At 47.4% G+C, this 144,179-nt stretch overlaps 1 protein-coding gene across 2 annotated transcripts; it reads right to left on the reverse strand.

The window, feature by feature from the left end:
• Positions 1-7,215: 7,215 nt before the first annotated feature.
• LOC147737014 (uncharacterized) lies at positions 7,216-82,838 on the reverse strand. Of its 2 annotated transcripts, none has more exons than XM_086958816.1 (2): positions 82,719-82,838; positions 7,216-11,786 (listed from the first exon to the last, which is right to left on the reverse strand). In XM_086958816.1, exon 2 carries the CDS (start codon positions 11,560-11,562, stop codon positions 10,594-10,596), a length of 969 nt encoding a protein of 322 aa, XP_086814942.1. In that variant the 5' UTR covers positions 11,563-11,786; positions 82,719-82,838; the 3' UTR covers positions 7,216-10,593. The 2 variants fall into 2 exon arrangements, with proteins under 2 accessions (XP_086814942.1, XP_086814990.1); XM_086958864.1 differs by lacking the exon at positions 82,719-82,838 and adding an exon at positions 80,091-80,139.
• Positions 82,839-144,179: the final 61,341 nt, after the last annotated feature.

Below are 144,179 nucleotides of genomic sequence, written 5' to 3' on the forward strand. Positions count from 1 at the left end.
ATTGAGCCCAAAAATCTTTGCCCGATTTCGTTTAAAATCCAGGATTGCATAATTGATAATTATATCCTTCCATGCTTGCAAACAGGTTACTGCAAGATCAGCACTATCGATCACATTTTCTGTTTCTTACTTCTATACTGGAGGGTAGTGAAAATCAGCAGAGGCAGCATGTATGCTAACTTCGTCGACCTCAAATAGGCATTTGATTTGGTTCCCCATAAGTAGTTCTGGTCATTCATCCTTGAATTGGGCATGACGTTAGATCTGCTTTCTCTGGTAATTTATATGCATCAAGGTAATTTTGCCCAGGTTCGTTGGGGTGGGCTGGGTACCTATAGACAAAAGTGTTCGCCAAATCTGTGTTTTGGCCCATACTCTGTTCTCCTTGTTCCAAAATGGCACTGTTCATTTTCTCTCTTGCTTTCCTACCGACGCCCTTACTCTGGCTAGTATGGAAAAACCCATATTGTTGTTTGCAGGGGATACTTTGCTGATCTCGGAAACACCAGGATGTCGGCAACTTGACCTGCACCATTTCGAGGAGTTCTTGAGACAAATGCCATCAAGACTAAATATATGTCTTTCAAACAATATAGATCTTACAAGGGAAGAATAATGTTGGGGGACAGGCCACTTGAGAGGTAAGATGCATTTAATTATCTCGGTGTCTACTTGTGTTCGACCATGACACTCCTCGGAGTAGCTGAGAGCTATACAAAACACCCCCCTAACATAACATGTCCTGCAAGCACAAGTGGATGCCTTGGTTCCTAAGCACAGACAGATTATCTGTTATAGTGAAGGAACACAGTCACTCTTTTTCTAAATCAATCGGTCCAACTTTAAAAATCTATGATGCTAAAGTGTTGGGGTCGGTTCCATATGCTTCAGAACTCGGGAGATCCCCATTTCCTCACTAACCCTCTCAGAGAACAAGTTTCTGAAAAAGTGCAACTCACCTTCCCCATCTCTGATACTTGATCCGGGCAGAAAAGGGTTAGTTGATAAAGTCAAACTACACCAGTTAATATACTGGAGAAGGGCTTGGTCCACACCTGAACCTGCTCACTAAGCTTTGGCTCAGCAGGATGTTATAGATGCCGAAAGGCTTCACAAAATCAAGTGGCTACAGCAAATTAAAAGCCTTCTACTAGACATAGGCACAAGGGAACTTTGGGGCAACCCATCCTGCACACCTATCCCCTCATCAGAAATCGCATTACTAGATATGGATCTGGCAATGCGAAGCGAGAGGTGGAGAGCTAGTCGTTGACAGGAAGGTTCCTTGATTTCAAACGTCGCTCCTTACTGAAATCCTACTGGGACATTATCACTGTGCCTCTTGAAAGAAATCTCTATTTTCAATTCATAGTTGGCACTTTGCCTTTGAAATCTTTTACCAACAAATGGGACTCGGGGGAATACAATTCTTTATAACTAAACATATTTTAGCCCTACTCTAATCTAATGTATCATATAGATGCCTTACATCAACACTATGGGGCATTTGAGGACATTGAAAATGGATGGTGCCCAGATTTTGAATCTAACCTACTTGTATGCTGCAATGCTTTGGCTCTAATTTGAGAAAAAATAGTATGTAATTTATGTAATGTTTTTAAAAAATTTAATATTTCATATGCCGAATGTAACTATGTAAAATGATTTTATGCCATGAATTGTCGAAGTAAAACTTTTTGACTTGCTACTAGAACATACTACTAATGACAACATATGTCCTTGAATGTCATCAGAGGCAATGACATAAGTCAGAATTGGTCAGTTACTGTATTAATTCAATACTCCGCAGTTGTACTAATACTAACGTGTGAAAAGCATCTTCAGGAGTTGTTGGCACTCTGTCTGACTCATCACTAAGCAGGGACATCTTTGTGGTTTAACTGATTGAATCGTTCAGTTCACTTTGGCTTGGAAAAGGAACTGCCCTGAGAGAATACAAGTATTCTTTTATTAAATAAGGACCAGAAACAACATATATATATATATATATATATCATGGTTTGGTGGAATATGTTTCAACCTTTATAATCATTATTTTGCTTATGCTAATATGACCGAATGCCCACATTTCTCTTTGGATGTTTTTATGCATTATATGCATTTAATATCTTGCATGTTTTTATTGCTTTCATGATTTTATTATGTTTTTTGTGATCAATTAAATCTATGGTGAATATATTTTCCTAGAACAAATATTCATGTCATTTAGAATAATTGATAAAAACTATCATAAAATATTCTTGTTGATTGTCCTGATGCGTTCAATTACTTCATTTTGTGAGTAGGAGGAGCGCAAGGTTGTCATGGTGTGCAGATTTGTAGAGCGCATTATCACCCAGCAGGGTAGCCCGACGCTGAGTAGTTGTGAGTCTAGGCATCCCTTGGCCCTAGTGGGACTACTCGAAGGGTCTGGGTCTTCTTGCAGAATTCAAGAACTGAGGAGGAGGTATTTATGTGTAGCAGACGTTTGTTCCAAGTTTTAGGATCTATGTACGAGACATTTCGACCACCGAATCTGGTTTTCACTATGCCTGAGATCCTTACAAGTAGGAGTCTGGATGAGCAGAGGTGTCTGGAAGGTTTGTGAAAGCAGATGTGATTGTTGAGGTATTCTGGGCCAGTCTTATGTAGAGCCGTGAAAGTATGGGTGAGACGTCTGAATTGTGTTTGCCATCAGCGCAGGAGTAACAATTCCGCTTTTTACTTCACTGATTAAAAGGAGCCACAATAAGTATATTGATGTATAAACTGTCAGCAAATTGTTGCATCCGATATTTATTAGATGCAACTGAATCTACCTTAGCCCACAACTGACAAAGTTTACCAATGGTATGTATAGCGACAGAAACAAGTGTTTGGTATGTTTGTTGGGGATCAGGAAGGATAATATTAACATGCTTCATAAGCTAATTTCATTTTATGAGCCAAAGGGTTCTGGCTTCGAAGCTTAACCTGAGGTAAGGAAAGTGGCTCTGTTATGTTATGTTATTAGGGGATTTGTATAGCGCTCAGCTACTCAGACAGAGTGTCCCGACACTAGCAGACCCATATAGCACAAAAGGAAGACACAGATGAGATTACTGGCTGAAGAGCCATGTCTTGAGCACTTTTCTGAAAGATAATAGATTGTCAATTCTCCTTAAAGCCACTGGCAAGTTGTTCCAGGCCTTGGGTGCCAGGTATTTAAACGAAAGACCGCCAGTACGGGCTTTTTTAATGGCCGGTGTTCTGGCCAAGGCCAGTGAAGCTGAGCGAAGTGCTCTGGCTGGATGGTGAAAGCCAATCCGATTCCTCAGGTATCGCGCGCCCTTGCCATGCAGAGCCTTGAAGGCAATTGTGAGGGTCTTAAAAACAATACGCTGTCGAATGGACAGCCAGTGGAACTATTGCAGGACCCCAGACCCATGGGATCTACGGCCAAGACCAAAAATTGCCCGCGCCGCAGAGTTCTGCACCACCTGCAAACGGGACAAAAGATAGTCAGGGAGGCCAAGATAAAGCACATTCGCGTAATCCTTCTATGAGAAATAGATAAGAGTGGAAGGAATTTCTCCAGCATCTTGAGCAAGCCAAAACACTGTCCAACCAGGCTCATGATCAGAGGTTTGAAAGAGAGACCATTATCCATTTTCATCCTGAGATTTTTCGCCACCGAAGTGTCTGTGGCTGGAGGAAACATGTTGGCCCGCCACCACGATTTCCAGCCAGGGTCAGGGAAACAACCAAAGAAAAGAACCTCCGATTTATCGGAGTTACACTTCAACTGATTACGGTGGAACCAGGCGAAGACGGTGTTCAGGTAAATCCTGATCCGCTCCCCATCAAAATCGATGTTCTTCTCGCAGGTGAAGAGGAGCTGGGTGTCGTCAGCGTAGGAGACGACCTGGGCACCACACGACTCAGCCATCATCGCCAAAGGGGCCATAAAGAGAGAGTGGGGCTCAGAATGGATCCCTGAGGAACACCCACCTCCAAAGGCGGCACCACAGCTGAGTACGGGGGGCCCAGACCGTCTGTTGGCGGTCCGAAAGAAAGGATTTGAACCAGCTGAACACCGTCCCCTCAACCCCGATCTCCGAGTCTAGCAAGGAGACGGCTGTGGAGGACGGTGTCAAACGCCGCCGACAAGTCCAACATCACCAACAAAGCTTTCCCTCCCCTGTCAAGAACCTCCTTAATGGCCTCCGAAACCTCCAACAGAGCAGTTTCAGTGCTCAAATTGGCCCTGAAACCTGACTGCGTCTGATGAAGGGCATCGTGCGCTTCAACAAAGTCCGAAAGGACTGTCTGAACATGTTTTTCCATTACCTTTGCCAAGATCAGAAGCAGGGAGGTGGGCCGGTAGTTAGAATGGCATTTAGGGTGGAGAGTCTGTTTTTTTTCAGAAGGGGTAGCACCTGAGCCTGTTTCCATGCCTGCGGCACTACCCCCGACTCAAGAGAGCGATTTAAAATGGGATTCACAATGGGGTTAATGGCCGTAGCAATTTTAGCTAAAAACTTGGCAGGGCAGGGGTCCATCGGGGAACCTGATTTCATTTTAGAAAGCAGATCCAACGAAGTCAGGTGGCTGATAAGCAGAAATTCAGACAGCGTAGATCTATTCACACACCCCATGACATCTGTATCTGAAAATTCCAACAGCAAGGAATAATCAGAAAAGTGAGAAGAGATTTGTCCTGCTGCTAAGTGTGCAAGTCCCAGAGTGAAGCAAAACCTAAACATGTTTCCTGAATTGTATGATTTATAAAAAAAAAAGACATTTTGTGGATGCAGGTAAGTGGGGGAAAAGTATGTTCCTCGGCTATTTACAAGAGGAATAGCAGCTTTGCAAAAAGTATAACCAGGAGTCACATCTTGGTAAATAATCACAGCTGAATATGTAGCTGTATGGTTTTTCCAAAAGAGGCTGGAATCATGACTAGAATTATAAAGAGAAATCAACTTTTTCTGCTAACTGCCTAGATGAGTTGTTACACAAAGTTCCCATTTACTGTAATTATAAATTGCATGTGAGGCATACATCAGTGTGTATAACAATAAGTGTAACAGTTGTAACAATACACATTTTGTAATAATCAATGAATGAACATGGTTAATTATCTTCAATTTATCCCTATGACTAAGTTACACAATATTTCTTTAATGGCGTAGATATCACATGGGCCTGCATAAGGTGCTAGAGAGACAATATCATTCAAATTAGGATGAAAGTTGTGGTACCTGGCCCGTCTCTGGTAGTCCTCGGTCTGGTTGTTGACTTTAGGCCTGTACAAGACAAGCTCTTGCACATTACAGTGAGGTTCACACAGATAGATGTGAAATGTGGAGCTTTGCACTGATTTGAACTAGAGTTAGACAACCTGACCAGTAATATCCACTTACCATTCGACTAATAATCACACTTATAATTTGCAAGTACTCGAGAGGTGGTTTCCGAGAATAGTATTCCTTTTGAGTGGAGTTGTTAGGGCTGTGAGGACGGAACTAGTGACTTGTGGGAAATATTCTGTGTTGTGCGTTCCTGAGGATTCTTGGCTTGCTGGCATCTCAACGAGAGGAATGTCCTCAATAGGATTGATCTGGCGACTATCTAGTGTCAAATCAGAATGGACAGAATTGGCCACATGGTGAGATTTATGACAATAAAAGCCTTATGATTCTTCTTTCCTCCGGGAGTGGTGGGTGTGTGTAGTGGGAGGTGTTTTCTCCAACACAAACAATACAGTCATGAAATAAAGAATGTAATATTCCAGGCCAGATTTAAATTTAGCAAGAGAAAAAAAGTATTAAATAAAAATAACACTTTTGGAGCAAATTTTTGGATTCCTAATTTAAAAACAACCCCTGACCCAGGGTTACCACCTACAGACATCTTACGAGAGTAAAGCGCATTTGCACTTCTGCTGGGGAGTGTTGTTCAGTTCGGACTGTAATCCTGTGGATTGGGAAAAAAGATTTGGCCAAACAACATGTTTAAAAAAGCAGACGCACCTCCGTGAAAGGAGTGGAAGCGGCTATTGGCCCTGTGGACTCAACGCCCCTTTGATTGATGTTCAAGACGTGGGTGGGAACGAGCATCATTCAGTATGGCCCTCTGCATCACAGATGGAGTCCGTCATTCAAAACTGTTGCTGGTGCCTGGCAGCTCATTGGCAAAGAAGCAAAGCTGTTGGCTTGGCTCAAAGCTGGCACAGTAGGAGGGGGATCATGGCTCAACTTGCATGTTGTCACTGGTCTAAAATGGGTAAGCCATTTTAACATAATTCTCCTCTTCAGTAGAGTTTCAGGAGTTGCCAAACCTACAGCCCTTTCGGGGGCATTCTGGGAGCATCTGTACTCCTCTGGTTACAAAACTCTTGCAACATCTCATCTCACAGCTTCTTGAAGCAAGTTCGTCCAACCGACAGTGTGTGTAACAGAATCTGGTCAAATAATCCTGTGAATCAGAATCAAGCCCTGGAGGTAAAGATTCAAGGCACATGGAGAGAGTCCCTTTTCAATGTTCCTCTCGATGCAACAACCTCCTTTTGACTCTAGCAGGGACTCTGCCCTCATCTGGGTCTAAACTAGTCATAAAATGCCAGCGGGCCAAGCAGGAGTTTGTCTAAGGAGAACTAGCATTCTCCTGTAAAGAGTTAAAACACGTCCAAGCTTTTCAGAGATGCAACTCTTTTGTTTAGTGGCATCAAATTGTTAGCATCTGTTTTTAGAAGGGGCCTGGTATATAGAGCAAAAGGATGACTGGGCTATGCATCTACAAGCTAGCTGAAAGGGACAAACAATGGTGACTTAACTGATCCTAGGGCAAATTAGTGCCCCGGCCACATCATGGCATGCCCGCAGACTTGCAAATGCACTGAAGACATAAGTACACAGTTTTCCTTCTTGGTTGCCGTCAGATCGCGGCAGGAGACAAACAAAGAGTTTTCCTCAAAAGAAACAGCGGAAAGATGTCCAGTAAATGTATTTCTTAAGGGAGCAGTAGCAGAACATCGCCTGCATTGAAGGAAGCAGGCCACCATTACATGTGATCATACAATATCTTGATAAGGTGCCACAGATGAGGGATCTTCTTGTGTGCTGAGTGTCACAATAGAAATCATTCTCCCATCCATATAGGGCAATGGACATGGTTTCTCTCCATGTTGATGCCTTCAAGGGGAGGTTGTGTTTTATACACGACATGACAAAGTACAATTTCTAGGCTTTATTTGTTTCAAAGGACTGAAATGAAAACATTGTGCTTTACAACAGAAAGGCTTACAAAACAAAGGAGGAACACAGGGAAGAGCATAATACATAACACAGAATGGGTGGCAGAAACCCCAGTTAAACAACCTTCATCGTGTTAGACTGGATAATGTATACTGCTTAGCTTCTGGCATTATGCAGAAAAACCAGGGTAACGGGTGATGAGTGGGATTTTTTTTTTTACAGTGGAAACAATCCTCATGTTCAGGGTCTGTGATATACAAAATCCGTAACATTTCTCCGAGTATGTGGGAGGAGTCAGATTTATAGGACGTTCACTCCAAGCCACACCACAGAAGCCAAGATGCTCGGAATACTGTCTGGTTACCAAATGTAGAGTTTTACAACCTTCCGGTGAATGTCTCAGCTCTTGTGTGCTTCCTGAGTTTTTTATTTTATTTTTAACTGAACATGAGTGACAAGACTGCCTCAGATACTCATTTTAATTTTATTTCGGCACATTACAGAGTTCTGTAACTGAGGGTGAACAGGCCCAAGTAATTAACCCCTTATACTCAGCAGGCTGCAGCGCTAACACTGCTTTGAGAAGGGACTGGGGGCAGGCAAACGCAGACAACCAATAAGCTGTCCGCCTTGATTCAGTATATCACTTTGCCTGAACCAATGAAAGCGAACATTTATGGATGTGTGAAATTAATCACCTGAGGATTCAAGAACAAAATGAATTGATGTATTTCAGGTGTTTGACAGATTCAGGGGATATAAGAAGCAGCTTAGGGCCATATGTACAGATTTTAGGGAAAGCGATTTCCTAATTGCGATTCTCTGTGAATCGCAATTAGGAAATAGACTATCCCAAATGTATGAAATTCTTTCCGTTTTATTCAGCGATTCCTAGGTTGTTGCAAATCTCCCTACCTCATGAATATTCATGAGTAAAGTTGCACTTTGAGACCCACTGGGATTAGCAGCCATCATAGATCACCATGTCTGTGATTGCTTATTAATGAAGCAACTTTTTTTTAACTAAATGCAGCCCATTTTCCTTAAAGGAACACAGGATGCATTTTCAAAAAAAAAAAAAAAACCTTGAAGTTTAATTGTTTTTTTTTTTTTTAGATTAGGCAGTGGTCCCCATAGGACCCCTCCCTACTGTTAAAATATATATTTTTTTATTCTCAAAGGGGAAGGGGTCCCATTGCGAATGGGTTAACACCTCCTTAATTGAGTCAGTAAAATTATGCACTTGTAATTTGGTCGCAAAACATTCCTACATCCCATTCAGATTCAGTATGTGGGCGGGACGTCCTAAACACCCCGTTTCAAATACTGAATCGCAAAGACAAATTGAAATTCGGAAATGTGCTACCGAATCACAACTTGTGTTTTGTACATGTGTAAAAGTATGTTTTGTACATGTGTAAAAGTATGTTTTATACATGTGTAAAAGTATGTTTTGTACATATGTAAAAGCACGTTTTGGGGCCAGAAATGGCCAGACCGCAAAAATGGTTTCTACATACGGCCCTTAGCTTCCAGTGAGTTAAGCTTCAACAACTGTCAGGCAACCTGGCCTCAGGCTCACTCATGGATCAGTTGATGAATGCTGATAATTGATGTCAGTCCTGCATGTTGGTGATTAATATCAGTGTGCTGGATGTTGTTGACTCATGTCCGCTCTGGTTGTTGGAAGATGCTAACTTATTGCGAGTCCTGGGTGTTGGTGTCTATTGTCAGTTTTGGGTTTTGGTAACAGATGTCAGTTCGGGTTGTTGGTGCTGGATGACCCCCCACACCCCCAGCCCCACCCCGAGGCAAAGTTGCATCTATCGTGAAAAATGAAGGACCATTTTTATTCTGCACTATGAAACATTAGGATCAGTTTTGCAGTAGCTTTTTCAAACACCTGCACTTCTTAATTTGTGCACAGGAGCAATATTACCATATTTCAGATGTTTGCGTGATTTCATCTTTATAGATAGACTATTTATGTTTTCTTCTGATTCAGGTCTCTGAATAGGCTTTCATTTTACACACGGCAGGAGTCATAACAAAAGATTTCATGAGGAAGGATACGTTAGGGAAATGTTCTACATTACTAATCTTTACACTATTGACAAATACTATCATTATCATCTGTGCAAAAATAGATACATTCGCAGAATTGATTGTGTTTTCACTTTCACAGGCAATATCTTGAAGTGGTTTTAATAGGCCATACTGGGCAAAAATTGGTCGCAATCGATTACTCTTGGTCACAATGGTTTGTGATTTTACATTTTCTTGTCCCTAAAGGCATATTCCAACATTTGACACTCTTCAAAAAATCTCCATGCATTGTTCTCTGGTACATATTATTCAATTCCCACACTAGAGTCCATGCAAAACTTGCCACATTAATATACTGTTCACCAGTCAGGACGTTTCAATAACTATCAGCTTAAATCATTTCACTAGTTTCAATTTGTTTTACTAGTATGACAACGTGCCAAGGCTAGAGACTCTTTGGCTTTTTGAATAGCAGCACATTTAAATTACCCTGTTGGCTTTCATTCATTAGCTTGTTGTAGGAATTTACAGAAGGGCATTTCAGTTAACTGCTTCCACTTTTTTGCTCATCACAGTTTTCTTTTTTATATATGTAATCGCCTAGATCTTTTCCATGAGCAAAGTCACAGGAGGGAGCAGCTCTCTTACTACTGCAACTTATTTTATGTCAATCTGCTGAACGTTTGGCATGGGAATGTTTATAAAACAGCGTGAGTGTGTTGGGGTGGGGTGTGTGTGGGTGGGGGGGGGGTGTGATTAGGGGTGAATGGGGTGTGTGGTGAGAGTGCATTGGGACTGGAGTGCGTTGGGAATGCGGGTGTGTTGGGGGAGGCGGGGGCGTTGGGGGGTGCAGGGGTGTTGGGGGAATGCAGGGGTGTTGGGGGAATGCAGGGGCGTTGGGGGGGAATGCGTGGGCATTGGGGGATTTTGCAATTTAAAAAAAGCCCTTACAAGTGCCACCGTAAACAGGTTTGCAACTAAGCTAGATTTGCGCTCACCCATTAAGTCAGATTACGATTCTCACTTTAGCTTTTCAAAGATATTATTTCTCATGCAAACCAAATATTTTCTGCCTCATATGCCTAGGCAGACTGAGTTATTCATACATTCAAACACTGTTATGACTAGCCGCTTAGTTTTGGAGCGCACTGCTAACTTTTTTTTGGCAATTCCATGCTATCTCATCAGTAAGACTGATTTTAGAATTAGAGCTTGCGTAATATTCACTGCACTTGTAGGGGGATCAGTTCAGGTTAATGTCCATATGTTGTACTTTCCTTTAGTTTACATGGAATTATGTGAATGAACATCATTCCTGAGCGGAGGCGTGCCTAGCGTGCGTTCTCTCATGGTGAGTGAGGCTAATTTTGTGGTTGAATCCTTTTTGACATTCACTGCACCAGTAGGGTTTTTCCCCTGTGTGAGTTCTCTCATGCTGGGTCAGATGAATTTTCTGACTGAAGCTTTTTTGACATTCTTCACACTGATAGGGCTTTTCTCCTGTGTGGGTTCTCTCATGATGTACGAGATGGATTTTCTGACTGAAGCTTTTTTCACATTCTGTGCATTTATAGGGTTTTTCTCCGGTGTGTGTCTTTTCATGCTGAGTTAGACTACATCTCTTAGTAAAACATTTTTGACATTCACTGCACTGATATGGCTTTTCTCCGGTGTGAATTTTTTCATGCTTAGCAAGAGTACTTTTATCGTTGAAGCTTTTCTGGCATTCAGTGCACTGATATGGTTTATGTCCCAAGTGTGATCTTTCATGTAATGTGAGACTGATTTTATGACGGTAGGTTTTACCACACTCAGAACACAAATACCGTTTTTCTCCTGCATGTGCACCTTCATGCTGAATTAGACTCGCTTTTTTGCTGAAACTTTTTGGACATTCAGTGCACTGATATATTTTTTGACCCAAATGTGTTCTTTCATGTCGTGTCAGATAGTGTTTTTGACTAAATCTTTTCTCACAATCAGAGCACTGATAAGGCTTTTGTTCAGAGTGTGATTTCATATGTCGAGTCAAGTAGGATTGTTGAGTAAAGGTTTTCTCACATTCAGAACATTGATAAGGTATCTCTCCTGTACACCTCTTTTTCTGTACTGCCCTGTTCAAATTACAAGCTAGGTTTGTCTCTTGTGAAGTGCATGGGTACACTACTTCTGCAATCTGCACAGTCTTATAAATAATGTACACTGTTTTTTGATTCAAATTGTGCTGTTGTTCTGGCTCTTGCTTTACAGTCACAAAACCCTCCATCTCCTCGAACATGTGTGTCCTTGCTGCCCCCAACTTAAGGGTTCATTGACATAAGAAATTATACTGCATTTACAATCAGTCAGCGACTCTGCTCTGTATTGTCGTTACTTCCTTGCCAAATCCAGCTTTTAGAAATTGGTTTCTTCTAAAATCTCTGGAACATCTCGCTCTTTGTAGTCTATTTGCTGCAAATGACAGAATCCTTAAGTTTTCTTCCTGTCCACACTTGAAGCCACCTGCAGTATAAAAAAAAAGAATTAAAGTGATATCTTTCAAGGTGTAAACTAATTTTAACGAAATTGTTTAACAGTGAATGGCAGCATTCTGGAAGTAATGCATGTACTTTTCCGATGGGATAGAGTTGGTAGGGTTTTGAGGCAAGGATAAATGAGACCAACATAAAATAAAGCAGATGGATATGTTAACAATAAGTGTGCACTCACTCATATCAGTAACATAAAATGATAAATCTATTTACATTTTGTATACACCGTTAAAGAATTAAAAACAAATTGTTTTGCCATGTCGAATGATATCAAAATGAATAAACTAAATTTGAAACTGGCATAATCTTGTAAAAGGCTGAATGAAAGCCTTGAACGATTGTGCTGCCGGGCACCCAGACTAATCCTACAGAATCCAGTACTCTCCCAAGGAGTTAGAGGTCAGACCCCTAGAGGAGGTCCCACGCATAGAGCCCTCCAGGTGGTAGAGGGGGCTCGGACTGACTTCCTACCATGATCGAGCGCACAGATGCCAAGGTAAGTGCCATACAGTGGCAGCCCAACAATTGCAAATTGAGCTCAGCGGACCAAGGGGGCCGCAGACTTCACTTTCCGAGCCCCACGAAGCCATGATGGGAAGCGCATAGACGCCTGCAGAGGCTTGGCTGAGATGTACTGGCACAGCCGGGCACACTGGGGCTGAATGGCTTCCTAGAAATAAACTGATTGCTGGGGCACGCAATGCAGGTTGGAGCCTAGAAGCCTGGAGGATGGTTGCCACAATGAGAGCGGCTAGATAATGGAGATGAGGTCAGCAAAGTCCCCAGGCGGTAACTGACCCTGCCCTTCCTGTGTGGCGGACTGCTGATGCAGAGAGCGTATACAGTTGCAGGAGGCCTGCCTGAGAAGGCATAGAGGGCCGGGCCTGTGAAGTGCATACAAGTTGACATACAGGTGCCACCTGTGCAACCCCTCCTCCCTCCCCATTGACGTGATCATATAGTTAGGACTGCGACCCGGTAACCCTGAGCTTCCAACTGATAAGAGGTTGCTGAGAAGGGATCTTCCAGCTACTAAACTAACCTTTGAGACGTGGGCGGTAGTGGATGAGAGGGAGGCTTGAGGGCTAGGTCCTTGTTCATGCCTTGGAGGACTTTACATGGTTTTCTTCATGTTCTTGTTTTGGAGGCAATAGGTGGCAGACAGACCTGAAGAAGACAGTCTGACCTGCAGTGGGCTGGGCCGCTGTTTTGAGAGGGTACCTAGGGGATAGCAGAGCACCTGCTGAGACATAGAATTTGAAGGAGCGGGATAGGCCCTTGTGGCAATAACTATTCTGTGTAGTTATGGGCCGAGATAGATCTTCTAGTACAGGCCAATAACCAAAAATGTACAGATATACAGAGGCGGGAGGAGGCCCTCCATGGGAATCGCAGAGCAGACAAGGCCTATTTCCACGGGTGGATGAAATGTTCACTCCCCAGATACTGATGGCTATTACCCAACTGAAACAGATGCTAGAAGAATACATGGATTCCATATTCATTGATAGTAATATTTGGATCGCCATAAGGTGAGGGAGCGACTGCTGCAGACAGAACTAATGTGGTTGAGCTCACTGCTAAACTGCCTCCTAATCCTCACCCAGGTTAAACTTCCATCATTAGCAATTTAGGGGTCCTGAGTTCCAATCGTTACCCTTCTTCCTTCCGATCCTCGCCCAAGGTGGAACCCAACCCATCCACCAGACCCCCTAACCATTGGGTCTTTACTGTCCCTCAACACAAGAAGCCCATTGGGGACCACCCTTTCACCTATGGAGGGAACTGGCCTTCTCGTGCTACTCACATATCACCCTATGCTCAACCCCATAACAATAAATAACAGCACTCTAGATAACTAACTCTACTAAACTCCCCTCCTCTCATCACTTCTACCTCAAGGAGCACCCCACTCACCCACTGTGCCTCCCAACACCTGGCACTCAACTGCCCTATAGCACAAAAGATACATGGAGGAAAACTGTAGAACACCACATCCCTCTACTCTTCATACCCCCTCCATGTCACCAACCACTAGCCCCCAACCTCCACTTATACTATCATCCGGGACTATGTGGAACCTACATTACCTACCACTGTTCCTTTTACGAGGGGACATCACTCCCTTCCTATCACCAGACCAACTAACCACTCCTTATACCCCGCAAACCCTTGAGGTTGAACTGAAAGAAATCAAGCAGGGTCTTCTGAACCTACTACACTTTTCTTCAATGATGGAGGAGCGCAGGAATCTCTACATGTCCTTCAAGAATAATAAATCGCGCCTCCCCACTATGGCTAAACTCTGCCAAAGTCAAGACTCATCTTGGAAAACGAGGCAAATTTTACCTGGAAATCTAGGCCTCGTTAACCATCACGCCAGGCCACATAGGATCACTGACCCTATGTCTGATGCGGACATTCACTCCTTTCTACTTCATTACAATACCGCCCATATTAAAACTTCTCTCCCACCATCCAAGATCCAGAATATTTCCTCCATCTCATTTAGAGAATCCAGTGTCAATATCAGAACATTGTTGTTGGAGTCTCCTAAATATCTGATAGGGAGACTCCAGAGAATACAGTTGATGGCGGCTAAGTTCGCACTAATGAGACCACGTCAGTCTTCAGCGTCTCAGGCCTTGGCCGAGCTCCACTGGCTCTCAGTTATGCAGAGGGTACAGTTCAAGTCAATGTGCATAGTCTCTAAGGCTCTGTATGGCATTGGGTCCAAGCCATTACAGAGCAGGTTTGAATGGTATGTCCCCCACGTAACCTTCGCTCCTCCTCAGCTAAACTGGTGGGAGTATCCAGGTTTAGAAGTTAGATCTGGAGGAAGAGCTTTTAGTATTGCAGCAGCTTCGGCTTGGAACAAACTCCCAGCCGAACGTAGACAGATAGGTAATCTGTTGCCGTTCAGAAAGAAGTTAAAGACCTGGCTCTTTCCTAGGGCATAAGTAAGTGGCTGTGACTTTCTTATCCTTTACGACCCTGTACTCGCTATTACACTCAAGGTTTATTGATCTCACGTGTTCAAGCGCCAGGATACCGTAGGGTCACAGTGCGCTCTATAAATGCGGGATACAATACATTCAATACTTTAAGCCTTGATAATTTACCACCAGTCTCCACATCTCCCCATGAAGCTGTGGTTACCAAATACCACCTCAAGTCAATGCTTTTGAATTGCAGGTCAGTGGTTAGGCATGCTGCGAATATAGTCAACCACTTATTCTTGCAAGATCTGGACCTCCTGATCCTACCACAAACTTGGCTTAATGTTTCCTCCTCACCAATTTTGGACCTTCTAGTTCCCCCTGAATATAACCTAATCACATTGGACAGACCTCACAAAGTTGGGGGAGGCGTAGCTTGCATCTCTCGCTCAACTCTCACTGGTTGCTTGTCTCTATTTGCGTTTTCTCTCCCTTCTTCTTTTGCCTTTCTCTCTCTCTCACGAGTCCGAAGCTGCTGGCTTCTGCTCTCCCTCTTGGCGCGCGTAGATGCATGATAATGCAGAGATGACGCAACTGCTGACACGACACGCACACTAAAAGCTGTAACCTGGAATGTGAAGGGCCTGAACTGCGGTAGAAAGATGCGTTAGTGGCAACGTTTCTTAATTGATATGGAGCAGAGTCTGCTTTTTACAAGAGCTGAATCTGATAGGAGCCTCGTGTTCGCGCCTGTGAGCGGGAAGGATGGGTGAAAAGTTCGTAGCAGGATACTTCAACTACGCCAGGGGCACAGCCATCGTTCTCAGAAAGGGCTTCCTTTGGCATACGCGCACTGCAATATGCGACCGCCAGGGTCGGTATGTGATCGTGGAGGGGGATTTTGTAGGTCGCCCAGTGAGACTCATATCAATATACGGCCCCAACACCGAGGAGCCCCAGTTGATTAGCGAGATGCGGCGGTTGGCAAACTCCCTAGGCCCCGGGGCAGTGCTATGGGGAGGTGATTTTGACGTGGTTCTCAACTCCAATTAGGACAGATCAAATGGTTCTCGCCGGCCTCACGCCTGAGCTGCGGCGCAACTGCAGGCCCTTATTGAAGACCAGGATCTGATAGATGTTTGGCGCTGCCAACACCAATCCAGCCGAGAGGGGAGTTGCATTTTCTCTGCGGGCCCCTCGTGGTCTAAAATTGACTACCAACTCATATCCTGTGACGTGGACACTTGGGTTAGACATTGTGCCCATCTTGCCTGAACCCTATCAGATAACGCTCCAGTACTATTAGAATTTATTTTAACAGACGCGCCGAATAGAGCCTTCAGCTGGAGACTTCCAGCTGGTGGCCTCTGGGAACAGGTGCTGCGAGAGGAGATTGGATCAGCCATACTTTGACACCAAAGTCAGCTCTGCGGACCCCCTGTCCACTCTATGGGAGGCGTTTACAACAGTCATAAGGGGCAAGTGTATTGCTAAACAAATTGGTGTTCTACGTTCACTGAGGAATGATCAGCAGTGGCTAGAGAAAGATTCACTCGCTTGAATTAGAATTCTTCAAGTCCAATCAGCTCATGAACCTTGGGCAGATCAAGGCTAAGATAGCGGAATTTGAGGATGCTGAACACAGAGAAACGCATTTCCTAGGTCGGGCGGAGCGCGCTCGCCAATACGGGGAGGGTGACCAGGTCGGCAAAACCTTTACACGTCGTCTTAAAAAGCCTTGGGCAAATGCCGTCAAGCTCTTCAAAGATCTTATACCTTCCATAATCCCACTCTGGTCCAAGATTGTCCATGAATCTCTCCTTCAAAGCAGGATTCCAGATTGCCTCAAGATTGGCCAAGTCACCTCCATACCTAAAAAGCCAAATGCAGACTTAAATGATTCTAACAACTTTAGGCCCATTTCCAATATCATGACCCTAGCCAAACTACTTGAGAAATACGTTCACACACAACTGCGTAATAACATTGATCAGTTTCAACTCCTTGATCAATTCCAATCAGGTTTCCAAGCGGGTCACAGTACCGAATCAGCCCTGACACACATTACTGATGGCACTCAGATTTCTGGACTGAAATGAAAGCTGCCTAAATTTTTCTCCTGCATCTCTCCTCAGTGTTCGACACCGTCAAACTTGATAACTTGATTGATCTTCTGAAAAAAAGGATGGGCTCATTAGGCACAGTTATAAATTGGTTTGCCTCATTCCTTACACAATAGATCACAGAGAATCAAAGTCAACCATTCCCTTTCTAACAACACCCCGATCTCAACGGGGGTCCCTCAAGGATCTGCATTGTCACCCACGCTCTTCAACTTGTACATGGAACCATTCACAGAAATTCTGAACCGCTCGAACATATATTATCACATGTACGCAGATGACACTCAAATATACCTAAAAGTCTCTTCACCTGACAATATCAAAACTCTTAACTCCTTATGTCCTTGTGAAAACTCAACAGTCACCTTATGCTGAATACCCTCAAAACAGAATTCCTACTTATTGCCCCCCACAATCATACTACTCCCATTCAAGACTGACTCAAACAACCATCGGCCCTCAACTGCATTCCACATGTTGTGGATTCCACCAGATCTTTAGCCATAACGCTGGACAAACACCTCTGCCGAAATAATGGACCCCAGCTACTCTTTCATTCCTATTGAATTTACATTTCTCCTTTGTTAACGTAACACCATGTTCTTAAAGAACGATGAAAAAATATTTTTTACTCTATTATATTCCAGGACAAAATCTGTATAGAACTCATGGTGGGCCAAATCGAAGGCCTGTTGCACAGAGAGAAGACTGAAGATGCCAGCACCCGATCCATCGAAGTTCCAAAGATGAGATTAAAAAAAAATATATAGGGTGAATGAGGAAGTGCCAAAACTGGGGACAGTTGGCCCCAGAAATGCTAAACTCACTGGTTAGGGGCTGCCCAGCTGTCATTCCCAACCGCTAGCATGGGAAAGGCATAAATGTAACACCTCCAGGCACATACTACAGAACACTCCTGAAGCGATGAAGATCAGAAAATGACTGAACCTGCTGTTTGGCAACCTGGGAGGAACCCTGAGGCACTGGACCGGCTTTCTTTTAAATCCAGGAAAAAGAAGTGGTTTCCAAAAGTCAGTTGGATGACCACATGTTCAAGCTACAGGTATACAATAAGCTACAAGAAGCCTTTCCTCCAACTGCTCTGGTGACCAGTGCCAACTGGACCCTATGTCCGACACCCTGAGTGTGTCTAGGTGCCACCCCTGAAGAGCTTTAGCTTTTTACTTCTGTTGTGGGTTGGGGATTAAAGGGATAAATCAGTAGGTAAAATCTTTCACCAGGACGAACCAGGTTTGTGTATTTCATCTGTGCTCCATCACAGTCAGCCTCTAATTACACCTAGGTGCTTCACACCACATCCATTGGCACTTTGTTTCTCATATAAAACTTGAAAAAATCCTATTTCACCTGTGCCCTTAATGGATTTTTGTCATTTTACTGTATAACTGTTCACTAGTTTTTGGCTTGATATTTTTATGGTTTTGAATTTCAGCGTTATTACTGTTTCAGTGATGCATAAATACTTTACGTATTTCCCTTAGGTGAGCCTGTCTGCTCTGTGCCAAAGGGACCATGCGGATGTGCTCAGTGACGCTGAGGGTCAGTGCAACAACTAGAGGAGCCAATCATCGACTCAATACTTACTCAAGTGGCTCCCTCTCGAAGCAAGGATTCATCTCAAGATATCCTGCCGGACACACGGGTTGAACCGAGCCCTAAGAAGTTCGAATAATCTACTATTCAAACCTAAAAAATTCAACAAAAAGAACTTACAACCGATCCTTCTCTGGTCTCGCTCCAAGAATATGGAACTGTCTTCCTCCCGAACTCAGAACTAATCCCTTGATCGCCACATTCAAAAAAAGAAGTCAAAGGGTTGTTCCTGAATAGCTACTTGCAATAATAGTCCTGAAATCACCCAAACAACCTGTACTTCCTGTTTACTGCACTGTTTTGTATTGTCCTACAATGCATTTTATACTGCTGTGTACTTCCCATGACCTGGGCAATTCTTCATTCTTCCCTTGGTTAAATAGCTTGCTTTCATGTACAGCGGTCGGATACCATGATGGGTCATGTTCGCGCTATATAAAACCTTTCAAATAAAATAAGCAAATAAATAATATAAATATATGAAAAATCATAAATGATAACTAGAATTTGATAAGCAGACCTAACAACATCTATATATTTTTTAAACCATAAGTAGTACATATTTTTCTACAAAGAAGTATCTAAATTCATACATGCAATCAAATTATACATAGTTACATGCAAACGCGGAGTCAGTGAATCCACTGTAACAGTGTGCATATACCCAAAGGGAAGTTAAAATAAGGGTCTGTCCTACAGTGTTAAAAATCAGTTATCCAGACCCACTGCTTTCAATCAGGCGGATTCTGCTTGCGCAAGTTTGAATACAGGAAATCCACAGATTTCAGAGAGAAAGACTTCAGATAAGAAGAGGATGAGACACAAAAAAGTATGGGTGAATTCGGACAGGAAAAGCCTAGAGTGAAGGGAAAGAGGTCCATGAATAAGAAAGTGGCTTAAGCGGGTAGAGGAGCATCCCATTTCCTATCCTAGTCCTCCAAGACACCCAACAGTAGCTCAGCTCGCCTCCCCTCCTCCGCTCGCCTCCCCTCCTCCGCTCGCCTCCCCTCCTCCGAAATAATACACTCCAGGTTCTCTTTCATTCCTACTGAATTTACATTTCTCCTTTGTTAATGTAACACAGAGGTCTTCAAACTTCTGAAGGTTGAGCCCCCCCTGCTGAATTTTTTTAAATGTCTGCCCCCCCCCCCCCCCTCCACCACCTGACAGAAATTTCTGGAATCTGGTACACTACATAATCGACCGCCACCCACATATCCCGGGCCACATCTGGCAAATAATGTTCAAAACAATGAGTGTTCCTCCTTCTCCATGAATTCCCTCACTACCACTCACCAACAATGCACCTCATCTCTCTATGGCACCTTTCTGGCAAACATATCCCGGGCCACATCTGGCAAATAATGTTCAAAACAATGAGTGTTCCTCCTTCTCCATGAATTCCCTCACTACCACTCACCAACAATGCACCTCATCTCTCTATGGCACCTTTCTGGCAAACATATCCCGGGCCACATCTGGCAAATAATGTTCAAAACAATGAGTGTTCCTCCTTCTCCATGAATTCCCTCACTACCACTCACCAACAATGCACCTCATCTCTCTATGGCACCTTTCTGGCAAACATATCCCGGGCCACATCTGGCAAATAATGTTCAAAACAATGAGTGTTCCTCCTTCTCCATGAATTCCCTCACTACCACTCACCAACAATGCACCTCATCTCTCTATGGCACCTTTCTGGCAAACATATCCCGGGCCACATCTGGCAAATAATGTTCAAAACAATGAGTGTTCCTCCTTCTCCATGAATTCCCTCACTACCACTCACCAACAATGCACCTCATCTCTCTATGGCACCTTTCTGGCAAACATATCCCGGGCCACATCTGGCAAATAATGTTCAAAACAATGAGTGTTCCTCCTTCTCCATGAATTCCCTCACTACCACTCACCAACAACGCACCTCATCTCTCTATGGCACCTTTCTGGCAAACATATCCCGGGCCACATCTGGCAAATAATGTTCAAAACAATGAGTGTTCCTCCTTCTCCATGAATTCCCTCACTACCACTCACCAACAACGCACCTCATCTCTCTATGGCACCTTTCTGGCAAACATATCCCGGGCCACATCTGGCAAATAATGTTCAAAACAATGAGTGTTCCTCCTTCTCCATGAATTCCCTCACTACCACTCACCAACAATGCACCTCATCTCTCTATGGCACCTTTCTGGCAAACATATCCCGGGCCACATCTGGCAAATAATGTTCAAAACAATGAGTGTTCCTCCTTCTCCATGAATTCCCTCACTACCACTCACCAACAACGCACCTCATCTCTCTATGGCACCTTTCTGGCAAACATATCCCGGGCCACATCTGGCAAATAATGTTCAAAACAATGAGTGTTCCTCCTTCTCCATGAATTCCCTCACTACCACTCACCAACAATGCACCTCATCTCTCTATGGCACCTTTCTGGCAAACATATCCCGGGCCACATCTGGCAAATAATGTTCAAAACAATGAGTGTTCCTCCTTCTCCATGAATTCCCTCACTACCACTCACCAACAATGCACCTCATCTCTCTATGGCACCTTTCTGGCAAACATATCCCGGGCCACATCTGGCAAATAATGTTCAAAACAATGAGTGTTCCTCCTTCTCCATGAATTCCCTCACTACCACTCACCAACAATGCACCTCATCTCTCTATGGCACCTTTCTGGCAAACATATCCCGGGCCACATCTGGCAAATAATGTTCAAAACAATGAGTGTTCCTCCTTCTCCATGAATTCCCTCACTACCACTCACCAACAATGCACCTCATCTCTCTATGGCACCTTTCTGGCAAACATATCCCGGGCCACATCTGGCAAATAATGTTCAAAACAATGAGTGTTCCTCCTTCTCCATGAATTCCCTCACTACCACTCACCAACAATGCACCTCATCTCTCTATGGCACCTTTCTGGCAAACATATCCCGGGCCACATCTGGCAAATAATGTTCAAAACAATGAGTGTCTCCTCCTTCTCCATGAATTCCCTCACTACCACTCACCAACAATGCACCTCATCTCTCTATGGCACCTTTCTGGCAAACATATCCCGGGCCACATCTGGCAAATAATGTTCAAAACAATGAGTGTCTCCTCCTTCTCCATGAATTCCCTCACTACCACTCACCAACAATGCACCTCATCTCTCTATGGCACCTTTCTGGCAAACATATCCCGGGCCACATCTGGCAAATAATGTTCAAAACAATGAGTGTTCCTCCTTCTCCATGAATTCCCTCACTACCACTCACCAACAATGCACCTCATCTCTCTATGGCACCTTTCTGGCAAACATATCCCGGGCCACATCTGGCAAATAATGTTCAAAACAATGAGTGTTCCTCCTTCTCCATGAATTCCCTCACTACCACTCACCAACAATGCACCTCATCTCTCTATGGCACCTTTCTGGCAAACATATCCCGGGCCACATCTGGCAAATAATGTTCAAAACAATGAGTGTTCCTCCTTCTCCATGAATTCCCTCACTACCACTCACCAACAATGCACCTCATCTCTCTATGGCACCTTTCTGGCAAACATATCCCGGGCCACATCTGGCAAATAATGTTCAAAACAATGAGTGTTCCTCCTTCTCCATGAATTCCCTCACTACCACTCACCAACAATGCACCTCATCTCTCTATGGCACCTTTCTGGCAAACATATCCCGGGCCACATCTGGCAAATAATGTTCAAAACAATGAGTGTTCCTCCTTCTCCATGAATTCCCTCACTACCACTCACCAACAATGCACCTCATCTCTCTATGGCACCTTTCTGGCAAACATATCCCGGGCCACATCTGGCAAATAATGTTCAAAACAATGAGTGTTCCTCCTTCTCCATGAATTCCCTCACTACCACTCACCACAACACGCACCTCATCTTCTATGGCACCTTTCTGGCAAACATATCCCGGGCCACATCTGGCAAATAATGTTCAAAACAATGAGTGTTCCTCCTTCTCCATGAATTCCCTCACTACCACTCACCAACAACGCACCTCATCTCTCTATGGCACCTTTCTGGCAAACATATCCCGGGCCACATCTGGCAAATAATGTTCAAAACAATGAGTGTTCCTCCTTCTCCATGAATTCCCTCACTACCACTCACCAACAATGCACCTCATCTCTCTATGGCACCTTTCTGGCAAACATATCCCGGGCCACATCTGGCAAATAATGTTCAAAACAATGAGTGTCTCCTCCTTCTCCATGAATTCCCTCACTACCACTCACCAACAATGCACCTCATCTCTCTATGGCACCTTTCTGGCAAACATATCCCGGGCCACATCTGGCAAATAATGTTCAAAACAATGAGTGTCTCCTCCTTCTCCATGAATTCCTCACTACCACTCACCAACAATGCACCTCATCTCTCTATGGCACCTTTCTGGCAAACATATCCCGGGCCACATCTGGCAAATAATGTTCAAACAATGAGTGTTCCTCCTTCTCCATGAATTCCCTCACTACCACTCACCAACAATGCACCTCATCTCTCTATGGCACCTTTCTGGCAAACATATCCCGGGCCACATCTGGCAAATAATGTTCAAAACAATGAGTGTTCCTCCCTTCTCCATGAATTCCCTCACTACCACTCACCAACAATGCACCTCATCTCTCTATGGCACCTTTCTGGCAAACATATCCCGGGCCACATCTGGCAAATAATGTTCAAAACAATGAGTGTTCCTCCTTCTCCATGAATTCCCTCACTACCACTCACCAACAATGCACCTCATCTCTCTATGGCACCTTTCTGGCAAACATATCCCGGGCCACATCTGGCAAATAATGTTCAAAACAATGAGTGTTCCTCCTTCTCCATGAATTCCCTCACTACCACTCACCAACAATGCACCTCATCTCTCTATGGCACCTTTCTGGCAAACATATCCCGGGCCACATCTGGCAAATAATGTTCAAAACAATGAGTGTTCCTCCTTCTCCATGAATTCCCTCACTACCACTCACCAACAACGCACCTCATCTCTCTATGGCACCTTTCTGGCAAACATATCCCGGGCCACATCTGGCAAATAATGTTCAAAACAATGAGTGTTCCTCCTTCTCCATGAATTCCCTCACTACCACTCACCAACAACGCACCTCATCTCTCTATGGCACCTTTCTGGCAAACATATCCCGGGCCACATCTGGCAAATAATGTTCAAAACAATGAGTGTTCCTCCTTCTCCATGAATTCCCTCACTACCACTCACCAACAATGCACCTCATCTCTCTATGGCACCTTTCTGGCAAACATATCCCGGGCCACATCTGGCAAATAATGTTCAAAACAATGAGTGTTCCTCCTTCTCCATGAATTCCCTCACTACCACTCACCAACAATGCACCTCATCTCTCTATGGCACCTTTCTGGCAAACATATCCCGGGCCACATCTGGCAAATAATGTTCAAAACAATGAGTGTTCCTCCTTCTCCATGAATTCCCTCACTACCACTCACCAACAATGCACCTCATCTCTCTATGGCACCTTTCTGGCAAACATATCCCGGGCCACATCTGGCAAATAATGTTCAAAACAATGAGTGTTCCTCCTTCTCCATGAATTCCCTCACTACCACTCACCAACAATGCACCTCATCTCTCTATGGCACCTTTCTGGCAAACATATCCCGGGCCACATCTGGCAAATAATGTTCAAAACAATGAGTGTTCCTCCTTCTCCATGAATTCCCTCACTACCACTCACCAACAATGCACCTCATCTCTCTATGGCACCTTTCTGGCAAACATATCCCGGGCCACATCTGGCAAATAATGTTCAAAACAATGAGTGTTCCTCCTTCTCCATGAATTCCCTCACTACCACTCACCAACAATGCACCTCATCTCTCTATGGCACCTTTCTGGCAAACATATCCCGGGGCCACATCTGGCAAATAATGTTCAAAACAATGAGTGTTCCTCCTTCTCCATGAATTCCCTCACTACCACTCACCAACAATGCACCTCATCTCTCTATGGCACCTTTCTGGCAAACATATCCCGGGCCACATCTGGCAAATAATGTTCAAAACAATGAGTGTTCCTCCTTCTCCATGAATTCCCTCACTACCACTCACCAACAATGCACCTCATCTCTCTATGGCACCTTTTCTGGCAAACATATCCCGGGCCACATCTGGCAAATAATGTTCAAAACAATGAGTGTTCCTCTCTTCTCCATGAATTCCCTCACTACCACTCACCAACAATGCACCTCATCTCTCTATGGCACCTTTCTGGCAAACATATCCCGGGCCACATCTGGCAAATAATGTTCAAAACAATGAGTGTTCCTCCTTCTCCATGAATTCCCTCACTACCACTCACCAACAATGCACCTCATCTCTCTATGGCACCTTTCTGGCAAACATATCCCGGGCCACATCTGGCAAATAATGTTCAAAACAATGAGTGTTCCTCCTTCTCCATGAATTCCCTCACTACCACTCACCAACAATGCACCTCATCTCTCTATGGCACCTTTCTGGCAAACATATCCCGGGCCACATCTGGCAAATAATGTTCAAAACAATGAGTGTTCCTCCTTCTCCATGAATTCCCTCACTACCACTCACCAACAATGCACCTCATCTCTCTATGGCACCTTTCTGGCAAACATATCCCGGGCCACATCTGGCAAATAATGTTCAAAACAATGAGTGTTCCTCCTTCTCCATGAATTCCCTCACTACCACTCACCAACAATGCACCTCATCTCTCTATGGCACCTTTCTGGCAAACATATCCCGGGCCACATCTGGCAAATAATGTTCAAAACAATGAGTGTTCCTCCTTCTCCATGAATTCCCTCACTACCACTCACCAACAACGCACCTCATCTCTCTATGGCACCTTTCTGGCAAACATATCCCGGGCCACATCTGGCAAATAATGTTCAAAACAATGAGTGTTCCTCCTTCTCCATGAATTCCCTCACTACCACTCACCAACAACGCACCTCATCTCTCTATGGCACCTTTCTGGCAAACATATCCCGGGCCACATCTGGCAAATAATGTTCAAAACAATGAGTGTTCCTCCTTCTCCATGAATTCCCTCACTACCACTCACCAACAATGCACCTCATCTCTCTATGGCACCTTTCTGGCAAACATATCCCGGGCCACATCTGGCAAATAATGTTCAAAACAATGAGTGTCTCCTCCTTCTCCATGAATTCCCTCACTACCACTCACCAACAATGCACCTCATCTCTCTATGGCACCTTTCTGGCAAACATATCCCGGGCCACATCTGGCAAATAATGTTCAAAACAATGAGTGTCTCCTCCTTCTCCATGAATTCCCTCACTACCACTCACCAACAATGCACCTCATCTCTCTATGGCACCTTTCTGGCAAACATATCCCGGGCCACATCTGGCAAATAATGTTCAAAACAATGAGTGTCTCCTCCTTCTCCATGAATTCCCTCACTACCACTCACCAACAATGCACCTCATCTCTCTATGGCACCTTTCTGGCAAACATATCCCGGGCCACATCTGGCAAATAATGTTCAAAACAATGAGTGTCTCCTCCTTCTCCATGAATTCCCTCACTACCACTCACCAACAATGCACCTCATCTCTCTATGGCACCTTTCTGGCAAACATATCCCGGGCCACATCTGGCAAATAATGTTCAAAACAATGAGTGTTCCTCCTTCTCCATGAATTCCCTCACTACCACTCACCAACAATGCACCTCATCTCTCTATGGCACCTTTCTGGCAAACATATCCCGGGCCACATCTGGCAAATAATGTTCAAAACAATGAGTGTTCCTCCTTCTCCATGAATTCCCTCACTACCACTCACCAACAATGCACCTCATCTCTCTATGGCACCTTTCTGGCAAACATATCCCGGGCCACATCTGGCAAATAATGTTCAAAACAATGAGTGTTCCTCCTTCTCCATGAATTCCCTCACTACCACTCACCAACAATGCACCTCATCTCTCTATGGCACCTTTCTGGCAAACATATCCCGGGCCACATCTGGCAAATAATGTTCAAAACAATGAGTGTTCCTCCTTCTCCATGAATTCCCTCACTACCACTCACCAACAACGCACCTCATCTCTCTATGGCACCTTTCTGGCAAACATATCCCGGGCCACATCTGGCAAATAATGTTCAAAACAATGAGTGTTCCTCCTTCTCCATGAATTCCCTCACTACCACTCACCAACAACGCACCTCATCTCTCTATGGCACCTTTCTGGCAAACATATCCCGGGCCACATCTGGCAAATAATGTTCAAAACAATGAGTGTTCCTCCTTCTCCATGAATTCCCTCACTACCACTCACCAACAATGCACCTCATCTCTCTATGGCACCTTTCTGGCAAACATATCCCGGGCCACATCTGGCAAATAATGTTCAAAACAATGAGTGTTCCTCCTTCTCCATGAATTCCCTCACTACCACTCACCAACAATGCACCTCATCTCTCTATGGCACCTTTCTGGCAAACATATCCCGGGCCACATCTGGCAAATAATGTTCAAAACAATGAGTGTCTCCTCCTTCTCCATGAATTCCCTCACTACCACTCACCAACAATGCACCTCATCTCTCTATGGCACCTTTCTGGCAAACATATCCCGGGCCACATCTGGCAAATAATGTTCAAAACAATGAGTGTCTCCTCCTTCTCCATGAATTCCCTCACTACCACTCACCAACAATGCACCTCATCTCTCTATGGCACCTTTCTGGCAAACATATCCCGGGCCACATCTGGCAAATAATGTTCAAAACAATGAGTGTTCCTCCTTCTCCATGAATTCCCTCACTACCACTCACCAACAATGCACCTCATCTCTCTATGGCACCTTTCTGGCAAACATATCCCGGGCCACATCTGGCAAATAATGTTCAAAACAATGAGTGTTCCTCCTTCTCCATGAATTCCCTCACTACCACTCACCAACAATGCACCTCATCTCTCTATGGCACCTTTCTGGCAAACATATCCCGGGCCACATCTGGCAAATAATGTTCAAAACAATGAGTGTCTCCTCCTTCTCCATGAATTCCCTCACTACCACTCACCAACAATGCACCTCATCTCTCTATGGCACCTTTCTGGCAAACATATCCCGGGCCACATCTGGCAAATAATGTTCAAAACAATGAGTGTTCCTCCTTCTCCATGAATTCCCTCACTACCACTCACCAACAATGCACCTCATCTCTCTATGGCACCTTTCTGGCAAACATATCCCGGGCCACATCTGGCAAATAATGTTCAAAACAATGAGTGTCTCCTCCTTCTCCATGAATTCCCTCACTACCACTCACCAACAATGCACCTCATCTCTCTATGGCACCTTTCTGGCAAACATATCCCGGGCCACATCTGGCAAATAATGTTCAAAACAATGAGTGTCTCCTCCTTCTCCATGAATTCCCTCACTACCACTCACCAACAATGCACCTCATCTCTCTATGGCACCTTTCTGGCAAACATATCCCGGGCCACATCTGGCAAATAATGTTCAAAACAATGAGTGTTCCTCCTTCTCCATGAATTCCCTCACTACCACTCACCAACAATGCACCTCATCTCTCTATGGCACCTTTCTGGCAAACATATCCCGGGCCACATCTGGCAAATAATGTTCAAAACAATGAGTGTTCCTCCTTCTCCATGAATTCCCTCACTACCACTCACCAACAATGCACCTCATCTCTCTATGGCACCTTTCTGGCAAACATATCCCGGGCCACATCTGGCAAATAATGTTCAAAACAATGAGTGTCTCCTCCTTCTCCATGAATTCCCTCACTACCACTCACCAACAATGCACCTCATCTCTCTATGGCACCTTTCTGGCAAACATATCCCGGGCCACATCTGGCAAATAATGTTCAAAACAATGAGTGTTCCTCCTTCTCCATGAATTCCCTCACTACCACTCACCAACAATGCACCTCATCTCTCTATGGCACCTTTCTGGCAAACATATCCCGGGCCACATCTGGCAAATAATGTTCAAAACAATGAGTGTTCCTCCTTCTCCATGAATTCCCTCACTACCACTCACCAACAATGCACCTCATCTCTCTATGGCACCTTTCTGGCAAACATATCCCGGGCCACATCTGGCAAATAATGTTCAAAACAATGAGTGTTCCTCCTTCTCCATGAATTCCCTCACTACCACTCACCAACAATGCACCTCATCTCTCTATGGCACCTTTCTGGCAAACATATCCCGGGCCACATCTGGCAAATAATGTTCAAAACAATGAGTGTTCCTCCTTCTCCATGAATTCCCTCACTACCACTCACCAACAATGCACCTCATCTCTCTATGGCACCTTTCTGGCAAACATATCCCGGGCCACATCTGGCAAATAATGTTCAAAACAATGAGTGTTCCTCCTTCTCCATGAATTCCCTCACTACCACTCACCAACAATGCACCTCATCTCTCTATGGCACCTTTCTGGCAAACATATCCCGGGCCACATCTGGCAAATAATGTTCAAAACAATGAGTGTTCCTCCTTCTCCATGAATTCCCTCACTACCACTCACCAACAATGCACCTCATCTCTCTATGGCACCTTTCTGGCAAACATATCCCGGGCCACATCTGGCAAATAATGTTCAAAACAATGAGTGTTCCTCCTTCTCCATGAATTCCCTCACTACCACTCACCAACAATGCACCTCATCTCTCTATGGCACCTTTCTGGCAAACATATCCCGGGCCACATCTGGCAAATAATGTTCAAAACAATGAGTGTTCCTCCTTCTCCATGAATTCCCTCACTACCACTCACCAACAATGCACCTCATCTCTCTATGGCACCTTTCTGGCAAACATATCCCGGGCCACATCTGGCAAATAGTTCCTCCTTCTCCATGAATTCCCTCACTACCACTCACCAACAATGCACCTCATCTCTCTATGGCACCTTTCTGGCAAACATATCCCGGGCCACATCTGGCAAATAATGTTCAAAACAATGAGTGTTCCTCCTTCTCCATGAATTCCCTCACTACCACTCACCAACAATGCACCTCATCTCTCTATGGCACCTTTCTGGCAAACATATCCCGGGCCACATCTGGCAAATAATGTTCAAAACAATGAGTGTTCCTCCTTCTCCATGAATTCCCTCACTACCACTCACCAACAATGCACCTCATCTCTCTATGGCACCTTTCTGGCAAACATATCCCGGGCCACATCTGGCAAATAATGTTCAAAACAATGAGTGTTCCTCCTTCTCCATGAATTCCCTCACTACCACTCACCAACAATGCACCTCATCTCTCTATGGCACCTTTCTGGCAAACATATCCCGGGCCACATCTGGCAAATAATGTTCAAAACAATGAGTGTTCCTCCTTCTCCATGAATTCCCTCACTACCACTCACCAACAATGCACCTCATCTCTCTATGGCACCTTTCTGGCAAACATATCCCGGGCCACATCTGGCAAATAATGTTCAAAACAATGAGTGTTCCTCCTTCTCCATGAATTCCCTCACTACCACTCACCAACAACGCACCTCATCTCTCTATGGCACCTTTCTGGCAAACATATCCCGGGCCACATCTGGCAAATAATGTTCAAAACAATGAGTGTTCCTCCTTCTCCATGAATTCCCTCACTACCACTCACCAACAACGCACCTCATCTCTCTATGGCACCTTTCTGGCAAACATATCCCGGGCCACATCTGGCAAATAATGTTCAAAACAATGAGTGTTCCTCCTTCTCCATGAATTCCCTCACTACCACTCACCAACAATGCACCTCATCTCTCTATGGCACCTTTCTGGCAAACATATCCCGGGCCACATCTGGCAAATAATGTTCAAAACAATGAGTGTTCCTCCTTCTCCATGAATTCCCTCACTACCACTCACCAACAATGCACCTCATCTCTCTATGGCACCTTTCTGGCAAACATATCCCGGGCCACATCTGGCAAATAATGTTCAAAACAATGAGTGTTCCTCCTTCTCCATGAATTCCCTCACTACCACTCACCAACAATGCACCTCATCTCTCTATGGCACCTTTCTGGCAAACATATCCCGGGCCACATCTGGCAAATAATGTTCAAAACAATGAGTGTCTCCTCCTTCTCCATGAATTCCCTCACTACCACTCACCAACAATGCACCTCATCTCTCTATGGCACCTTTCTGGCAAACATATCCCGGGCCACATCTGGCAAATAATGTTCAAAACAATGAGTGTTCCTCCTTCTCCATGAATTCCCTCACTACCACTCACCAACAATGCACCTCATCTCTCTATGGCACCTTTCTGGCAAACATATCCCGGGCCACATCTGGCAAATAATGTTCAAAACAATGAGTGTTCCTCCTTCTCCATGAATTCCCTCACTACCACTCACCAACAATGCACCTCATCTCTCTATGGCACCTTTCTGGCAAACATATCCCGGGCCACATCTGGCAAATAATGTTCAAAACAATGAGTGTTCCTCCTTCTCCATGAATTCCCTCACTACCACTCACCAACAACGCACCTCATCTCTCTATGGCACCTTTCTGGCAAACATATCCCGGGCCACATCTGGCAAATAATGTTCAAAACAATGAGTGTCTCCTCCTTCTCCATGAATTCCCTCACTACCACTCACCAACAATGCACCTCATCTCTCTATGGCACCTTTCTGGCAAACATATCCCGGGCCACATCTGGCAAATAATGTTCAAAACAATGAGTGTTCCTCCTTCTCCATGAATTCCCTCACTACCACTCACCAACAATGCACCTCATCTCTCTATGGCACCTTTCTGGCAAACATATCCCGGGCCACATCTGGCAAATAATGTTCAAAACAATGAGTGTTCCTCCTTCTCCATGAATTCCCTCACTACCACTCACCAACAATGCACCTCATCTCTCTATGGCACCTTTCTGGCAAACATATCCCGGGCCACATCTGGCAAATAATGTTCAAAACAATGAGTGTTCCTCCTTCTCCATGAATTCCCTCACTACCACTCACCAACAATGCACCTCATCTCTCTATGGCACCTTTCTGGCAAACATATCCCGGGCCACATCTGGCAAATAATGTTCAAAACAATGAGTGTTCCTCCTTCTCCATGAATTCCCTCACTACCACTCACCAACAATGCACCTCATCTCTCTATGGCACCTTTCTGGCAAACATATCCCGGGCCACATCTGGCAAATAATGTTCAAAACAATGAGTGTTCCTCCTTCTCCATGAATTCCCTCACTACCACTCACCAACAACGCACCTCATCTCTCTATGGCACCTTTCTGGCAAACATATCCCGGGCCACATCTGGCAAATAATGTTCAAAACAATGAGTGTTCCTCCTTCTCCATGAATTCCCTCACTACCACTCACCAACAATGCACCTCATCTCTCTATGGCACCTTTCTGGCAAACATATCCCGGGCCACATCTGGCAAATAATGTTCAAAACAATGAGTGTTCCTCCTTCTCCATGAATTCCCTCACTACCACTCACCAACAATGCACCTCATCTCTCTATGGCACCTTTCTGGCAAACATATCCCGGGCCACATCTGGCAAATAATGTTCAAAACAATGAGTGTTCCTCCTTCTCCATGAATTCCCTCACTACCACTCACCAACAATGCACCTCATCTCTCTATGGCACCTTTCTGGCAAACTTATAATTTTATTATAGTGCTACTCATAGTTTCATCATACTCAGGGGCATATGTACAAACTACTATAGACACCACACTGCCACTTTTTACGACATTGTGGTGGCGATAGGTGCATTGCCCTATTTACAAGGCAGAGTTAAGCCACTTGGCTCAACGCTGCCTTGTAAATAAGGCCCCTTTCATGCTATGCTTAGCGTGAAATGGTGGGCAGTGGGTGTTGCAGTGGGCGTTCCACTGCAACAGGCACTGATTTTGATGTTCCAGCCTATTTACAAGGGCAGCGTAAAAATGAGGCAGCGTTAAAATTAAGAACAGGGAAAACCTGGTCTTAAGCTGGCAAAACTAGGAGAAATGCATTATTTCTCCTCATTTTTGCTTCATCCATTTGTGCTGCCTTGTGCAGCACACATGGAAAAAGCAAAATGCCTTGTATTTGTAATGTTTAAAAAAAAAATCAACTTTGTGATTTCTGTGTGGGCTGCATTAAGCAGCACACAAGGGAAGTGGGACAAATGGCATTTAAAGAGTGTTTATGTACAGGAAGGTCCCCCTCCTGTACATAAACAATCTTTTCCCTGCACCCAGACACCCTTGCACTATGGTGCAATGGTGTCTGTGTTGACGCTACACTGCTAAGTGTAGCGCCAGCGCAGGGGAAATGCAAGGCTGCACCATATTGTTGTAAATATGGTGTAGCCTTTTTCTGATGTGGCGAAGAGAGGCCTTAACCCATGACTGCTAACGCCTCACTCCACTGTTACCCGAGGGGTAACAGTGTAGGGGCAGGAAGGCAGGCAGTTGGTAGTGCTGTGCCATAGCAGTGTAGTTCTCTGTGTATGCTGGGCATGGGGGTTGATATTGGCTGACAAGAAGTGGTGAAGAGGTGCTGGTTCGGTGTGCTTGCTTCCTGATCTTGGGCAAGCAAGGACAGTGCTGTTGTGGTGCTGAGTGATGATGTGGTTGGGCTGAGTGATGTGGTGGTGTCCCAGAGTGACGTGGTGGTGTCCCAGAGTGATTTGGTGGTGCCCCTGAGAGCACTTGAAGAATCAATTAAGAATATGACACCAGCGCAAATACAAGAGCTACAATAGAAACCAAATTAATAAGCAAAGGGAAATGTTAGCTGAAGCAGAAGGACTAAACCAGGAACACATTAGAAAAGGAGTATAAAAATGTATGCCAAATGCAGTAGACCTCCCACATCTATTCTGAAAATCATAGTTATGGTCATTTGACCTAAAGAAAGTATTTTGATGATGAAAATCATAGGTTAAAATCAATAGGCCTTTAATTATAGATTGTTATTGCACTGTGCTGTAGATGGGTATTGCATTATGTGGATCCTCAAAGATTACTGTGGTATGCCTGGGTTTTGGTTCCCGCCTCCGATTTCCTCTTACATGTCCTGTGCGTAGAAGATTTGTACTTTGATAATCTTTGTTAACCCTGTAAGGAGGGGCTATATATTTTCTGTCAAGTGTAATTTTGTGTATGTTTATAATGTCCTGAACTAAATTGTGCATACTTCTAATTTTTATGACTTTTTACTTGATGGTTACCTTGTAGAAAAGTTTGTGCTCAATGTCATAGCCCTGAATTGATTATGGTGATGAGCCGATGATAAATGGTATATGCCTGATTGCTTCATTAGGAAAGGTCACGTCAGATAACATAGGTTCCATCTGCTTATTATACAAAATTACAACAAAGGAAGTACGATGGCCGTATTTATTGGGGAGTTGTGTAATACAGATTCAAGTCAATAAATGTGCAGTTGTTTACTTGGCCTTGTGACTGTTGAAGAGTAATTCATATTCTGTGTCTCTCCATGACAGCATACTGCTTGGGCAATGTGTTAGCAGAATTCTGCCATTGGCTCTGCTGACCTGTGCGTAAAAGCATGTTGCCCGATAGCATGTACAAATCAGTTTGAAAATATGCTTCAGTTCCTGGGCTCCCAGTACTTTAGTTTTAATATTTTTACTTTTAGAGTTCACCTTTCTTTTCTTTCCTTCTTCCTTTTTAGACAATTCTGCAGCTCCCCAGAAAGTCCTAATGCGATGTTCTCTTGCCACTGACTTCATTTGAAGTGTGCTGCATCTTGTGCATCCCATATTTCTAAAATGTGTGGCCATCTTGGAATGGTGTTATCCAGAGTGTATCATTGCTTTCCTGATTCAAGATGTGTACCATGTTTAGAAGCATAATGTTGGCCATCTTGGAGCAGTACAGCAGTGACAAACTACACAATTTAGCATGTGAAGATGGCCGGCCAGTACGATATTTACTCAGTGGCAATTTTTAAATGGTATTGTGCATGTCGTAACTTTGATTTTTTTAACTCCAATATAGCGAACATGTTTTTTTCTACTTTTATTTCGATGTTTATCTTCCATGTGCTTTGTCCAATTATTGTGAGTAAGTGGACAAATGCAAGAATGAGTCAGTGCGAGGATGAATCAGTGTAAGTATGCATGACAGGGTGCATGAATGTTGAGTTATTGAGTGCCAAAACTCATAAGTGACTGAAGAGGCACTTTCAGTTATAAGTCAGACCTAGCGGCACTGTCAATGCTTGTTATCACAAAGTGATGCTTCCTGTAGCCTAGTGTGGACACAAAATAAAGATCACATTGACGCCTGAGGGGAAGTCTAAGTGAAGTGCATATTTTACTGCAAGACGGTCTACATCTAGATGTGTGTTCTTCTGAGCCCAACATTATACATGTTTAGGTGCTAGGGAGAGGGGCTGGGCTCTGGTTTCCTTTCTGGGAATCTACCTGTCACTCTTCGCTTGCCTCGCACACACTCACTTTATAAATATGACCGTTTTTCGGTTAATCAGTCATGATTGACGACAGAGTTGGCCTCTAGGCTGGGTATGAGTGTTTAATATATTTAGTTATGCCTCCTTATATAGTGCAACAACAGACTGAGCAGCTGACCCAATGTAGCCTATGGTGCGGCTGGAAACAGAAAAGTGGACAGAGTAGGAGCCTGGTGGCTGACCTCTGCGGTAAATGTCCACATGCACATATACAGACAAAAGACAGACACAAACAAAAACAAACATTCACCACCTAACCTGAACCGCACTGCCACCTACCTGGGCAGGGCTATTGTTTCCCCATTCTGCACCCCTAGGGAGCTCCCTGTTCTCTATCCTGGAGAAGCTGCTTCTGTGTCCAGCTCCCTGCAGGGCCTGCTCAGTCCCCCAGGGAGAGAGCCGGCCATCGCCTGCTTGAATCTCCCTCTCATACTGACCACCTCGGGGTCACCCCACCCTCAGATCGGCGGAGCTGACTGGTCCAGCATTTACAGGGCCCACTTTGTGGCTCTGCTCATCAACAAACGGAAGCACTGTACAGTCAGGAAATGTAAGTATATGGAGCTGTTTATATTTGCTTTCTTTGGCCATGCTGGCTAGCACAACTGCTCAGAGGGCGGATTCTCTTGCTGAATCCCAGCAGGTCCTACTCAGCATTTCATCTTTACGGGTTGTTGTACGAAACATGTGCATTTGAGTGCCATGAACCTTTAATATTTACATCAGCCCCGAGGAGCTGCGCGATTGTGACAGCAAGCGCTATATGGACACATAACCATTCACAGTCCTACTGTGACGTTTCTAATGATAATGCAGTTGGGGTCTGCGCCGAGTCTAGGGTGTTCGCTTGCAGTTCAGCATGCACTAGGTCAGCATTAAGGCGCTGTGCCTTCATCAATGAGAAAGCCTTGTTACAGAGTATATTAGCAAGTTCAAAATGTGTCTTTGTTCAAAACCCAATCAAACTGAACGAAAACTATCCAGGTTGTGTGTCTTCTGCGCAGAGACAGCTTCCCGCTCACAGCCCACCCGAGTATTTCACAGGTCTTTAAAAGACCTTTTTCTTGTTAATGAGGCTTTGATGGCTTTCAACCCTTCTTAGGGCCCCTGCAGCTCCACTCTGCCGGTCGTTTGAAGAATCAGATGACAAAGGTGAGATTTTAGTGTGGAGCGCGCGCCCGCCCCCCCCCAGAGACGGTGTTGTGCCCCCCCAGGGGGGCGCGCCCCACAGATTGAAGAACGCTGATGTAACACCATGTTCTTAAAGAACAAAGGAAGTATATTTTTTACTTTTTATTATTCCTCTCAATCTTTGCACATTATCATCCTGAAAATAGCAATGACCATTGAAGTTCCAGGACAAAATTTGTATAGAACTCATGGTGGGTCAAATCGACGGCCTGTTACACAGAGAGAAGATTGAAGATGCCAACACCCGATCCATCGAAGTTCCAAAGAGGAGATAAAAAAATATATATAGGGTGAATGAGGAAGTGCCAAAACTGGGGACGGCTGGCCCCAGAAACGTTAACCTCACTGGTTAGGGGCTGTCCAGCTGTCATTCCCAACCGCTAGCATGCGACAAGCATAAATGCGACACCTCCAGGTACATACTAGGGTATAAAAACAAATCTATGTACCCAAACGGGGCCAGGATTATCCTATGGACCTATCTCCTGCCTCGTTTGTCGCTGGTCCAGCATGGGTCAAACTCCATCAGGCAACCACACAATCCTTGCGAAAAATCACTTGACGCTGAACTGTCTATATTTTAACGCTAGATCCTTACCTAGACATGCCCTGGACATTTGGGATCTACTCATATCCAAGACCCCGGACCTGGTTTTCGTTACCGAAATCTGGCTATCCGAGACCAGTGCTCCAGACTTAGCAAACGCCCTCCCCTCCAACTACAAAATCATCACGCAAGACAGACCTGGTAAAAGAGGAGGGGGGTTGCTGTGATATTCAGGGAACATCTAACATGCTTTGTGGAACCAACAACTGTCCACATTGAACATCAGACCCTACCTTTTAATGTACTCTTCGAGGGCCTTACCATCCTAGCAGGTGCCGTTATATACAACCCCCCTGGACAACAAGCCAGTCTTGGCGCCAAATTACTGAATCAACTTCTGCCACTCTGTCTAAAACACGAAAACTATATGATTGTTGGCGATTTTAACATTCACTATGAGGAAATGGATGCCCCAGGAACCTCCCAGCTGGAATATGACATGGGAATTCTCAATCTTAAGCAGTGGATAGCAGGCCCCACTCATACAGCCGGCCATACACGAGACCTACTATTTACCAACATAGAATCCACCAACATAAGAGAGGTCCACCCCTTATCCTGGTCGGACCACTCCCTTATATCCTTCTCATTTGACCCTCCCGGTAAACCTCTGAAATCCAAGGTAGCCCCTCACATCTCCAAACGAGCTTGGAGGTTAATCAATGAATCCAACTTTGAGAAACATTTTCAAGAGGCTAATGTCAAATTATCGGAGGACTCCCCTGTCTGTAATGACGTCGCCCTACCAGATGCTGGACTATTGCAAACATTAAATAAACTAGCCCGATGCGGGAATCTAGGAAAAAATCTATAACAGAGAAATGGTATACGCCCCACCTAAAAAAATCTTAAAAAGGAATGTAAAAAAACTGAACACTTATGGAGACAGCCCAAAGACAGCGAAGCGAGACTAAACTATGTCCATAAACGGAAGCAGTATATTCTTGCCATCAAAAATGCAAAGAAGGATTACTTTACTCAGCGCATTCAAGAAAACAGCAATTCAGCGAAAGAACTGTTTAGAATAGTGAAGGAGCTTAGCAAACCATCCAGCACCTCACAACCTCGACCGAGGCTTGTGAGCGTATTAGCACCTCCTTTTTGAGAAGATCAAGAAAGTATACTCTACCTTCACCCCCCAACACCCCCACAGCAACCCATCCAAGACTGCAATGCCACCAGAAGTACCCACAGATCCACCAGACTCAGGAAATGCACCCCGCTTAACCAGTTTTGAACCACTCTCTGCAGAAGAGGTCCTAGCAGTTCTGAACACAGTTAAATCTGGATCCCCCTCGGACCCCTGTCCCAACTTCGTGTTCTCAAAAATTGCGCCCACGCTCTGACCCCTGATCACTCAACTTTTTAACAAATCGCTAATCACCGCCACCTTCCCTGATGTTTGGAAGCACGTCTCTGGGACCCCCCTTCTGAAGAAAGCTGGATCTGACATTCTCAATCCAGAGAACTACAGACCCATCTCCCACCTTCCTTACCTCTCCAAAGCTCTAGAGAAATTGGTCAATATACAGCTGACCAGGTACCTAGAAAGTAATTCCCTTCTGGATCCCTCCCAGACTGGTTTTAGAGCCAATAACAACACCGAGGCAACGTTGCTGGCAGTGTCGGACAGCATCAGATCCTCCACCGATCAAGGAGGAGCGGTGGCGCTGATACTGCTTGAACTGTCAGCGGTGTTTGACACAGTATCCCACGACTGTCTGCTGAACATACTCCGGAGCTCTTTCCTGAGTAACCGCACCCAGGCAGTACATATGGGTCAGTTCCACTCAAGGCCCAACCCCATCGGCTGCGGGTACCCCAGGGCGCCTCACTGAGCCCCACCCTTTTCAATGTCTATATTTAATCTCTTGCCAACATTGGAAGGAAGTGGGGCATTGGCATCTGCTCCTATGTGGATGATACGCAGCTGATGGTGGCCATGGACGAAGGGCCTGATGCAACCAAAACCAGGCTACATGACTGCCTCTCCGAAATGGCCCAGTGGATGCATGATCACTGCCTAAAGTTGAATGCAGGTAAATCTGAGATTCTTCTGTTGGGTGGTGCCAAACGTGTGTGGGATGCCACATGGTGGCCACCTTCAATGGGTTTGGCCCCCACTCCAAAACAACATGCCAGGAACTTGGGAATCATCATGGATGATGCCTTGTCCATGAGGGTTCACGTCTGATCCCTTTGTGGCAAGGGCTTTGCCATACTAAAACTTCTCGCCAGGATATTTCCCTGGATTGCAGACCCTCAGTCACACAGGCCCTATTGGTCAGTCGCCTGGACTATGGCAATGCACTATTTGAAGGGATGAACAAATATTTATTCTCCTGCTTACAGGTCTTTGAAAACCAGGCGGCCAAACTCACTTGCAACAAAGGTAAACGAGACTTGGCATCGGAATGCTTAAAGAAACTTCACTGGCTAACGATGCGCCAGAGGGCTGCCTTCAAATTACTTAGCCATGCCAATAGGGCTTTACATAAAACTGGCCCCACAATTCTCCAAGGGAAGATCGAATTTTATGTGCCCAATAGGAACCTACGCTCATGTCAATCAGCTCTGGCTAAAATCAAACGCATTTACAAAGTAAGAACAGGCGGTCACTCCTTTTCTTACCTAGCAGCAAAAAAGTGGAATGAGCTCCCTACTGACCTAAGACATACTACAAATTATCTTCAGTTTCGAAAAAAACTGAAAACCCACCTTTTCCCCAATCCTTAAACATCTCAGCATACGCCATCAGTAGTCCTTTTTGGTATAAAGCGCTGTGATATCTCGTGGGATGAGTGTTGCGCTCTATAAAAACCGGAAATAAAATAAAATAAAATAAAATACTACAGAACACTGCTGACCTGATGAAGATCAGAAAATGACTGAACCTGCTGTTTGGCAACCTGGGAGGAACCCTGAGGCACAGGACCGGCTTTCTTTTAAATCCAGGAAAAAGAAGTGGTTTCCAAAAGTCAGTTGGATGACCACATGTTCAAGCTACAGGTATACAATAAGCTACAAGAAGCCTTTCCTCCAACTGCTCAGGTGACCAGTGCCAACTGGACCCTCTGCCCGACACCCTGAGTGTGTCTAGGTGCCACCCCTGAGGGGCTTTTGCTTTTTACTTCTATGGTGGGTTGGGAATTAACGGGATAAATCAGTAGGTAAAATCTTTGACCAGGGCGAACCTGGTTGGTGTATTTGATCTGTGCTCCATCACAGTCAGCCTCTAATTACACCTAGGTGCTGTCCACCACGTCCATTGGCACTTTGCTTCTCACATAAAACTTTAAAAATTCCTATTTCGCCGGTGCCCTTAATGGATTTTTTTCATTTTGCTTTATAGTTGTACACTCGTTTTCTAATTTGGCTTGATATTTTTATGGCTTTGAATTTCAGTGTTATTACTGTTTCAGTGCTGCATAAATACCTTACGTATTCCCCTTAGGTAAGCCTGTCTGCTCTGTGCCAAAGGGACCATGGGGATGAGCTCAGTGACGTTGAGGGTTAACCCTGGAAAGGGTTGTGATTATTCCCTGAAGTGGGAAGTCAAACTTCCACCCCAAATAACAATCCAATTTCTTACAAATAATGACGGATAAGTGGTAGTAAAATCTTAAGCTTTGCAATGCTTGTTTACCATGTTACCACTAGCCATTTGAACTACTCGCAGTTTTCTCATATATTGATACCTTACTTGCGCAACAGTCTAGGTTTCATTGTAATTCTTTAACAGTGCATTTGAGCACCATTCTAGTACTTTAAATAAATATTAAAAACAAACATTCCAGTTACCGAACAGCAAAATGATCAGATTTGATGCACCTAGATTGTTCATTACACAGAAACCAAATGTAAATGTAACTACTGCACCGCTGAACCGACTTGGGCACCCGTCATGAAGACTGCCGTCCAAACAGAAGGCTAGAACGGAATGGGACTGATCACCCCCAACAAGGTCTCTGTTTTCCCCTAGATTACAGTAGAAAGGGCTTGAGGTATACAAGTCTACAGAAGATCCAAACTGTAACTTGAAGTTTATAATATTAAACGACTAAGTTTTGTGAGTCTCCACTTTCTGAAGCAAAGCTTATGATTTGTATTTGGGTCATGCGTACGTAAGACCAATTAAGTTTACATCCATGTGCGCGTTCCCCTGACATACAACGGCAAACACTGGAGACCTAGGGAAGCTTACAGTGCTAGGAATGTTTCCTATACCCAGAAAACATTCCACTAACAAGGATGTTGTGACAGTCTCACTGCCATTTATTGTAAGTACAGTGCTCCTTCTGCTCATTCCAAAGGCTTCCTGCTCAAGAGCTGAAGACATTTCTTGTGCTAAAGATAGTATTACTATTTGCAACAAGAATAAAGGCTTGCAGGCAGGGGGTGTAATGCTGCAGATCCCACATTATTATAATGAATGGTAAAAATGAGTAAAGTGCCGCGCTTCAGAGCATTGTCAGCAAACATGGACAGATGAGTGGGCCTGTAACCATCAGGCGAGCTGAACATAGATGAGTGACCTTTAACTAGACATGGACAGATGAGCAGGCCTGTAACCATCAGGCGAGCTGAACATAGATGAGTGACCTTTAACTAGACATGGACAGATGAGTGGGCCTGTAACCATCAGGCGAGCTGAACATAGAAGAGTGACCTTTAACTAGACATTGATCAGAAGCGGTCAATTGGGGGGGGGGGGATGTTACAACTTTGGAAGAAATGATAGCAGTCAAGAAAAAGAAAAAGGTTTCGGAGGAGTGCATATTCCTCACTTTGCATGTTGAGATGTCCACCTTGCTGTGTATAGGTGTGGGTGCTGGTATTTTTATGTTGTTACCCTAGCTAAAGAGAAACAGAGCACAATACAACCATGCAAGTGTTTCCAGACAGAACAATATTGTGCCCATCAAATGAGGATTTACACATTTGAGCTCCACAGCTGCATCACATTTCTTGAATTAACATTTAGGCAAAGGAAGATTAAGAGATCTTAAGATTTTCAGGAAAGCGCTGGAACCAGCACCCAGATCTCCAGGTTCCACAATAGTCAGCTGAGACACCAGCACATATTTACTCCCAAGATCTTCTTTTAAGGTAAGCTGCCTCCGTGCTGAGTGGGAATGAGCGAGATGCATTCAATACGATTGGCGTCAAACTGTGAAGCGCAGACTTGGATCTGGCAACTTCCACTCCCAGTGAGAAGAGCCATCTTCAGTAGCAGATAAGGTCATGTCCCTCATCACCCCACTAAAACGCAAATGTTATGCATATGTAGCTCCTCATGCTTGCTCAAAGAGCTTAACCCTGCAAGCGTGGCACTTGGCAGAGTTGTGCTTTGATCTCAGGCAACCTTTTAATGTGGCCAAGTCAGGGTGAGCCGGGCCCAGAAAACTGGTGACTTGGCTCTGGGTCCAGCTCAGCTCTTTGATGGTTGCCACAGTGGAGACTGCTACGCAGAGGGGCAACTACGAGAGTTCTCCTCCCCGATTGATGAGGACACACTCCCACAATCACAATTTTTGACCTATGGGACACTACCAAGCTCCCTATAGACACTGTGGAAGGGCAGCCACATTGAATCCAAAACACATAACGTCTTACAGGTTGTTCTTACCTTTGGCAGTGGGTGCAAGCTCATTTCTCTGCTATACAAAGCTGTAAGCATTGACCGCAACCCCACTGACGAAACTAAGGCCATGCTGCGAGGAAGCAATAGGACAAAACCTTTGAGACAACGAGTGGGGTCATATAGGGGCATATCTATGTGAGGTCTCCAGACACACTAGATTCCACTGCACACCATGAGCTTACACCCACAGAATGAACATTATTTTGTTGACAACAGACAAAAAATGCCCCAGGTTCCACAGAACAGATGCAGACTTTATACATGTGTTATGGCTTGCCCTTCATTGGCTAGAGGTTACAGCAGAATTGGGGAGTGGGCAACCGGGAGAAAGCACACGTGTTAACCATGGAGACATGTCTACTGGGCCTGTATACTCACCCGCAGCCCTAGAAAGTGCAGTCTAGATTTATGGACTTAGGTTAGATCACGGCCGCCAAGCAATAGCGATGTGCTGGAGATCACTAGAGGGGCATCCTCAATGCCACTGGAGGAAGTTCATAGAAGGGAACGAGCTGAGGGCACGGCCCTCCAAACCGAAGAACGCTGGGGGGCTCCGTAAGCACTCTACAGCGCACCTCTGGAATGAACTGACAGAATCATTCAAAGAACCCGCAACAGAACCCCAGAGCAGTCACAGATAAGAATAGATATACAGAGGCCACCACAAATGACACAGATCAATGCCATGACTCAGAACTGGACTATGAATGATAGACCAGGTAGGCAGCTGCTACCAGCGACCTTAGTACATTTATACATTTACAAATTAGATAGTAAACCCTGCGTATGGGGAAATGGGGTTGCCATGGAATTGTGCGTTAAAACCGCTGGTCTTATATAATGAACAAAAACCAGCACCCCACACTCCATCAAATTCTGTCCACCAGCCGTACTGCAAACCAATCAAATTTACTTTTAAGTCTTCAATTGTGGCAGAAGAGATGAAGATCACAGAAAACATTGGTAAAGATGGACAAGCGATCATGTTTAATGAGAAAGCTGTTATTAAAGTCTCAAAGTCATTCTGAAGGTAGGGGGCACCCGGCCCGATTGGACTGTCTGGGTCCGTGTTTAAAACAGATACTGACAAGGAGACCAACTACCTCAGTCACCAATATTATGACTGCTCCGAGTCAGCTCAAATTCCACACTCGTGGAGAGGATCCATATTACACCCAATCAGCAAAAAGCATTGGCATAGCCAATAGGTCTCGCCTTTGGGACCTTGTAAGTGTTCAAAAACCGTCAAAGGCGCTGCGCATCCCCACCAGTGCAAAACCTGGTAGCTGGCGCAGATCCACCCCAGTGCACACACTAAAGCCAGTCAGGGCTCCGAGAGGCCGTACCCTCTACAAATTAACATGAAAGCCAAGCCGTTGCAAACTAATGCATACAGAAGCAGTATTTTCTTTCTGCCGCTCACCAGTCAGACTTCAGGAGTACAGACCAAAAAGGAAACACTAATAAGGGCCCAACGGCGAGACCTATTGGCTAAGAAGGAGCCTGGGAGTCCGCAAAGCCTACTTAGGCAGTCTGTGACAGCACAGATAGTGAAATAATATAAATAGATCAATAAAGAGCATACAAATCAAGAGGCAACATTTTATACTTGAAAACGTTCTATAAATGAGAAGAATTTCAAATTAAAGCAAAAAATTAAGTTAGTGTCCCCCAGATGAATGTGTTAGAGCAGTGCAGGTGCATCAAACAGAGTGGAGTATGCGTGGCTCTGGCCTCAATTGAATTTAGAAAGGCGGCGGCCTTCCCATTAAAATGTGGAGATTTGTTGGTGAAATACATAAAATATTTCATAACTTATGTGCTTGAGTGTTTGTTTCTGTATTTGTGTATTGTTTTGTAGTTCAAATTATCGAAAATGCTTCCAGATTCCAGTATTGACTAAATGAGGATCCACAGAAGTCAAAAGGTTAAGAATTACTGGCATAAAGTGTTTTGGCTTTGAGTAAAGGGGTGTAGACCGAATTGGCAGGGAGTGCAGTCGCATAGAATGCGGCGACGTAGATTATAATGGAGTGGCACATGGTTGATTCAGAGGCGTTGAGCGGAATGACGCGGAGTGGAATAAAATGGCATAGAGTGCAGTGGCATAGAATAGATTGTTTCAGAGTAGAGAGCAGTGTTGTAGAGAGCAGTGTTGTAGAGAGCAGTTGTCTAGAGTACTTAAGTGTTTTTTCGCGTATGGTGCATCGCTGTAGAGTGGTGCAAAGTGGAGTGCAGTGGCGGAGAGTGCAGTGTTGCAGAGGAGAGTGGCGTAGACTGAAGTGACATAGTGAGGAGTGATGTAGTGATGCAGGCTTGGAGTACAATGGCATATAGTGCAGTGGCGTAAAGTGCTGCTGAGTAGAGTATAGAGGCGTAGAGTGGAGTGGCGTAGAGTGGAGTGGCGTAGAGTGGAGTGGCGCAGAGTGGAGTGGCGCAGAGTGGAGCGGCGCAGAGTGGAGCGGCGTAGAGTGGAGCGGCGCAGAGTGGAGCGGCGCAGAGTGGAGCGGCGCAGAGTGGAGCGGCGCAGAGTGGAGCGGCGCAGAGTGGAGCGGCGCAGAGTGGCTAGGCAGAGTGCACTGACGTGAAGTGGAACAAAGTACAATGCAGTATGGTGTGAGTGGCATCGTGTGGAGTGGTGGTGCAGAGTTAGTGAAGTGGCGTGGGTGACTAATTCAGTAAGTAAGGCTTGGCCAAGGGAAGGGACAAATTTGAGCTGAACAAAAAAAAAACACAGAGTCAATAAATAACAAGCATTTACAATGCAACGGTTTCGCCTTTGGAAAAGTTAGAGCTATTGGCATTGTAAATGACAACATTTTTATTAATGTGTTGGCTTTGAAAACATAAATAAATGGCAGTCATTTACAAAGCCAATAGCCTAATCTCTCGCAAATGCGACACCTATTGCATTTGCACCCACACACACACACACAAAACCAGGTCACAAGCAGGCAACAGAGACACACTCAAAAAACGGGTCGCAAGCAGGCAACAGAGGCACACACAAAACTGGTGTATTTATTTTTTAAACACCTTTTTGGTATTTACCCATATTTGTTTTGTATTTTGAGAATAAATTGAGCCGTGAAATTGTATATTTTTATATTTAGTTTACTAATAAATATGCATTCATACTTTTCTGCCTGGCACGTTTTACAGCCCAGCCAAGTTTCCCCAGGACAATGCGCATTCCAGTTTTTTCTTTGAATCTGGGACTTCTTGTCTTGTTCATACCATTACAAAACCAGGAGTACACGTCCCAGAATTCAAGGGAAAAAACACGTGGACTGGAGAGGGCAATACTCTTGACGTGAGGGCTTACTTTACACCCCAGGTACACTCAGTAAGTTTAGTAGACAAACAGTACATCACTATTTCAAAAATATGTTTCCAGATGAAAAATACCCTTCTTCATGCATCTCATTTATGAGATAACTGCACCCAAGCCGAACACGAAGAGATGTTCCACACGCTGGCTTTTTCATTCCTGGCACAAGTTACTATGATGAACAGGTGGGTGTTATATATATTCCCATCAGATAAATATTTTGTCTACATATCTATCTCAGGAGGCCAAATGGTTGATCTACCGCACCGTTTTATCTACTCTAAATTCGTATATATATGCAGATCAAAACAAGTGCATATTTTTAATCGTATGCTACTGTATTTATCCAATTCTACTTTTTTTATTAGACTATTTTGGCAGGGTTTGAATGATCACAGCAGGATTTTGTATTTGAGTGGGTGAAAGACTTCTTGCAGAATGTTAAACAAATGAAAGCAAGTCAAATGAGGAAATCCAAAGTGTAACACGAATCGTCATGTTTTCCAAAATCAGCCATTTTCCAAAAATCAGCACAGTAATAAATTACTCCTATCTAATTTATAAGACCTAAAACATTCAAGGATAGCAAATACCTACAATAGGTACAATTAAATGACAAATACCTACAATAGGTACAATTAAATAACACAGGGTGAGAGCAACAGAAGGCACACACTCAGGGTGAGAGCAACAGAAGGCGCACACACGCAGGGTGAGAACAACAGAAGGCACTCACGCAGGGTGAGAGCAGCAGAAGACACACACACACACACAGGGTGAAAGCAGCAGAAGACACACACACACACACACACACACAGGGTGAAAGCAGCAGAAGAAACGGGGTGAGAGCAGCAGAAGACACCCACAGATAGTGAGAGCAGCAGAAGACACAGGGTGAGAGCAGCAGAAGACACAGGGTGAGAGCAGCAGAAGACACACACAGAGGGTGAGAGCAGCAGAAGACACGGGGTGAGAGCAGCAGAAGGCACATAGGGCAAGGACAGCAGAAGACACACAGGGCAAGGGAAGCAGAAGACACACAGGGCAAGGGAAGCAGAAGACACACAGGGCAAGGGAAGCAGAAGACACACAGGGCAAGGGAAGCAGAAGACACATAGGGCAAGGGAAGCAGAAGACACATAGGGCAAGGGAAGCAGAAGACACATATGGCAAGGGAAGCAGAAGACACATATGGCAAGGGAAGCAGAAGACACATAGGTTAATTGCACTAGAAGACACCAAGGGCAGCAGAAGGCACACACGGTAAGGGCAGCAGAAGACACACACGGTAAGGGCAGCAGAAGACACACACGGTAAGGGCAGCAAAGACACACACGGTAAGGACAGCAAAGACAAACAGGTTAAGGGCATCAAAGACAAACAGGGTATGGGCAGCAGAAGGCACAAAGGGCGAAGGCAGCAGAAGACACAGGGTAAGTGCAGTAGAATACACAAAGGTTAACGTCGGCAAAGTAGCCTCACTGAGGCATTTGGTACCAGGTCCCACGCATGGCAGAGTCTCTAGGAAATGAGGAAGTTGCTCGGTTACAAACCAGGCCTGTGTAAGCCTCGTGCTACCCAGACTTCCCCCTACCAACTGCAGCAACCAAGCATCTTTGCACACACTTAATCATCACCAGTATCACTGACTGCAAGGTGGGGGGAAATGTACAATACTGCCAAGCAGAGACTTGGGGAAGGTGAAGTCCTTAAATAAGGCTATGTCGACCTTGGTGATACAGGTGACCCTAACACAGCTAGGCATATTTTGGGGAAAGTGAAGGGAACAACTGCCTACATCAACATGACTACAAACGAAATCACAACAGATAAAACTATTTGTCTGCGCACAACAGTTCACATAATCCAGATTGAAGGTAAAACACATTCTAGCCACACAACAAACACTTAAGCCTAACTTAATTAACACAACCTTGTTAGAGACCCGGGGAACGCAAATTTACTTTAGAAAAAAAAATCCTTAAGACTGGTTTGCAACACAGCTCTATACACATAGGTACCCACCCCAATTTTTGGACTTTATTAATATACAATAAATAGCAAATGATTCCTTCAAAAAAACAGACCCAGTTAATTACACTGCTTCCAACAACCGGCGGAACTCTTACTCATGCATTCTGCCTCCCCCCCATTTATAACATGTTTTTGCTTTGAGTACGGTGCAATGAGGTGCATACAAAACTCATGAATAAATAATACATTTGCCCCAACCATGTATGTTTTTTTTCGTATATTTGCGCACACTGTCCTGAATCAGCTTCATTGTGACTTAAGATGACAATTTATTGCCAAACACAAGTTAACAACCACACACATATGAAACAACTGTACAGTGTTGGACCACATGAGGATATACACAAGTCTGTATTGTTCTAACTCCATCCTGTGCAATGTTTGAGGCCTACTTTGGCCTGCCCTCTGTGCCTATAAGTAGATGATGGTTATGAGCGGTGTTTGCAGTGCTGTGTTTTGCTGGTGTTGGCCTTCAGAGGCTGTGTATGGTTTCGCAGTGGAATGTGAACTGCTCATCCGGATCTGTGCTCGCCTATCTCTATCGTCCACAGTGAGGAAGGAGCCGCCAGGAGGAGGAGGGAGGCCTGGTCTGCTGAGCAAGGAGGAAAAAAACTTCTCTCCTCCTCTTTTGCAGCCAATCAAGGATGATGAGATACGGGGAGGTAAAAGATGGCAATTGTATGTGATGAAAGAGTATAAAGCCTTGTCTGGGGCAATCACCACCTGCATCCTTCCTGCCCACCGCGAGTGGTGAGAAAACGGGTCTGGGAAATTAAAAAGTTTCCTGGAAGCTGATGCACAATGGTATTACAATTAATCTATGTTTTTAGAGTCAAAATGTGAAGGCTTGAGGATAGGAAGAAAAAAAAAAGTTGATAGGGCAGCAGACTCGCATCTCCACCTTTTCAGGAAACAACCTTCACCTAAGCAGGGCCCTACACCCCCCAAACCGCTCCCCAAAGCGCCTCTTCCCCTCGAAACTTCATCCATTACAGGGAAGTACGCAGAGGCCCGGCGGCCCCCCATCACACTGCCCGCGCCCCTCCCCCCGCTCCAGCACTTGGCTGCCCGCGGCCGCCTCCTCCTCCTCCCCCTTCTCACCTGTTGCTTCTCGTTATCCACTGGATGCCACCGGAAGCGCCGCAAAACCGGGCCCTCGGCGGCAGCGACACCACCGCTGAGAGCAAACTCCAAGAGCGAAGAAAGTTGCAGCAGCAGCCGAGCCCTCCCCTCCCCGGAGCACCGCGCAGAGGAAAGAGAAAACTGCTGCTGGGCTGAGGGAGCAGCAAACTCTTCCCGGGCCGCCTCTTAGCAACCATGAAGGTCGCAGTCTCCTAAGAGACGAGTCCGGGCTGGCCCTGCCGCATCCACACCACCAAGGTGCACAGGAGGGGCGGGGGCCAGAGACTTCGGCACAGCCCCCAACCCCAAAAGCAACCACACCCCGTGCGAAGCGGTGCCGCCCGCTGCTTAATTAAAGGAGGGGGGGGGGGCGGAAGTTAATGAAACAGCCCCCTCCCGGACACCACAACGCACGATGCAGAAACTGATGAAAAGTGGACCGGAGAAGGGAGGGGTGGCTCCTGCTCCGTGGTCCAGCTCAGCCCACCTCCCCCCTCCCCCTTCCCAGGGCTCGGATGCTGCTGGCAGCAGCCTCTCTCCTCCTTCCTGGACTCGTGACGGTGCCTTCAGCCCTTGTGCTCCTTTCTACGCTCCAACATTAGCGACGCACGAGGGAGGGCAGAAAACTACCACGGCTTCCGAAATTAAACACTCCTAATACCCCCTTTCAAAGAGCGCTGTGCTGTACAAGACTACGAAAAAGTGATGGTGGTTACAAGGGGATCACGTGTCACCTCTTCCCCCACCCTACCTAGTATCAAAGTGCAAGCGTACAAAACACACACGAGGGAGGATACTGCGAGCTTAACTGACAAAATAAAACAAGTCAGGTCCCGGGCCGTGCTGTGATTGGCTGCCGGCCCGGGACACCCCCGTGACGCCAGCCAATCACAGCACGGCCCGGGAAATGACGTCACGGGGGTGTCCCGGGCCTGCAGCCAATCACAGCTCGGCCCGGGACCCACGGCAAAAGGGGCGGGGCTTAAAAACAGCCAGAGAAACGCCCCCGAATCGCGTTTTCCCCGAGAAAGCGTGATTGACAGCCTCTGTCTCCCAATGGCTAGCCTCCATTTATGGAGCTAGCCAATGAGAGACAGAGGCGGGTCATCAAGCCGACATAGAACTCAAGAGGTTTTTTAGCGCATGCGCACTACGTGCGCACTTGCAGGCAAAACCTAAAAATCAGGCACATGCGCATTATTAACCACAAAGCCAGTACTAAGCAATGGACGGAATGCATTCCCAGGGAAGCTTTCCGAATGTTCCCTAGATGTCATTAACAAACAAGACAGCTGTGCTGTCTGGTAGGCTATGACCTAATAAAGTGTGCCAGTTTCTGCCACCTGCAGCTGCCAGCACAGATTAAATAAACACTGAAGAGGTTAATTTTTGGTTGAGACGTGAAATGCAGACGCTGCCATGAGAACAAATATTCTGAGTATTTGTGATTGTTGTACTCTTAGGTCAAAAGTCAGCCTCTTCAGTGAGAACATGCACGTTCACAACTACGACTCTGTGCGATTCTGGCCTACAATCAGTCACCGGGGTGCAGGGGGGTGTGTGCCTTTTGTCATGCACGGTGTGTCTCTTCACTTCTCCAGTCTCACAAGGCTGTGGGCGGGTCCGGCACTTGTGGCTGTTTACGTATTATGCAACCAGTGTTTCAAAGTACAGATATCCATCTTCTGCCGCCGCGGAAAACGCGTTATCTGGGCACCTGCCAAGCTCTGCCTTAGTGTGTGTATATAAGGCTGGTGCAGAAAGTGAGCACGTGTTTTCTGCACGTGCTACAGTGAAGCTCTGTAAAAGAGGGACGACTGACTGATCGATAGAACAGTATGTACCCATTTCTCCTTGACAGGAAACCAGAAGTTTACTTGCGTATAATATACTTGTGCATTTTAAGCATCTAGTTGCTCAAGACATGTGTTACTTTGGTTTTGTATGATGGGAGAAAAGCGTTAAATTCAAAATTAATAGATGGGGTTATTGTTTTCAGGAAAGTCATATCCAGTCCCGGATTTTTTTGCTTAAACAACCAAATGCATTCTGTGGGTTGTAGTTTTGTTAACCTCAATTGGACTAAATTGCTAGATTGCAGTCGTTTGCAGCAGGAAAACTGGACTGTTCACTGGGAGAATCCCGGAATTCATAACAACGTTAAACTTCCGAACAAGATGATGCTTGATTAGCGAATATTTTCATTTGCCCTTGAGCCAGTAGGGGATTTCAGCCGACTGTAGAGCGCACAGCGCCTTTCCACCTTCCAGCGTATGGGCCTCAAAATCTCGGAATGCGTTGTTCTGTTGAACTGCTCTCAACTAATATTTGGTGTCCGTTGACAGTGCTATGTTTGCTCAGGAGCACCTCCGTATCTCCATGCCACCCAAGGCAGTAGTTGTGTACCTCTCGGTTGGGCCTTTAATGGAGGGACTGGTCTGTACTCCTGAAGTCTGACTGGTGAGCGGCAGAAAGAAAATACTGCTTCTGTATGCATTAGTTTGCAACGGCTTGGCTTTCATGTTAATTTGTAGAGGGTACGGCCTCTCGGAGCCCTGACTGGCTTTAGTGTGTGCACTGGGGTGGATCTGCGCCAGCTACCAGGTTTTGCACTGGTGGGGATGCGCAGCGCCTTTGACTGTTTTTGAAGCACTAGTTCACAAGTGGGACTGTCTAACCTAATGTTTAGCATGTTACGGAGTTGGTGTGGCTGAAGCACGAGATGCCTTGAAAAGACCTGGACACATGGAGGCTAAGTAGTGACGCAAGAGACTGCATGTTTGACAGTCCCATCAGCAAGATAACACAGTCACAGCTCCTGGCCCAAAAATCATACTTATGTTTTCGCTTTTAACCACATGGCTGCTGGGCGTTTTCCCCCCCAGTGCTGGAAAATGCCATTTTAGTGGCACTATGACGAGCTCAGCTCGTCATCAGCACACGACACCCGTGGGTGATGATGAGCTGAGCTCGTCATCAGCATCGAAAGGGTTAATCTTGTATCCTGTGATTTTTTGCCTACTAGAATGTTGATACTCTTCAAGAAACTAAGAATGCCTATCGCATGGACACTTCAAATGACTAAATGCAAATATAAACATGCATTGGCAGCGCAGCTGTGAAAGCGTCACGGCCACGAAAGTGAAAGCGATCGCGCTAAGAAGCAGCAGCCGTTTTCAAGCACACTCATGCTTGTGGCACCATCCGCCTTGCAGGAGCGAGCAACAACCAATTAGCATGCGCGCCGCTGCTCGCTCCCGCAAGGAGGATGCCGCCACAAGCATGTGCTTCCAAAAACAGCAGAGCGATGGCTAAAGGTCCTCCTATGCAGAACATGCGCGCTGCGTAGACGAGACCTAAAAAGGGATCCACCATTTATCCATCGAACTATCGATTAATTGCACTGTAAGATCTAGAAGCAAAATCGTAGGCAAAAATTTTACTGCAAGAATTTGAGGGTCTGTAGATGAAAATATCATTCTGTAATATCAAATCGATTTTAGGCATTCTTCTCTACAGAAGGCAAATATTTCTCGCTATTCTAACACGGGTCCACATTAAGCTCGACAACGTAAAACAGAGTAACATTTAAAATACAGATAAATCGAGGCCTAAAACAGGAGTGTGTGTTAGCACAGATTATGTTTAATTTATATACAGCAGACCTGTGCCAAGTCATGTCAAAAGATAAAACAATACCACCAAGGATCGGGTCTTACAGACTCCCTGTACTTCAATATGCTGAAAACCTAATCTTCCTCGACCACACTAGAAACAAGCATTTACAATGCAACGGTCTCGGCATTGCAAAAGTTAGAGCTATTAGCATTGTAAATGAACGCGACTTTAAGGTCTTCACATTGTAAATGACAAGGTCTTTTATTTATGTTTTAAAAACCAAAACATAAATAAAAGTCATTGTCATTTACAATGCCAATAGCTCAAAGTCGCGTAATGTGCATGGCAAACTACAGTAGCCTCCTGACGAGTGCACTTTCACTTAATTTTTTACAAATGAAAGCCCTGCCACTTTTTTTTTTTTACAAATTAAGCACGGGTGGTGTCCGTGTGTGCACGGCAGTGGTGGTGTCCGTGTGGGCACGGCAGTGGTGGTGTCCGTGTGGGCACGGCAGTGGTGGTGTCCGTGTGGGCACGGCAGTGGTGGTGTCCTTGTGGGCACGGCAGTGGTGGTGTCCTTGTGGGCACGGCAGTGGTGGTGTCCATGTGTGCACGGCAGTGGTGGTGTCCGGGTGTGCATGGGAGTGGTGGTGTTTGTGTGTGCATTGGAGTGGTGGTGTCCGTGTGTGTATGGCAGAGGTGGTGTCCGTGTGTGTATGGCAGAGGTGGTGCCGTGTGTGCATGGGAGTGGTGGTGTCCATGTGTGCACGGCAGTGGTGGTGTTTGTGTGTGCATTGGAGTGGTGGTGTCCGGGTGTGCATGGGAGTGGTGGTGTTTGTGTGTGCATTGGAGTGGTGGTGTCCGTGTGTGTATGGCAGAGGTGGTGTCCGTGTGTGTATGGCAGAGGTGGTGCCGTGTGTGCATGGGAGTGGTGGTGTCCATGTGTGCACGGCAGTGGTGGTGTTTGTGTGTGCATTGGAGTGGTGGTGTCCGGGTGTGCATGGGAGTGGTGGTGTTTGTGTGTGCATTGGAGTGGTGGTGTCCGTGTGTGTATGGCAGAGGTGGTGTCCGTGTGTGTATGGCAGAGGTGGTGCCGTGTGTGCATGGGAGTGGTGGTGTCCATGTGTGCACGGCAGTGGTGGTGTTTGTGTGTGCATTGGAGTGGTGGTGTCCGGGTGTGCATGGGAGTGGTGGTGTTTGTGTGTGCATTGGAGTGGTGGTGTCCGTGTGTGTATGGCAGAGGTGGTGTCCGTGTGTGTATGGCAGAGGTGGTGCCGTGTGTGCATGGGAGTGGTGTTGTCCGTGTGTGCATTGGAGTGGTGGTGTCCGTGTGTGTATGGCAGAGGTGGTGTCCGTGTGTGTATGGCAGAGGTGGTGCCGTGTGTGCATGGGAGTGGTGTTGTCCGTGTGTGCATGGCAGTGGTGGTGTCCGTGTGTGCATGGGAGTGGTGGTGTCCGTGTGTGCATGGGAGTGGTGGTGTCCGTGTGTGCATGGGAGTGGTGGTGTCCGTGTGTGCATGGGAGTGGTGGTGTCCGTGTGTGCATGGGAGTGGTGGTGTCCGTGTGTGCATGGGAGTGGTGGTGGTGTCCGTGTGTGTATGGCAGAGGTGGTGTCCGTGTGTGTATGGCAGAGGTGGTGCCGTGTGTGCATGGGAGTGGTGTTGTCCGTGTGTGCATGGCAGTGGTGGTGTCCGTGTGTGCATGGGAGTGGTGGTGTCCGTGTGTGCATGGGAGTGGTGGTGTCCGTGTGTGCATGGGAGTGGTGGTGTCCGTGTGTGCATGGGAGTGGTGGTGTCCGTGTGTGCATGGGAGTGGTGGTGTCCGTGTGTGCATGGGAGTGGTGGTGTCCGTGTGTGCATGGGAGTGGTGGTGTCCGTGTGTGCATGGGAGTGGTGGTGTCCGTGTGTGCATGGGAGTGGTGGTGTCCGTGTGTGCATGGGAGTGGTGTGTCCGTGTGTGCATGGGAGTGGTGTGTCCGTGTGTGCATGGCAGAGGTGGTGTCCGTGTGAGCATGGCAGAGGTGGTGTCCGTGTGAGCATGGCAGAGGTGGTGTCCGTGTGAGCATGGCAGAGGTGGTGTCCGTGTGAGCATGGCAGAGGTGGTGTCCGTGTGAGCATGGCAGAGGTGGTGTCCGTGTGAGCATGGCAGAGGTGGTGTCCGTGTGAGCATGGCAGAGGTGGTGTCCGTGTGAGCATGGCAGAGGTGGTGTCCGTGTGAGCATGGCAGAGGTGGTGTCCGTGTGAGCATGGCAGAGGTGTTGTCCGTGTGAGCATGGCAGTGGTGTTGTCTGTGTGTGCATGGGAGTGGTGGTGTCCGTGTGTGAATGGGAGTGGTGGTGTCAGTGTCCGTCTCCATTGCACTGTGCTAAACCCACGAAAGAACAGTTTAATTCACCACTCCAAAAAGTTAAACTCCTGCGCCACTTTGCCTGAGCCCAAACAAGGATCTGTGTAAATGTTACTTCTGTGTGAGAATATTTGCCTTCCTTCCTTTTATGGACGCCTTAGCTGGCTCTGAAAATTGCCGGCATCTGGCTTGCAAATGGCGCCCCTGCCCAAACGCGCTCTTGTGTGGAGCATTTCATGGGCTGGCTGCTCGTGGCTGGAGGCAGCGGCGCGCGCCCAAATCCACATCACTAACGCGCACTCACCATCTGTTTTCCCCAGAGCTGGGCCTTGAATAATTGTCCAGGAGCTGATGGACTGAGGTGGGCACACCATCTCCGAGTGCTTTCTGATTCATTTAACTAGCCTGGCTGCCCCCCAGAGGAACCGCAGCACTGGTTTATTCATGATGGCTTTAGAAAAAACTGTACATTTTTGACTGACAAATGGTACCATTGTATAGAAAGAAAAGCCCTCACAATGCTGTATTGCCGGGTTTGGCAGGCGGTGGACGCATTCACCTCTAGGGGGCAGTGTTGTGCTCCGAGGAACGGGGGCTGAGCGAAAGAGAGGTGGAAACAGCACGTGCTGGTTGTATTATGGCATTTACACATAATTTAGAGTGACATACAGACCTTTGTGAACAGGGCATTCAGGCCAAATGGGCATCAGTGCCAATAGTGCCGGTTTATATATCAAAATTGTGCATTAGTCAATTGCCATTGGTGAAACTTGGTGAATTTGCAATGTTACACAAATGTGTACAGCTCGTTAAGTAGCAAACCCTAATTTTTCCGCCGAAAAGTAAGATGGTATGCAAATAAAAAATAAAAGATAAAAAACCCGGTAGAAGGACACGCTACACTTTTGAGCAATCTCAAAAATAAACAAATGTGATCACATGGGAAACGTGCCGCTCAGCAGATCAAAGTAAAACAGCTGCCACCTATGCACACTCCCCTCAGGAGGTTATGTCGAGCAGACCCTGTTGCAGCGAGTCAATAAAAGAACGTTTGCTCTTTGATGTACCCTCAAGGTCGCGTTAGGCACGTGGACAATGAACGGTTCAAATTGAGACACCGATGCTTGGTTACCGGTACATACATTTACTTTTTTAACTAACTTCAAAGTATTGTAATTGCATTTGCTAAGTTGTCACTGCGTAGACGCCATCCTTGAGGATAACAGATTATAGAAGGTGCAAGGACATGTAGGTTTTCTGATACACAATGTAATATGGGCTTAACGTTACCAGCGTAGGAGGCGGATGAAGAAAAGAAGCCTGCTTGAAGGGGCAGCCATGTGTGTGTTATCAGCGCCCCGCGGTGGTATGCAGACTCCCCATGCTTACCCGCAGGCGCGCGTCGCGATCCAGTCTGCATTCGCATGCTCTGGATCCAAGACCTGGCCGCGCGCACAACGTTATCCTATGGGGAAACGCTGCGCGCAGCCAGGTCTTGTCTCACTTCGGCGTCTCAGACTGCTGAGACGCCGACAATAGTTCTCTGGCGAGCGAGACCTAATAAACGCACAGAGCACTGAACCAGCTGAATTAATTTAACTTTTATAATATGCTCACTGCTAAAGCTGAAAACACTACGGTTGTGATTTTCGGCAACTAAAAACATATGTCGAATAAGCACTGGAGGTTAGAATTGAAGGTTAATTATTCATCAAATTATAACTATCTGGGAGTATGGTTCCCTAATAAATGCGGGCAGAGCAAGCTCACAACTACAGTATCTTAAGAGAAGAGCGTCTGCAGTCATATTTGATCTCTGCAAATTAAACAAACACCTGCACAGTCTATCAGCCAAGGCAATAATTTGAGTTGTGCGTGCCAAACTACTGCCTACCATTTCCTACGGCCATCAAACATACCCTTGGAAACTGTAGATCACACTAGATACAGTTTAATTCCTACAAGCACATTTTTGTCTACTAAAACACACAAGGCAGTCGTAGCCACGGCTGAGGTTAAGCTTTACTAGGCAAGAGCTGGAGTGCAAGCCATTATATACCAAATACTAACACTCTCTAGTTACTGCTGACCCAGGAACATTAAGCTCTACTTGAGATATAAAGCCCCCTTGGGGATCAAACTTATCAGCAACGGCCAATGATTTAAAGATGAGTTTAGAGTCAGTCTCTGCATCAACTGTTATATCCTCATCTATCAGGCTTACTCTGAAAAAATAAGGTGCAGCCATCTCTTGTAAAGCGGATACAAAAAAAAAAAAAATAGGAGATGCTCCCTACGAACATCTAATCATTAAATGCTACAAAAACATAGAGATCCAGCCTTATGCTAAAGAGTCATTAAATAAAATGACTAGACGCTCAAATGTTATGCCTCCGGCTAAGGATTCTTTCCGTCAAAGAAAATCGGATAAACTGGGCAAAACAACTGAGCTGGCAATATGGCAGATTTTGTAGCTATAGGCGAGAATCAGTGCTTAAACCATTTTTAACCCCTTCCATGCTCATGACGAGCTCAGCTCGTCATGAGGCACAGTGGAGCTGTGCTGATGACGAGCTGAGCTCGTCATGAACAATAGACTTCATCATAAAACAGCACAGGAGGGGAAAATGCACAGCAGCGATGTGGTTAAAAGCATGTCACACTTTGAGACCGATGTTTTGAACTCATGAAATTCACGCCTCGAAGGTGGCCCGGGTATACTGTCTAAGTATCAACAGACTGATAGAGCCCGGTTTGGATAAATAACAAAAATATTTCACGCGTGGGGGACAGTGGGAAGATATTGATTAGAAGGCAGCATTAATGCACCGAAGTGAGATGGCCATAAAGTTATGGCTCGGCTTAATACAGTTCAAAATTATTCATAGGGTATACTATGGTAGGTGGAGGCTTCACACCATGGCTAAGGAACAAGATTCTTGTTGTTTGAGATGATTCGACCACTGCGACCACATCGGCCAGGTCGCCCCCACGCTCCTCGTGCCTCCTGCTACCTGGTTTCTGCCTGCTGACTTCTCCTACGCCGACTGCTTCTTCCTGCAAGCGCCCCAGACGCCGCTGAGCCGCCCGCACTCGATTTTCCCGCCGCTGCCTTCCTGCGGCCCGCCCCCCCGCCACCCGATTGGCTCCCACCACCCAGCGGACCCTCTCTCCCGGCTCCCATCTTATGACGCCCCCACGCACACGCAGCGTTGACGCGCAGCGGGCACGCCGAATGTGCGCTGAAGGCGCGCCAAAGGCAAGTCCGTCAGCGCCTGGACCGCGCCCAGTGCCAGGACCCCTGGCCCCCGCCGATGCAAGACTACTCGACGGACCTACGACGCCGCCACCCTTTACGCACTCAACGCCGGCCGGAACCCTGCCTGCTACCGAGCCACCCCGTGACGCACCCACGGACCCTTCACCTGCCACTCCTGCAAGTTCTCCGGCATCCGGACCTGCACTGCACCCGCCAAGCCGACACCCAGCAGCAACCACCTCAAGTGCATCCTGCTCAACACCCGCTCCGTCCACAGACACGCCATGGAGCTCTGGAACCTCCTCCACTCGACAGCTCCAGACGTCGCCTTCCTCACGGAAACCTGGATGAGCGCCTCCTCAGCGCCCGACATCACCATCGCCATCCCGGATGGCTACAAGATCACCCGGAGGGACCGCGTCAACCAGACGGGAGGAGGCATCGCCATCGCCCACAAGAACACCATTCGCATCACGACCAACACCGACGACACCCTCACAGCCGCACACCTGCACTTCCAGATCCACACCGACCCCAAGACCACCCTCAGAGGCACCCTCATCTACAGACCGCCGGGACCGCGCACACAATTCAGCGAAGACATCGCCGACTTCATCAGCCCGCACGCCCTCCCCTCCGCCGACTACATCCTCCGCGGGGACCTCAACTTCTACCTGGAGAACAACAACGACCGCAACACCACCACCCTGCTGCACAACCTCGGACTCAAGCAGCTGGTGACCACCCCCACCCACTATGCCGGCCACACGCTTGACCCCGTCTTCTCCTCCAGCAAGGACATCTCCTTCAGCCACGCCACCGGACTCCACTGGACGGACCACAGCTGCGTCCACTTCAGCTTCAAAAGGAACACATTCCACCACCACCAGCAACAGGTTCCACGCAGAAGCTGGAATAAGATCACAGCCGACCAGCTCGCAGCATCCCTGAGTCAGAACCCTTCCGCCACCTCAGCGAACCCCAACCATGCCGCCATCAACCTCTCGAGGTGGATCAACAACTGCGCAGACGACCTCGCCCCACTGAGAACCCCTCTCAGCAGACCCGGCAGCAAGAAAGCTTCCTGGTTCAGCGACGAACTCAAGAGCTCCAAGAAGTACTGCCGAACCCTCGAGAAAGCCTGGCGCAGAGACCAGACAACATGACCACCCTCAAGCTCGCCACTCGAAAACACCACCACCTGATCCACACCACCAAGAAAACAGCATTCAAGGAACGACTGGACAACAGCAAGGAACTCTTCAACATCGTCAAAGAACTCTTCAACATCGTCAAAGAACTCTTCAACATCGTCAAAGAACTCTTCAACATCGTCAAAGAACTCTTCAACATCGTCAAAGAACTCTCCAACCCTAGCGCCGGAAACAACGACATCACCCCATCGCAAGACCTCTGCAACTCACTCGCCTCGTACTTCCACAACAAGATCGCAGATATACACAACAGCTTCAGCACACAGCCGACGCACCCTACGACCGCACCAGCGCCACCCACCACCACCCTCCGCGCCTGGACCCCAATCAACACCGAAGAGACCATACGCACAATGAACTCCATCCACTCCGGATCCCCAACCGACCCCTGCCCTCATCACATCTTCAACAAGGCCGACTCCGTCATCGCACCCCATCTCCGAGACATCATCAACGCCTCCTTCGACACCGCAACCTTCCCGGAGAGCTGGAAGCATGCCGAACTCAGCGCCCTCCTAAAGAAACCATCAGCCGACCCCACCGACCTCAAGAACTACCGCCCCATCTCGCTGCTCCAGTTTCCTGCCAAAGTCATCGAGAAGACCGTCAGACAGCTGGCCGCCTTCCTCGAGACGAATGGATCCCTCGACCCCTCGCAGTCCGGCTGAACCACAGTACCGAGACCGCCCTCATCGCAGCCACTGACGACATCCGACCCTGCTCGACAACGGCGAAACAGTGGCCCTCATCCTCCTGGACCTCTCCGCGGCGTTCGACACGGTCTGCCACCGCACCCTATTGCAACGCCTCAGCAGCGTCGGAATCCAAGAGAAGGCACTGGAATGGATCGTCTCCTTTCTCGTCGGAAGGACACAGACTCCGCCTCCCCCAGTTCAGATCAGAAGCCACCGAAGTCATCTGCGGCGTACCACAAGGATCTTCACTCAGCCCCACGCTGTTCAACATCTACATGAGCCCCCTTGCGGCCATCGCACGCCAACACAACCTCAACATCATCTCCTTCGCCGACGACACCCAGTTGATCCTCTCCTTCACCAACGACCCCACCACCGCCGGTACCAACCTTCACGAAGGGATGAAAGACGTAGCCGAGTTGATGAGGAACAGCCGCCTGAAACTGAATTCGGACAAGACGGAAGTCCTCATCCTGGGATCGTCGCCATCCGCCTGGGACGACTCCTGGTGGCCCCCTGCCCTGGGCAGCGCACCCAAACCAACGGACCACGCACGCAACCTGGGCTTCATCCTGGACTCCTCCCTCTCCATGACCAGAAAAGTCAACGTCGTCTCCTCATCATGCTTCAACATCCTACGTATGCTACGGAAGATCTTCCGGTGGAACCCCACCGAAACCAGGAAGACGGTCACCCAGGCCCTCGTCACCAGCCGACTGGACTACGGCAACTCCCTCTACGCCGGAACCACTGCCAAACTCCAGAATTCGGATTCAGAACGCCTCAGCACAACTCATCCTGGACATCCCCCGACGCAGCCACATCTCCGCACACCTAAGAAACCTGCACTGGCTCCCCGTCAACAAAAGAATCACGTTCCGACTCCTCACCCACGCACACAAAGCTCTCCACAACCAAGGACCAAGATACCTCAACAACGGCCTCAACTTCTACACTCCCACCCGCCAGCTTCGATCAACCAGCCACGCCCTCGCCGCCGTCCCCCACATCCGAAGAGCCACAACGGGAGGAAGATCCTTCACCTACCTGGCCGCCAAGACGTGGAACTCCCTCCCCACCCACCTCCGCCTGACCCAAGACCACCTCGCCTTCAGGAAGCAACTCAAGACCTGGCTGTTCGAGCAGTAGCAGGCCCCCCCTCCACAAGCGCCTTGAGACCCTCCGGGTGAGTAGCGCGCTATACAAATGCTTTGATTGATTGATTGATTCGATGGGGAGGGTTCCTTCTTTCATACTGTTTGGAGCTGTCCTTTGATTCAGACCTACTCGGGAAAGATTGTCGAGATCTTCACAGAGTTCTTAAGGACTCAATCCTACTGGACCCTCCCTAAATGTTTTCTCCTTGGGATTCCCAATGATGTTGATCTACCAAGGTCCAAAATGTTGTTTTGTAGTCTGGGGTTTGTTGTGGCCAAGCGAGATATCGCCAGGTACAGGGAGGTGCTTGTCTGCCCAACTATTCAAGAATGGAAATCAGATTGGATACGTACATGGTAGCAGACAAAGTCACATATGTAAATAGGGAGTGCCCTCAGAAGTTTAAACAAGAGTGGGGAAGGTGGATGCAATGCAACTCCTTGGACATGCTGGAAGATGCGGGGAGTCAACATTAGGAGATGCTGTTGTGACCAATAAAGACTTCTGGTGGAGAAACACCAGGACACCTGTTTGGAAGTAGCTTTTTGCTATATAAATTGCCACAAGTTGAATTGAATGCAGCAGGCATGGATTATATGTTTCTTTGTGGATACATATGGCGACTGGCTGGTCCATGTCGGGTGATGGGAGGGGGAGGGGCAGAGGGAGTTTTGGGATTTTAATTAAGAACTGGTTTCACGTCACTGTTCTTTGTTACAGAGTTGTGCATTAATGCAAGTATTCTCATTGATACGCTTGTCATACATGTATCAATAACAAACAACAACAATTTCTAAAAAGAAAACAAAATCTTTCATCCCGCAATAAACTGCCTTAACCCCCACGCATAACAGAGGGTTAATGCCATCTAAGCTGGGTCCCTACATTTGAGACCTCTTTGCATTATAATAACTTTTTGGCTGCACCTTTATATCCATTTTATAATATTGTATTTTACACAATACTGTGATTTTTAAAGGTGTTATTGTACCAATTTTTGTTAAGTGGCACAATAAAGGTTTTAAAGCAGCAATACCACAGCGAACGTACAACGTACTATAGTTCAAAATTATAAACTGCCGGCAAGGCAAAAGTTACTGTTTTGATATTCCTTCTTTAGTTTAAATGTAAAACATTTATTGCTGCCACCAACAGTAAATCCCACAGAACCTTCAAAGGACACAAACTTTAATAAAGATATGGGAAAGATCACCCCTCCTGATGTCACACCCTATGTATAATGTCTGTCAAATCTGTAACATGTGAATCTAATGACTAATATATTGTAAAAATGCAATAAATACTATTTTAATTAAAAAGAAATAAGGTACACCTTTGTCAGAATTTTGGCAGTGCCAAACTAGAAGAAAATGGTGTGTTTGCATGCGAGGAGAAAGTGTGTGTGTAGGTGGGTGGTGACGGGAGCAACACAAGTCTTGCATACCACACTTGACCTATGGTGAACTAACAAAGTGATATTTATTTCAGGCCCAGTGGTGCTGCAGCTCTTCACACGCTACTTTCTTATAGGCCCTTCCATAAAATCCTACGATATCATAGAGTGTAGGGAACAGACGCGCCAAAAAGAACTATGGTGGCTCAAAGGAGATACCACTCAACTACTCAGATTCCACACATCTCCTTTCTTTCAGAAAACAACAAAAGAAAATGAAAAAAAGAAAGATAAGAAAGAAACAACAAGCATTTGCAATGCAACAGGTCTCGCATTACTTAGAGTTAGATAATTTGGCATTGTATATATTTAGCTGGATATGTTTGCTGGTTTGTGTACTGTATGTGTTAGGGAATGGCAGGTTTGTTCGACTCTGTGGAGTAAGTATGTGTATTATAGCGTTCCAATGTCATGTTTACATTGCCAGTGAGGCGAACAGTAGACATATACACACAGACAAACATACAGAGACACATGCACCGATACACACAGAGAGAAACACACACAAACGCACAGAGACAGAAACGCACACAGAAACATACGCACAGGCAGACACGCAGACAGAGACTGACACACGTATAGAAACGCACACAGAGACAGAAACACATAGAAACAAAGATGCACACACAGAGAAGAGACATACTTACAGAGACAAATGCAGAAATTGCGACGCACACACAGAGAGACACACACAGAGAGAGACGCACCCACGCATACAGACGTGTACCGAGAGACAGAAACACGCACATGGAGATGCACACACAGATACAAAAACGCGCACACAGCAAAAAACACACGCAGAGATATGCACACAGACACAGAAACACACACAGAGACAAAGGCGTATACATAAAGAGAGACGCACACACAGAGACAGACACGCACACAGAGACTGAGACACACAGAGATACACAGACACACAGATACATACACACAGACAGATAGTTTGGTAGCTAAATGGGCCAAGGCATCCGCTACAGGGGCTTGTGCTTAACCTAACGATTACAGTTGTTTTTAACCCCTTACTGACCTTGCTCCCACAGGTGCGGATATGTTGCCCCTCTGTGTTTAAATACAGGACAAGGCAATAAAAGATAGTTATCTTGTAGGAGTAATAAAAGGTCACGGTATGTGGGGCCTGGAATGTCTAGAGATTGTTTGAAATGTGTGGCTGTTTGCAAAAGACGCATAAAAGTTGTAGGTTAACATGAAAGGGATATGCAAAAGTGAATTGCATTGCGTGTGAAAGAGGATTTGTTAGTTTTAATAAAAACTATTATCTGAATAAGCTAAAAAGATGTGTGTAAACACATTGTAAAATCAGTTGTAAATGAAACACCACAAATAGCCATCCGTTTCCTGCACTGTTGTATCTGTAGTTCTACCAAACTCAGTAATGCAGGTCTCCTGCTCTGGGGTCCCAAGAGTCGCTCCATGAGGAGATATTTCACGCCACATAAACGAGTCTCCTCTGCAGTCCGCGTCCGCATTTGTGTGTGTGCATGCATTTGCGCGTGTCTGTGCATTTGTGTGTCCGTGCATTTGTGTGTGTGTGCATGTGTGCGTGCGAGTATGTCTATGTAGGTGTGTGTATGAGTATGTGCATGCACATGTGCACACGTGTGTGCGTGAATGTGTGTGTGTTCATGCTTGGGTGGGTGTGTATGTGCGCATGTGTGCATTTGTATGTGTGTGTGTGTGTGTGTATGTGTATGTGTATATAGTGTGCGATGCCGCGAGCTATCTTCTAACCACACTTCATCCCGTTGTAGGCCGGGCCAAGAATGATCCATCACACACTGTTTTATCTGTTGCTCAGGAATGTGTAATCATAAAAAAAAAACACAAAGGCTACGAACCCATAAATCATTAAAAAGTACTCCGCTTGAGTTTACAAGGCAATAAAGCACACTCAATATTAACAAGTTTCTTCCCCATCCATGTACTAAAACTGCAGACAGTAGTTGTGTATTGCAACAGTCGATTTTAAGCACGGCTCTTTTGTCAGTAGAATCCCAAAAAGGGTATGAAAGAAGGAGAAACTGTCCTCCTAAACCTCCTGCTAACCTGTTGTAAGTAATTCATGTTCGAAAAATTTAAATCATTACATGTCTAGAATTACACATTGTAATTACGCATTAAATAAAACGAGAAATAATACAGCCCGCATAGTATTGATAGAGATTTTAAAGAAATACAGACAATGGTATTTCATGGGTAGAGTTCTAAGCCAAGTTAACAGAAGCAGTTAAAACAAGGTCAAAGTTATTTAAATGATTTTTCCCTTTACAGCAAGAGGAGAACCTTCTGGGGTTGTGGAAGAAAGAGAATAAAATGCAAAGTACAGAGTGCAAAATATTGAGGCCTCGTCCTGCTTGGGGCTCAGGCAAAATCCTGCTACTGTCTTTGGGGGGAGGGATAATGGGCCAGAAAAGGATATGGAAAACTCCCTAATTTTCAAAGGGACCCCTCTTTCTTCTCTCCAACCAAACGTATTATTTATTACAAAAGATCCCTGGAATGTCCTGTAGGAGTTCTGCAGATGGGGTAGGTATTAAAGCCTGATTTGCCACTCTAAAAGGTTTACCACTGTCAGTCCTCTGCGTCCCAGTGAGCCGATAGCACTCACACTTGATAAGGAGAATGCACATGATGCGCCCTTCAGAAGCCACTCTGGGGCTCAATCCATGTTACAACGAGACCCATTGGCTATGCCAATGCTTGTTCTCTAGATGATACCAGTTGGAAGAGGAGGCACGTTTGCTCTCCAAATGCTCTGTATTTCTGCTTCTTTAAGGTTCGATCCAGGCGCTGAGGAATGTCCTCTGGGGTTGGCCACACTACTCGGGTATTCACAAAGATTTGCGCAGAGCGGACCCACCTGCACTCTGTTGTGAGGGTCCCGTTCTATGAGTGAACCTCCCTACTCTCTGGTTGCACGGGCGGACCTCGCTGCACTCTGTTGTGAGGGTCCCGTTCTATGAGTGAACCTCCCTACTCTCTGGTTGCACGGGCGGACCCCGCTGCACTCTGTTGTGAGGGTCCCGTTCTATGAGTGAACCTCCCTACTCTCTGGTTGCACGGACGGACCCCGCTGCACTCTGTTGTGAGGGTCCCGTTCTATGAGTGAACCTCCCTACTCTCTGGTTGCACGGGCGGACCGACCCCGCTGCACTCTGTTGTGAGGGTCCCGTTCTATGAATGAACCTCCCTACTCTCTGGTTGCACGGGCGGACCCCGCTGCACTCTGTTGTGAGGGTCCCGTTCTATGAGTGAACCTCCCTACTCTCTGGTTGCACGGGCGGACCCCGCTGCACTCTGTTGTGAGGGTCCCGTTCTATGAGTGAACCTCCCTACTCTCTGGTTGCACAGGCGGACCCCGCTGCACTCTGTTGTGAGGGTCCCGTTCTATGAGTGAACCTCCCTACTCTCTGGTTGCACGGGCGGACCCCGCTGCACTCTGTTGTGAGGGTCCCGTTCTATGAGTGAACCTCCCTACTCTCTGGTTGCACGGGCGGACCCCGCTGCACTCTGTTGTGAGGGTCCCGTTCTATGAGTGAACCTCCCTACTCTCTGGTTGCACGGGCGGACCCCGCTGCACTCTGTTGTGAGGGTCCCGTTCTATGAGTGAACCTCCCTACTCTCTGGTTGCACGGGCGGACCCCGCTGCACTCTGTTGTGAGGGTCCCGTTCTATGAGTGAACCTCCCTACTCTCTGGTTGCACGGGCGGACCCCGCTGCACTCTGTTGTGAGGGTCCCGTTCTATGAGTGAACCTCCCTACTCTCTGGTTGCACGGGCGGACCCCGCTGCACTCTGTTGTGAGGGTCCCGTTCTATGAGTGAACCTCCCTACTCTCTGGTTGCACGGGCGGACCCCGCTGCACTCTGTTGTGAGGGTCCCGTTCTATGAGTGAACCTCCCTACTCTCTGGTTGCACGGGCAGACCCCGCTGCACTCTGTTGTGAGGGTCCCGTTCTATGAATAACCCTCCCTACTCTCTGGTTGCACGGGCGGACCCCGCTGCACTCTGTTGTGAGGGTCCCGTTCTATGAATGAACCTCCCTACTCTCTGGTTGCACGGGCGGACCCCGCTGCACTCTGTTGTGAGGGTCCCGTTCTATGAGTGAACCTCCCTACTCTCTGGTTGCACGGGCGGACCCCGCTGCACTCTGTTGTGAGGGTCCCGTTCTATGAGTGAACCTCCCTACTCTCTGGTTGCACGGGCAGACCCCGCTGCACTCTGTTGTGAGGGTCCCGTTCTATGAGTGAACCTCCCTACTCTCTGGTTGCACGGGCGGACCCCGCTGCACTCTGTTGTGAGGGTCCCGTTCTATGAGTGAACCTCCCTACTCTCTGGTTGCACGGGCGGACCCCGCTGCACTCTGTTGTGAGGGTCCCGTTCTATGAATAACCCTCCCTACTCTCTGGTTGCACGGGCAGACCCCGCTGCACTCTGTTGTGAGGGTCCCGTTCTATGAGTGAACCTCCCTACTCTCTGGTTGCACGGGCGGACCCCGCTGCACTCTGTTGTGAGGGTCCCGTTCTATGAATGGACCTCCCTACTCTCTGGTTGCACGGGCGGACCCCGCTGCACTCTGTTGTGAGGGTCCCGTTCTATGAATGAACCTCCCTACTCTCTGGTTGCACGGGCGGACCCCGCTGCACTCTGTTGTGAGGGTCCCGTTCTATGAATGAACCTCCCTACTCTCTGGTTGCACGGGCGGACCCCGCTGCACTCTGTTGTGAGGGTCCCGTTCTATGAGTGAACCTCCCTACTCTCTGGTTGCACGGGCGGACCCCGCTGCACTCTGTTGTGAGGGTCCCGTTCTATGAGTGAACCTCCCTACTCTCTGGTTGCACGGGCGGACCCCGCTGCACTCTGTTGTGAGGGTCCCGTTCTATGAGTGAACCTCCCTACTCTCTGGTTGCACGGGCGGACCCCGCTGCACTCTGTTGTGAGGGTCCCGTTCTATGAGTGAACCTCCCTACTCTCTGGTTGCACGGGCGGACCCCGCTGCACTCTGTTGTGAGGGTCCCGTTCTATGAATGAACCTCCCTACTCTCTGGTTGCACGGGCGGACCCCGCTGCACTCTGTTGTGAGGGTCCCGTTCTATGAGTGAACCTCCCTACTCTCTGGTTGCACGGGCGGACCCCGCTGCACTCTGTTGTGAGGGTCCCGTTCTATGAGTGAACCTCCCTACTCTCTGGTTGCACGGGCGGACCCCGCTGCACTCTGTTGTGAGGGTCCCGTTCTATGAATGAACCTCCCTACTCTCTGGTTGCACGGGCGGACCCCGCTGCACTCTGTTGTGAGGGTCCCGTTCTATGAATGAACCTCCCTACTCTCTGGTTGCACGGGCGGACCCCACTGCACTCTGTTGTGAGGGTCCCGTTCTATGAGTGAACCTCCCTACTCTCTGGTTGCACGGGCGGACCCCGCTGCACTCTGTTGTGAGGGTCCCGTTCTATGAGTGAACCTCCCTACTCTCTGGTTGCACGGGCGGACCCCGCTGCACTCTGTTGTGAGGGTCCCGTTCTATGAGTGAACCTCCCTACTCTCTGGTTGCACGGGCGGACCCCGCTGCACTCTGTTGTGAGGGTCCCGTTCTATGAGTGAACCTCCCTACTCTCTGGTTGCACGGGCGGACCCCGCTGCACTCTGTTGTGAGGGTCCCGTTCTATGAGTGAACCTCCCTACTCTCTGGTTGCACGGGCGGACCCCGCTGCACTCTGTTGTGAGGGTCCCGTTCTATGAATGAACCTCCCTACTCTCTGGTTGCACGGGCGGACCCCGCTGCACTCTGTTGTGAGGGTCCCGTTCTATGAGTGAACCTCCCTACTCTCTGGTTGCACGGGCGGACCCCGCTGCACTCTGTTGTGAGGGTCCCGTTCTATGAGTGAACCTCCCTACTCTCTGGTTGCACGGGCGGACCCCGCTGCACTCTGTTGTGAGGGTCCCGTTCTATGAATGAACCTCCCTACTCTCTGGTTGCACGGGCGGACCCCGCTGCACTCTGTTGTGAGGGTCCCGTTCTATGAGTGAACCTCCCTACTCTCTGGTTGCACGGGCGGACCCCGCTGCACTCTGTTGTGAGGGTCCCGTTCTATGAGTGAACCTCCCTACTCTCTGGTTGCACGGGCGGACCCCGCTGCACTCTGTTGTGAGGGTCCCGTTCTATGAGTGAACCTCCCTACTCTCTGGTTGCACGGGCGGACCCCGCTGCACTCTGTTGTGAGGGTCCCGTTCTATGAGTGAACCTCCCTACACTCTGGTTGCACGGGCCGATACAGTCACGGCGGCCGCTACTGTACACAACTGATATCCCCCAGGCCACAATTGAGTGATTGCACTGCGAACAATAAACGGGCATTGCCTCCAAACAGATTACACGCCTCCCCGTGTCAGCTGGGCATCTACTAGGCGAAATGGCAATTTTTAAATGTATTAATGTGAGGTTTCATTTGGTATTGAAGAATAATGTTTTCCCCGGGAACATTATAAAAATAAAAGCATGAAAAACATCAGCACACGTTTTCAAACTCCCTTTAAAAGAAAGGAGGGCTGTGCACACTTGCTACGACCTTTTCTTGTGGGGCGATCTGAAGAGCAAATTCATGTGTGCTAGTAAGGTGGAAACTATGGTGAATTTATTTCACACGGAATTGTCATAGTTTGTACCTCACATCCCTTATAGTCCACCCCACTTGCTCTTGTGGTATGCTGCTCGGGGAGTTAAACTCCATCCATGATAAATTGTCAACAGGTTTCTAGTTGGGTCCCGAGGTCGATATATTGAGCACCATTAAATTGGGTATTAGAAGAATGTTGATTCCGGCTTCGATCGCTGGGGACGCGAGGCATGGGGAGGTTGTACTAGGCGTGCATAGTGCGATGTGCAGGCTGGTTGGTAACTGGCAAGGTTGGTATCGTAAATGACAACTGCAGTAGTAAGGCTGGCACGGTGGGGACGCGGATGGCACGCTGCAGATCCAACCTTCTCTGCCACCACCAACCTTGTTTAAATTGGGTTTCATCGCCCAGTCTAGCCTATCCATATGCACTGCGCCACAGGCCACCACTAGCGCACCAGTCTCCTTGTGACTACTTGTTAATCAGATACCGGATGACTAAGCCTGCAGGCTATTTGGCAGCCTAATAGAAATATGAAAGAAAGGGGGTGAGCTGGGTATAAATCCTGGTTCAGCGGCCCGACCTGGCTCCCCCTCTGCTGCCTGCTCCGGTTTCTCCCTGGACGGGCTGGGTCAGCCCCGAGGCCTGGGTCAAGCTGCCTGCACAGAAATAGTAGTCTGGCTGCAGCTGTGTTTGAGAGAGCGGGAGCCTAGTTTAATAGCATTAGCGTTTATCCAGTCCATTACCGGACTGTGTAAAGTAATACCAACTCTACATAAACTACAGGACAGTGTAAGAAAATTACAAGCACTCGTTGACAGATGGGGGTAAAAGTGGCGGAAAAGTGAGAATGTCGGAGGTTAAAACAGACAGGGGAAAGTTTCCATGCAAGATGAAACTTAAAAAAAATGTTTTTTAAATATTATGCTGTACTTAACTGCACTTATATTTCAAGTTGCACATAAGGCTGACGAAGCTTCCGCCTTCACAAAAACAGTGCCATAATATTAAATGATCAAACCAAAACTTAAACATTATTGTGTGCCTCTTGGCCAACCATTATAGTTAGTGTCACATTTATCTATTCAATATTTTACCCTTCTCCTCCAAGTTAATTTGGTTAGAGCGTCTTTATGTGTTAATTTTATACCATACTTGGTGTGTGTAAATCCAGGCAGCACACACGAGAACACAGAACAAACCAAACAACCAATCGTAGTGCTAGGTGCTCTGGCACTTGTATAGTGAAAATATTTTTAGGTTGTGTTAGTCAAGCCCTCTAAATGATACTCGATGCACCTTATCCACCGTACAGCTCATGCTGCGGGTGCCGCGGACATCGTTTGCAGTGACCTACATGCCCGTGTACACTGCCTTGTCCCTGCCCCAGCTCTTGTGCTGGCTCTGGCCCACGAGCCCCCACCATGGCCCGATGAGTGCTCATTGGACACAAATTGAATTTGACGAACAAATTTGACTTATTAGTGCATAGTTCATCGATCGCCATTTTCTGCTTTGCTTTGTTGCGGGCTGTGGAGTGCTCAGCTGACGGCCCTTGAGAAATGCGCCTGGCACGATTGTTCCTGGACAGCAGGTTTTGTGTGCCCCGCCTGGAGTGTCGGGTGGCAGAGTTCACTCCGGGGGAGAGGGCGCGCGCGAGAGCAGGTGGACTGAATGTGCAGCTAACAATGTCTAAAATAAGCTGCAGGCTTGGGTGGCCCGTTTGTTCCATAATGTGGCTATGTGACATTGACTGGTTCCGCGTGGCACTTGAATCAGTCGCACGAGATGCGCTGAGCGGAAGCTGGGGGTGCACAGCCTGTGCGTTTTGTCACTTAAGTACAATTTTGCTGCTTAGTTACTTCATGCAAGACATGTCTCAGCCATGGAACTCAAGCGAAGCGCTCACCTCGTGAAACTTTACGGCTCTGTGGTCTTTGTGGAGTGCGATGAACCATGCACACTCAGGCAGAGGCGAGAACTCCACTCCTGCGAGCCCTGATTAAAAGTGAGGGCGCTCGTCGGATAGCATAGCTCACTGCTTCATTAAACTCTTGGCCCGCTTGGCCCAATAAATCCAGCTACAGTTATGCAGGGATTTAGCAATGAGTCAGAGGCAAAGAACGGGAGACGCAATAGAAACAAGCAGCACTGAAAGCGTTAAAAAAAAAAATCCTGCGAGTGGTGCACGCGCGCCACTGCGAAGCAAATGTTTTCACTTATCGCGCCAGTGTGGGCGCGATCATTGAAAACATATGGGCTTTGGTGCGCGTAACAGACACCAATAGGCCATAGGCGGAGCTACGGGACCGCCTATGGCCTATTGCGTGTTCTGTTAAAAAAACAGCACACACGCAAAGCCCAATCAAAATGGACCTTGGAAATGCACAAGCACGAGCTGTGTTGAATTTCAAGTTCCAATTTGAAAACCCCTATAAAACGGCTCGCCTACGCGAGCACTGCTACACAGTGCATCACGAGGGCTTGCCCTAAAAAGGTACACCCTATATACAGGTATCATATGAAGCCAGAAGTTAACACACACAATGTTAGAATTTCTTAGGCTTGTTGGTCAGACTACCAAATCTTCCCCAGTGGATACCTTCAGCCCCAGGTAAAGACAGCTCTACCATAGACCACTGTGTTACAGACCACTTACTCTCACTGCCTCATCCAGTTCCATCCCTGATCCAAAGTCCAGCACTGAATTTCACCGGCTTTACCTCCGTGCTTTGCATCATACCATAATTTATATGGAGATTACTCCTCTTATGGTGACTATTCCACTTGTCTAACCTTTGGCCTCCACCCACGGTTGTCCATGGTAACTGGCAGCCACCCTTTCATCAAGACAAAAGGACTGTAGCCCATGACCTCACATGGTGTGATGTGGTATGCACATGCCAGAAACACCACAACTTCCAGTTTAGGCCACATGTCTAGCCTTTGGCCTCCACCCACGGTTGTCCGTGGCAACTGGCAGCCACCCTTTCATCAAGACAAAAGGTCTGTAGCCCATGACCTCACATTAGAACGTCTTTGAAAACTTGGCTCTTCTCGTCAGCCTACAATTAGCCCACCTGATCTGTACTGGACAGCCGTCTTATCCCAGCGCCAAGAAACCTTAGGAGTATGTGCGCTTTACAAATTGTATTTATCATATCATATCATATCAGATCATGGTGTGATGTGGTATGCACAAGCCACAAACATCACAACTTCCAGTTCAGGCCACATGTCTAGCCTTTGGCCTCCACCCACGGTTGTCCGTGGTAACTGGCAGCCACCCTTTCATCAAGACAAAAGGTCTGTAGCCCATGACCTCACATTAGAACGTCTTTGAAAACTTGGCTCTTCTCGTCAGCCTACAATTAGCCCACCTGATCTGTACTGGACAGCCGTCTTATCCCAGCGCCAAGAAACCTTAGGAGTATGTGCGCTTTACAAATTGTATTTATCATATCATATCATATCAGATCATGGTGTGATGTGGTATGCACAAGCCACAAACATCACAACTTCCAGTTCAGGCCACATGTCTAGCCTTTGGCCTCCACCCACGGTTGTCCCTGGCAACTGGCAGCCACCCTTTCATCAAGACAAAAGGACTGTAGCCCATGACCTCACATGGTGTGATGTGGTATGCACAAGCCAGAAACACCACAACTTCCAGTTCAGGCCATTTTCAGAAATGACCATAGATCCCCAATATGCATTTAATTTACCGGCCATTCTCCCACATGGGTCCCATCACCTCAACACTAACTGTTTACCAAGACATACGGGGATAGTTTACTGGGAATAAAGTTGGACTGAATGTGAGCTGTGATTTATCAGAATGTATGCTTCCATGGAATCCTTCATCTTCCTTGTCTATCCTAGTTCCCCAATACAATATTCTTTAGTTAGCCCTTTGTTTTTCATATATCTAAATGCCCCCTGCTATAAGTGTCAAGAGTTCCCTTTCTCAAACTTTCCAGAGAAATCACAAGTCTGCCCGCAACAATAATACATCCTTTTCAGCCAATTCTTCCTTACCTCCCATTCAGTCCATCATTCATAAGTTAATAGCATCTAATATATTCATTCATGCCCATCAATTTTTTGTCTTCCATAGGTTTTTGCCCCAATTTCTCATGGCGGAGGCCATGGATCTTTTTCCTTTTACAATCATGCAATAAAAAAAATCCCCATTCATTCTTTGGTACTTTTTTGATAGGTAATGGCATCAGACTTAAGCCAGATTCTTTTTTTCCACACTTGGCACATATTGTACAGTGTCATTTAGACAAACAACTTAATGGCCATGTGAGCCAATACAGCCACCGCCGCCCACCACAACCTCATCAGATACTCTAGAAGAAAGCATTCCAGGACAGAATCTCCACCCACGCACACAACAGCAAGGAACTCTTCTGCATCATTAAACAGACCCTCCAGGATTTCGCGGTTTGCCACGAAATCTGCACTTTTGTAAAAATGCTGCGATTTTTACAAAAGTGCCCGCGAAATCGGCACTTTTGTAGAAACCGCGCGGCATTTTTACAAAAGCCGCTATATCCTGGAGGGTCTGATTGGTTGTGGAGTGTGGTGGAATATCAGAATTACAATGGCGGGAAAGAGGTTGTTGTTGCCAGTACAAACTGTGCTTTCATTTCCTCATCACTTCTCAGTACGACGAGTGTCTCTGCCACATTTTCCGTGCCTTCTTCTCCTGTCCATGTGACACGGCTGGCATTGGCACGGGCTGGCTTCTCCCTGCATCACCAGTATTTAATGTCCCACAAGCAGTACATACAAGAAAGAAACGCTTTAAAATGTTTTCTAGATACCTTAACGATCCCTGAATGAAAATTTAAGTTAACAAAGACAGAAGAGAGCATGGTGAAAATGAATGCAGGCGGTTTTATGCAAAGTTGTATTAAAGTATCATGTCCGGGTGATTGCAGGATCTTTAAAGGCGAACACATGGACAGTATTTTACGTTGGCAAAGATGGCAAACCCAGCAACACCAGTGGCGGCTGCTCCACACACCCCCCTCTCCGGTGGCATTTTCGGGTGTGTCTCCTACTGCCAAGCCCTGCTGTGCAACTTCGATAAAAGCTGGTGCTGCTGCTCGCTCGCAGCTGCAGAACTGGCGCCCAGAGTCCTTCGCAGTACACCGTCACCCACCCTTTTATTTGTTTTAAAAGTTTTATATAGCGCTAGCTTGACCCGTAGGTATCAGAGCGCTTTAAATTACACTACTTCACTTCCAGCGGGATCACAGAACTGAAGTGTTCTGTTAGGACATGCGGTAGTTCTGCATTGCAACTGAGGCACACATTCCAAAACTACAAACTTGAAAAAGAAAACATTTCCACATATGTTTCATTCTTCTGCGCTCAGAGAATGTGTAACCTCCTGATAAAGCACTTCTTTATAAAAACGCGCATCTCCCGGCTCCAACATTAAAATAGATGCCTTATTTTCTTAAAAGCGTAACACATGAAATAAGAATAGCGTGCTCTGCAGCCCCGAGGTTCAGCTGGCAGTTGTACAAAATCGGATGAATTAAATTCTCCTTATTGAATGCGACCCAATATAATTGCATCCTAGACGCTAGCAATTACAGGCCTGAATTTTCTGCAGGAGGCGCATTGAGAGATATGTTAACTGTACTGTTAAGGGCTTATCATTATTTACCCTTTTGGCATTCAGCTAATCTCCGATCTATGCCCTGCTTGACAGGTACTCACTCTCCATGCTATTGAGCCCTTTCTTTGATTCTTGCATCTCTAAACAATGCGGGCTGGACCGGGGCATTTCCGAGCACTCCATGCCAGCTCCGGCAACAACTATGCTATTTCACAACCTGTCCGGCTCTGGGGGGAGGGGGCTTGGGACCCAGCGCCCCGCTCTTAACACAAACCGCAATGTCTCCTATATTTTTTTTTCTTACTGCGCAGCCATTCATCCTTGCATATTGAGGGATTCACAGCCAAGTCAAAGACTCACTCGCCATCCCTGCAGCATGCGCGTAAACCCCTCTTAGATATCTGTCTCACCTTGCCTCTACTGCGGTCTTGCCCCGCTGGATCGTCGCTGGTGCAACGAGCCTCTTCCTCCTCCCACGCTGTCTGGGGAGGGCTGTGTGTCATGGCCGCGTCTCTTGACCCCGCTTCGCCGGTCCCCTCAGCCTTGGCCTTCGATCTCCGGCGGGGTTCTCTGGTCAAGGGTCACTCCGTACTTCCTCTGTCTTTGTCTCCCGGATGCTGCGATGCCCACTCTTGATGCCAGATGTTGGTTGCAAGCCCGGCTGCTCAGCCGGGTTTGCCACTCCGCAGATTCCATTGTTCGCTGGCCTGGAGGAGTGCTCTTAGGTGCCTTCGCCCCGGAAGACAACACCATATCAGCACCAGTGAGGGAAACCCTGGAGCCTCAGGATGCTCGTCGGGCGCTCCTCTGGCTCCGCGTGCTTCGCCATCTTCGCCCCCGGCTGGGCCTCGCTGCGGCACTCCTCTCCTGCTGCTTGCACCCTTCGTGGAGCTTGGGGAGAGATCCTACCACCCACTATACGGCGCCATGAGTTGAGGAGGACCCCCAGGTTGCGTGCGTGGTCGGTGGGTGTTGGAGCTGTTCCTAGTGCGGTCGGCTACCAGGAGTCTCGTCCCAGGCCGACGGGGTGAATCCGAGGAGGAGGACCTCCATCTTGTCAGAGTTCAGCTTCAGTCGGCTGTTCCTCATCCATTCGGCGACGGCCTTCATTCCTTCGTGTAGGTTGGTTTTGGCGGTGTGGGGGTCCTTGGCGAGGGAGAGGATCAGCTGGGTGTCATCGACGTAGGAGATGATGTTGAGGTTGTGCAGTCGGGCAACGTGGGCGAGTGGTGCCATGTAGATGTTAAACAGCGTAGGGCTGAGGAATGAGCCCTAGGGTGTGCCGCAGATGATCTTGGTGGCTTCGGAGCGGAAGGCGGACGTTCTGTGTTCTGCGGAGAGGAAGTCTTGCTTTTCGAGGGAAACAAAGTGTCTACATTGTAAATAAACCAAATATACATAGCTTCATCTTAAATAACCAAAAAATACTAGATATCTGTGTTTGTTGTAGGAAAAATGGCCAAATAAAATGCTGCAAAAATGCAGATAAATTCCAATATTTATGCCGCTAAATTTCCATTTTTGTGCCGCTAAATTTGCTAATCCATGCCGCTATATCCTGGGGGGTCTGTTTAAAGAGTTCGCCCACCCAACAGTGAGACAACCTACTTCCCCCCCTCACCTCGCCCACACCTCTGCCACAGACTCAGCACCTACTTCCACCACAAAATCAAGACCATCTATGACAACAACCTACACAAGGAACCTACACCCACCACCCCCATACACCACGCAACTTACGCTAGACAGCTGAACTGCTGTCACCATTGAGGGCACTCTGAAGACTATGAAGTCAACCCACTCCGGGGCGCCCACGGACCCCTGCCCCCACCAGATCTACCACAGACCAGCTGACATCATCGGCCGAGCTTCATCAAATCATCAACAGCTCCTTTGAGACTGCCTCCTTCCTCAACGACTGGAAACATGCAGAGATCAACCCTCTCCTAAAAAAACCCACGGCAGACCCAACCGACCTCAAAAACTACAGACGGATCTCCTTACTCCCATACCGAGCGAAGGTCATCGAAAAAGGCATCAACAGCCAGCTCGCATCCTTCATAGAAGAAAACATCCATGACTCCTCCCAATCTAGCTTCAGGAAAAACCACAGCACCAAAACTACCCTTCTCGCTGCGACAGACATCCGCTCCCTCCCTGACAGAAGAGAGACTGTGGCCCTCATCCTCCTGGACCTATCCACAGCCTTTAACAGTCTCTCAAAGCACCATAGCCCAGACTACATGACGCAGGAATCTGGGGCATGGCCCTCCGCTGGATCCGCTCATTCCTCTCCGGCAGGACCCAGCGGGTCAGGCTCCTGCCCTTCCTCTCAGATCCCACACTGACCACTTGCGGAGTTCCCCAAGGATCCTCCATCGGCCCCACACTGTTCAACATCTACATGGCTGTGCTCGCACCCATCGTCAGATCCCATGGACATTGTATCCTACACAGACGACACCAAACTCATCCTCTCCCTATCCAACGAACCAAACATCTTCATACAAAACTTTCAAGAAGGGATGAAAATGGTCGCTAGGTGGATGAAGAACAGCTGGCTACAACTCAACACGGACATAACCGAAATACTCATGAAGGGCCCACACCCGATGCCGGGAACGACATCTGGTGGCCCCCTCGCACTTGGGAACCCACCCTCCCACACCGCCTACGCACGCAAACTTGGAATCATCCTGGACTCCGAACTCAAAATGGACCGTCAAATCAATGCGGTCTCCTCCTTTTTCCATACCTTCTGCCTCCTAAGAAAGACCTTCAACTGGATTCCTCTGGAGCACAGAAAGACCGTCACCCACGCCCACGTTAGCAGCAGACTGGACTACGGTAACGCAGCCTACGTCGGGATCAACAAGAACCTTACCTGCAAACTCCATAATGTCTCTGCCAGACAAGTCCTCAACCTACCATGTAATTGCCACATCACCCAACACCTGCGGACAATGCATTAGCTCCCCGTGGAGAAGAGAATCACCTTCAAGCTTCTCACCCATGCCCACAAAGCCCTCCACAACACCAGACCCCTCTACCTGAACCACCGCCTCTCGTTCCACGCACCCCAAAGATCCTTCCTCTCAGCCAAGCTCTCCCTTGCGACAGTGCAGCGCATTAAGAAGACCAGAACAGCAGGTTGCTCCTTCCCCTTTCTCGCAGCCAAGGAATGGAACACCCTCCCTCTCCACCTCTGGCAGACACAAACTTTTCAAGTTTATAAAGGACCGCAAGACCTGGCTCTTCAACAAATCACCAAGAACTTCCAGGAGCACCCCCAGCACCTTGAGACCCTTTCAGTTGAGTAGTTACGCTTCACCAACCCGTTGATTGATTCAAACTGGTGAAAAGGTTTAAAGCCCTCTCTCTCTGGCAAGGAATATTTTGTTTCTGCAGGTCAAAAACAAAGGTTATAACTATTTCCCATCCTTTCTTACCACTTGGGTCAGTACTGTTCCTAACCCATAACCAATTGCAGCAATAATTACTACACCTTTCAAGACTGAAACCACATTCAGGCGATGCACTACAAATGTCTTTAATTGCTTCACTACCCTTCCCAACACTACTGGCAATTCAAATTTAGACATTCTTTAGCAATTGCCTGACAGTGTAAATATTTTCTAGAAAGTTATTCACAAACTTTATGTAAAATTCCACGAGGTATAAAAGCGCCCCTGTATCTTCTTTACTTTTGGACGGAGGGGCATTGTTAATTGACTTCATCAACTTCACCTTTGGTTTAATACCTTCCCTGCCAACTTCTTGCCTCAGACATGCCACATCACCCTTAGAGGTAAAACCTTTTGCTTGAAAATTCCCAACTAACTCCTTCAAATTTTTATCGAGCCCATTTTCATTCTGCCAAAAGTACATGCAAGATGTGAGGAGAAAAGGACATGGGGGATAACAGCGTGAGAAACTGCATCAAAAAGTCGTATGAAGGGGAGCGTGAGTGACTGGGACACTCGGATGGTTCAGATACTCAAAAATCAACATTGGGAAGGAAGAAGCAGGGATTCATTCTGCTTCCATGCTTAGTCGATAATAATCAAAAATTGAATGAATCACGTTTCTTGGAAATGCCAGGGTCTTCAGGTGTTGTACAAAGGCACTCTTACACTAACTCGTGAGTGGCGGTACATATTGGCTCTCTGCCGGGAGAGGTTAGGCGGTTGGTTTCATCATGGTGTCCTTTTCCACCCAGGGTTCCCGTTCTCCAGGCAGTCAACCTTCCTCCACTTGGAGGGAGAACATCTGGTTCTTATGATGGTCGTGATTTCGGGTGTATTGGTGAAAAAAGTGATATAAAATATACCTCCTGTGCACCGTATTTTATTAGCCATGAAGGGGTAAGGTAAAAAACTGTGTGAGGTGCTTGGGTGGATGTATTATTGGTCCACTGCACCTAAATGATTATTGTGTTGGTGGTCGACATGTTTCAGTCCGTAGGTGTCTCTAAAGATAGGTGGACTTTCTTCAGGACCATACTGATAGCGAAAATATATTTGAATCGCTCTAACAATAGGTAAGTTAAACTCACTTACCTATTTTCATTATTCAGTCAGTGTTTGACTTAGTTATCGGTTATCATTCTACCTGTAACTTGTTTGGAGTTTTATTTAAAGTCCTATGGGTACTGCAGAAGCTCTTGGCGGTGTTACTTGCATCTCATTCCTGCTGCTACCTACCATAGGCTGCATCCCTAAAAGCCTCTCAAAATTTGCTAAATCCCCCCCTATTATATAGTAAGTATCCCCCATTTTCCAGACACCCCCATGCCCTCACACATTCACTAGTCAAACGTAGACTTACAAGTGCAGATCTCTGCCTTCTTGATTAAGATTTCTGAATAGCAAAGAAAGAAAAGGGACAATGAGGTGGAAGTCTCCATCCTAGGTTTGTAAATAGTTCTACTTTACATACTACAAAATGTCGTTTGTGAATAGACCCCTTTCAGGTGTTCTTTAAATGGAAATTTTCCACTGAACTGTCAAACAGAATTTGCATTCACAGAGACCAATTTCAGGAAAAGCAAGCTAACATTGGCAAATTGAAAATGGCTGCTTATGCTCTTACATTGTGGGATCCATAGAGGATGCACAATAGGATGTAGGGGTCTCATCAGGACTGACAATAACGGGACATCCTGTATGGAACAAGGAAAAGACAATGAGGGGTAGAAGGAGTGAACCGATGTACGATTATAATGAAGTGAACAAGGAGTACCTTAAATTATGTACGAGTCATATGCAAGGTGGCAAAAACACCCAGAAAAAAATCCAAGTTACCTAACTCGCTTGGTAGGAAGTAGAAATGTGCACGCACATATTAATGTTGCGGATCATGGGTTTCACTGCTGCAGCTGCGGGGTTTGGGAGTGGGTGGAGGGCTACAACCTTCCAATTAAATGGGATATAGAATGCAATTGCTAAAAGCAATTGCCATCCTACTTAAATTATGTCAAAAGCACAGACTATCAAGGCAAGCCTGCTCCGGTCTCCAAAATGGACGCGAAGGCCATCTTAAGTAGACGCATGCCCAAGAGCCAATATCAGCTACCTTTTACCACTCCTCCCTTTCCAAGTCTTCACACTGTGACGTCTTGGAAAGGGAGGGGATGCCGCATTTGCAAGATGGTCTTGTGCTCTAAACAGAATACACCGCACATGCTTCTGAGCCTCATGTATTCTGTTTACAGCATTAATGCAGAGAAAGAGTTACAGCTGGGCCTCTTTGAAAGGCAGCGTCGTGGACTGTTGGTGTGCAGAGCCTCCGGCTCCCCAAAACATACCCTCATAAACATCAGCTTCACTTGTAGTACAATAGATGCACTGGTTTTATGCCTCACCACTTTCAAATTCCACTAGATGCCACTGCACTGCTGTGTCCCCAACTGACATTGGTCACAAAATGGTTGAATTGTGGAAACATGTGGAAGATTTTGGGAGAATTCATCATCTGACATTTGAACCCCAGATCTCTATGTAGCTAATATGCACTTCACTGTCAGCATGCGGCCTGAAATTAGCATCTGGATGGTAAAGATCTGGGCAGTTATTCCCCTAATCTAATATCTGTCAGTAACCCATGAGACTCATGGGGAATAATTGCTTCTTTGCAAATTTAGAAAAGTACAAGAAGCATTGTTGACGGGATAATAGATATATAATAACGTTAAAGGAGCTAAGATAAAATGATATCTTTAATTTCAATATCGAAGTAACACATGACAAATTATTTCCCACCCCCAGATATGAACCACTTAAAACTCTGTGCTGGCATTTGACACGCAGAAACAATGACAAAATAAGGGTTATATAGGACTAGTGTGCAGAAAGCAGTGCCTGTATCTCTCACAAAAAATAGGAAATAATTCAGTTTGGTAAATTAACGTGCAAGACAAATACTAACAGTTTTCTAAAATGTCCTAATGGATAGTCCTTCTTGCACATGCTCTTTGCTCAAATGAACTCTGTCACTTCTAGGTACTCGCTGAGAATCAGAGAGATAGTGGATTTTGCCTAGAATTACACAACGGATTCAAATGGAAAATCCTGGATTCAAAAGATGTCCACTTGCCCATATCTTGGCTGGATGTTCTTCCCATACTACATTATTTTGGCAAAAAAATTGAATAAGCCCTTTATGATTGTGATTTGTGAGGGAGATGTACTGAAAATTATTCCAGGATAAAAACTGTAATGGATACTGCTCTACCTGTGACAATAGTTATCATTTTTAAACAAATTCTAGAGGTTTTGTCAGAAACTTAACAGTTCACACAAATAAGTTATGGTCGTCTTGAACATGCAAACGCCACTTGACCCACACCTAAATAACGATTAAGCAGAGGTGCGGACTCACAAGTATGTGCTATACATCTGCTGTAAGCTTCAGCACCTGTCGCTGTTTCAAGTTAATGACAGAGGTGTGAGCCCGAGCCCGGCTCTGGCTCGGCTCGAGGTTCTGCTGGAACCTCAGGCCCACAACGAGCCGAGCTTTCACGTGGCTTCTGCTGCCATCCTTGCTCTACCCTGAATGTGACGAATGTAACCTTGTGTAATGCAACTAGTTGTCGTGTAAATAACTTTGGGTTGAGCATGTAACATATAAGAACTGCAGAAAAGGGTAAAAATCAAATCATTAACATTAAAAAGGAAAAACAAATAAATACCCACTTAGTGGCCGATTTTTACACAGTGAAACCAGAAATCCTGGATAAACCACAGCTTCCCAGCTAAAATTGTGTGCTCTTAGGCACATATTTAATGTGACCAAAACTCCCTTTACTCCATCAAGACGTGAGTTCGGGATTCCACTGGATAACAACCCGCCTTTGGTTTCATGGACCTGAATGCTGCTTGATAACGGCCGGGTCCATGCACAGGGCTGGCGTGGGAAACGTCTTGCCTCTTAGTTCACTAATGCAGGCATGGAACATTTTAAGAGGCAGGAGGGGGAGTCTATATAAAAGCATAATAATAATACCATGGATTGGGAGAATGCATTGTCCCTCATTAACTTGTATTGAACAGAGGCAATCTAAGGCGGGAGAGAGCCAGAGAGAGGTTTATTGTGGCTCGAGTGGCCGAGCCAGGCACCCGGCTGGAGCCAGAGCCGAGCCAGGCTCCGGGCTCTGCTCTCCCCGGCCCCCTCCAGGCCCCCGCACCCTCCCGGGCCCGCACACGGGACCCCTCTCCTCACCGGTGGCGGCGCTCCTCGCCCGGCGGGCCCGGCCTCCAGCCGCGCTCTCTGCACTCAGGACCGACCCCGGGGCTCGGCTCCGGCCCGGACGGCAGCTGACACCAGACACGGGAAGACGCCTGGAGGTCAGAGCAGTGCGCATGCGCGGAGCGCAGACAGCGATCACCAGGAAGAGCCTCGCCATTGGAGCATTCCCGGAATAGGAACTCCGCGGGCAATGGTCGTGGTGACGTGCGCATGCGCGGAGCGCAGATACTGGCTACCAGGAGGCGCCCCGCCATTGGAGCATTCACGGAAAAGGAACTCCGCAGGCAAAGGCCCGCGTGCCGTTTGAGACACGTCACTTCCGCTCTGCCTCGACTCTCAGCTCTGTTGCTGCTACGGAAATAAGAAGTGTCCTAGCTATAGTGAAGGAAACTTGTACTTCTGTTATGAACGCGGAGGCGAGGATTATTCGCAACGTTATTCACTTTTATTGACAGCAGTTTCAACGTTAAACAGAAGTTTAAATGACACTGCCACACTACAACTCCCATGAGTCCATGGGACGTGTCCATGACAACCATCAATTAATAGCAGCGCAGACCGTCAATGCATGAGTATCTATCTCCTGGTGCCTGCAGGCCTTGCTCTTCTCTGCTGCAGGAGGTTAACTCAGTGCATCCCTCCATCCTGGAACCAGAGCCAACGAATAAACACACCCTTTATTTATTCAGTGGAACAATATACATATACCAGACTAGTAATCATGCATTAAAAAGCGAAAGAGCTATCTAAACAAGCAATTATTGATCAGAGCTAGTAATAACTGCAATCAATAGCATCTGAGTGCACATCAATACGTTACAGAATCCATACAAGAACACAGAGGAAACCCTAATCAAAAGCAGAGTTGGTAATATCCCAACAATAATACCCAGGAAAGAAAACATACCTCCTGTAATCCAGTCCAGTGGGAGGGTAACATGAAATTAAATGAAATGAAAAAGGTTTTTTCTATAGCGCGTGGCGACCCAGGAGCATCCCAGCGCTGTCGTGGTTACTAGAGTTGAACTGGACCGCTTTGGAAAGAGCCAGGGGTCCATATGTAGGAAGCCAAATTACAATCTCAAAAGCTGAAATTCACAGAATTTCAGCATTTGCGATCGCAATTTAGGCAGTGTGCAATGTAGCACACAAAAACCCACTCGCAAAATAAGGAATCGCAAAATTTGCGATTCTTTATTTTGCAAATTCATTTAAGTAATCCCAATATGCGATTCCTTAAATGCATTGTTGGAAGCACCTAGGTTGTGTGATTTTGGGTTAAGGAATCGCAAATTACCACCAACTTTACGTTAGTTGTAATTTGTGATTTCTTTGAAAAATGCACTTTTTTGCATATTTCAAAGTGCCATGTGCAACACATACATGCACTTAGGACATTTATGTGCGCACATGCTTATTTCAGGGGTGCAACAGGGTGTCCTATTAACACCCTTGCAACCTTGAAATTGCATTCTCAATTTGTGATTCTCTAATTGGGAATCGCAAACTAAGAATTTCTTCCCATTCATTCCTATGTGCCTTCTCGCCCATAGGAATTAATGGGAAGGTATTCCATATTTACGAATCTCAATTTGCGATTCGCAAATAAGGAATATGTAGGATTCGCAAAATATTTTGCGAATCCTACCTACATTGAGTTTTGCAATTCTCTAATTGAGATTCCCTAAAAATCACAAATTGAGAATCGCAAAACGTGTTTTTCCTACATATGGCCCCAGGTCTTTAGCTGTTTCTGGAATGAGCGATGAGTGGATTCCCTACAAAGATGCAGAAGATGGCTGTTCCAAAGTTTTGCGGCATTGCATGAAAAACGCCACTTCTGACCTTCTTAACCCTGGGTACCATTGCTAGGTAAAGCTTGTCTGAACAAAGTCTTATGTTGGCCTTGTAAGGGCAAATCATGGTTTTAATGAAAGGCGGTCCATTTCCTCCCGGAGGCTTATGGACAATGCAAAGGGCTTTAAAGTTAGTTTTCTCTTGCCACTGAACCAATGAAGAGAACGTAGTGTCTGCTTTGCTGGACAGCGATTCTGGGTTTCCGTGAGCATTCTTGCCACAGAGTATTGTATAATCTGCAATGTCGTAATCACTGCGCTTGGGGCGTCCAGATAGAGGGCGTTGCCATAATCAATCATGGAGAGGATGAGCACCTGGACCAGCGTTTTTTTGCTTGGTTCAGTAGGAGGGGCAACACTTTGCGAATGATTCTTAGCATGCTGTAACATGAAGCAGCAGTCTTCCTGGCTTGAGCTTTAAACATCAGACTCAAGAAACTGGTAAACACCCCCACCCACTACGCCGGCCACACGCTTGACTTCGTCTTCTCCTGCAGCAAGCACATCTCCTTCAGCCACTCCACCGGACTCCATTGGACTGACCACAGCTGCATCCACTTCAGCTTCAGAAAAACCACGACCCACCACCCCCGCAACAGGGTCCTTGCAGGAGCTGGAACAAGATCACCGCCGAGCAGCTCACCACCTCCCTCCGCCAGAACCCTCCCACCAGCACAACGGACCCCAACGAAGCAGCCAGCAACCTCACACAGTGGCTCACCAACTGCGCAGATGACCTCGCACCACTGAAGGACCCTCCCAGCAGACCAGTCAGCAAGAAAGCCCCTTGGTTCACTGACAAACTCAAGACCTCCAAGAAGAACTGCTGCACCCTTGAGAAAGCCTGGCGCCACGACCAGACCACAGACAACATGATGGCCCTCAAGCACGCCACCCGCAAACACCACCAGCTGATCCGCACCACCAAGAAGACAGCATTCAAAGAACGACTGGACAAAAGCGCCCACAACCGCAAGAAACTCATCAGCATCGTCAAAGAGTTCTCCAACCCCAGCGCCGGAAACAACGACATCACTCCCTCGCAAGACCTCTGCGACTCACTCGCCTCATTCTTCCACCGCAAGATCACTGATATACACAACAGCTTCAGCGCACCAATCAAGCACCCAACCACCGAACCAACGCCCCCCACCACCACCCTCTGCGCCTGGACCACGATCAGCACCGAAGACACCACCCGCACGATGAACACCATCCACTCCGGATCACCAACCGACCCCTGCCCCCACCACGTCTTCAACAAGGCCGACTCCATCATCGCACCCCAACTCTGGGACATCATCAACACCTCCTTCACTACCGCCACCTTCCCAGAGACCTGGAAGCACGCTGAGCTCAGTGCCCTCCTGAAGAAACCAATAGCGAACCCCACCGACCTCAAGAACTACCGCCCCATCTCGCTCCTCCCTTTTCCTGGCAAAGTCATCGAAAAGACCGTCAACAGACAGCTTGACGCCTTCCTCGAGACAAACGGATCCCTAGACCCTTCGCAGTCCGCCTTCTGAGCCAACCACAGCACCGAGACCGCCCTCATCGCAGCCACTGACGACATTAGATCCCTGCTCGACAACGGGGAAACAGCGGCCCTCATCCTCCTAGACCTCTCTGCAGCGTTGGACACTGTCTGCCACCGCACCCTAGTACAGCGTCTCAGCAACATCGGAATCCGAGAGAAGGCACTCGAGTGGATCATCTCGTTCCTCGCCGGAAGAACCCAGAGAGTCCGCCTCCCCCGTTCAGATCCGAGGCCACCGAAGTCATCTGCGGCGTACCACAAGGGTCATCACTCAGCCCAACCCTCTTCAACATCTACATGAGCCCTCTCGCAGCCATCGCACACAAACACAACCTCAACATCATCTCCTATGCCGACGACACCCAGCTGATCCTCTCCCTTACCAACGACCCCGCCACCGCCAGAATCAGCCTACACGAAGGGATGAAAGACGTCGCAGAATGGATGAAGAACAGCCGCCTGAAACTGAACTCAGACAAGACGGAAGTCCTCATCCTGGGATCATCGCCCTCCGCCTGGAACGACTCCTGGTGGCCCCCTGCCCTGGGCACCACCCCCAAACCAACGGACCATGCACGCAACCTGGGCTTCATCCTGGACTCCTCCCTCTCGGACATGACCAGACAAGTTAACGCAGTCTCGTCATCATGCTTCAACACCCTGCGCATGCTCCGTAAGAACTTCCGATGGATCCCCACCGAAACCAGGACGACGGTCACCCAGGCACTCGTCACCAGCCGACTGGACTACGGGAACACCCTCTACGCCGGAACCACAGCCAAACTTCAGAAAAGACTCCAGCGCATCCAGAACACCTCCGCACGACTCGTCCTGGACATCCCCCGACACAGCCACATCTTCGGCCATCTGAGAGACCTGCACTGGCTACCCGTCAGCAAGAGGATCACGTTAAGGCTCCTCACCCACGCACACAAGGCATTCCACGACCTGGGCCCCAAGTACCTCAACAACCGCCTGACCTTCTACACACCCACCCGCCAGCTACGATCGACCAGCCTCGCCCTCGCCGCCGTACCACGCATCCGCAAAGCCACCGCCGGGGGAAGATCCTTCTCCTATCTGGCAGCCAAGACATGGAACTCCCTCCCGATCCACCTCCGGCTGACCCAGGATCATCTCTCCTTCAGGAAGCTCCTCAAGACCTGGCTCTACGAGCAGTAGCGGAGCCCTCCCCCCAGCGCCTTGAGACCCTTCCGGGTGAGTAGCGCGCTATACAAATGCCCATGATTGATTGATTGATTGAAATGTAAGCTCTTGATCTCACCAGACTCCTAGGATTTTTATATCGGCTTTCGGGGTCGGTACCTGGCCCATACAGGCTGGCCACATGGTACTTGATTTGAAATTTAGCTTGTTGCCAAGAAGCATAAGCTCGGTTTTATCACCGTTGAGTTTTAAATGTGACATACTCATCCATTTGGTAACTTCCTCAAGGCAAGAGTGAAGATCAGAGGGCGTAAGGCCGACTTGGCTCAATGCTACGACCAGATGTGTGTCATTGGCATATGTTACTATATAAAAAAAACAAGGGGTATATCCTGAGCTAAAGGCAAATATCACAGTCCATCAATTAAATCCCATAAGCCGATTTGTCTTCATATCATCTTGATTTATTTTTCAGTCTTCGTCAAGAGAACACACACTTGCCGCCGCCAACACGTGTTTCGTCTTGGTCTGGTGACCAAAAGACTTCTTCAGGGCTAGAAATATTACAATAAATATGATCAAAATGGCATAAGCCCAAAACATTGTTTTTAACGCAGTGGATTTTTACTTAAGGACTTGGCCTTACCCTTGATATGTGTGTTTTAGGTTTGACACACAGCGAGTTTTATCTCGATGTTGTATATTTCACCAGTGACTAATCGAGAGGTGTCATTTTATCATGGGCTCCTTAATTCGCCTGACGTTTTAGCTTATCAATATGCATATTAGAATATTTTCTTGGATATGACTTATCGGATTAGTAAAGTATGGACACAATAGCACAATTTGTGTATATTGTTCTGTGTTTTTTATAGGACGCTGACTATATCGAACGCCATTACGGGACATATTTATACCTCAAGGCTAACTTTTAGCAATTAAAGGATACCAGGATATTGGAGACCGGTTTTACTTACTTATGATTACTGAATTCCCTTTTCTGAACACGGATTATACATATAAATAGTGAGTGATCTATTCCAATTTTGTTTATCTTACTTGTCTGATTAATGTACACAGACTCTTTGGAGATTAGACAATTTACGCCTTGTGTTCTCTAGTACAATCGGCGGCAATAGTGATTTTCTGCATCTTTTTGCCCCAGATTGCTTTGGTGGCTGCCGAAGATTTTGAAGGCCCACCTCTCGTTTCCTTGATTTATTGAGTCTAGCTATAGGTGTGCTCCCTGATCTTTTCTTCTCTCTCTATTTTCACTATGTTTTTGATTCACCTTTTGAATGAACTGTGTACTTCACTTAATCTTCGGTTTTTCTGGTTTGTTTTCCTGCAATCCGAATTTATCTATGGGATCATGGTCGCTTTTTCACTTCACTATTTTCAAACCACATTTCCAGCCTATTTTTCATGCTGCTTCGGTCACTTGGCTTATAAACATGTGGCTTTTCCACTATGACTCGATCTCCGGTCGTTTCTTTCTCTTACTAACAACTTTTAGACAATATCGTTTTAGAGTAAATGTCTCTTGAACCATTCAATCTGGAATGATGATTTGTTACCATAATGATTAACTATCAGTGACAGCATCTTGTAGGTTTTAGTCTGAATTTATAAACGAGGGGTTGAGGTCATGGTATGAACATCCTATATTTTGACCCCATTCCAGGCCACTTTGTTCTGTTGCTCTATTTTATGGGAATTATGGCTATGCATGTATTATATTACTTAAATCGGTTTAAATGTATGTCAGATGAATACAATGTTGTGGGTTTATGCCATTGTGATCATATTTATTGTAATATTTCTAGCCCTGAAGAAGTCTTTTGGTCACCAGACCAAGACGAAACACGTGTTGGCGGCGGCTAGTGTGTGTTCTCTTAACGAAGACTGAAAAATAAATCAATATAATATGAAGACAAATCGGCTTATGGGATTTAATTGATGGACTGTGATACTTGCATTTAGCTCAGATAATACCCCTTGTTTTTCTGTTTTACAATTGTGTTTTGTTTCCAAACCACATTGTTTGGTTCGTGGTGGGTGACCAGGACCTTATCCTTAGAGCTTAACAAGATATTGATTTTTATGTGTGTTTCTTTCCAGCGCAACCAACACTTATTCACCTGTTTCTTTTTCTATTGTTACTATATCAATCCCATAGGGGGAAATTATATCTGCCAATGGGGGCATATAAACATTAAAAAGTGTGGGGCACGGGGGGAGGAGCCAAGATGGCGACCGGAGCAGACCTGTAGGCTCCCGGCTCTGCCAGCCTTTCAGCGCCGCACCGACATCCTGACACAGATCCTGGTGCAAATTGGCGAGAGATTGTGTGCGGCGCGGCGCTGATCTCGGCGATGTTTTCCCGGACTCTCGACCTGCCCGGCGGCCGGAGATAGTCGCGGAACAGCCTGCAGCCCTGGACCCCGCCTGCACGGTCTCCTCCTGCCGAGGCCCGGAGAACTGCTGACGGCCGGAGTACTCGATCGGCGCTGGCTGCTGGACCACCGGTGAGATCCCCGCGGTGCGCTCTCTGTGATAAGCCACCTGAAGCGACTTGAAGCGGGCGGGGGGAAGGAAGCGCTCACAACGCTGCAGCACCCCTTCAGACCGGCTCCTTTGTTGGCGGCAGACGGTACGGGGAGAGGCTTGCTCGGCCATATTTGTTTGACCAAGATTGCCTGCCCCTTGCCTCTCTACCCGGGTCTGCCACAGGGCGCCTATCCTGCAATGTGTGCCTCACTGGCACGGTATATAGTGCTCCTCCAGCATTGAATGGGCAAACGCTGGTACTTCGTCTATCCTGTGATTACCCTGGAGTCTCGCCATAATGGCTTTGCTCGGTGCTTTGTGTGGTGGGGGAGAGTGCCCGATCCCGCCAGTGGCCTGTGTTGCCCCGCCTGAGGTGGGGTCCGAGTTTCCAGAGACTCCCCAGGGAAGTGAGAGGCAGGAGCTACAGCCCACACTTTCTCTTGGCACCGTTCTGTCCGCCCTGTGTGACCTTCGTGCGGATATGTGCCATTACTACGGAAGATTGGGAGGCAAGCTGGACGACATGGCGTCTGCGCTGCGGCGGGGATGTACCGCGCTGATCCCGCAGAGCTGCCACTCGCCTCCGCCTACATTTCACGGGGATACAGCGCTTTCTCCTGCCTGCTGGACACCTGTGCCCGCTTCCGACTTTGTTGGCGCCCAAGACCGCCCGCCTGACAACTCCGCCCGGGATACTTTGTTTCCCCTTTCCATGGAGAGTGCTACATTGTTGCTGGACTTAATATTGCGTGCGCCTTGGGACCTATCTACGGCATTGCTGGTTCTATCGACGGCTCCTGTGTTGTGTTTTTTGACTTTGCTGCCTAAAAACTCGTACTATTCTGATGTCTCTGTGGATCTCCCTGCTACAGTCGACGGATTTTCTGGTGACTTTCGACGGCCATTTTGTGTACCTAATTCACTTTCGTTCTTTCTCTCGCCATGTTGCTTCTTTGTTCTACAGTGGGCGGGCCTCTCCCGGGGAGCGTATCTGGGGGTGTATCCACGTTCGGGCCAGGGCTAGGCTGGTTTCCTTATTATCGGCTTCTTGGCTGGTTGAACCGGATTTGGGATTATTTTTATGTCCAGTTTAATCGAACGCTGCAAATTGACGTCTCACCCCTATATCTGCCTTATTGCTAGCCGGCTATCCTGACCTTGGGGTGGGAGATGTATCTGTGGCTGGTGGGGACCGGGATTGCCTAGAATTGATCCTCCTCCTGTTCTACTTGTTTTTGAGAGTCGGTGATTAGGGTGTCCTTTTCTCACTCTCTATATTGGATGTTATACCTTTTTCTTTTTCTCTTTCCTCTCTTTTCTTCCTCGCTATACTTCGGGTTTATTGGGCGACAGACACACTGCTGGGGGGGGGCAGGCCGTAGCCTCTGCATGCGTGTAGGGTGGGGGGTTAGTAGTTAGCTTCTAGTTATTATTTCTATGGTGCCTTATTTTATTCCTATTGTTGATTTTTTCCTTTTTGTCTGGGTCCATGTCTAGATTACTAGAGGTTAGGTGGCGGCGGGCGACGGGTGGGACGTTAGAAGGGTCATCTAGTTGGCTCTACAAATTGCTGCCATGCTGCCTGGGAGGGACTTGACGGTTGGGTCGATATCCTGTGTAGTGATTTGTAGCTAATGTCATGCTCCTCCCGCATGGATCCTTCCTTTTGCTTCTTCTTCTCTTACGATTCAGGACAGTACGATTTGATTCAATGATTGCATATAAAAAAAACTTTAAAATTAACCTTCACTGGTTCTGGGACACGGTACTACAGCAATTAATGTGTAACTCCTTACTGCTTGACTAGGATGATGGGGTACTACTGTGTCGCCGTAATGCTTGCACTGGTGCTTAAAAAGTTTTGTGGCCGGCCGGATGGTTGTAGGCCCGTATTTGTCCTTCTTTCATGCACAATAAAGGTTTTCAAAAAATTAAAAAAAAAAAAAAGTGTGGGGCACAAGGATGATCCCTGGGGGACTCCATGCTGAAGGGGGATAGGTTTTGAAAAGGTGTCACCTTCAAAAAACCTGGAAGCACCTATCTTCCAGGAAGGGTTGGAGCCATAGCAGGGCCTTGCCGGACACTCCTGTGCTCCTGAGACGGTGAACCAGGATACGGTGATTCACCGTATCGAAGGCTGCGCTTAGATCAAGGAGTATTATGGCAGACGAACCTCCTGAATCAAGGATTTTCCTTGCTTCCTCCACCACCGCTAATAAGGCGGTCTCAGTGCCTTGATGAGGGCGGAAAACCATTTGTGAGGGGTGGAGCACGTTATGGGACTCAAGAAACGCGGAGAGTGTGTAGTTGACATGTTTCTCTGTGATTTTGCTAATTCCCGGAAGGAGCGAGATAGGGCGGTAATTGCCCAAGTCGGCAGGGTGCAAATTAGTTTTTTTTAGCAAGGCTTTTACCATTGCCTTTTTACAGTCTGGGGCGACTATGCCTGATGCAAGGGAGGTATTAATCAGGCTGATAATGATAGGAGCAACTGTAGGAGATACCGGTTTCAGAATGTTAGATGGTGCAGGGTCCAGTGGTGACCCAGATTTGACTGAAGCTAGAGTAGCTAAAAATGACTCCTGAGTCAAGGGGCTATGGGTCTCCAGATGGTGCTCATTTTCATGCTAGTCCGTGGCCATAGGCTCGGGTGTATCACTGTCTCTTTGCGGAAGATGCTTGAGAATATTATGTAATTTAGTGACAAAGTATTCAGCAAGTTCGTTACACCGTGGACCCGATAGATCAGGTGCCGCCGGAGGACTAGGGACTTTGAATAGCTTTTTTGCAATGAGAAAAGTCTCTCTAGAGGAATTAGCTGCTGCTGTAATCTTTTCCTCATAGTAGGTGGCCTGGGCTCGTTTTATTTCTGCCTTGTATGTTCCAATGGCCACCCTGTATTCCTGTTTCTTAATGTGTGAGAAGACTTTCCTCCATATTCTTTCCAATCTTTTGCATTGTTGTTTTAGGATACGTAGCTTAGGAGAGAACCATGCAGACTTGTTAAGTCCTGCTTTCTTCTGGATTGATTTCTTTGGGAGCACCGTGTTCAGTGACCCCTCAATCCAGTGAGTGCAGATTTGGTAATCCGTGACTGGATTGAGATCCAGATTAGGTTTGTTGCTTTCCAGTTTCAGAATCCACCCCCTCAAGGGGAATTTGGGCCAGGGACATTTTACATTTACATTTATTTCACTTGTAAAGCGCGTAATTCACCCGAAGGTCTCAGAGCGCTAGGAGCAGACAAGATCCTTGGATTCAGAAGATTCAGAGGAGTTTGAGGGTTGGGATACTAAGGGTTAAAGAGGCAGGTTTTGAGCAGTTTCCGAAATCTGACGTGATCTGGCTCTTCTCTCAAAGGTGTGGGGAGGGAGTTCCATGCTTCTGGGGCGGTTTTGCTGAAGGCTCGGTCCCCGTTCCTAACCGTTCGGACTCTGGGAACGGATAAGAGGGCTTTAGTGGAGGAGCGTAGTGTCCTAAGTGGGATATGGGCCTTAAGTTTCCTTTCTAGGTAAACTGGTCCATGTCCATTTACTGCCTTATGAACCAGACAGCAGAGTTTGAATTTTATGCGTTTTTTAACGGGGAGCCAGTGCAACGTTCTGAGACAAGCTGCTGACGGGGTTCGCGGAGGAAGGTCTAGTACTAGCCTTGCAGCCGTGTTTTGAAGAACCTGAAGTCGGTTTAGTAGTGACTGATTGATGGCTGAGAACAGTGCGTTTCCATAGTCCATCCTGTTTATAACCAGCCCTTGAACTAGGGGCATGCGTGCTGAGAGCGGGATCCATTTAAAGATCTTCCTCAGACTGCGTATCTGGCCATAGCTACTTCCAACTATTTTTTTTATGTGTTCGGACATAGTGAGCTTGTTATCTAGGATTACACCCAGGTTCCTGACGTAAGGTTTGGGGGCAGGGCACATGCCCAGGGCGTCAGGCCACCAGTCCGGTGACCAGATTTGGTCAGCTTTGCCAAAGAGCATGACTTCGGTCTTCCCTGCGTTCATCATGAGGTAGTTTCTAGTCATCCACTCTTGTATATTAATCATACAGTTTTTGAACCTAAATTTAGCATCTTCATTGTTTTGGCTAATGGTGACGAGAATTTGGGTATCGTCAGCATAGGATATTGTCCCAAAACCGTATTCTCTGATGATCTTGGCCAGAGGGGAAACATAAATATTGAAAAGGGTCGGGCTTAAAATAGATCCCTGTGGGACTCCTTTATCATTTTTATAGGAGATAGAGGTGTGGTCACCGATTTGGACCCTTGATCGTCTATTTTCAAGATAGCTTGATATCCATTTAAGAGCGTTTCCTTCGACACCAATCTCGACAAGGCGCTCCAACAGTATGCGATGCGAGATGGTGTCGAAGGCCGCAGATAAATCCAGTAATATCAGGATGGCTGATTTTTTTGAGTCTAGGGATAGCCTGATATTATCTACTACCTCCAGCAGGGCTGTTTCGGTGCTGTGGAATGCCCTGAAACCGGATTGGGATGGATCAAGGAGTTTATTTGATTCCAGGTGGGCAACAAGTTGTTTATTTATTAGGGTCTCCATGACTTTCCCAAAGAGTGGCAGAAGGGAGATAGGCCTGTAGTTTGTAAATTGATCAGGATCAGCGTTTGGTTTCTTCAGAATGGGCCTGATTATAGCTTTTTTCCAATGGTCAGGGACAGCACAATGTTGTATTGACTGATTAAAAATATTTGTCAAGGTAGGGATCAAAACTGGGGAGATTTTATGTAAGACTTGTGGCGAAGCAGGGTCGCCCGGTGCTCCAGATTTCATTTTCAGCAGTGCGTGATTTACGTCCTGCTCAGTCAAGGGCAAGAACAGCTTCAGCGTGTTATCATGGTTGTTATGAGAGGTTTGCCTTTCAATGGGAGGAGTGCTGGCCTCAACCTCAGTTGTTTGCTTAGGAAATCGTTCATGAATTTCGGTTATTTTATCATGAAAGTAGGAGGCCACAGAATCGACCCATGTTTTGGAGTCAGGAAGCGCCTGTTGAGCACCTGGGGGTGTGGTAAACTCCTTCACAATATTGAATAGTTCTCGTTGCGAATTTGCTGCTAGGGCAATCCTGTTTCCCAGATAGACTTTGTATATGTGTTGCCTGGGTGTGTAAAACGGGGATAGGTGGGGACGGGGGCTTTCCCTTTTAGTTCTCCAATTCTAGAAAAAATTGGGTCAAGAAGGTGACCTTTAACATGAGTTGCTTGGGGGACCTTCTGGGTCAGTTCACAGGCCATCAGATCTTGTGCTAGTTCAGTCGCTGTAGTGTCATCAAAGTGCAGGTTAAAATCTCCTAGGAGGGTAAAATTAGCCGAGGAACTAGCAAGAATAATGACTGTTTCCAACAGAGATTTACATAATTGGCCTAGTGACCCAGGTGGACGGTAGATCAGAATACCTGAGAGTGACAGTGAGGGGGTGAGTTCAATTGAAAAGTGGGCATTCTCGCAGTCTAATAGCGGACTGCCTAGTAGTCGACAGGTCAAATTGGGCCATATGTATGAAACTTTGGTTTTTGCGATTCTCAAATAGCGATTTTTAGAGAATCGCTATTTGAGAATTGCAAAACGCTATATATATATAGGATTTGCAAATCATTTTGCGAATCCTACATATTCCATAATTGCAAATCGCAAATTGCAATTCGCAATTAAGGAATACCTCCCCATTCCTTCCTATGGGCCTACAGGCCCATAGGAATGAATGAGAAGACATTCTCAATTTGTGATTCTCAATTAGAGAATCGCAAATTGAGAATGCAATTTCAAGGGTGCCAGGGTGTCAAAAGGGCACCCTGTTGCACCCCTGAAATGTACATGTGTGCACATGTGGCACACACACTTGCCCTAAGGGCATGTATGTGCGCCACATGGTACTTTGAAAAATACAAAAAAGTGAATTTTTCAAAGGACTCGCAAATTACCACCAACTTGAAGTTGTTGGTAATGTGCGATTCCTTAAGGCCAAATGGCACTTTTTCCATGCTTCTTACATTGCATTTAAGGAATCGCAATTTGCGATTCCTTAAATGCAATTGCAAAATAAGGAATTGCAAATTTTGCGATTCCTTATTTTGCCGGGCTGTTTTGCTTTCATACATACCATTGAGCCAAATTGCGATCGCAAACACAGAAATTCTGCAAATTTCGGCGTTTGTGATCGCAATTTGGAATGATACATATGGCCCATAGTCTTTATAGATAATGGTGATAACACCGCCCTTCCCTGTTATTCTATTTTTATTTATTTTTTATTTTAATTTAAAAGTTTCATATAGCACTGGCTAGACCCAGAGTTATCAGAGCGCTTTACATGAGAAGATAATATAAAGCAAACATGGCATACAAGTAGACAAAAAGATAATGAATCAACATGTGAAATATACAAATCAAAATAGATATACATGTGCAAGAGCTATACACTTCAAGTAATTAGGTAGATGATGTTCGGGAATTGGACAAATATTACGTGGCAAATATAACATGGTGAATTGGAGATCAGGTGCAGGTTACATGTTAGGAACCCCAATAATAATTGGGCCAAACATGGCATACAAGTAGATAAAAGATAATGAAAATAACATGCAAAATTTACAAATCAAATAGATAAACAGGGGCAAGAGCTATACATATCAAGTTTATTTATTTATTGGGGGCGTGGCCAGCAGCATGGCTCGATAAGACGTGACTCTCCGGAGCTCCCGGCGAGCTGCACCCGATTCCGCCTTAATACTTAACCCGGAGCCACCAAAATCGCGAGAGGGTCGCCGCGGAGCAGTCGGACCCTCCACAGACCATTTTCGTTGATTTTGAAAGATAGGGGCCAGCTAACAATTGACTTTGTTGCTCCCTCTCGGGAGGCCAGGCGGCGGCAAGATGGCGGCCGCCAACGCAGAAGCCTGAGAACGGTGCTGCCAGTGGTTTTCCAGGTCCTGGAGGGGTCCGTAACAGAGAGAGCCCTGGTGAGAGATCCCCCGGGTGGTGCTGCGCGGACTCTGGAGGCCGCGGTGCGGCTTCTGCGTGCTCCGGTGGGACCAGCGTACCTCACCAATATGGCGCCCGAAATGGAGAGGTCGAGGTAGCGCCGTCCCGGAGACTCTTCTACCGACGGACTGCTGGATGGGAGGTGAGAGCGTGTGGCGCGACTGACGAGATCTGAGAGCTGGAGAGTGGACGGAGACAGGGTCCCATGGACACGCCAGGACTTCCCCGATGGGCGGCCACTATACCAAGATGGCGGCCGTAATCGAGTGGTAGAGCCCGAGAGTGCTCTGACACAGCGCCAGGCCCTGCCGCACTGAATAGGCCCTACAACACTACAACCCCGCCAAATTCAACAGATTGGGGTGGAAAATATACCCACTGGCTCTGCCTTCCGCCTACACATGAGGAGATCCCCCCCTTGGGGCATCCACGAACACTTATCTTGTTGAGGAGCCCTTACCCCCCTGGAAGACTTTGGCACTGTTGGGGTACCGGGAGGCTGAGGGGGAGCATCACAGATAACAGCGGGGCGGCAGACACGGACATTGGGTGAGACAGCTAACACGCCCTGCAACCCTAAGTAGCGGCAGCCGAAAGGGAGCGCAAACCGGGCCCTATGCACGGCCGAACAAATGACCCGGGGCCCACGAGGAGCGGGGAGACGAGGGGGAAAAACGCACAGCGTCTACACCGAGAGGAAGCGGGACTGCCCTTATGTCGCAACGAACTGCGGAGGCCACTGGCACCTGGATCAGGCCGGATAGGGAGAGGCGGAGGGGAACATAAGAGGCCCGCCGGCCCAACGCTGGAACATCACAAACATGGGGAAGAAGGACACACTCCCCAAACCCTCTAAACAGGGGCCCATGGACAATTTCGCTGCTCCTAAACAATCGACGGATACCCTCCATGCTACCTCTGGCATGCGCTCCGACACCGACCTCCTGATGGGAGCCATTCAGGCGTCACGAGCCGATATCCAGGAATCCCGGGCGGCCCTAGAAGTTAAGATCGGCGAGGTGGGCTCCGAAGTAACACTACGGAGGCAAGACTTCCGAAACTTATCGGGGAGGGTGACCACAGCGGAGACACGCTTAGGCGAGGCCAAAGATTCGATCTCCACCCTGAGTAAAGACATGGCAGAACTCAAAGCATGGTTAAAAGAGAAAGAGAGTACCCTTCTAGTCAACACCCACAGGAACAGGGTAATAAATGCAAAAAAGAGAAAGTGTTCCCTGGGTTCTTGATTACAATGGGGAACTAAACCATTCACTCCTCACAACATATTCTCATTCAGCCTTTTCACATATCCCTAAAGAGATGTACAATTGTAAGAGCAAAAATGTAATTTATTTAATAACATGCCCATGTGGCTTAGGGTACATCGGTGAAACTGGTAGGGAAATAAAGGTACGGTTGAACGAACATCGTTCAGCCATCAGGACTCAGAAGTGTAATGCCCCATTAACAGAACATTGGTTGCAGCATAAACACAAAGTAGAGGACCTTAGATGGTGCGTGGTGGAAAAAACCACAATGTCAAGAAGAGGTGGAAATTGGGAAAAAAAACGCAAAATGAGAGAGCAATTTTTTATGTGTAAATTCAAAACACATACTAAGGGACTGAACAACCGGGAAGAATGGGAAAGGATGTACAGATAGAATTGCGCATATTTAATATTGAGCATATCAGCCTACAACAATAGGATTAGACACGTAAATAGATGAAAAAGTTAGTTTTCAAATAAACATAAAAAAGTAAATTTGTCCAAGAATGAGTATAAGAAAGTTGTTTATACTATACAGCACCCATTATATTCTTCATAAGGCACTCTAAGATGGCGCCCATGCTTGAGTATAGACAAGCCCTCTCTAGATACCTCTTCTATGTTTATCAAAGAAGGGAGCCATGTGACCTAGACGAGGTAGGCGAGACGTTTGAGACCCACTTTAAAAAGAGACTGGGTAGGAGTACGTGTCTCTTCGATAATCGGGATTGGAAAATACATCGGTGGAGGAGTTAAAAAACCGGCGATACGGTAAGAGGCCGATAAATATACAGAGAGCACTGATATATAAGTAAACCTAAGATGCGGGCTAAAACGTTAGTTAAAGTCAAAAGCGGGAGCGGAAAATGTAAATGCCGTCAGTAGATTTTATGCCTAAACCGCTACAGTATAATAACGTGGAAACTAGTGAATTACAAGCGAGAGACTTATGATCCAAAGCATAAATGCAGAATCAGAGGCTCCGAAATTAGAGGTACGGCGAGAATGGGTTTATGCGAAGGTCTGAGAGCAGCATGCTCATTTTTTAGAAATAATGACCGAACCGGCAGTAGGAAGTAATCACAAATCAGTCAAGCAGGCTTGTGAATAACTAACGGAAATCGCAAGGCCGGAATAAGAAAAATGTAATAAGTATAGAAATAGCCAAAACGTAGCACAACTATGGCTTCAGTGAATAATTGGCCGGATAGGTGGCCTATGGGTAATTAATATGAAATGAAGACCAACATGCAGTGTGCGCGCTTAGAACTGTTCACGTAATGATAATATTAAATATCTCTGGGATTTTCAAAAATGGAGAAGAACTCTTGAGGTGTTGAAATTACAAAAAATACTTGACCCTCAGCTAGAAATTGCACAACATGTTTTATAAGACACAGAGGGGATAATATTACAATATTCTCTCATAGAGCCCCGAGCTAAGAAGGACAATTGAAGGAAGTCCATGGTATCACGGGAGTATCGAGGGCCCAACCATATCAGGAATGCAGATCCAACTCTAGAAGGTGAGCGTTATAATGAATACGGAGCAGTAAGAAATAGTCTTACTTACCTAGAAAGGGAACCGATTACAGTCCATTCACGCTCTATTTTCACAGGTGGAACTGAAAAATTTGTTTATAAAACCGGTGAAGTGGAACCATTCACACCTACAACACCAAAAGATAAAAAGGTGAGCAAGGTTGTACTTGAGAGGAAAGGGGTGAAAAAATAATGGGATCATGTAACTAAAAAGAATTATTCCAACTTTTTTCAGATTAATCAACATCCAAAAACACTGAGACCACCATATAGAAGCTTACACCGATGTTAAGATCTGATTACCCTAACTAAGGTGTGTAACAAAATAGGATGATTAAATGAGAATAATCTCGCATACAGAGGTATTGCCAGCATATTCCTGCCTACCTGCCACTTGCTACCGGAGTAGCAGTCCTTCTGCCTGAGACCAGTGTGCCGCCGAGGAAGGAGCAAACAACCGCGAGGCCGCAGAGGAGGCGAGAGGCGCGGCCCCGGGACTGCGAGGTACAGCGCTACTGCCATCAGCTGTTTCCTCTTCCCGAGGGTGCCGCGCCCCCTCCCAGTGCCACCCACGCCCCCAAGGTCTTCATAACCTCTCGCGGCCCCCGCTCCGCGGGGGCCGCTCGCATACAGAGGTATTGCCAGCATATTCCTGCCTACCTGCCACTTGCTACCGGAGTAGCAGTCCTTCTGCCTGAGACCAGTGTGCCGCCGAGGAAGGAGCAAACAACCGCGAGGCCGCAGAGGAGGCGAGAGGCGCGGCCCCGGGACTGCGAGGTACAGCGCTACTGCCATCAGCTGTTTCCTCTTCCCGAGGGTGCCGCGCCCCCTCCCAGTGCCACGCCCCCAAGGTCTTCATAACCTCTCGCGGCCCCCGCTCGGCGGGGGCCGCTCGCATACAGAGGTATTGCCAGCATATTCCTGCCTACCTGCCACTTGCTACCGGAGTAGCAGTCCTTCTGCCTGAGACCAGTGTGCCGCCGAGGAAGGAGCAAACAACCGCGAGGCCGCAGAGGAGGCGAGAGGCGCGGCCCCGGGACTGCGAGGTACAGCGCTACTGCCATCAGCTGTTTCCTCTTCCTGAGGGTGCCGCGCCCCCTCCCAGTGCCACGCCCCCAAGGTCTTCATAACCTCTCGCGGCCCCCGCTCCGCGGGTGCCGCTCGCATACAGAGGTATTGCCAGCATATTCCTGCCTACCTGCCACTTGCTACCGGAGTAGCAGTCCTTCTGCCTGAGACCAGTGTGCCGCCGAGGAAGGAGCAAACAACCGCGAGGCCGCAGAGGAGGCGAGAGGCGCGGCCCCGGGACTGCGAGGTACAGCGCTACTATCATCAGCTGTTTCCTCTTCCCGAGGGTGCCGCGCCCCCTCCCAGTGCCACGCCCCCAAGGTCTTCATAACCTCTCGCGGCCCCCGCTCCGCGGGGGCCGCTCGCATACAGAGGTATTGCCAGCATATTCCTGCCTACCTGCCACTTGCTACCGGAGTAGCAGTCCTTCTGCCTGAGACCAGTGTGCCGCCGAGGAAGGAGCAAACAACCGCGAGGCCGCAGAGGAGGCGAGAGGCGCGGCCCCGGGACTGCGAGGTACAGCGCTACTGCCATCAGCTGTTTCCTCTTCCCGAGGGTGCCGCGCCCCCTCCCAGTGCCACGCCCTCTCCTCACACACTTATAAGCAAGGGCTACAACGCGCATCGCGGGACGCGCGCGGGTCGCAGCCCGGGGCGAAGCCCGGGCCAAGGGCGGGCCCGTTGTTGCCCGTTAGTGCCCGATAGAGACCGGTCCGGGCCATCCCTCTTTCATCACAGAACCGGCAACAATCCTATAAACATGCCACCAAAAACAAGGAGCACCTCAAAGTCAAAATCCAAACACGCGCAGGAGGTAGCACAAGTCACAGGCCCTATCGACCTATTCATCTCGCGGGTCCATGAGACAATAAACCAGAGCATAGCCTTGATGGAGAAGAGAGTTTCAATAGATCTTATGAGTGCCAACGCGAAGCGTTCGTCATTAGGCGCTATAGCAAACGCCACCTCTCCCATCAATCTCAACACACAAAACTGTTCTCTTCCAGTGAACCTGTCAGTGCCAGGCTCAAACACAGTCCCATCGATAGTAGACCTGTCAGTTACACAGTCTGAGTCAGACCTTTCCATAACATTTGACGACCTGGAAAAAACCCCGGATCTAGCTGGTTGTCAAACTCAGGGGGACGCCCAATCAAACGCAAACCTGCTCCAGCAAGGAGAAAGGGAAGGAGCAATTCCAAAAACACACCCAGTAAATAATGAAGAATTTACCAGCGTACCGTGTTCTGAACATGCAATATCTCACTCTAACTCTACATTGTCTCATAGCACACTACTTCTCCCAGCAACTAACCTTCCACACAAGGCAATTTCAAATGATCATACTGAAAACCAATGTAAAACATGCAGAATCACCTCGCAAGTTCTTACCACAACAAAAGACTTGTTATATCAATACTTAAAGCCCATTCAACGTAGCATTAGGAATCTCGAAGCCCAACTAACCATAATTTCGGCCACCCTTCTAGATACAAACACCCGTATAGAAACTAAGGGGCAGCGTAACATCTCGTATCCACCCAAAAAACAGAATCAAGCACACACGCAGAAAACAGCTAACCACACAAACCCTACGTCCCTAGCACAGAAAAACCCCAAACAAAACATCACACTTCCCAAACCTGCAGTCAAACCATCCCACCCTCAGAAAGAGAAACCACCCGTTATAACCAACCAACAAACAGTAAATGCAGATTCAGTCATGATAGACACCCCAGGCCCAGCAACAAACTCAGACACCAGTAGAGCCAGTTCAGAAAAAAGGCCCGAAACTTTTCCATCGAAACCACTGCCCCCTCAAAAGACTCCCAAAAACACACCCAAAAAACCCCCAACAAGACGTCCTGCCCACTTGCCTCCAGAAGCCACACCTTACACAATAGTTCTTACAGGAGTGCCAGAGCTAACTGATGACACACCAGAAACTGCATGGTCACTTAAAAACAAAGCCATGCAGTGGTTAAGCATTAATAGACCTCTCGAATCCCACCTATCGGGAGGGATCACAACAGCCCGCAGGGTAGCCTGGATAGGCAAAACGACAAAAACAATCTGCGGTGACTGCATCATTGTAACATGCAGAGACCCGTCAACAGTAGACTATATCTGTGCCTGGCCTCAGCTCGACAAAAAAGGAGGGATCGATGCTAGACATCTTTCCTTCTTCTACCCCCCAGCTAAACAACAGCGTAATCCTCCACCCTGGGCATGGCACCAGCTCCCTAAAGAACCATGGAACCAGGAGTCATGGTACCAAGTGCCATGGAAGCAGATGGAATATTCATACGACTATATAAGCAGGGGTGGACCGAGAGAAAGGCCCAGAGAACGCCAGAGGCCCCATTGGCAAGACAGACCTTATCAAACTTACGAAGGATGGCAGGGCCTTCCAACCCAAAACCGTTTTGATTGTCTCGAAATGGTCGACTGACCAATCCGGGACAAACCTACCCATTATAAATCCAACACTATTCAGCAAACAGTAAATGCTAAGCAGCATACAATATCCCCAGAGCTTACATATGTCAGACACGAAACCACACTGCAGGAATCATTTAATATTCTCTCCATCATAACTGAAAAAACTCTCCATTCTCCTCAGGTACTACCAAAACCCCCAAAAAAGACTCCGCCTACCAGCTCTCCAGCAGAAGCTGTTATTAATTCGGGAATGTGCCATGAACAAGCCGCAGCCACTATTAATAACCTGTTAACATCTCTAACCGTGAAGGAACCATCAACCCTGAGTTTGCCCATTGCATACTGGAACGTTGCAGGCTTAATTACAAAAATAACTTGCCCCTCATGGCTAGACACAGCAAGGAGTCAACAAATACTGTGCCTGCAAGAGACTTGGTGTATTACACCACTTCATTTAACGGGATATAAAACTTTTTTCACCAAAGCAGTACCTAGCAGCATGGGTAGACCAAAAGGTGGACTTGTGACCTACTTTTCCAATACCCTTCCTCTTACCGTGAAATTATTGAAGGATACACCCATCTTTCAAATTATACAAGTCACACAGCTAACAGCATCGAACCGAAACCTACACATATTCATAAATTATTACAATAACTCTGGCACTCTGGAATGCTGTCTACACCTAGACGAAATGGCAACATATTTAGCCACACTTCAAAAAACAAATAACAAATCCACATTTTATTTCATCTGGGGAGGCGATTTTAATTTCACATTGTGCCCAAACCACAAAAATGGGAACTGCGGGCTACAGAATGAACTTGGAAATCCCATCCCCCACTTCGTGCACACGCCGGGTGGTAACAAACTAAATTAAATCCTTTTCACCCTAGACCTTGACTTTGCCAATGAATTAGTTAACCCGGAGCAGGACTTTCTACCCACCTTTCACGGGCGAGGCTGTCTGTCAACCATCGACTATATTTTAGCCTCAAACTCTTATAAAGGGCAACTAAGAAATTACAAAACAGGGTCGAATCCAATCAGCGACCACTATCCTCTTAGTGTGGAAATCGTCATGAACCAAGCTGGGACACTCCCTTCCAAAGGTAGTTCCCTAGGCCAACAATCATTGGCCATGAAGAAGTTGAACGGGTTCGCAGTTAAATGGACAAAGATCGACCCGGAAGAAATAACACAGAGGGTTCTTGAAAAAACACACCCCTGGTAACGAACTGTTTGTCCCCCGAGGCATCCCCAGAATTAATTGTCACCTCTTTTTATAACATACAGGAAGCAATAAGGGACGAGCTCTTCATCAACACAAAGAACAAACGCAGACTCCCTACCACGAGATGGTTCGATACTGCCTGTCGGAAGGCCCTAACATCTCTCAAAGAAGCCCTAAGACAGCAACCGAGAGACCCTCAAATAATCTCACAATGGAGGAAAATTTACAACTCAGCTCGGAAAAATCGTAAAAAACAGATAAAGCAAGATCTATGGCTTCGACTACACGACAGTGCATCAAGGAAAGATAGCACTGCCTTCTGGCAGACCATAAGATCACCTCTCCTGGCCAACATCAACGACCCAGACCACCTCGATGTAGCAATAACGGAGGATGACTGGGTCTCCCACTTTTCAAAAATTTTTGGAATACCATCGGATGCCGTCCCAACATTCCAAACACAGGAACCCGAACCAGCTAAGAGCAAGATCTATCCAATCAAGCTACGCTTTACCCTCAATGAGGTCAGAAAGGCAATCAAGGCCTCAAAAACAGGCAAGGCCCCCGGTCCAGACGGGGTTCCCATGGACTTGTTCCTACACAACGTTGACTATTGGTCAATAATAATTAAACGGGTCATGGCTGCAGTCGCCTCAATCGGTCTCTTTCGCTCATGGTCAACATCTACACTATTGCCCATCTTCCAAAAAGGGGACCGTAACGACCCCGCGTGCTACAGACCGATCTCCCTTCTGGACTCCACGGGCAAGATTGCAGGTCGAATACTCCTGGACCGTTTACAATCTTGGGCCCGGGAGAATAACATCATCACAGACCTGCAATACGGTTTCCAGAAGGGGCTCGGAACGGTGGAACAGGCCCTAAACCTCGTCCTCCTGGCTGGAAAGTACGCGCGCGCTAAAGGAGGCAACATCTTCCTGGTCTACGTAGACTTAAGCGCGGCGTTCGATTGCGTACAGCATGCAAAGCTATGGCAGATCCTGGCACATCTCGGAGTGGACCCACCTATACTAGCCTTTCTGAGAGAGTTATACAGCAACGCAGAGGGTCGAGTTCGTTTTGGCACCGGCGGTGAACTATCACGTCCCTTTAAAATATCAAGAGGAGTTAGGCAGGGATGTGTACTGGCTCCCTTCCTGTTCAACCTATACACAAACGGGCTTGAACAGGCTATGCTGGAAGGGGAAACACCTGTATTTCTTGTGGATAGTTTCCCTGCACATAGCTTTTAATTTTAATATGTCAAGTTGACCAGCGAATAAATGATTTTTTGGGACAACCGCTGACATTTTTAACTACACTTTTTTTCACATCTCACTCTCACAACAACCTGCTCCGCAGTCTCCTGGCGTCGTAGCACACTCGGGAGGTACTCGATCTCCCGAGTGGACCCGATGATGAAGCATGTCACCACTAGGGTGAGTGAGGGTTTCTTGAAGAAATAATGAGTTTTTTCTTGAAAGTTAGCCCAGCCTTCTGACCAACTACAGCTGGCCTCATATCTATACGTGCTATCTCGATCACACTCACGCCTTATTGACGGACACTCTTCCTTTGTTTTTGTATGCTGGAAGGGAGCCAGGACCTCCCTCAGATAGAGCACCGCCCGATACCCATTCTTCTGTATGCCGACGACTCTGTCATCCTGGCACGGACTTCCAACCAACTCCAGCGACAGTTAAATAAATATGTGACTTTTATGGACTCACTGGGCCTAAAAGTCAATATCAAAAAAACTTTTACAATGACCATCGGACCAAGGCCAGGAGTCACCAAGCCCATATACATCAACAACAGCAGATTAGAAAAAACCTTGGTGTACCCATACTTGGGCATACTAGTAGATGACACAATGTCCTGGCGTAAGGCAGTGGAAGCCAGAAATCTTAATTTTCGCCGTGCTGTATCAGCACTAAATGCTTTTTCAAGGAAACTAGGAAAACCAGCCCCAGCGGAACTGTTAACGATATACTACGCAAAATGCCACAGTACGGCTATATATGGAGCAGGCATCTGGGGCTATGGATGTATCGACCAACTTCAGGTCACTGAGAACGCCATTATCAAATACATTCTAGCTCTCCCCCAAAGCTCCCCGATACTAGCTTCACATCGGGAGCTTGGTATGGAATATGTGATTGACACTATACGATGCCAGCCCATCCTACTGTGGCAGCGTATATGGTGCAATCCAGAAAGTCACATCACCCGTTCCCTCATTACTGACTGTCTTGGCCTAGCGTACTGGAGGAAAATACCGTGGCTTAACTACATTCACAAATTTTTTGTAGATCTTGGCTGCGAGCACTACTTCCTCGAACCCCCCTCAATCGAAGACATCTCAAAGAAGCAGCTGAAGGAATTATGTATGGGCCATCTAAGGGAACTCCGCAACCAAGCAGAGATCACTAAAATACAAAATGAAAAAACTTGTATCTTGCAGACAGGGAAACTCATCCAGCCGTACTTGACATATTTCCTCTCAAACTATGAAAAATTCCTAATTACAAGACTCCGGTTTGATCTTTTCTACCGTCTGGTCACATTTCCAGAAATGAAGGACTGGTCTCGAAATCTGACGAGATGTCCATGCGACGGAGTTTCTGTACAATCCACGATACATGTCGTCCTCTTTTGTAAATACTACAGACTGGCAAGAAAAACATGGATTTTTCCCATCCTCCGATCAAGCGGTCTTAGACAATCATATCCAGCACTCTCCCTTTTACAATCCCCGAAATCCCCACATGAAGCCAAACTGATAGCGACCTTTCTCAAAATAGTAATATCAACACGGCGCAAAGTTTCCACCTAAATCTGTACCCACCCCAATATGTAGAAACAGTACCCTGTTTTTTAATATTATTTGTACAGCGACGTAAGTTCTGTGACATAATGCTTATTGATTTTACCTTTTTGATGTATGTTTAAATTCTCTTCTTAAGATGTACTTTTTATGATTATACAAATCTATAATCGAATAAAAGTTGATGAAACTGAATCTACTTACGAGAGAAGGAGGGAGAGTTTAATATGTTACTACCCGCTTCCCCACAGGGCAGAATTGAACACAAACTGCCAGAACAATTGGGATAAGAATATAAAATGCCTGTTTAAACACAGAAGGTAGGATATGTAACTAACACAGCATTTCTCAATATTTTATAACCAGATTAATGATTCTAAATAAAATCCTCTTTTTATTGGTAGAGCGAGACTATAACTAGCCGCCTGTGAAGTTTTTCTTCAATCAAATATCCTAAGCAGAAAGGGATATCTGTAAAGGTATGCAATCGTGTAGGACTGCGTGTTATCTAAAATAGAGGGAAATGAATGGATGTATGAATACTTGTGCTAATATACCCTAGCCCATTTTTTAAGGGGGGTTGGCTCCAAGGGTCACCATAGTGTTGTATATGCAGAGTGGAACCACAAATAATGATACGCAAGTACAGAAAAGATAAAGAAGGAAGGGATAAAAAAAGACGAAAAACTGTCAATGATACAATAAATGTATTCTTATATTGGTATTTTCTGTTCACAGATAGATGTGTACATCAAAACTGTCCTGAGGAAGGTGGGGCATATTGCCACAACCACCGAAACGTGTCGACTACCCCGCAGGGGATGTATTGATTTTGTACATTTTATAATTATGTGCTATTGCAATTGATGTCCTCAAAAATATGCTGATCTGTGTATCCTTGTGCCTATAGATCTGACCAAAAAAACTTTGAAATCGAGGCACCATTGAGTAGACTGATATTGTTTTTACCTTTTGTGATGAATTCATGTTTTAGAATGTATCAAACAATTTTTTTAATTAAATCTGTTTTTATAATAAAATGTTGATGGTTTTGTATATGAAATAGTTCCTGTCTTTGTGGTTCCACTACAGCATATCATTGGTGAAAAGGCTGAATGAGAATATGTTGTGAGGAGTGAATGGTTTAGTTCCCCATTGTAATCAAGAACCCAGGGAACACTTTCTCTTTTTTGCAGAACTCAAAGCATCCCATCGCCAACTGATGTGGAAGGTGGACGATGCAGAAAATAGGGCGAGACGCAATAACCTGCGCTTCATAGGCTTTAGAGAGGGAATTGAAGGAACAAACATGACAGCTAACCAAAACCTTCCCAACGGTGCGGTTCTCGACCTGCTTCATCATCGAAAGAGCGCACAGGGCCCTCCTGGTAAGGCCACCGGAGGGTGCGAGACCCAGACCGGTCATCGCTAGGTTCCTCAACTTTGTGGATCGGGACCTGATCTTGCGAGAGGCTAAAATACTGGGGGAGATCCGCCTGGATAACACGACCATTATGATATTCCCAGACTATAGCCAGGAGGTGCAGAAGCAGCGTCGCTCCTTTGACGCAGTGAAGGCGAAATTGCGGGAACTACATATCTCTTACATGCTCCTCTTCCCAGCGAAGTTGAAGGTCATCTACAAGGAGAAGTCACTTTTCTTCACCCACCCGGAGGACGCCCACCAATGGTTGGAGGAACGCCCTATACTCCATAATAGAGAGTCCACCGGCCGCGAAAGGATGGACAAGTCGCCACCACACAGACCCCAATGGGAGGTACTGAAAGCACAGAGACTGAAGTCCCGGCGGGCAAGGAGACAAACCCCGGCTACACCTTACCAAGGACATGGTTCTGGAAGTGCACGCCATGGGCGATCGGCATCACCGAGAGGAAACGCCACGTTGGGATCCAGATACAACTTTTTGCGGAGCCACGCTCGATCAGAGGGCGATGATGAGGACGAGATTGGGAGCCGGACTTCTGGAGGGAAAGAAGAAGAAGGGGGGTCGTGCTCAATTCACCCGTTGGTAGAGGCGACCCGAGACCTGGAACAGGATGCTTCAGGAAGAAAAAGTGTCCCTGAACCTGACACTCAAGACTCTCATTCGTGAACTATGGTGGAACTGGTTATGATCCCTGCAGCTCGTCGCCGGGGAGCACGCAAGTTGACACGCCCCTTTATATTTTCACTTTTTGTCCACCCTGGTTTTGTTCTCAACCACTTCATAAGACTTTCCAGGCTGTTGATAACTGTGTTTGTTTAGGGAAAATAATGTAGCAACACTAAGCGAGAATTGGTTAGAGCAGACTACCGGGCGGGGGACAACGGGAGGGCGACAGGCCTTCTCCTATTACCGGTTCTATCTTGTGAGGGGATGGGACTGGAAGGGGAGGGAGGTGGGGTGGGGGAGGGGTTCAACAGGAATGGGGAATTGATGTCCGGTTGGGGGTTGGACATGGGCGAGGGAGGGGGGAAGTTGAGTTTGAAAGGGAGAGACAATCATGAGACTGACAATGCACACAACAAAACTCCACAAGCTGCCTCCTACTGGGAGACTGCCTACATAAACACGCACGGCCCACATTATGGTAGGTGACCACGAGACACAAGGAGAAGACAGAGGAGGGCTTAGCGTCCTGTCATGGAATGTTAATGGCTTGGGTAACAAAATCAAGAGGGGGTTGATCAATTCCTACCTTAAACGTTTAGGCCCAGACATCACATTGTTGCAGGAAACCCACCTCAAAGGCACAATTGCGTCTTATTAGCCAGAGGACGCTTTAAGCTCCTAGCGCATGCAGGATACACAACAGATTCCAGAGGGGTGGCCATCATTATAAAAAAGACCACTCCGTTTTCTATAAACCAGACATGGACGGACCCCCAGGGAACATATGTGGGTATTAAGGGGATGTGGAACAGACGCATGTACACCATAATCTCGGTCTATGCTCCCCCGAAACTCCAAGCAGTCTCATTAAAGAAAGTAGCAGACATACTACTAGAAATGGCAGACACTATAGAGATTGTCGGGGGAGACTTCAATGACGTCTTGAATGTCAAACAGGACAGAACAGGTGCGTCCCACAAGACGGGACACAGACGCCCCTGTCCGAATGGTCGGCAAACGTGGGACTTACAGACGTCTGGAGGTGGCTCCATCCAGAACAGGAGACTTATTCATACTTCTCGGGCGCCCATAAGGTGTTCTCGAGGTTGGATTATATATTTATGTCTAGACAAAATCTGACAGTGCAAGACGTAGCGGAATATAAAGCAAGAGGCGTGTCGGATCATTCTCCATTGCTGATCAGAGTGGGCTTGAGACGTCGGGGAGGAACACAACTGTTGTGTCTGATGGCCTGGGATCTACAGAACGCAAACGTCCTGAGGGGACTGAGAGCCGGCGTGAAAGTGTATATCACCGAAAACGAGGGCACGGTTGCCTCGAAAGTGATATTCTGGGAGGCACTGAAGGTGGTTATGAGAGACAGGGCTAAAAGCAGACTGGCGGAGGAAGCTCCACTCTGAAGCAGAACTAATAGAACAGAGCATACTAGAATTGGAAAGGGAGTACCAGACTTCAAGAGATCCAGTAGCCCTTAGGAGACTGACGGATAGACAGACGCACTATAGGGAATTAGTGACTGATGAGGCGAAAACCCAAGCTTTAGCCACCCTACATCGCCTATATGAGTTAAGGGATAAATCAGGTAAACTATTAGCGTGGCTCAGTAAGAAGGAGCACGCAGATTAATGGGTGGAACAGATCACGGGCCCCCAGGGAGCGCTTCTAAGATCGGATGCACACATCGCAGAAGCGTTCGCGGAACACTATGAAAGCTTCTATGGGGCTAGGGAATTAGGGACTTGTGCCGAGGACCTACAGTACATGGACCAAACCGAACTGCTGACCCTGTCTGCGGAAGACATTAAAGACCTAGACTCTGATATTACTCTAGATGACATCTCTGAGGCCTTGGCAAAACTGCGACCAGGGAAAACTCCGGGACCCAACGGTTTCCCGGCAGAATTCTTTAAACGTACCACGGACCTCTTAGCGCGACACCTGAAGGGACTCTACGAGGGGGCCCTGCTGGAGGGGAGGCTTCCCCCAGACCTGGCCATGGCGACCATAATCCCAATCTATAAGGAGGGTAAACCGCAGGGGGACTGCGCGTCCTACCCCCCCTCCCATCTCGTTACTAAACACGGAAACAAAACTCCTAGCAACTATCCTGGCGATGCGGCTCCGCTCAGTGATATTGCATCTGATCCATTTGGACCAGACTGGCTTCCTTCCGGACAGGGCCACCAGAATGAACCTCTGGCGTACCCACAACTGGCTGCAGGAGGTCCGGGACAGAGAGGGCCCACACTGGTTCCTGTCCCTCGACGCAGAAAAGGCCTTTGATGCAGTTCATTGGCCGTTTCTTGAGGGGGTATTACAGAAATTCGGTTTCGGGCCGAAGTTCCGGAAATGGGTTTGGCTGCTGTACACTGAGCCATGCGCCAGAGTAAGGGTGAATGGTGTCCTGTCGCGTGAATTCCAGGTGCATAGAGGGACCAGACAAGGTTGCCCGCTGTCCCCACTTTTATTTGCCCTAACCATCGAGGTCTTGGCGACTAGGATTCGTCAAAACATAGACATTAGGGGATTTAGACTGAGTGAGGGAGACATGACCGAAGAAAAAATCTCGCTATACGCGGATGACGTTCTTCTGTATATCACATCGCCAGAGACGTTGATCCCGGAATTGTTTCTTGAACTGGAGCAGTACGGCAGCTACGCTGGCTACCAGATAAATTGGCACAAATCCGTTCTATACGATCCCAAGGGACGGGACGCCTGGCCGGAACTCCTCTGAAGACTACTGACGACTACAGAGGGATTTCAATACCTCGGTGTGTATCTCACCCTAGACAGACACATAGCGTATCAACGAAACATAGAACGCATTATGGTGAACTCCATGGTAGATATGGATCGCCGGAGGCAGCTCCGCTCACTCTTTTAGGCCGCGCGGCAATGTACAAGATGATCATCCTCCCCAAGTACTTGTACGCTCTACAAAACAAATACTACCCGCTGCCCCCAAAAGTTTTTACCAGAATTCACGTGGAGTTACGGCCCTTCCTCTGGTTGGGCAAACAACCTAGAGTTGCGTTGACTATGCTTCAAAGGCATCAATACAGTGGGGGGATTTCACTCCCGAATCTGGAGGCTTATTATTGGGCGGAGCACCTGGCCCCGATCAGCGACTGGTTGCATGCGCCAGCTGACCATCCCTCCTACGCGTTAGAGCGCCACAAGTTAGCACCATGACACATACTATCTTATCTTTACGGGGGACTGGCCGGAGACGACTTCTACCGGCAACAGAAATCACCCTACAGGTATGGAATACTGCAGTGAAACGCACGGGATGGGAGAGGAAACCCACGAGACAGACGCCAATCTGGCATTGCAAGTGGCTAGCGGAACTACACAAGCTAACGGGATACCAACGATGGGACGACATAGGTATCTCTACCATAGGGGATATTGTGGCCCAGGGGGAACTGAAATCATTCGCAGCACTGACATCAGAGTTCGGATTACATTCATCACAGCGCTACAAGTACACAAGACTTAGACATGCCTGGGGGGCCCAAAATATGAAGACTGCAGAACTGGCGGAGTTCGCCCCACTCAAAGGTAGACTCCTACAGGAACACATTCGGCAAAAGGAGGCAATCTGGCCAAACTTAGACTGATGTGGGAAACGGACGTGGGTGACATGGAGGACATTGACTGGGAATTGGTGTTAACACATCCTAGAGAGGTGGCCGTTAAATCCCGACTCCGCCTAATCCAATTGAATATTTTACACAAAACCTACTTTCATAGGGTGCGGCTCCAGAGGATGGGGAAGGTAGAAGATGCAGGGTGTTTAAGATGCCAGGACCCTCGAGGGGACTTTTTCCATGTCTTGTGGTCATGCAGTAAAATACAGGGATACTGGACAGACATTTTCACGGAACTAAATACAGTACTGGAGAGCCAAATTCAAACTGACCCTAAGCTGGCCCTCTTGGGCATGACGAATGATGTAGATTGGACACGTCCCCTGTTGACCTTCCTGTTGTTAGCTCTAGTGGTGGCCAAAAGGGACATAGCAAAACATTGGGGTGCACCGGAGATACCGACGTTAGAAGAATGGAGAATAGGGTAAGACTTATATATGGCGGCTGAGTCACATACAAAGCAAGGGGGTGCCCAAGAAAGTTTCGCAAGGTGTGGGGGAAATGGCGACACTACCATTGCCTGGATGTAGGGTTGTAAGGGGGAAAGGACTGGGGACACACAGTCGGCTACATTGGGATTGCAGGAAAGATAAAATGTCTTTGACACAGGGAAGTTATGGTCATAAGGCCCTTTTAATTTGGAAGTTATCGGAGTCAACCTGGGCAGTGAAACGGGGGGCGGCAGGGGAGGGGGGTAAAAATGTGTGCTATGCCACTGAAATGATTGTACTGTTCAGTTATAACAAAATGCAAATAAAAATTGTTTTAAAAAAAAAGTTTATTTTTTTATTTAGAAGTTTTGTATAATGCTAGCTGGACCCGAGGGTATCAGGGCTCTTCACAGCAAGTACAATTATGAGCTTTATCGGCATAGATAGAATCCGCAACTTACATACTTATGAGCATTATAGACATAATTACAATACAGATCTTGTGATCGAACAAGAGGGTTGTGGCTGAAGGGTTTCATAAAGAGGAGTTAACTAGCTGATAGCGAGTGGGGTGTCTATCGAACAAGACGAGGTATGGAGGGAGATCCCGGCGATTTTAGTGCTAAGACGACTGTTTTAGACCACATCGAGGTTATGGTGCGGTGTCTACTATTTCCGGAGTATCTTGTGTCCTTCTCGTTACATTCAAAAGCGCTCTAGGAAGAGGGCTTTGAGTAGGATCTTGAATTTCGGGAAAGAGGTGGTCGGTCTTATGTGGAGGGATGGAGTTCCAGATCTTAGGTGCATTTCCCACAAACAATTTATTTGCAGTTTTGTGATCCCGAGATTTCAGTGGGATGAGTTGTAGCGTGTTGGAACTTCTGAGATTCCCGGACTGGCCGGCCCTTTTGAGCTTGGCGGCCAGGTATTCTGGTTTGCCTGTGCGAAAGGCTTTATGCGTGAGGCAGGCTGTTCGGAAGCTGGCTCGCTGTTCAATTGGGATCCAATTAAGTTCCTTGACTGCAGGAGAGATGTGGTCGAATTTCTTAGTTCCTGTGACCATTCTTGCTGCGGCATTGAAGGTAGTTTTCAGGGGACCTAGGTGAGATTTTGCTGTTCCGGTCAAGGCTGCGATTCCATAGTCAATTCTGGAGAGCACCAGTGCCTGGGTGGCCTGTTGAAGGTCTTTCGGGGGAAGGAAGGGTTTTATTTTGTATAGAAGTTTCAGATTGAGAAACACACTTTTGCCAGATCTTGAGATATGTTTTTTCATGTCCAGTTTGGGGTCTAGGGTGATACCTAGAGATTTCACCGAGTCCGTTGGCTTGAGAGCGCCATTGAGGGCATCAACGGCTTTGAGCCATTCTTCGATTTGGGGGTTTTCGTCTCTGTTGAAGATGAGGTGTACTTCTGTTTTCTCTTGATTAAGTTTAAGGGGGTTCATTGTGAGCCATTGTTGGACCTCTTTGAGCATGACATTTAGTCTGTGTATGTCGTCAATGGAGATGGTTTCCAGATAAAGCTGTGTATCATCCTCATAGAGGTGGAAGGGGATGTTGGAATTCCTGAGTAGTGTGGTGAGGGGTTCCATGTAGATGTTGAAACGTTGGGGAGAGAGTACTGACCCTTGTGGAACACATCTGTCGACGTTTTAAATCAAGCTGTAATTCAGTTGTGCCACTTTGAATGTTTGATTTTCTGTTTTTAACTTTCCAGATATTATTGCCCCACTACCTCTTTCCTTGTTTTGTCCTGATGAAGACCCCGCTAAAGGACCTAATCTGACCTATAAAACAGGGGTCCAAACGTCGACGGCTTTTTTTCTTTGGACATCCGGCTCAAGTCCCTGACATTTCCATTTATAGGCTGTGACCGTAGAATGTCTCCTTTCAATATTTTATTAATTTTGGCCACAAATTTCGGTTTGTTGCATTTGAAATGTTTGATCCTGTATTGATTGTGGTATCAACATTGTGGTTTTTTTTTACTAAATGTGCCTATCTCTTTTTGAACTTCACATCTTTAAGCACCCCCCTTTCTTTTCCTTTCCCCCTTCACCTTGGGGCATCCTATTCAATATCAATTAATATAAAGTGAATGTCACCATTATAGGTGCTTAGTGTTGGGCCTAAATCCATCATTTTTTTGCACTCCACATACTGGGGTGAATGTATGACATTGTTCTACATTCTGTCCATCAACTGTGTTTTTTGCAATTTTCACCCCGAGTGTGCTGGGTATATTCAGACGTGAGTCCCAGGCTCTCCACACCACTGGAGTCAAGCTATCCAGGCTGATGAAGGCTGATAGCCAGAAACCGGTCCTTGGATGCTTGATTCCGGTCTGGGAAAGACATGGCTTGGTAGTTCGGACTGGACTGTTCCCATGAGGCACAGGGTCAGAGCTGATTTGCATATAGCCAGTGTCTAACCCAGGGTGGTGTGGAGTGCAAAAAAAACAAGGGATGTAGGCCCAGATCCTTGTACTGGGGTGAATGTATGACATTGTTCTACATTCTGTCCATCAACTGTGTTTTTTGCATCTTAAAAGTGAGCACACTTACCAACAAGCACTGACGAGCCTATTTTACCAGAGCTTTGCCTTCTTTCAAATCATAGAAAGCAGAGTCCTCCTGGCCACAACTAATTACTCCCTCGGCAAACGTGCCACCCGGGCTGCATTCAGACTCAGCAGCAGCACAGTGCGTGCTCTGGACTCCAGCGACCACCGCGGATCCATGGGGTTGGATCTTGGCGGTGGCAGGGATCATTCATGATTATGTTTAAATTACAGCGCTGTGGTGTAAGCACTGCTCTGGCGTTGCCAGGTTCTGCATAATGCTCACGCAGCCATGAGGATTAATTACTATTTTAACTAATACATTGTAGCTAGCAGCCCGCAAAGCCTACCAGGAGCAGCGCTCGCGCACAGGCATGCTGCCAGTCCAGTTTCAGTATAGCGGCGTTATGGCTTGACAGCCGAGGCAGGTGCTATACCTATTGTGCGTGAATTTGCATTTCAGTGCGGACCACCACACTGAAATGCGTTAGTCTAACACCTGATGCGTTGTACTTGGCAAGGCTGTGAGTAGCACTTTCTCGCCAGCAAAATCAAGCCATAAAGATGAGGGAAACGTATATAGAAATTACATGCGTAGCTGTCAAGGTTTCACATTGCTCTGTGTGACCTTTTCATGATTTCAGTGTAATTATTAGTGACATTTCAACAACTATGAGCGACGCTTTCTTTCCAGCAAAAGATAGCTGCCAAGTTTCATTTTTCTTATGTGACATTTTCATATTTTCCTTGTGTTTGTGTGACATTTCAATGCTTATGTCTAATGCGTCTCGATATTTTGCTTCCCAACAACATTTTGATCCAAAACCAATATAACAATGAATTAATTAACAAAGTCTTTAATCCCTATACGCACTGCACCTTAAACTGTAGAAAGTGTGATTTCACATCTGATTTTAGTGTGTGTTGCCTTGGTATACTTTACAAAGCTTGTATTGCATTTCATGATGTTTCCTTTTTACATATAAATTGTTCTGAAATTAAAAAGGCATATACATAACACTTCAAGCATAGCGAATAGTGACTAATTCCTTTACAATACATAGGGCCTGATTACGATCCTGGATTTTTTTTTCCATACAAATAGGATTTGTAGTTTTTTTCCATACAAATTGTACAAGTCCCTTCCAAACCGTGTAGTACGATTCGTACGGGAAAAATACATACAGATCGGCCCAATCCTTACAAATCGGACCGGGAAAAGCTGTACGACACGGACTTGTAAAAAGACCATACAAATTGTAAAAAGGCTGTCCAACCCGTCAAGTACGATTCGTACCAGTTTGTCAGCATACGATTTGTATGGAAAATGGCCTATATACGGGGAATGGCGCGTACCGGGCAACGAAGTGAACCCCTATACGCCTCATAGCCTGGTATGACTCGTTCTGGGGGTACGACTCATACCGGGGTACGGGTCGTATAGAGGTATGAGGCGTACAGGGGTCCCCCCACATGCGAGGCATGTGTATGGTGCGTACACCAAAATCGCATATGTGCGCACCGTACCCCAAAATTGCCCGTGTACGCACAGTACCCCAAAATCACGTATGTACGCACCGTACCCCAAAATCGCCCATGTTTCGCACCGTACCCCAAAATCGCCCATGTACGCACCGTACCCCAAAATCGCCCATGTACGCACTGTACCCCAAAATCACGTATGTACGCACTGTACCCCAAAATCGCCCATGTACGCACCGTACCCCAAAATTGCCCGTGTACGCACTGTACCCCAACATCGCGCATTTACACACCGTACATACGTGATTTTGGGGTACGGTGCGTACACGGGCGATTTTGGGGTACGGTGCATACATACGCGATTTTGGAGTACGGTTCGTACATGGCGATTTTGGGGTATGGTGCGTACATACGCGATTTTGGGGTACGGTGCGTACACAGCCGATTTTGGGGTACGGTGCGTACATACGTGATTTTGGGGTATGGTTCGTACACAGGTGATTTTGGGGTACGGTGCGTACATACGTGATTTTGGGGTACAGTTCGTACACAGGTGATTTTGGGGTAAGGTGCGTACATACGCAATTTTGGGGTACGGTTCGTACACAGGTGATTTTGGGGTACGGTGCTTGTACGGTGCGTACACGACCAGTACCCCTTCATCGCATATGTACGCACCGTACCCCACTTTCCGTGTCATCCGTACGCACTGTGCATACGCACCGTACCCCGGTATTCATGGGGTGTACGACGCGTACATGGGGGGTCTGTCTCCTACTGTTTTAGGGGCGTACAAGGCTTTTCCCGCACTTTTCGGCTCTTGTAAAAAAAGAGCCGTACCGCATGCCGTTTGTACGAATCGTACTTGCCGGGTTGTAAACTGCTGCCGGGAATACATGGGAACGTCGCGTACAGAGCAATCCGAATCAGAATCGCTTGTATATACGAGTTGCATTGTCTTTTTTACAATTTGTATGGAGTGCGTCTATTTGTACGGATCGTACTTCCTAGGTTGTAGGGGCCTCCTTACAAGTACGAGTTGTATGGAGAAAACGCTCCATACCACGGTTTGTACAGCGTTTTTCCAGGATCGGAATCAGCCCCTTGGTGTTGCAGGATTTTCTTTGAAAGAGACGTCTTCACATCTACCTTCAATAACCACTGTTCAACTACTAACACTTAAATATGAGTGATCACTGGCACTAGGCAGCAATTTAAAGGTGTGAACCTTTTATCGCTCACAAATGTACAGATTCAAGAAGAGTCAGAATTAAGCAAAACAAACTAATATGAGCAGAGAACTACATTAAATCACAATAGACTGTTTCCTTTCTGAAATCCGCCTCTCTTTCAACCTTTTCCATTTTAATGGGATCAAGCACAACAAATAAACTTTCCTGATAGGGACTCAGGACAGAATTGTGTCAAATGTAATTTACTGTATTATTGCTTAAAAGGGTGTTCTAACTTTAACCAAACACTGTGTAAGGCACCTCATTGACAAGCTGGGTGATGCTGGGTCAGTCACCTTGTAATTACTACACACTCCTTTGGCCTTGCAAGCCAATGCGCAGGCAGTATTGGAACACGGTTTTATGCAACTCTGTGTTTAAGCTCAGTAGTTTCAGGAGCCAGAAAATAAGAAAAGGCGCCAGGGTCCTTGTGAGGCTAGACCCAGTGCTTGCCCTTTCTGTATTTAAAGGCTTCTCCAATCCGCCCTCATCCAGATTCATCTACTGCCATATCCATGTGTATTGTATATATTTGATCTTGTAAGGGCTCCCAACATTTTCCCAGCCTATGAACAGTGCTCCAGTTGAGGATCTTTAGCAAAAACTTAAGGTACCATCGTTGGAGTCCTGTGCTTTTCTAAACCCGAAGTGTACTTGCTTGTGTAACCAATTCATGTCATGGTGTGTGTATCTAATTTGAACACCTGCCTTTAGACACTTCATGTGGTGAGACAGGTGTGGAAATGCACCGCCCTTTCACTTATTTAAGCCAAAATTTGGAGTTATTTTTGAGGCTGCACCACACACGCGGTCTGGTTCCCGGCACACATAGCCTGGGTTGCAGCCCACAGAGACCTTACACTGCCGCACACAGAGGTAAAAATTAGAGGGAACATTGGTTGTCGCCATGCACCGCACCAGGAGAAGAATCTCACAACGAGGTTGGAGTGTGTCGCTGTCGATGTGCCTGCCGTCGCAGCTCCGGAGGAGGGTGTCGAGACTGGAACTGTGGCATTGCATTGCATCGACCAAGAGCACCTCACATCCCCGAGAAGGGGGTCTCCATCGGAGCTGCTGCGGTCGCATCTTGGATGTTGCCGCTGTAGTTTTTCTTTTTTTTAAGTTTCAAAAACCTTTATTCGCAGGGTTTACGGTCACACAGCATCGTGCCTACAACCAATCTGTAGTCGGCAGCGATATTATGCATCTGTCAAAACAATCAAGTAATAATCACATCAGTCAAGGTGTTAACACAGCAAGCCGCCTACAACCACTTTGGGCCGGCGGCATTGTAATAATAAACATACATAACAGTTGTTTGTAACAGGCATTAGAACATGGCAGCAATTAAAGAGAGCAATTTCCGTGGAATATCATAGACTAGGCTCAGTCCTCTCTCGATTTACAATCAACAGTACTTTCCAATCCCAAGATGCAGGAAATTAAGTATATCCTCATGTAAAGCTATCGTTATGAAAAGGCATGCAGAAAGGCAACTCGGGTCTCCCAGCTGTGCTACAACTTACACATTGTCAGTGGGCCAGCGCCATGTGATCCATGTCACCGGTACCCCAATCCCGTTGGTGGCGACAACTAATAGTGTACCTATTTAAGGTGTTAATGGTCCCCTGCTTGGGCCTCCTCCTGCAAGTAGGATATCAATGGCGACCATATATCTCTGGGTCTAGATGTAATAGGTAAGAGTTCAGCGTACAAGGCAGATTGTTCCTGGCAGTATATCATATAATGAAGCCAATCCTTAAACTTCGGTGCCCTTCCTCTGCTCCACCTGCAGGCTATTCGTCTTTTAGCCATTAACAGTGCCAGTACTGTATAACGGCGGTATGCTAGTGGGACATGTTTCACATAGCTCAATAAGGCCACCAGTGGTGTGGCTTCTATGCATGTATTGGTCATGTGGTTCAACGCTATAAAAACATGGCCCCAATAATCATGTATTGCTGGACAATTCCAGGCTAAGTGTAAAAAGTCGGCCTGTGGTGCTTGACACCTATCACATCTGTCAGTATCACGAAGCCCACGCTTAAGCATGCTAACCGGAGTGTGGTATATTCTGTGGAGCTATTTGTAGTTTATTAACCCCAATCTGCTGCTGGCCGAGATTCGTTCAGTTTGCAAACAGCAGTATTCCCATTGCTCCTCCGTTATGGTTTTCCCTAACTCCGCCTCCCATTTGGAGTGAGATGGTGTAACCCCGGCTGTGTGCTGAGTGCGCATGTTGCGATAAAGCAAAGATACTAGTCGCCTTGGCGAGGGCTGTAGTAGGAGTGTCTGAAGCGGTGGAAGAATCGGAGGTTTATCCGGAAATGCTACATGTAAGAATCGAACACCCTGCCGTAGGCGGATGTATAAGAACATATCCATTGGAGTACCTTGTGTCCCTTGAAACATGGTGTCAGAATTACGGAATTTTCCATTCTCATACAGATCCCCCCAGGTTTTGAGGGATATGCGGTCTCGTACTTTTTGCAAAAGTGCTTCCTGTAAAAGGGGCATGTCTGGATGATATACCAGTGGCAAAAGTGGCGAGTAAGGTATGAGGATCTAGAAATGGTGCGCAATCCGCTGCCACGCCGTGATCGTGGCATTGACCGTGGTCTGGGTGCGTTCTTGGGGAGTCAGTGTCATATATATGGCGCCTTCTATCGGTATTGGGTGTGCTAGCCAATGTTCTGCTGCCAGCTGCGGCATATATTTAGGTTGGTAGATCCAAAAGTACAAATAGTGTGCCTGAGCGCTGATGTAATAGTGTTCAAAATCTGGTATAGCAAATCCACCTGTCGAGTATTGTCTTGTCAATACAGCTCATTGTAGTCTAGCTTGCTTGCCCCCTCATACCAATCGAATCATCTCAGATCTTTACAAAATGTCGTCCCGGAAAAAATTGAATATTCAAGAAGAGATATAGCAGCTCGGGTAGGATCACCATCTTAATCAATGATGCCCTGCCTGCCATAGACAGCGGAAGCCTTACCCAGCCATTTACCTTGTCAGTTATACGGGTGATGGCCACCCCGTAGTTGAGTCTCATGAGTTCATCCTTATTTATAGTAATTAATGCGAATCCCTAGATAGCGAAGCTCATCCGCACACCACTCCAAAGGGTAGTTTAAAGGAAAGCGTACCACTGAGCCAGTCAACGGGAAGAGGCACGACTTTCCCCAGTTGATCTTAACGCCAGACAGGTGCCCAAAAACAATGAATTCCCGTAAAAGTGTATTTAGATTATGCTGCGGGTCTTTCACATATAAAGTGATGTAATAAGCATACATCGAGATCAATATTTGTCTCATGTTACATTGCAGAGCCACAGCATTGTGATGTTGTCGCAAACGCGCTGCAAGAGGTTCTGTAGGCAAAGTGAAAAGGAGGGGGGACAGAGGACACCCCTGGCGTGTACCTCTAGTAATTGAGAACTTTGGAGACAACTGGCCGTTGATAAGCACTTTGGCTTCCGGCATATGATACAGGAGACGGATCCATGATAATAAAAGCGGTGGAAAACCCATTCGGCTTATTACTGCAAATATGTAGTGCCATTCGATAGAGTCAAAGGCTTTTGTTGCGTCTAAAAATATCGCTGCAAAGGGCAATTCAGGGACAACATTATTCATTAACATAAAGAGGGTTCTCAAATTAGAGGTGGCTCTACCCGGGACAAACCCTGACTGATCTGGGAGTATAAGATGTTCCAGTAGAAGATTCAGACGCTTAGCAATTAGTTTTGCCGAAGATTTTAGCATCAAAATTAATCAACGAAAGCGGTCTTTTAACTAGGATATAATGAGGGCCTCTCTACAGGGATTCCATCCATTCCCGTGGCCTTCCCAGATTGCAACCCCATTATGGCCTCACGGACCTCATCTAATTCAAACGGTGCACACAGGAATTTATGATGCCCATCGCTTAGCCAGCCAAGAGCCACATTTCCCAAGAAATCATCCAGGTCCATATTCAAGGCACCCGAGGTAGTATATAGAGTTTCATAGTGACTTGTAAATTCTGCTAACATACTGGCTGTATCGCAACAGCGCGTCCCGTCTGCCCTCTCCAATTCCACCACATAATTGGAGTATCATGGTTTACGGACAATATCCGCTAGCGTTTTCCCAGGCCGTTCTGCCTCCCCGTACCGACGCGCCTGCCAGTGCTTTCCCCGAAAGTTGGACTCCCTCTGCGCTTCCTCAGTGTATTCTGTGAGTTTAGTCCTGAATTGTTCCTGCATGTCCCGATCTGGTGCACGATGCAGTGTATTTTCCAGTGACTTCAGTTTGCGCTCTATCTTATGGAGCATATTAATGTTGTCCCTAAGTACCCCGAAACCCTTGGAGATACAGAAACCTTTCAGTGTGACCTTAAAAGCCTCCCCAAATGGTTTCTACACTCTGTACCGATCCCTTGTTGCGTGTAAAGAAATCCAGTATCTCCTCACGCAGTTCTTCCTGGAAGACTGCGTCCATCAACATACAGGGATTCAATCACCAAGCGATGCGCGGAGGGCTGAATTAAGCAGAGGAGAGCGTTAACTTAACAGGAGTATGATGTAAATGTGTAAATGTACAGGTATTTATATAGCGCAAATCACCAACCGGTCTCTAAGCGCTTGCTTAGGGAACCCGTCCTGGTACTCCCCTGAGAGGTAACCTCGGCAGGGTATCCACAAGGTGAAAGCCAGGCATCCCGCCATGAGGGGCCGTTGTGGAGATTAAGAAAGCTATTGCCCAGAGTCGCAGAGTGTGAACCCATGAATCGAGTAGGCACCGGAGCGAGAATTGTCTAGTCCATGGACATTTTAGGACTCAAGACCCCGCCGAGCCGGGAATTGAACCCTGGTCCTGGGCTGACCTCTGCTTCCAGGTCTGCCTCCTCTAACCAGTGAGCCACACTTCTCCACTCTGATCAGAGTACGTCCGAGCCAAATGCTGAACCGTGCAGATGGCAGGCACAAGCCCCCGAGAAACAACCCAGTAATCAAGTCTCGCCCAGGTGGCTGCGTGTGCTGTAAAGTGCAGTCCCTCCCGTAGTAAGGGGTGTATGTGCCTCCATGCATCCAGTAGTTGATACTCTGTGATGATATTTTTGAGTAGAGTACCCACCTTAGTGTGATGTCGCGGGGCAGGGTGAGACCTATTCCAGGAAGGAGCATATGCGACGTTGAAGTCCCCACCCCAAACAATGTGGTTCGACCCAATAGCTCTCACTTTTTCCCACAACTTGTAAAAGAATTCCGGATCATTGACATTAGGCCTGTAGCAACACACCAATGTAACCGATTCAACACCCAAGCGCCCCCATGCCATGCAATATCTACCCTGATCATCGCTGGATGATCCCACCAGGTGAAAAGGTACTTGTTTCTTAATCAATATAGCTGTGCCCCTAGCATAACTGGAATATGAGGACAAAACACTGTACATGGCCCATCTCGAGGCAAATGCATTAGCCCGCTGGGGTGAGAAATGAGTCTCTTGCAGCATAGCTATATGCGTGTTATGTCTATCACTTGACGCTTCTTCCTTGGATCTCCCAACCCCCTGAGATTCCACGTGATAATGTTCAGTTGCGACCTACCATCGTTAGCCATACAATTGTCAAATAGAAGAAACAGAAACATGTTGTGGCGTATCTCAGCATCCCAATATATTTACAAGTCTCTGTAAGTTGCTGCACATCCAACGCATATTCGGCCTCATCTGTAAATCACACTTTTTCAGCCCTACACTGTGTGTACCTACCATAATTAAAACAGTTAAACCACAAACAGCCATCCCCTTTCCTCCCCCCACCCACTGAAGCAACCCCAACCTGCCAGAATCACATTCCCACCCTACCCACCCCGAACTGTCACCCAACCAGAGACTAAATACAGTCTCAATTCCAACTTCGTGGCAAAGAGTTTTAGGGGAATTCCCTGCGGGGGCCATATCTAGGTGGCCACACAACAACCCCTCGCTTACAGAACACCCACAGCCGAGGCCGTGGTTTCTGCAAGTAGGAAGAGGGGGCCCAGCGATCAAATAGGAAGCACTACGGGGGAACACAATAAAAAAAAAGTTCAAGGAATGGACACTGCCCCCCAACCACTTGTAACAGTACTCACAAATATTGCAATCGTTTCGACCATGTAAACAAATAAAGGAATGTTTATCGGTCCTCTCCATCCACCGCCGCCTCTGGAGACCCCGGAGAATCTTCCTGTGCGTTATCAGTTCTGGTCGAATGCCTTAGCTGTTTAAGGAAGTCATCTACTTGTTGTGGCTTTGTGAAGAACTTTTGACGGCCTTGGTGCGTGACCCGTAAACGTGCCGGATAGAGGAGAGCATAGTCAATCTGCAATTTGCGCAATTTCGCCTTGACATCCAGGAACTTTCGGCGCTCTCCCTGAACCATTGGCGTGAAATCAGGGTATATAGTGAAAGAGTTACCTTCAAATGATAACGATTGCTTGCTACGCGCAGCTTTCAGGGCCACATCTCGATCTCTATAATTGAGAAGTCTAGCAATGATGGGTCATGGGGTGGTACCTGGTTTAGGGCGGGGGCTAATGAGCGATGCGCCCTTTCGACTATAAATTGATGAGAAAAAGCTTCCGGACCAATCGCTGCGAGCAATAATTTTTCAACATAGTCCTCCATTCTGCCCATGTTGGTCGTCTCCGGAATGCCTAAGATGCGAATGTTATTGCATCTACTTCTCGCCTCCAAATCCTTGTTCTTAGCTGCAATTGTTCGCAATAGGTTATCCATCCTGGAGAGCTGCGAGGTATGTCTAGCCGTTGTGTCGTCCCAGTACGAGATACGCTGCTCTGCCTCCTTAATCCGCTCCTCATGGACATCTAATTTGTGGACCATGGCATCCATGCGCGAGGACATCCTATCCACTTTATCCGCAATCGTGGCAAACCCCTGACGGACTTCTGGAGGATATCCTGCAAGTCTGCATGCGGTTCGGGCGACGTTTCAACTGTGTTACTGCCCCCTGCCTGGCTCTGCGTTTCCTGCCCAGCACGGGATGGCCTCTTGGCAGCGTCAAAGTTAATTTTCGCTTGTCTCACATCTACTTTGCCCATTCTCACTGTAGCACAGCGACGCCGTGGCACCGCGTGACCGGGCTAGACACGAGAGCCGTCAGATGCGACGTCAAACTGGCAGGTTCTAGGGTCTTATCACCAGAGTAGGCAGGCTATATGTCGACGCAGCACTTCTAACATGTCCCCATCCCCGCCAGTACCGTGGGGCCTGCAAGCGCAACACGCCCAGCCTGTAGCCTACACAGTGCACCAGCAATGTGGTCGGGCGCCGTCTTCAGGGCCCAGACGCCCTCGAGGTCTACTAGCAATGGCGGCTCTCCCAAGCAGTCCAAACCAGCATACAGCGCCTCCAGTGGGGCACGCCGTCCGCCACTCCTCCCCATTGCAGCTTCAACTACTGTGGTATATACCGCGTGATAGGGAGTGAGATGGCTAAGCCTCCGGTCCGCAAACCATCCCTGAGTCCATGCCTGGTTGCATCACCCTGCCTATCGGCACACACGGCCCGCTGACGACCGGTCAGTAAATCCACCGAGGACTACCACCATTCGCCCCCGCAGTGTTGTGGAGCAGTGTGCTCAGTCAATCCAAATGTCGTGGAGGGGGGGGCGAGAAATGGTAGAGGCAATGGGACCTTGGACTCCCTGGGAGTGTGGCCGGTTCCTGCGGGTCTAGCGGGCTGACAAATTAACAAGGCCCCCCAGCGTATTTGCTGCCTTAGCTCTTACCGGTCTCGCTCTCAGAGCCAGGCAAAGGGGGGGCAGGGGGAGGGGGAAGGTCCGTCACCTCACCCCTGCAATCCCGATGTAGTCCGCGGCTCCCATCGGCCTTAGAAATCTCTGATTAGTGCCCGCCGCCGTTCGCGGCCCACAGTGTCACGGGCAGCCACGGACTCGCATAGTCGTCGCAGCCGACCCATTTGCAGGGCCGCTGGTCTCAACCCGGCAAACAGAGATCAGCGCTCCGAAGGTGCACACACCGGCCGATCAGGCTGAAAGTTGGCCAGTATGCACCGGAGGGGCAGTGCTTCCCAATGATGTCACGCAAAGTCCCCAAAAGTGCTTAAAATAAGGATAAATGTAAGGATATATTCGCTGAGCGGCGAGTGCCTCACAGGAAGGTGACCATCCGCAAGTGCACCACCTAGCGCCCCCATGTTGCCACTGTAGTTGGCGAATCGAGCGACAGCTTCACGCATCGTGGGAGAAGAGCTTCACCGCTGGAGCTGTTGCAGTCGTATCGTAAGGGTGTCGCCGCTGCAGTCCACGCATCCAACCGAGAACTTCTTGCATCCCCGAGAAGCATGCTGCATCTGGAAGATCTTCACGTCTTTATTTCTTTGCACCTGAACTTTGCTGCATTTCCTATTGCTGCAACATTGCTTGTCGTGGAAGCGCAACACAACTTAAGGTACATTGACGCAAAGTGTTGCATCTAAGAACTGAACTGAACTAAGCTTAAATCTACCATTTTAAAGTAATCATAGTGTGTATTTTTGTTGTTTCTGGTCTTGTGGTAACTCTATCTAAAGTCTACTTATTTTTTATATAAAACCTGTGTGGTGTCCATTTGTAGTGTTGTCAATGGGTTACTGTACGTGGTCACAACTGCTTAACTTACAATGCCTCTGAAGTAAAGCCTTGCTGCTCGTGCCACACTACCTAGAGGGTGAGATGGGGTTATTTTGGAAGTGTAATCCCCTTGTCCTGACTAGAGGAGAGGGTCCCTACTTGTCACAAGTACCTACCTGTGCCAACTAGAGACCCCCCAAATCTAACATTGGTGGCAGCGGAAGGGATTCTGGATTTGCATCTGTGACTCATGCACAGTAACTGGTGAACACTACCTAGTGAGTGCAGACCATAACATAACCACATACTTTTTGGTAGATTCCTTTTTGGATTTTTGTTCTATTTTTGAAAGATGCCTGATTCAGTGGAGAGAGCAGAATCCATAGCCTCCGTTGATCTTGAATGGGAAGAAGAGAAATTGGAAAGCTACAAAGTTGCACCCCTGAAGTACTTTTGCAAAAAGTTCAATGTTTACACTTCTGGATTTAAAGTAAAGGAAGAATTCTACAAGGCGCTGAGGGCCTGGGTAGAAGCAAGGAAAACCCCTGTAATTGAGGAGGGGGATGACCAGGCAGTTGTACAAGAGGAACAGCCAGGCTGGTGGCAGCGCATGGGGTCGGTTTGGAGGGTCCCGGTCACTGTGCTGGAGAGCTGCTACGTGGTGGGAGTGTGTGATTTTACTCCACTGTAATATCTTAAAAACGGCGAATTTGCCGAAATTGTTATTTTAAAGTGCACTAACCTGCTTTTTGTTGTGCAGGGTCCCACTAACACCCCCGCTCCTCCATTGCCCTCCCTCGTGGATTCCAGCCGGTCTCTCGGGGCCGAGAGGAGAGGGCGAGCCGCCATCTTGGGGAGGGGTGTCCCACGAGCCTGGCCGGAGTTAGCGGTCCAGTGCTCGCGTGGGAAAGCCTACAATTGGCAATGTGTTTCCGGAAGCGCAGCGGGCGCGCCGAAGGCGCGCCTAAGGCAAGCCCGTCTGCGCCCGTCCGCGGCCAGACGGGGCTAGGGGCACGTCCTTATGCCCGCCGATTCATCTATTCTGCCAATGACCTCGTGGCATTACAGGGCCAGTGGCCCCTGGCGGAAGCCACTATTGCTGATATTGCATCTTTTGGTCTAAGCCCCTCTACTTACGAGCCAGTCCCTGCCCACCTGGCCCCTTCTATTAGTTGCTCGACTCAGCTGCCTCCCGGCCTTAATGCCTCGCCACTCTGCCCTTTATCCATTTTCTTACTTAATACGAGGTCGGCGGTTAGGCATTGCCAGGACCTGTTTGTCCTGCTTGAGGTACAGAAGCCAGATATATTATTTCTGACCGAGACTTGGTTTAGCGAATCGTCCCTGCCCTCTCTATTGGCTATCCTTCCCCCATCCTATGTTGCCCTACGCTCAGATCGTCCGGCTGGCAAGGCGGGGGGTGGAGTGGCTATCATTGCCCGGTCTGACCTTAACATGCAACTACTCCCATCACCCCCGATTACGCCCACAGACCATCTTGTAGTTTCTTTCCCCACTTTATCTCCCCCTCTCACCTGCTTATTGGTATATCGTCCGCCCCAGCTGTCACCTTTATTTTTGCCCTCCATACAGGATCTTTTGGCCACCTTAGTGGTCAATCACGCCTCGGTCCCTGTACTTGTGGACTTTAATTACTGGCCTACTGACGCCCAAGAATGTATCTCTTCTAAACAGTTCTCTGAACTTCTTTTGGCCTTGAACTTGGTTTCCCATGTCCAGGTTCCTACACATAAGCATGGTCATGTGTTGGACCAGGTCTGGTCCCTCAATTGCTCTATTTCATCCATCTTTGTTTCCCCTTGTCCATGGTCGGATCACTTTTTAATTGCCTTTTCCCTCTATTACAGGTCAGTGGTGAAAGTTCCATTAGCCAAAAACACCTGGGCAGGTAACTGGGGTTGTGTTGACCTCCAGTCCTTGTCATCCTCCCTACTGGACTCCTCGCCTAAGTTGACAGGCCTCTCCTCCTCATCCCAAGCCGCCACCCTTAACACCTGGCTTGCCAGGGGATGCGACTTGGTAGCTCCCTTACGTCGGATATCAACCAGACGTCCCAACGAATCCAATCGTTGGTTTAACGAGGAGTTAAAGGAGAAGAAGCTCGCTCTTAGGCGAGCGGAGAGGCTGTGGAGAAGGGACTACTGTCCTACACTGAAAGTTAGATATACCATCCTCCTGGGAGAGTATAAGAGAGCTATACTCGACGTAAAGACTGCTTATTTTTCCGCCAAAATTTTGGCGGCAGAAAATAAACCCAGAGAGATTTTCTCCATAGTCCATGACCTGGCCTACTCGGACAGGGCATCCCTCAAACCCCTGCCTAGTCAACATTTATGTGATTCCCTTAATTCTTATTTTTTGGATAAAATAACCAACATTAAACTAAATATTCCTCCTCCTTCCCCGGCCTTTGTTGATCGTTCCCCCCCTATTGCCCGGTCTTCCCTCACTTCTATTCCACCGCTCACTGAGGATGCGTTTCTGGCCATTCTCCCAAAAGTTAAATCGGGTTCTCCGACGGACGTTTGTCCAGCCCGCATCCTCAAACACATTTATACAGCCTGTCCCTTGCCCCCCCTTACTTTTCTTAATAATTCCTTGACACAAGGGGTGGTGACTCCTTCCCTAAAATCCGCCACTATAGTGCCTATCCTCAAGAAAACGGGGGCTGATCCTTCCGCTCCAGCCAATTATCGTCCAATTTCGCTGCTGCCCTACTTGGGCAAGGTGCTGGAGCGGCATGTAACAACGGTTTTCAGCTCCTTCATTGAGGAGAATGGCGGCTTAGCGCCCCGACAAGCAGGATTTCGACCAAGACACTCCACGGAGTCCGTTGTGGTGTCGGTCCTTAACAACCTTAGGGAGGGAGCAGACCAAAACCATCATCAGGCCCTGGTGCTCCTCGATCTCTCCGCCGCCTTCGACACGGTGGACCATTCCATCTTGTTGTCCCGTGTCGGAGCGGCGGGAATCGGGGGCTCGGCCTTGGTCTGGCTCTCCTCCTTTTTAAGGGACCGCACCCAGGCGGTCCGGCTGGGAGACTTTTCGGCTACCTCATTACCCGTCACTTGTGGTGTTCCTCAGGGCTCTTCTCTTTCTCCTCTCTTGTTTAATCTCTACATCTGTCCTTTGATTTTTGCTCTTCAACAGCTGGAGGTCACCGTTTTTAACTATGCGGATGACCTCCAGCTTATCTTTAATCTCTCTTCCTCTTCTCATTCTATTTCTAATTTTCAGTCAGTTATGATTTTCATCAGGGACTGGATGAACCACAACCACCTAAAGTTGAACCCGGACAAGACCGAGTTGGTCCTCACGGGTGGTTGCTCCAGTCCCTGGAATTCTCTATTTTGGCCTTTTTCTTTTGGGCCCCCTCCTGCTCCTTCTGCCTCAGTCAAGACATTAGGTGTCAAACTCAATAATCAACTCACTCTTCACTCACAAGTTAGTCATGTTGTTTCTTCTTGCTTTCTCACTCTCCGCACTATTCGCACTGTTTCTCGCTTTTTTTCTTCTCTGGCACTTAAGTTGATTATGTCTGCTCTTGTTGTCTCCCGGCTGGACTACGCAAATGCCCTGTACAATGGCATTCCAGCGTATAGCCTACGGAAACTCCAGTTGGTTCAAAACCAGGCAGCCCGACTTATTCACGACCTTTCTCGTTCGCATCACTGCACTCCTCTTCTGAAGGCACTTCATTGGTTGCCTGTTAAAGAGAGGGCCTTGCTTAAGTTGGGTTGCATGGTTTTTCACTCACGGCCGGGCTCGGCTCCCGCCTTCATTTCTTCTATGATCAGGGAGTATATCCCCACTCGAGAGCTTCGCTCTTCTTCCCAGTCCTTGTTGGTGGTTCCCCGCTTTAAGCGCAAGAAGTGGGGTGGGTCGAACTTTTCTACGCTGGCACCCACCTTTTGGAACTCTTTACCGGACCACCTAAGACTGGCAACACACTACCTTCCTTTTCGGAAAGACCTCAAAACTTTTCTTTTCAAACAGGCCTTTCCTTCGTGATATGCTCTCTCTTCTCTTTAGGTCCACCATTCCTTGGTATGGTGGTCACTCTCCCCCATTGGTACCCTGCCCTCCATAGCGCCAAGAAACCGCTGGTGAATGCTGCGCTTAATAAATATTTTAAATTCAAATTCATATTCAATTTGGCTTAGGAGCAAGGAGAGCACCTTCCCCTGCAGGTAGCAATGCTTTTAACAAAAGTCTGTCTCCAGAGGAGTTGTAGGACAGAGAGAGAAATAGAAGGCATGAGATGGAGCTGACAAAACTGAAGTTAAGTGGGCAGTTAGAATTCGAATTGCAAACCAGGAGGTTAGCCCTGGAAGAGAAGAGAATGCAGTTTGACCATGAGAAGGTTTTTAGGGAGTTGGAGTTAAAAGCCAAACGTTTGGAAAGTACTCCCTCTGGTGGCAGCATACCGTCAGTACATACAAAAAGTAGAGTGTATATTCCCAAGGATTTGGTGAAAGAGTTTTACAAAAATGATATTATTTGTCAGTGGTTCAGAGCCTATGAGGTAGTTATGTCTTCCCACCGGGTCCCTGAGAGATTGGGGAGCGGGGTTGTGGGGAAGGTTCCCTAGTGAGGGGCGGGATACATTGTTAGACTTCTGATGTCCACAATTCATACAGTCACATGAAAGATGATTGATGTCTAAATATGGTTTGACACATGAGCTCTATAGGCCGAATTTCAGGAAATGCAAGAAGCTAGAAAACAGTACTTAGGTTGAATATGTCACTATTGTTTGCAGAGCATTGGATGGTGGGGTAAAGGGCAGCAAGGTTAATGATTTTCAAGGTCTCTGTGATTTGATTGCATGGGAACACTTGTCTGGTAATTGTTTTCCATAGTTGTGTCAGCATCTGATAGATAGCAATCTAAGTTACCCTAGGAAGCTTGCTGAGGAGGCTGACCACTGGGTAAGCACCTGGGTCCACAAGGGTCACATGCAAGACTCAGCCAAAGGTGGGGAGGGTCCCCAGCAGAAGAGTGGAAGGGACAAGGGTAAACAGGAGTTCTGCAAAGGGCCCCATAGTAGTCCCCAAGGGAAAGGTTCCCAGCCTCCCCCTGAGAGAAAGCAAGGGGCCCAACAGGTCATCCTGTTCCCCAGGGGCCCCTGAAATGTTACAAGTGTCATAAGGCAAATGATACCAGGTGCCGCCTGTTTGGTAAACAAGCACCCACTGATGCTCCGCCCCGGCAGATGGCTAGTGTAGCCTTGGGGGAGGAGATTGATGTACAAGGTGGGTGGAGTTTCGCACAGATGACCTTAGTCTCTTTAGGAGACAGTGAGATGGTCTCAGAGGCTCAGCTGCCCAGGAACACTAAGAAATATGGGCAGCGAGTGACCATCAATGGCCAAAAGGTGGAGGTTCTTAGAGACACAGGAGCCAGTGTGACAGCCGGCAGGTGTCACCTGGTGTCTCAAGAGCAGATTGTCCCTCATGCACTTTGCCGAGTTGTTAACGCCGACAACACAGAGAATCATTGTCCAATGGCTCGGGTTCCCTTTGAGTGGGGGGGTCTCTGATACTCTTCAGGGAGCTTTGAGGCCTGTCATGCCTGTTGACTGTTTGTTGGGAAATGATTTGGAGAGCTCCCCTTGGGAAAAGGTGGAGAAAACAACTCACTTAAAGATGGTTAGTCTGCCTGACTGGGCATGCGTGACCACCCGCTCAATGTCAGCCAGTAGGGGTTCTCCAGAGGACCTGGAGCCTGAGAGGGAGGCCCAGGAACCTGCAGAAGAGAGAAGTGGCGAGGGGCACGGGAAACCGGCCCCCAAAGTTACCACGGCCCAGGAGGAGGTAGACCCTGAGTGGTATGCCCTTGAGCCTACCAGGGAGCAAGTAGCTGAACTGGGGCACCTGCCTGAGCTGGCCCATTGGCAGCAAGAAGGAGGCCCCTCCAGGGAGGAATTTTGTAAGGAGCAGAGAGAGTGCCCTTCTCTTGTGGGCTAGCGGCAACAGGCTGCAAGCCAGGCAGCAGGTGATCAGTCAGGGTCACACTTAATTTACTGGGAGAATGGTCTCCTGTATAGTGAGCCTAAGGTTGCTGAACCTGGGTCAGCCCGTGTGCTGGTGGTTCCGAAGAAGTTCGGAACCTTCCTACTGGAGCTGGCTCATCATGTGCCATTAGCAGGACATTTATGGCAGGACAAGACCTTTGAAAGGCTTGTCGCCCACTTCCAATGGCCTCAAATGCGCAAGAGTTCATGGGCAACATGTTCATCCTGGTCTTGGTGGACCATGTCACCCGGTACCCGGAAGCCATACCTCTGAGCACAGTAATCGCCCCTGTGGTGGGACGAGCACTGATGGGAATTTTCTCCCGAGTGGGATTCCCTCGTGAGGTAGTGTCTGACTGCGGAACCAACTTCATTTCCAAGTATATGAAGTCCCTGTAGCAGGAGTGTGGTGTGACTTACAAGTTCACCACTCCTTACCATCCCCAAGGAAATGGGTTGGTTGAGAGGTTCAACCGAACCCTAAAAGGCATGATTATGGGTCTTGAGGAACCTATGAGGCGTAAGTGGGATGTCCTCTTACCATGCCTGTGGTTTGCATACCGTGAGGTGCCACAGACATCTCTAGGGTTCAGTCCCTTTGAGCTTCTCTATGGACACCCAGTCAGAGGACCTCTGAGTCTGGTTAAAGAAGGCTGGGAGCAATCTCCCAGGAAACCTCCCAAGGATGTATATAGTTACATGCTGGCCTTCAGGAACTAGGCGTTTCAGGACACTCGCTGAGGCGAATCTGGAAGCCAGCCAGGAGGAGATGAAGCGCTGGTATGACCAGAATGCCACTCTGGTAGAGCTTCAACCTGAACAAATAAACAAAAGAGGGAGGTAGAGTATCGAAGTAGGATTCTTACTCCACAGGCTTAGTTACATAAACAAAAGGAATCCTTCTGACAGTGTTAGGAAAGCGTTTCCCACAGTGGTGTGGGAGCACTTAGTGTTTGTTAAAATACCCCTCACACACCAAAAAGCCCCTTGGTGTCATGCTTCATCATAGGTGTCTCCGCACCCCTCTAGCGGGATGCGGCGTGCTACAACCTACGACTACGCGGGAGCACTTATAGTAGTGACTATGTGTGGTGTGTGTGATGCAAGTGGTAGGGATATTTTATGTGAGTGGTGGGATTTAGTGAAGGATTAAAAAGATACCTGGCTCGTGGGTATAATGGAAAAAACTTTATTCACAACCCCGGGCTGGTACTGCTAAAAGAAGTGAAGTGCGAAATACATCTTTTAGTGAAGTTTATTTTAATATTCTGTGTTTGCAAATACCACTTTTAGAAAGTAGGTATTTGCTTGTCTAACCCTTCAAACCTGCCTCTGCTAGGTTGTGTATTCCTTTGTCTGGTTTTGTGAGTGATAGGGCTGGGGAATTCCAAGAGACAGGCTGAGTCACCCAGTGGTGAATAGAGAGATCTAGATGGGAGGGAGGAGTGCACCTAAACCTTGAATAGGGCTGTGCCTGCCTGCCACAATGCTGGCTCCACCTCCTGGGGAGCGTCTGATGTCTCTGCCCTTCCCTACTGAAAGAAGAGAAGGAGTCCTGTGAACAAAGTGCTCTAGGACTGTACTTGCCTTCCACAATGCTGGCTCCACCTCCTGTGGGGCATCTGATGTGCTTGCCCTGCACTGTGAAAGGAAAGGAGAAGTCTGGTAAACAGAGTGCTTCAGAACTGGCAAAGGCCCCTCTCCCCTCAGAGAAAAAAGGATTTTGGGGTTTAAATATTGGGACCCTGATCCCATGAAATTTGGACTAAAAGAAGAAACCTTTACCGAGGAGAGGAACCTGAAGAAACTGAGGAGAGACTATTCCCAAGCTGAAGTGCTGCTTGGGGGATTGGCCTGCAGTGGTTGCCTTACTGCTAAAGGAAGGAGAAAGGAACTTTGTGTACTTTGCTTTCACCTTGTGAAGGATCTCCAAGGGCTTGGAAAAGAGCTTGCCTCCTGCTGAAGTCTCAGGGACAACAGACTTCAACCCCCAGCACCCCAGAGTTCTTTGGAAGTGCCTGCTGCTGTTTAGGGTCTTCTGAGGAACTGCGTGTTACAAGGAGCTGGAAGCGCGACTCAACGAGAAGAAGCGTGTCGCCGTCGCTGTGCCTGCCTTCGCAACTCCAAAGGAGGGTGTCGCCACTGGAACTGTCGCACTGCACCGCATCAGAGAGAAGCGTGCCGCAATGAAGAGGAAGCGTGTCGCCGTCGCTGCTGCTGCCGTCCCAACTCCGAAGGAGGGTGTCGTCGCTGTAGTTGTCGCCCTGCACCGCATCAGGAAAAGAATATCGCAACTAGGTCGGAGCGTGTCGCCCTGCCAGCCGTCACAACTCCGAAGGATGGTGTCGCCGCTGGAACTGTCGCATTGCACTGCATCGACCAAGAGCACCTCGCATCTCCGAGAAGCGCGCCGCCGTCAGAGCTGCTGCTGTTTCATCTTGGATGTCGCTGCTGTAGTTGTCGCATCAAGCAGAAGCTTCACGCATCGTGGGAGAAGAGCGTCGCCGCTGGAGCTGTTGCCGTCGCATTGTAAGATCTTCACTTCTTTATTTCTTTGCACCTGAACTTTGTCGCATTTCCCATCGCTGCGACATTGCTTGACATGGAAGCGCAATGCAACCTAAGGTACATTGATGCAAAGTGTTGCAGCTAAGAACTGAACTGAACTAAGCGTAAATCTACCATCTTAAAGTAATCATAGTGTGTATTTTTGTCGTATATGGTCTTGTGGTAACTCTATATAAAGTCTACTTATTTTTTTATATAAAACCTGAGTGGTGTCCATTTGTAGTGTTGTCACTGGGTTACTGTATGTGGTCACAACTGCTTAACCTACAACGCCTCTGAAGTAAAGCCTTGCTGCTCGTGCCAAGCTACCAAGGGGGTGAGCAGGGGTCCTTTTAGGAGCGTAATCCCCTTATCCTGACTAGAGGAGAGGATCCCTAATTGTCACATGTAAACTACCTGTGCCAACTAGAGACCCCCAAATCTAACAGGTAGATAATGTTCAGGAAATGGACAAATTTTACTGGACTAATATAACATGGTGAATTGGTGATCAAGTGCAGGTCACAGGTTAGGATCCCCAATAATAATTGAGGAGATGGATTTTTAGGTCTTTTTTGAAGCTGAAATCGGAGGGGTTACAGAGCAGGTTTATTGGGAGGCATGGGGCATTACCAGAGAAGGAGCGTGATGGAGTTGATTTCTTTTTATGCAGTGGTGGGATTAGGAGGAGGGTGTTTGTGCTTCTCAGAGGTCGTGGGGTGGCCGCAATGAGGAGTTTCTTTGAGAGATACTGCGGAGTGTTTTGGTGGAGGACTTTATGTTTTTTTTAAGGTTTTATATAGCTCTGGCTAGAACCGGAGGTATCAGCGCGCTTTACATGAGTATCAATTCAAAGTTAAAAGTTACATCGATTACAAAGGTTACAAAATTATAAGAGCAAGGCAACATATTTACTTGTAAGGTTGAGATAAACAATAAGCACAAATACGTAAGGGGAAAAGCAGCAAAGGGGAGAGATTCGGGGGAGGGGGTAGGAGCAAGGGAAGTATACAGATAATGAACACGGGAAGGAGTAGGGGAGGGTGAGAGACACCGCATGGAAAGAGGAGGGGAGGGCAACAGGGACACAAACCGGTAAGATGAGTCAAAGCAACGTCCAAAGTCCAGTAAGCTGTGATCCCAAGGGAAGTGGTATCACTTCCCTATCTCTGTTGCGAGAGGCTCCCTTTACGCAGTGGACTCTCTCAGAGGGGTCTCTGAGACTCCAAGGCCTACATGCTGTTTCCTTCCCCAAAAAGGGGAGAGGGAGTGCTTTGGCAAGGGGTGCCATACCATACCTCATCTGTGAGTGGCTCCCTTGGCGCAGTGGACTCTCTCAGCGGGTGTGCTTAGACTCCAGAGTATAAATATTGGATATTTCCCCCAACAAGGGGAGAAGGAGTGCTTAGTCAAAGGGCATAAAGGACAGGTGTCTAGGCAGAGTAGCAGGCAAGGTGAGAGATTCAGGGGAGAGGGGATAGGAGCTAGGGAAGTAGACAAAGAGGCAAAGAGTACTAAATGGGAACATATTTAATTAATGAGTTATTATATAGCGCTGGCTAGACCCGAAGCAGTCAGAGCGCTTTACATGAGGAGTGGAGCAAGGAAGGATAAGGGGATAGGGTAAATAGGTGGGAGGAAGATAGGACGTAGAGACGAGGGGAACATCTGCCCATGGTCCGGCTGGGTAGGTGACGGCAGTGGGGGGGAGACCACAGCCCATCTCCTCTTTAGCTATCTGGTAGCTCCACCGGGCATCAGCCAAATCGCTTGGTCTCCACAGTCTGAGGTAAGTTCCGCAGGTTCCAAGTCCTTATGTGTAAGCAGGTTAGGGGATAGGTTCAAGGTCTGGTCAATGCCCAATTGTTGTCTCAGGGAAGTAAAACGATGTGGCGGGGACCACTATGGAAGTCATCTTGGGGTCAGGCAGTGGAATGTCCTGTACACTGGTGGCCATCCTAAGGTCAGGCAACAGGTAGTTAGTGTCAGTATCCCGGCCATCTGCCGCCAGAGAATAATAGTCCCAGTCCTGGAATGGACACATGGAAAGGGGTGCCCAGCCTACAGTAGCTCCTGTGATCCCAAAGATACAGTGACAGGACCAAGAACAAAAAGACAGCACCCAGCGCGGGCGCCATTTTGGTGTCAGGCAGGGCTCCACGAGGAAATCTTTACTCATGCACCACATTCAGAAACTACAAATAATGTTGGGAACCCATCAGCCCGTGGTGGCATCTGTGCCCCTCGGACCATTCACTCACTACAATCTTCATTTCGTTTTCTGCACCCAGATTCGGAAATATGCCGGGGGAAGGACTTTCACGTTGCCCTCATCCCCACAAGTGATCACCAAATGTCAGCCCGTTACTTGTGCACATACTAGAGCCCACCCGGCACAGCGCTGCGTCCGCATCCACCAAGCAGCCAGACAACAGATGGGGGACACCATCGAGCTCCGGTCCATCCTTACCCGCAGTGCGCCAGCCACTCTGCAAGCAGAGTGCCGCCTTGCAGTAACGCAGGCAGATTTGATGGCAGATCTGCCTTCAATAGGGAGCCATTTAAGAGTTTTTAGAGTTGGGGATATATGATCGAAGTGTTTGCAGTCTGTGATGAGCCTGGCCGCAAGGTTGAGCACAGCTTTGATTGGAGCAAGGTGGACCTTGGGGATTCCGTTGAGGATGGCGTTACCATAATCAAAACATGAAAGAACAAGTGACTGAACTACAAGTTTAAAGTCACTGGGAGGTATAAAGGGTTTGATTTTCATGAGGTGACGGAGAGTGTAGAGGGCTACTTTAGCAGAGTTTTTTATGTGGACGTTAAGGGTTAGGGTGTTGTCGATAGAAATACCAAGAGATTTGATGGAGTTGGACAGGGTGAGTGGGCAGTTGAGTACGTTAAGGTCGGAGATACAGGATTGAACGGGGAGAGGGTTATTTTTAGGGGAGAAGAGAATGATTTTGGTTTTATTAGGGTTAAGTTTGAGATGATTGGAATGGAACTAGGTTTGGATCTTGGTGAGGGTATTGTTCAGGTGTACAATGTCAGCATGAGTTTTAGTCTTGTAATAAATTTGGGTATCATTGGCGTAGAGGTGGTAGTTGATTTTTTTTGGGGGGTGGGAGTTTTCTATAGCGCTAGCTAGACCCGAAGGTATCAGAGCGCTTTACAACCTTTATTCAAACGGTTTATTACACCAAGAGTGTCCAGGCAAATAGTGACCACGGAGGTTCATTAATCTGTGCACGTCTGGTAGTAATCACTTCAGAGTTGAGAGTTAGAAGTTCATGTAAGGGGGAAGTATTGTTCAGAGTGGGGGGGAAGAGATGTCGGGAGTGACTTTAACGTAGGTGCTGGGTCTTCTGTCTTGTGGTCGGGAATTAAAGCAGATCCGTTGTTACTTTGTGAGCACTTGATTGAGGAAGAGCGTTTTGAGCTGGCTCTTGAAGGCTTTGTAGTAAGAGTTTGTCCTATGTATGGGGATGGCATTCCAGATTGTGGGTGCATTTCCGGTGAAGGACCTAGATAGGGTCTTTTGTTTGCAGGTTTTCAGAGGGATGAGCAGTAGAGAGTTGGTGCTTCTGAGGTATCTTGTCTGACCCGCTTTTTTGAGTTTGGCAGCTAGATAGGTGGGTTTGCCAGTGTGTAGAGCTTTGTGTGTGAGGCAGGCGGTTCTGAATTTGGCTCGCAATTCTACTGGGAACCACTTAAGTTCAGTTAGCGCGGGAGTGATGTGATCGTATTTCTTCACTCCTGACACCATTCTGGCTGCTGCATTTAGTGTTATTCTGAGAGGAGCCAGGTGAAGTTTCGCCGTGCCTGTGAGGGTGGCGATCCCGTAGTCTAATCTGGATAAGACAAGGGACTGTGTGGCTTGTTTAAGGTCCGTTGGTGGGATGAAGGGTTTGATTTTGCTTAGTAGTTTTAGGTTGAGGAAGGCGCCTCTTGCGGTGTTCCTGATGTGTTTGATCATGTCCAAGTTGGGGTCCAAAGTGATACCCAATGACTTCACTGAGTTTGCTGGGATGAGAGTACAGTCGAGAACATCAATAGACTTTATCCATTCCGTTATTTGCGGGGTCTTATCCTTGCTGGCTAAGAGCAGAATTTCCATTTTATTTTGATTTAGTTTCAGATGGTTAAGGGACAGCCACTTTTGTACTTCTCTTAGGGTGATGTTTAGTCTTTGCATGTCTGCTAGGGAAGAGGTTTCTAGGTAGATCTGGGTGTCGTCGGCATAGAGGTGGAAGGGAATGTTGGCTGTTTTGAGGATGATGGCGAGTGGCTCCATGTAGATGTTGAACAATGCAGGTGATAGAACTGAGCCTTGAGGGACACCTCTGATTATGGGGTGTAGGTCGGACGTGGAGTTTCCTATTTTTATTCTTTGTGCGCGGTTTTGTAGTAAGGAGGTGAAACACTTTGAAACCACCCCTTTTACTCCTACCCTGTCTTGGAGAGTGTTGATAGTTTGTGGTCGACCGTGTCAAAGGCCGCCGAGACGTCAAGGAGTATGAGTAGACAGCAGCGGCTCTTGTCCAGTGATTTGTGCATATCATCTATGACATTTAAGATGGCAGTCTCTGTGCTTCAGCCTTTTCTGAAGCCTGATTGGTGTGGGTCGAGGAGGTTGTTGATGTCCATGTGGTGGGTGAGTTGACGGAGAACACATTTTTCTAGTAGATTTGCTAGGAAAGGAAGATTGGAGACAGGCCTGTAGTTGTTGAGATTGTTCGGGTCAGAACCCGCCTTTTTTATTAGTGGCGTTACCTGGCCTATTTTGAGGCAGTCAGGTATGATTCCTGTTTCCAGGGAGCTGTTAATAATCCCAGTCCAGATGGGAGCTAAGGAGAATTTGAGTTGTTTTGCTAGTTGAGCGGGAGAGGGTCTTCAAGGTGCGATGAGGGTTTGGATCCGGTGGTTAGATCAATAATTTCTGTCTCAGTAGTGGGAGTGAAGGTTAGCCAGTTGTTGGTTGCTTGGCTAGGTGGGTTTGCCTCATATTTGGTGAGTAGCGGGTCTGCCTTGGCTGGAGGCGAATAGTCCGTTAGTGAGAGCTCAATCTTTAGAATTTTTTCACTGACGAAATTAGCAAATTTGTTGCATAGTTCTTTGGAGGCTGGAATTGCAGCAGGTGATGGTTTGGATGTTTGTTGTATGATAATGTTGAAGAGTTCTTTGGGACGGTTTTTCCACATTGTTCAGTGAGTCGCAAAAGAAGGAGGATTTTTCGTGCGCGATGTGCTTATTATATGACCTACGTTTCTTTTTGAGTAGTTCGAGGTGTGTTGTCGAGGGGTTGTTGTGCCAGAGTCTTTCAGTTGCTCTTAGTGGTCTTCTTTCCACGTTTAGCCCAGTGTTGAACCACGATCTCGATGGCAGGGTCTTGCTCTTTTTTTGTTTCAAGGGTGCTAATGAGATTTGAATTTGAATTTAAATTTGAATTTAATTTGAATTTAATTTGAATTTAAAATTATTTATAGAGCACACGTTCACCAGCGGTTTCATGGCGCTGCAACTGGCAGATAACAGGGCAGGAGTGGCAGAAACTAAGCTAGAGGAATTCGAACTGGCGGAGGACTAATTGAAGAATTTGGTGAACAAATGAGCTTTGAGCTGTTTCCGAAATTGCGGATAGAGAGTTAAGGCTCTAAGCTCTGGAGGCAGGGAATTCCAAAAGAGTGGAGCAAGGGTCGCCAATTTCGATCCTCCCCATTTCTTCCTCCGGAACCGCGGGACTGTGAGAAGGGATTGGGTGGATGAGCGTAGTTCCCTGGTAGGAACATAGGGAGTGATCTCAGATGAGATAAAAGCCGGTGCCGTGCCCAGTCGAGCCTGGAAGGTGATGGAGGCAAGCTTGAACTGGACACGTTCACGGACTGGGAGCCAATGTAGAGACTTGAGGAGGGGAGTGACATGGTGGGACTTTGGCAATTTAAACACCAGGCGCGCCGCCTGTTTCTGAATCTGCTGCAACCGCCTTAAGCTATATGCAGGTATACTGGCATATAGGGCGTTGCCGTAATCCAGGCGGGAGATAACCATTGCCAGGGTAATCAGTTTCAGAGCGTCAAAAGAAAAAAACGGGACACCTTGCGTATAGTGCGCAGTGAAAGAAAAGAAGAAGACACCACAGAACTAACCTGAAGGGTGAGCTGGGAATTGAGTTTGATGCCTAATGTTTTTACTGAGGTAGAGGGGACAGGTGGAGAGCCTAGGGAAGGGGGCCAAAAAAGAGAGGACCAGGGCCTGGATGAACCACCCGTCAACACCAGCTCAGTCTTGTCTGGGTTGAGTTTCAGATGGTTGTGGTTCATCCAGTCTCGGATGTGAATCATAATAGATTGAAAATTAGGGACAGAAGAAGGGGAAGAAGACAGATTAAAGACGAGTTGGAGGTCATCCGCATAATTATATACGGTGACCTCCATCTGCTGTAGTGAAAAAATAAGAGGGGCGATGTAAAGGTTAAACAAAAGGGGTGAAAGGGAGTAACCTTGGGGGACCCCGCACTGAACTTTCCGAAAGTCCGCAGAAAAATCACCCAGGCGAACCGCCTGGGTGCGGTCCCTCAGGAAGGAGGACAACCATACCAGGGCGGTACCCCCGATCCCCGCCGCCTTGACACGGGAAAGTAAGATGGTGTGATCAACCGTGTCAAAGGCGGCTGAGAAATCGAGGAGGACCAGGGCCTGGGTCTGGTTAGTATCCATTCCCTCCCTGAGGTTGTCAAGGACCGAAAGTACTACGGACTCCGTAGAGTGTGCGGGGCGGAAACCGGCCTGGCGGGGGGCTAAGACCCCATGCGTCTCCACAAAAGAGCTCAAAGTGCAGGTGACATGGCGCTCGAGCACTTTTGCCAAGAGTGGCAGAAGGGAGATGGGGCGATAGTTGGCAGGGACCGAGGGGTCCGCGCCCGGCTTCTTCAGGATAGGGACAATGACTGCTGTTTTCAGTGGGGCGGGTACAACGCCCTGAGAGAGAGATCTATTGGGGAGGTGAAGGGGGGGGTCGGGACAAGAGGTAAAAATGTGACGAAGAATATGGGAAGGGCAAGGGTCTAGGGGAGAGACAGATTTGACTAGAGGGATTATCGAAGTCAGGGATTCCTTGGTCAAGAGAGGAAGGACACCAAGTTGTCCCTTGGGGGGGGACACTGAGGATCCACAAAAGTAGGAGAAGGGGGAGGAATGTTGGCTTTGATGGTGGCGATTTTCTGGATGAAGAAGTTGTTAAGGGAGTAACAGAGTTCCTGAGAGGGGGTGGGCTTCAGGGTAGTTCTGTCGGAGAATGCTAGGTTATGCACAATCGAGAAGATTTCCCTCGATTGGTTCTCCGCAGCGAGAACTTTGGAGGAAAAATAGGCTGTTTTTGCCGCCGATGCTGTCCATCAATAATTGAGTACAGCATGAAACCTTCTTGGGGGGAAACGTGCGGATCGCAAACGACCCGAAAGACGCTCGAGACAATTGATATGTAACTCTAGTTCTTGAGATGACCATCTGCCCCCCGTCGTGACGTTCCCACACCGGGCTCCCCAGCCCAACTGACAGGCATCCGATTCTATCACTATCTCCTGGCGAGATCCGAAGATCGCTCGCCCATTCCAAGCCTCTACATGGACTAACCACCAGCTGATCTCCTCTCAGGCGTCTTCCATAAGGGGAATCATGTCCGAGTAAGAGTGCCCTTTCTGGAGATGACGTATTTTCAGGCGTTGCAGGGCCCGGTAATGAAGTGGGCCTGAAAAATATTTCTTGTATGGATTTCGGCCAAGAGGCCCACTAACCGTGCAATCGCTTTGAGAGACATCATCTGAGAATCTAGCGTCTTCTGAAGTTCTTTTTTGAGATCCTTCAGCTTGTGCTTGGGCAGGAGTAACTGCGCTGACTGAGAATCGATCACAAACCCCAGAAACTCTAAGGATTGGATTGGGGTCAACACCGATTTCTTCCTGTTGATCACAAACCCTAAATTCTCCAATGGAGACATCGTCTTGCTTAGATGTTGGGAGGCTAATTCCTCGGAAGCTGCCATGATCAGGATATCGTCGAGATAGATTATCAGATGCATGCCCTATTTTCTGAGGACTGCCATGACTGGTTTCATCAGCTTGGTGAAACACAAGGAGCTGAGGAAAGAACAAAAGGCAGGACCAAATATTCCAGTCGCCTGCCTCGCCAGAGGAATTGCAAGAATTGCAGATGAGGAGGAAAAATCGGAACTGCCAGGTAAGCG

Source organism: Lissotriton vulgaris, chromosome 1_1, assembly GCF_964263255.1.
Source record: "Lissotriton vulgaris chromosome 1_1, aLisVul1.2, whole genome shotgun sequence".
Lineage (NCBI taxonomy): Eukaryota > Metazoa > Chordata > Amphibia > Caudata > Salamandridae > Lissotriton > Lissotriton vulgaris.

Coding starts and splice junctions, on each gene's coding strand:
- LOC147737014 (XM_086958816.1), bottom strand. CDS start 11,562: ATGTTCGAGGAGATGGAGGGTTTTGTGACTGTAAAGCAAGAGCCAGAA.